The sequence below is a fragment of the Megalobrama amblycephala genome, linkage group LG12 (genome assembly GCF_018812025.1).
Source record: "Megalobrama amblycephala isolate DHTTF-2021 linkage group LG12, ASM1881202v1, whole genome shotgun sequence".
In the NCBI taxonomy this organism is placed as follows: Eukaryota; Metazoa; Chordata; class Actinopteri; order Cypriniformes; family Xenocyprididae; genus Megalobrama; species Megalobrama amblycephala.
The window spans coordinates 24,311,705-24,429,737 of record NC_063055.1 but is presented as its reverse complement, the minus strand read 5'-3'; the positions used below and the strand labels follow the sequence as shown (position 1 = coordinate 24,429,737).

The 118,033-nt window shown below is 37.1% G+C and overlaps 3 protein-coding genes across 7 annotated transcripts; 2 read left to right on the top strand and 1 right to left on the bottom strand.

Annotated features, from left to right (window-relative positions):
* Positions 1-25,690: 25,690 nt before the first annotated feature.
* slc6a17 (solute carrier family 6 member 17) lies at positions 25,691-71,980 on the bottom strand. 3 transcript variants are annotated; one of them, XM_048209855.1, is made up of 13 exons: positions 71,965-71,980; positions 71,671-71,742; positions 52,434-52,850; positions 45,319-45,476; positions 42,826-42,952; positions 40,952-41,133; positions 37,991-38,101; positions 37,356-37,597; positions 36,985-37,177; positions 36,134-36,326; positions 35,850-36,009; positions 32,666-32,828; positions 25,691-30,836 (listed from the first exon to the last, which is right to left on the bottom strand). In XM_048209855.1, exons 3-13 carry the CDS (start codon positions 52,726-52,728, stop codon positions 30,468-30,470), a joined length of 2,193 nt encoding a protein of 730 aa, XP_048065812.1. In that variant the 5' UTR covers positions 52,729-52,850; positions 71,671-71,742; positions 71,965-71,980; the 3' UTR covers positions 25,691-30,467. The 3 variants fall into 3 exon arrangements, with proteins under 3 accessions (XP_048065812.1, XP_048065811.1, XP_048065813.1); XM_048209854.1 differs by lacking the exons at positions 71,671-71,742; positions 71,965-71,980 and adding an exon at positions 60,335-60,779; XM_048209856.1 differs by lacking the exons at positions 25,691-30,836; positions 32,666-32,828; positions 35,850-36,009; ... (1 more) ...; positions 71,671-71,742; positions 71,965-71,980 and adding an exon at positions 60,335-60,783 and having other exon boundaries at positions 36,699-37,177.
* Positions 71,981-97,268: 25,288 nt separating this feature from the next.
* alx3 (ALX homeobox 3) lies at positions 97,269-105,772 on the top strand. 3 transcript variants are annotated; one of them, XM_048211332.1, is made up of 5 exons: positions 97,269-97,329; positions 98,849-99,132; positions 102,556-102,827; positions 103,417-103,542; positions 104,424-105,770. In XM_048211332.1, the coding sequence occupies exons 1-5, from the start codon at positions 97,304-97,306 to the stop codon at positions 104,787-104,789; spliced, it is 1,074 nt and encodes a 357-aa protein (XP_048067289.1). In that variant the 5' UTR covers positions 97,269-97,303; the 3' UTR covers positions 104,790-105,770. The 3 variants fall into 3 exon arrangements, with proteins under 3 accessions (XP_048067289.1, XP_048067290.1, XP_048067288.1); XM_048211333.1 differs by lacking the exon at positions 97,269-97,329 and having other exon boundaries at positions 98,167-99,132; positions 103,417-103,479; positions 104,424-105,772; XM_048211331.1 differs by lacking the exon at positions 97,269-97,329 and having other exon boundaries at positions 98,174-99,132; positions 104,424-105,769.
* Positions 105,773-109,141: 3,369 nt separating this feature from the next.
* rbm15 (RNA binding motif protein 15) lies at positions 109,142-113,845 on the top strand. Its single transcript, XM_048209849.1, has one exon. The coding sequence runs from the start codon at positions 109,288-109,290 to the stop codon at positions 111,847-111,849; it is 2,562 nt and encodes an 853-aa protein (XP_048065806.1). The 5' UTR covers positions 109,142-109,287; the 3' UTR covers positions 111,850-113,845.
* Positions 113,846-118,033: the final 4,188 nt, after the last annotated feature.

The following is a 118,033-nucleotide window of genomic DNA, read 5'->3' as shown; positions in this document are numbered from 1 at the left end:
TCCACAGGGTCTATGTTGCGTGAGGAACACCAATCAACAAAGACAGACCATTTCTGGTCATAGAGGCGTCTCGTGGACGGGGCTCTAGCCTGAGAAATGGTATTTAGGACGTCCCCGGGGAGGCTGATCGGCTCCCATCGAGGGACCAGAGGTGCAGAGCCCAAAGCTCCGGCTGTGGGTGCCAGATCGTTCTGTTTGCCTGAGAGAGGAGGTCCCGTCTCAGGGGAATCGGCCACGGGGCTCTCAGGGAGAGCTTGAACAGCTCCGAGGACCAAACTTGGTTCCTCCAGAGCGGGGCCACCAGAAGGACTCTGTGTTGGTCTTCTCTGATGCGCCTGATGAGGGATCAGTGCGATCGGAGGGAAGGCGTAAAGGAGCGTGCTGGGCCATGTATGGGCCAGAGCATCGACTTCCTTCGAGAAAAATGTTGGGCAATGAGAGTTGTCTTCTGAGGCGAAGAGGTCTATTTCTGCCCTCCCGAAGAACTCCCAAATCTTGAGGACCACTTGGGGGTGGAGCATCCACTCGTCGGAGGGGATGTTGCTCCGTGACAACATGTCTGCGCCCAGATTGTTCCTGCCAGGAACATGAGTCGCTCTGAGCAACTGAAGCCTCGGAAGAGCCCATTCCAGAAGACGTTTCGCCAGAGCGCATAAGCGGCTGGACGAGAGACCCCCCTGGTGGTTTAAATATGACACCACTGTCATACTGTCCGATCGGACTAGAACATGACGTCCTGTCAAGTGAGCCTGAAAAGACTGAAGGGCCTTCATCACTGCTAGCATCTCTAGACAGTTGATGTGTAGACGGCTTTCCTCGTGACTCCATGAGCCGAAGGCCGGTCTGCCCTCGCACACAGCGCCCCAACCCGAGTTGGAAGCGTCCGTTGAGAGCACCATCCTTCGTGAGACCGCCTGTAAGGGTACTCCGCGCTTGAACCACATAGGGTCCATCCAAGGCCGTGCCGCCAGGCGCTGGGAGGAACCCGGAACTTCAACCAGTACTGAAGAGGCCGCATCCGAAGAAGGCCGAGCTGCAGCACCGGGGAGGCGGAAGCCATCAGCCCTAGTAGCCTCTGGAAAAACTTCAGAGGGAGACAGGCTTTGTTCTTGATTGAGGCCGTGAGCTGCTGAATCGTTAGAGCACGCTCCGGCGAGACTACTGCCGTCATGCGGACTGAGTCGAAAACTGCCCCTAGAAACGAGATTCGCTGGGTGGGGCACAGCGAGCTCTTGGCTAAGTTGACCCTGAGACCCAGACATTGTAAATGGCTGAGGAGCACGGATCTGTGGTGTTCCAGCTCGGCTCGTGAACGGGCTAGAATGAGCCAGTCGTCGAGATAATTCAGGACCCGGATTCCCATTTGCCTCAGAGGGGAAAGCGCCGCGTCCATGCACTTGGTGAAAGTGCGAGGAGCCAGAGACAGCCCGAAGGGCAGGACCGTATATTGGTACGCCACTCCCTCGTATGCGAATCTCAAGAATCGTCTGTGACAGGGGGCTATCTGGATGTGAAAATACGCATCCTTCAGGTCCAGCGAGCAGAACCAGTCCTCGGGGCAAATGTGCGCGAGGATCTGTTTCAGCGTCAGCATTTTGAACTTCCGTCTCATGAGGGAGTGATTCAAAAGTCTGAGGTCTAGAATGGGTCTGAGAGCACCATCCTTCTTGGGGACCAGAAAGTAGCGGCTGTAAAAGCCTGACTCCCTCTCTGTCGGGGAAACTATTTCCACATCTCCATTTCTTAGCAACGTCATAACTTCGGCTCGGAGGACATGAGCGTCGTCCGGATTGACCGAGGTTTGAAGCACCCCGCCGAAGCGAGGGGGCCGTCGTGCAAACTGGAGCGAGTAGCCCTGGGTTACGATCCCCATAACCCATTCTGACACATCGGGGATGGCCTGCCAGGCCTCGGCCCGAGTGGCAAGGGGTTGAATGATATCGGGTGACAGACCGCCGTTGAGGGGGTCGTACACCGAGAGGGGTGGAAGAGGAAATTTGCTCTTTTTTAGATGAGGTGAAATATTGTTCGCCGTGAAAACGGCGTTTGGAGTGGGCGCAACAGGTGTGGGCCCAGCTATCACTTGGAGCATGTTTCCCACGCCCGGAATTAAACGAGGCGGAGGGGAAATTACTCGTGGGAGCTTTGGGGGCTGTCCGGTCGCAACGGGACGATCCCCCATCCTCTTCCTTCCTGACGAATCAGGACGACTTCGGAGGCACCGGGTCCAGCACAATCTTGGGCCGGGGTCCCTGGCGTCTCGGGAAGGGAGGGCGCGAGCGCTGGCGATGCTCCTTGGGTGGCACTGCCTGTGTTGCGGGTGGAGCTGGCTTGTTCTGCTGAGCCGGCGCAGTCCTGGGGCGGCTGGACGCAGAAGCAGAGCTGGAGCGCTTCGGCAAGAAATGCCTCATAGCCTGAGACGATTTCTGCGCAGCAGTAAAGCGCTCGGTGAAGCCGTCCACTGCAGGCCCGAAGAGACCAGAGGGAGAGACCGGGGCGTCTAAGAAGGCCGTCTTATCCAGGTCCTTGATCTCCGTTAGGTTGAGCCACAGGTGGCGCTCCAACACTACCAGGCTGGCCATGGAACGCCCGATGGCCTGGGCCGTAGCCTTCGTGGCTCGCAGGGCAAGGTCGGTGGCGCTGCGAAGGTCCTTGAAATCCTGCGCGTCAATTCCAGACTCGTCCAGCGAGCGGAGGAGTTTGGCCTGGAAGACCTGAAATATGGCCATTGTATGGAGCGCGGAGGCAGCCTGGCCCGCCGAGGTGTAAGCCCGTCCAGCCAAAGTAGAGGTGGTCCGACAGGGCTTGGAAGGAAGGGCCCTCTTAGTCTTCCATCCCACAGCTGCGGGAGGGCAGAGGTGAGCAGCCACCGCTTCGTCTAGGGGTGGCAGGTACTCGTATCCCTTCTCTTCTGCGCCGTCGACGGCGGTGAGGGCGGAGCGGTGCGTTGTGTGAAGGCGGGCGGAATACGGAGCGCGCCACGACTTCGTGAGCTCCTCGTGGACCTCAGGAAAAAAGGGCGCTGAGCGCTGGCGAGGTGCTTGGCGGCGGCCTGGCAGGAACCACTCGTCCAGGCGGCTGCGAGATGGCTCCTCTGGAGGGGCCCACTCGAGGTCCAGCTCTTCCACGGCTCTGGACAGGATGCGGAAAAGCTCGGCATCCATGCCCTGGCCGTGCTCAATGGGCTCCAAGGGAGGCGGGGGAGCGGGGTCATCCGGCTCGCCAGCCCATCCTTCCGCTTCGGAAGCCGCAAGTGACATGGAGTCATCCTGCTCGTCGTCTGTTCCTCCGAATGAGACGAGGTCACTTGCTTCGGCAGAGGGACGCTGCTCAGGGCGAGAGAACAGGACGGGAGAGAGTTCCCTCGGAGGAGAAGGCGAGGCACGCGGGGGCTGGGCCGGCGTGAGCTCGCCTAACTCCGGGCGCTGAGTCGCTCTACCCCGCTGTCTCTTCCTGGCCGGTTCGCGGGAGGAAGGAGACGGGAGGGCGCGAGCGGCGAGATCGCCCTCCGTGAAGAAGGTGACCCGCGAGCGCAGGGAACTGAGACTCATGCACTCGCAGTGCGGGCATGAGTCTCCAGCAAGCGCGCCGTCCGCATGGGGCTTGCCCAGGCAGGCGACACACTCGCTGTGACCGTCGCTATCGTGCAGGGGGGCCCTGCACGTAGCACATGAGTGACGGGGCATCGTGAGACGCCGGTGCCGTGAAAACGGCAGTTGGGTGGCTCTTTGTAGAGCGGCGAGGGCCGCGGAAGCTCTTAGAAGCGGTGAAAACCGCTGAAATCGCTCTTTTAGAGCGGCGTTAAGCCGCGGGTGAAGCTCTCAGGCGGCGCGCCGGATGGTGGCAGGGGACGCACAGGAAGCGGCCGGGAGCGGGAAACGGGAGGCGGCGGCTCGACGACGGCGCAGAAGCTGCAGTCAGTGAGGGCGCCGGCGCTGTCCTCAACCGGCGAGTCCGCTGCGGGAGCCTCTTCAGATGGCGGCGAGAGCTGTCAGGAAGGCGGCGAGCTTCTTCGGCTTCAGGCGGAGATCAGCGAAGAGAAGTAGAGGTCGTCGCTGAAGGAGAAAACACTGAAATCCTATGGCGAAACGCCTGCTTATATAGCCCCTAACCCCACCCATTTCGGCGGGAATATTCGCGCGCTTTGTCACCATAGGTCGCGCAGCTATGCCGCGCCGTCATTGGTTCAACAACTTGTCTATGAGTGAACCAATGACGATGCAGTTACACTGCGTTATTGAAAAAGGAAGCCTTTCCCCATACGCAGTACGAGTGAAGTATCGAAAGGGAACCCGGGTTTTATAGGTTTTTTGAAAGAGTTTTTGCTAAATCGCCTGAAATAAAGGTGTGGTTATGTTATGGGCTGTGCTGTATAGATGAGGCAAATATGGAAATCCACAATAAAGTAGGCTTTAATGACACCAAGGAGCAGATAAACTACAACACAAGCAACTATACAACAACAACAAGAATGGACAGGGAGTGCTAGGATTGAGTCCAACTTGCTGGGAGTGCTGACGAGGACAACAGGTGCTGGGAATCCGGGGAGATGGCGGGAAGACTGATGAGGGAAGTGCAGACAGGTGTGTAGAACAGGAGAATGCTGGGAACTGGAGTCCGGGAAGGCGTGAATGTAACAGGTTAACAAAGCCTCTAAATATTTTCACGTTTTGATCTATGACATAAAACACACCAGTTATAACCCGTTTGTGATTATTTAAACCTTTATTGTGTCTTAAAAACGGCGGTTGCTAACAAGTTGCTAAAAGGGACTACTTCCTTTGGTGGGACTTTAGACGTTATCATGACAAACAGGACATTTGGACTGCATTTCTCATGAAAAAGTATTCATACACAGCGCAGATCATAATCAGCGAGTATGTTTTTAAATAACGTTGTTTTTTAAATGAAGTTTGAGGAAGTTTGGTGGTGGTGAAGTTGATCCGTGACCATGGTGTGCTGTAGTCCGTTTATAGCATACTGTTAGCTTTTTATATCTGACGACTTTATTTAGGCTTCAAAATGTATAAATGTTGTGTTAACTTGAAAAGATTATATTGATAGACAAAACGTGTAAGTGTCACAACCCTTAGTTAAACACAGAGCTTATTTTTTGCGCTTTTCCAAAAGTCTATGAGGAAAATGCATAGGCTTTCGATCGAGGGAACCCGTGCGCCGCTAACTTCCGGGTTGGTCTACAAAAACACGTCATCTCTGAGGTACTCTATACTGCTACTGATGTCTTTATGAAATAGATTTTTTTAAACATTAATAGAGATTCAACATTACTAAAACTAATTACTAATTACATAACTAAAAAGATGTCAATTTCAACATTTATTAGGCTTTAAAAAATAACAACTTTTAATTTAAGTGAACTTAAAACAATCTTCACATGAACCAATTATAATATAGACATATTATAGACATATAGACATACATATGTCATATTTACTTGTGGCCTTGTCTAACAGAAAATATAAAGACATTGAATAAAGTTATCAAACACTTTAATAACACTTTAATATAAAATTAAATATAGATCAATCCTTATAAAAGATACAATTTTCTGTTACCTTTGTTCTTTGATTAAAGGTGCTAAATAGGATGTTTTGTTTTATACATTTTTGCAATATTACTTGAAACTGTCTTTACTAACTGATAAAAGACTATTTATTAGGTGCACTGAAAGTAATAATATTAATATACATCATCTGTGCACGAGGTAGGGCCTTAAAAACATCAGCCAATCGTTGGCCCTCTGGCTTGTCAATCACTGCCATGACGTTCCTTGTGAGAGACGAGCGCGGCTGCGCGCTCCAGTAACTTTCCACACTCCACAGGCGCCGCATGCAATGTTTTTGTCAGGAGACAGGAGTAACAACTGCAGATTATGAGTTACCTGCGGTGAGTCCGACATAATGAATCCACTAACACGACACGTGTCGTTGAGGCGTTCCCTCAAAATGAGTTGTGAAGGAGGGGGGGCTGTTCTTACGCATGCGCTCATTTCAAAAACTCAGTAACAGTCTTTGGATTCTCAGTCGATGAAAAGATCCTCTCTATCACCTTTAACATTAATGACAGACATCACAGCAACTGGTTTATTAGACTGCTGTGACTTTAAAAGCTGCCGCTGCCGAACATGACGTGGATCTGACGCACAACTCATTTTCTCACAGCTCTTTAAGTTCAAGACATTATATAACTCATTTAAGACTATGAGGATACTTGACAAAACGACATTTTGGCATAATTCTGTGTGTTATTGTTTGTTCAAGTGCAAAAGAGAAGTTGATACTTGCGCACGTCTTTCGTGTATGTGTATCAGACATGACATTCACAGACAGTGCGTTCTCGTTTGGCTTGTGACACTTGAATGGTTTGCGTGACTAAGAGCGTGATCATTTAGGCCTAATGTATTCAACACTATTCCATTACAAACCTGGGAAGAACCAGGATATTATTTAATACAACTCCGATTGTGTTCGGCTGAAAGAAGAAAGTCATACACCTAAGATGGCTTAAAGCTGCAGTCCGCAACTTTTTTGTGTTAAAAATGTACAACAATTATATAATGAGAATATACAACATGAATCCATTTTCCAAACCGTGTTTTTGTCTTATCCTGAATCATTATGGTACACTTATAATAAATGTTCATATTCGGACTATTTCAGACCAGAAACTTCGGACTCGCCGCAGAGTATCACAGTAACTGCGTCACTCGCCATAGACGTACACAGAGAAAAGTAGCTCCGGCTACAATGTTTCTTCGCAAGACGCGTGCAGTTCTGTTTATTAACCACTAGAGGACCAAAAATCGCGGACAGCAGCTTTAAGGGCGAGTAAATTATAATTTTCATTTTGGGGTAAACTATACCTTAAAGATAACAAATAAAGGCACTTTTAAACAATGTAAAATTGTAACTTAAAAATGTGCTTCATGGCATAACAAAAATATTGTATTATATTATATTTTATTATATTATATTTAAAAAAAAACATTGGTTTGCTTCAGAAGACATTTATTAACCCACTGGAGTCATATGGATTACTTTTATGATGGATGGGTGCACTTTTTGGAGCTTCAAAATCTCAAGCACTATTCAATGCCATTGGGAAGAACCAGGATATTATTTAATATAACTCCGATTGTGCTCAGCTGAAAGAAGAATGTCATATACGTACATTGATGGTGAGTAAATTATGGGATAATTTTAATTTTTGGGTGAACTATTCCTTTAAGAAATTAAACTGATGTAATTCTGTCACTGTATAATATTTTTTATTTGACTAAAACCAGGTTATTCAACGTTACCATATGAAACACATTTTTAGATCCTTTGACAATGGGGAAAATTAGATTACATCATTTTTTTTTACAGTGTACCTACAAACCAGTGATGAATTACAATTGTAATAACTTTTCTTAATGGCATTTTTGGAACAACATTTTGAATCAGTATACAGTATCTAAATCTAACTAACAGGCAAAAGACATAACACTTAATATTTATCAAAAGAAACACCTATCAAGATTTCTTTTACAATTGCTTCACAAGTGTTAAAAAATGAAAAGCTAATCATTTCTTATGTACATGTTGATTTAGACCTAAACATTTAATATGTTCCAGGAACTGTATTCCCACACAGCTGTCACATTCACATGTGGAGATCTACAATATTTCTCATTCTTTTGCAGAATACATCATCTGAAAGGAGTATCAGAATCACAGGAAGTGTGCCGTGGTGAATGATTTAATAGTCTAGCATGCACAAAATAACCTCACTGTGTCTGATGTTTAGAGAGAGTGACACACGTAAGCTTTCAGACAGGGAAAAAGGTGGCAGTGTTTCATGTGTTCTGTCATCCACTCCCTCTCCAATTAATTCCATTGTATTTCCTTCTCTTTTGTTGTCTTTTTTGCCCATAAAATGGGTTGTCATGGCAATGTCGAGTGCAGTTACCATGGAGAGCTGCTCATCCGCCACTTCAGCCGGGTCGCGTAAGTGGCCAGTTGAAAAAAAAAAAAAAAAAAAACAGAAAGGGAAAATGCATAAGTGGCCAGTTGGTTTCTGACTTTCTTTCTTTCTTTTTTTTTTTTTTTTTTGGCTGGGCCTGATTGGGTTCAAATTGAGAGCTGGTAACAAATTGAGAGTTATTTGTTTCATTATGTTTGTTACTGAGAGTAACAGCTGTGACACATTCTGTTCTGAGGACTTGTGACCCACAGAAATGTTCAATCTTATAAACACATTTATGACAGAATGTTTTTAGTGTAGACATTTAACATGATGCTGCAAAAGAGTTAAAATGAGACAGAGGAAAAAAAATAATGCAGTGAATTATATTCAGATGTGTAGAAATATGAGCTCTAATATGTATATAAATGGCACAATGTCTAAAATTATACATTAGGGAACAAGAAAATGACCAAATCACTTGTAAGCATGAACCAAACAGCAATACATATCAGTCATTAACATCTGGCTTGGAAAATGCTTTTGACACTGGACAGGCCAATGTGTTTCATCTCGAAGCCATTATATTCTTGATATCACCAATACACACTCGCAGACTGATATACGCTCGCTCACTTTGTTTTACCCCCAGCTCTAGTGATAAAAGAGGAGCCATGATGGAGTTGTCATGGTTACACTGCTCTCGGGTGTCTCTCCCCCCTTCCCCGTTCATCATCTTCTCAACACTGGAAATTGCGAGACAGGTTTTGGGTCATTATCCCTAAGATTCATGCTGTCTATGGACAGGTCATGCTATTTCTTCCAACAGTCCATTCATCTTCTCTGCCTTTCCTTTTTTGGTTCAGACTTACTTTTTTTCATTTCTCGAGACTGAGAGAGGTCACTCTGATTGTGTCTCTAAGCTTCAGTTACAGACTGAAGGATTTTTTTGTGTAGGGGAGACTGGGAAAAGTGTTTAATTATATGCTTTTAGTGTAATAGAATGTGCTTTTATGTTATAATTAATATAATAGAAACCATGATTTATGCCAAGTTACATAAATGTATTGTTCGAAATGTGAACATCTGGGAAGAATGACAAATCTTTCCTGGAAAACACACACACACACTGTTCTTGAATGTTTCCTGTTCACCTTTGTATCTTTCCTGTCTCTGCTGTTAGAGACTCAGTGAACCCATGATCAACCATACAATCCAAGTTTAGCACGATACTATCAGACATGTTCACACCTAATATGAGACACAAGACAAGCAAAAAAAGAAAAGAAGAAAAAAAAAAGTGTTTACAGTCAACAAAAACAATAATAAACCCCTGAAATACAGATTCAACCTGTGTCAGTACTATATGCATCAAGAGAGATCTACCTATATACACACACACATATACACACACACACACACACACACACACATATATATATATATATATATATAGTATCAGGTTGTTTTATTTTAAATTGTAGTCAAATCTGTAAAAGTATCTCTAAATTAACAACTCGGCTGTTATTTTAAGTATTATGACATTAATGACAAATTACAGTAATTCACATTTTTTATACAGAAAAATTACTGTATTTTTATTTAAAAAAAAAAAAAAAAAAAAAAAATATATATATATATATATATATATATATTTTTTTTTTTTTTTTTTTTTTTTTTCTGAATTATGATGATCAAACACCTTCATTGTAAAGAAGAATGGTCAAATGATTGCCAGTATAGGGTGCCAAACAAAAAACTTAAAATTAAAGTAAAATCTCATTTAAATAAACTGAAAACACTGTCACATGACTGGCAGAAACGTAACATTAAACACTAACAAATCTCTCTAGATCTCAGCATCATCACTTTCTTTGACTTTATTTCTTTCATACAAATGCCTTAACCAGAATGAACAGAGGTTTAGGTGTTGAAGTTTTATTGAAAATATACTAATAAAGTTTGAAGTGGAGGTAAACATTTGTTTTAGGTGGGCTCTTGACCCTTGACTTTATAACATCTTTTTTTTAAACTGGCTGTTTTGACTGTGTATTTCTAAAGCACATTTGTTGTAGCAAAAATTGCAAGAGCAATTCTGGTCAGATGAAGTTGGTTACTTGATGATGGTTCAGTCATCATATAGCAGCCTGAATCATGGATCTCATCGAGAGTCTGATCTGATCTATTAGCTGTTAGTTTTGCAGCTTTACAGCAGTCTTGTGATATTATGAAGTCAGCAGATTAAAAAAATATATATTTTAAATATCATTATATAGAAAGTCTTTTAGACTCACACAAACATAAAAATCAGCGCATGAACCTCAACAATGGTGACAAAAAAAGCTTTTTGTAACTTTAGCAGCTTGTTTTGTGATGTTCAGAGTTGATCTGTTTATCTAAAAATTTTGTCACCATTGTTGAGGTTCATATGCTGATTCTTTGTGTCTGTGTGTGTCTACATGATCCTGTCCAAATAACTTCTGCATAATGACTTAAAAATGTTCAAAATATTAAAGCAAGACAGGATTTTATGCGGTTGTATGTTAGGGCTAATGTGAAATTATCTCAATAATGTTCTCAGAGATCAGACTCTGGAAGAGGATAAGGGCCAAGCAATAATAAAAAAATAAAACCATCTTGAGATTAAAGTTGTTAAATTTTGAGAAAAAAGTCTAAATAAAATGTTGAGAATAAACTCGTTAAATTATGAGAAAAAAGTAGTTAAATTACGAGAACAAATTCGTTAAATTACAAATTTTTTCTCATAATTTAACGACTTTTTTCTCGTAATTTAATGACTTTATTCTCCACATTTTATCTCGACCTTTTTTCTCGAAATTTAACGACTTTTTTCTCATAATTTAACTAATTTGTTCTCGTAATTTAACGACTTTTTTCTCGTAATTTAATGACTATATTCTCAACATTTTATCTCGACATTTTTTCTCGAAATTTAACGACTTTTTTCTCATAATTTAACAAATTTGTTCTCATAATCTAACGACTTTTTTTCTCGTAATTTAATGACTTTATTCTCAATATTTTATCTAAAATTTTTTTCTTGAAATTTAACGACTTTTTTCTCAAAATTTAACGAATTTGTTCTCATAATTTAACGACTTTTTTCTCGTAATTTAATGACTTTATTCTCAACATTTTATCTCGACTTTTTTTCTCGAAATGTAATGACTTTTTTCTCATAATTTAACGAATTTGTTCTCATAATCTAATGACTTTTTTCTCGTAATTTAATGACTTTATTCTCAATATTTTATCTCAACTTTTTTTCTTGAAATGTTAACGACTTTTTTTTTCAAAATTTAACGAATTTGTTCTCATAATTTAACGACTTTTTTCTCTTAATTTAATGACTTTATTCTCAACATTGTATCTCGACTTTTTTTCTCGAAATTTAACGACTTTTTTCTCATAATTTATCGAATTTGTTCTCATAATCTAACGACTTTTTTCTCGTAATTTAATGACTTTATTCTCAACATTTTATCTAGACTTTTTTTCTCAAAATTTAACGACTTTTTTCTCATAATTTAACGAATTTGTTCTCATAATCTAACGACTTTTTTCTCGTAATTTAATGACTTTATTCTCAATATTTTATGTCAACTTTTTTTCTCGAAATTTAACGACTTTTTTCTCATAATTTAACGAATTTGTTCTCATAATCTAACGACTTTTTTCTCGTAATTTAATGACTTTATTCTCAACATTTTATCTAGACTTTTTTTCTCGAAATTAACGACTTTTTTCTCATAATTTAACGAATTTGTTCTCATAATCTAACGACTTTTTTCTCGTAATTTAATGACTTTATTCTCAACATTTTATCTAGACTTTTTTTCTCAAAATTTAACGACTTTTTTTCTCATAATTTAACGAATTTGTTCTCATAATCTAACGACTTTTTTCTCGTAATTTAATGACTTTATTCTCAATATTTTATGTCAACTTTTTTTCTCGAAATTGAACGACTTTTTTCTCATAATTTAACGAATTTGTTCTCATAATCTAACGACTTTTTTCTCGTAATTTAATGACTTTATTCTCAACATTTTATCTAGACTTTTTTTCTCAAAATTTAACGACTTTTTTCTCATAATTTAACGAATTTGTTCTCATAATCTAACGACTTTTTTCTCGTAATTTAATGACTTTATTCTCATAATTTAACGAATTTGTTCTCATAATCTAACGACTTTTTTCTAGTAATTTAATGACTTTATTCTCAACATTGTATCTCGACTTTTTTTCTCGAAATTTAACGACTTTTTTCTCATAATTTAACGAATTTGTTCTCATAATCTAACGACTTTTTTCTAGTAATTTAATGACTTTATTCTCAACATTGTATCTCGACTTTTTTTCTCGAAATTTAACGACTTTTTTCTTGAAATTTAACGACTTTTTTCTCATAATTTAACGAATTTGTTCTCATAATCTAACGACTTTTTTCTAGTAATTTAATGACTTTATTCTCAACATTGTATCTCGACTTTTTTTCTCGAAATTTAACGACTTTTTTCTCATAATTTAACGAATTTGTTCTCATAATTTAACGACTTTTTTCTCGTAATTTAATGACTTTATTCTCAACATTTTATCTCGACTTTTTTTCTCGAAATTTAACGACTTTTTTCTCATAATTTAACGAATTTGTTCTCATAATTTAACGACTTTTTTCTCGTAATTTAATGACTTTATTCTCAACATTTTATCTCGACTTTTTTTCTCGAAATTTAACGACTTTTTTCTCATAATTTAACGAATTTGTTCTCATAATTTACGACTTTTTTCTCGTAATTTAATGACTTTATTCTCAACATTTTATCTCGACTTTTTTTCTCGAAATTGAACGACTTTTTTCTCATAATTTAACGAATTTGTTCTCATAATCGAACGACTTTTTACTCGTAATTTAATGACTTTATTCTCAACATTTTATTTCGACTTTTTTTCTCGAAATTGAACAAATTTTTTCTCAAAATGTAACGAATTTGTTCTCATAATCTAACGACTTTTTTCTCGTAATTTAATGACTTTATTCTCAACATTTTATCTCGACTTTTTTTCTCGAAATTTAACGACTTTTTTCTCATAATTTAACGAATTTGTTCTCATAATTTAACGACTTTTTTCTCGTAATTTAATGACTTTATTCTCAACATTTTATCTCGACTTTTTTTCTCGAAATTTAACGACTTTTTCTCATAATTTAACAAATTTGTTCTCATAATCGAACGACTTTTTACTCGTATTTTAATGACTTTATTCTCAACATTTTATCTCGACTTTTTTCTCGAAATTTAACAAGTTTTTTCTCATAATGTAATGATTTTATTCTCAACAATTTATTTTGACTTTTTTCTCGAAATTTAACGAATTTTTTCTCGAAATTTAACAACTTTAATCTCGAGATGGTTTTATTTTTTTATTATTGCTTGGCCCTAATCCTCTTCCCTAGGGTGAGATCAGTAAATCAGATCCATGAATATTTAATCATCTGATCAGTTATTCTTCCTGCAACTTTTGTTATAACAACTGTGCTTTAGAAACAGTAGCTGGAGAAAAAATAAAGTTAAAAGGTCAAGGGTCAAGAGCCAAACTAAAGCAAATACTTACCTCCATAATGGTGACTTCAAACTTTATTATTTTCAATAAAACATCAACATCTTAATATCAGTTAATTCTTAATAAGAAGCTTTGAATGAAAGAAATAAAGTCAGACTGGTTTGTAATAAGTGAAGATGCTGAGATCTACAGAGATTTGTTAGTGTTTAAACTTTAATGATCTGTGTCTGTTGTCTGAGTGTTTTGAGGTTACCATTTTATTGAAAACAGAGCCTGTGCTTTAGTCATTGATGAGTCCAGAAACACTGATGTTATGCTGTATGTTGCTTTGTTTAAAGGCAGTAATGGTATAGATGCTGATGCAGTGATAGTAATATCAGCTTGTGTGTGTTGCTAATTATTAACTGCACGATATTTATAATTTACAGAGAATGTTTTACCATAATAATCCTGGAAATATCTGTAAAGTAACTGTTTTTTGTAAAACATAAAAAAAAAAAAAAAAAAAAAGATATGAATTTAATGATATTTGATGAAAGCTTTGATATTTTACCTGAATTTTACAGTTTTTTGTTTGGCAGACACTTCTGACAATCATTGACTATTTCTTTTTTAACAATCTTTAACCGTTATTTTCATTAATGGTAAAGGTTTGGCACCCTGTGCTGCTAATGCTATGCATTTTTCTTTTTTTTTTACGTTTATTTTTTTTTTACAGTCATACACTAAAACAAAAGTGAAACTAATTTACACAGTAAAATACTGTTTTCCATTGAAACGGCAATATACCGTTAAAACAATGCATTTTTGGTATGTCATTTTCAAGAAGGCATGGCAAATATTACCCAGAATGCATAGTTTTTATGGTATATTAGCATTTCAATGGAAAACGGTATTGTCTTCTCTATGGTATTGTTAAATTGTCTTCCCTCTATTGTTTGAAATATCAGAAATAACAAACGGATATTTCTGATATTGAAGCTTACATATCTTACATATTGAAATTACCTAAAAAATAACATTTTGATCACATGTGTCATGACAATGAGAAACTGTTTTTTAGGAAAGGACTATTGCTATTTAGTGTTTTCTTCTTCTTTCTTTTTTTCTTTTGGCAAAATCCTTTCTTCTATGTATATTTAACATAGAAGGTCAAAGGAAAAGGTCAGACTGAATCTTTGCTAACAGGCACTTTCAGCAGCTATTTTTTTTATTTTATTTTTTTTTATTTACATGTTGGACCCAGTATCCAAGGAAACCAAATACATGCAGGAATTTACTATCACGAATCACCAGTAAACAGTAGTACAATTCATAGTAAGTAGTAAAGTGTAGGGCGTTCTGATATTTTTTGTTTGACAGATATTGTGTATAAATATCAGAATACTAATGAAAATAGAACATTTTTAAATATTTATTTTTTATAGAAACTCAATAGAATCCGCACATAGGACCATCTGATAACCAGTCAACTTGTTTCTTTGAGGACGAAGATAAATGCCGTAAAGACGAATGGGCATTTATCGGTTCAAGAGTCAAAAGCTTTTGCATTTGGAAGGCTTTTATCACTATGAAGTGGACAGATATGAAGCCATTAGTATGAACACATCTGACATACACCATCACTTACACACACTGAATGTGGATGGACTTTTACTGGCAGTAAACCAATAGAAACAAAGAAGCCATTACTATGAATTTCAAATGTCCACTCTCACAAATGTATGGTCTCAAAGCATTAATATTAATCTTGTTTGCAGTAATGCGCACATTAACCCTCTATTTCTAACCCTATTTTGAGTGTATTGTAATGAGTAGAGTTGTACTGGTTGGGTGAGATAGATCACTTTTAAAAGTTTGATTCCAAGCATTCAGATTTTCCTGACATGACTTCTGTTAAAGAGGAGAGGAAAAAGCCACCGCGCTTTAAAATCAATGTGAAAGTGGTTACGACCATGTTACTGTAATTATCCAATCAGTGGGTGCTTCAATCCATAGCCCATTAGCACAGGCACACAAGAGTGCTGCTAAAACTGACACACACATATGTGGGCTCACACACTTTCATACGGACTCCTACACATGCACAAAAACACAAAGACTAAACCAAATCTTTGAGTTCATATTCAAATCTCTGTTGTTTGATTGCAGACTTTAGAATATACTGTACAAATGTGCAAATGCAAATATGAGCACAGTCTCAAACATTGATGAGATCTCTTTTCCATCTTCCATGGAGACAGATTTCAAGCCTGAGAAGCAGGATATATAAGCAAATTTGACATTTACTCACCGATTAACTTCACTGCAGTCTAACAGGTGATATTTCTTATTCTCATTATTCAGGTTATTTCAGGCTACTTGCCAAACATGATTGTAAGTTTATAAATAGACTAATCCTTAAGGCTTAGGTTTCAGCACAGTGCAAAAATAAAATGTATAACAATAAAATGTTTTTTGCTTCTGAAAATATGTTGAAAATTAATTTTCTTACCTAAATTGTTTTGGTGTAGTTTCATGAGCAAAGGTGCAGAAAAATAAAAAAGGGTCTGATAGCAAAGCAAAACCCTTCAGGGTTTATATTTAGAGAAACTGACATTTGTAGTGTATAGAGTGTGGTGAGGATGTTATCTACCGTAGTACAGATGTTCATGATAATGATAAATTATGAATATTTGCATCATCAATGAGCGCTATTATCATAATATAGTTTACAAGAAGTCAGTAGTTGTTACTTACTTGGATTTGTTCCAGACATGTAACAGACAAAAACAGTATGCACTTCTGGATATGTGGAAACAGTGTTATTTTCGGATTTAAAGGTGCCATCGAACGTTTTTTTACAAGATGTAATATAAGTCTAAGGTGTCCCCTGAATGTGTCTGTGAAGTTTCAGCTCAAAATACCCCATAGATTTTTTTTAATTAATTTTTTTAACTGCCTATTTTGGGGCATCATTATAAATGCGCCGATTCAGGGTGTGCGGCCCCTTTAAATCCCCTTCCTTGGAGCTCGCGCTTGCCTTAAACAACATAAAAAAAGTTTACACAGCTAATATAACCCTCAAAATGGATCTTTACAAAGTGTTCATCATGGAGCATGTCTAATCGCGTAAGTATGTTATTTATTTGGATGTTTACATTTGATTCTGAATGAGTTTGAGGCTATGCTCCGTGGCTAAAGCTAACATTACACACTGGTGGAGAGATTTATAAAGAATGAAGATGTGTTTATGAATTATACAGACTGCAAGTGTTTAAAAATAAAAATAATGACATGACTCTGACCTCCGTCAATACAGTAAGAAACGATGGTAACTTTAACCACATTTAACAGTACATTAGCAACATGCTAACGAAATATTTAGAAACACAATTTACAAATATCACTAAAAATATCATGTTTTCATGGATCATGTCAGTTATTATTGCCCCATCTGCCATTTTTCTCTATTGTTCTTGCTTGCTTACCTAGTCTGATGATTCAGCTGTGCACAGATCCAGACGTTAATACTGGCTGCCCTTGTGTAATGCCTCAATCATGGGCTGGCATATGCAAATATTGGGGTCGTACACCCCGACTGTTACGTAACAGTCGGTGTTATGTTGAGATTCACCTGTTCTTCGGAGGTCTTTTAAACAAATTAGATTTATATAAGAACCTCCTTCTTATTTAAAGGAGTTTGAGACTCACTGTATGTCATTTCCATGTACTGAACTCTTGTTATTCAACTATGCCGAGGTAAATTTAATTTTTGAATCTAGGGCACCTTTAATTTCTATGTTTCTAAAAAAGTAACTTCTGCTGAAACAAATGTTTAGTGCTGTACAAGTATTAAATAAAAGACACCTAACAAAAATATACTAATACTGCTATTTTAATTATTCCTTCCCATAAATGTGTGCATTAAAGAGTAAGTTCACCCAAAAATTAATTACTCACCGTCATGTTGTTCCAAACCTGCAGAACCTTCGTTCAGTCGTTATTTTTGTTTTTTTGTGCACAAAAATATTCTCGTCGCTTTATAACATTAAGGTTGAACCACTGCAGTCACATGGACTGTTGAAATTTGTTATGACGTTGCTGTGTAGGGAGATCAAAAAGCTCTCGGAATTGATCAAAAGCATCTTAATTTGTGTTCTGAAGATGAACGAAGGTCTTACAGGTTTGGAACGACATGAGGGTGAGTAATTAATGACAGAAATTTCATTTTTGTGTGAACTAACCCTTTAAAAAAATGGAGTGGAGTATCAGTTTTGATGCTAGTTGAGTATTGTTCTACTTGGATAGAAGTTGTGTCCTATTTTCATTTGTTATTTCAGCTACCACCAGATAGACTCTCTCTGTCTCTCGCTCTTTGTGAGAGTGTGAAAGGATATGGAGGAGTGTGAGGTGTAAGCGCGCAGGTGCTGGAACGTGTCGTTTGCACACATTCTTGGCTCTGGCCTCTTTTCCGACAGCGACACAACCCAAGATCATCACTCCCCAGGGCTGAGAAAAACAATGGCCCAGCGGTCTCCTCGCTCTTCTTCCAGCTCGCTTACGCTGAAAAAGTCACGCAGCATTCGCCGAAACAGACAAACAGAAAAAAGTTTCATCTTCCTGTTTCATCTGTTGCCTTTTTCAGTTACACTTGTTCTTTCTCTCTTTAAAACTACCAATGGGGAAATTGAAATTTATTCAAAATATATTCTCTTGAAATAAGTCTCAACTGTGCTTCTCAAGTAAATGTTTTAAGGATACTGGAAAACAAAGCAAAACATTACAAATACTGAATTATTCTTGCAGTATAATAGATCACTGGATAAATAAACAGCAAGGTCACTCAGTTAAATGCTTTTATTTATTTATTTATTTTCAAATGCTTTAAAAGGTTTTTACAACACGAAAGATGTACATTGGTTTTCATGTAATATGCAAAAATATTGTTGTTGTCGACATGTTTATGTGTAAACTCAACCTTAAGGATTGAATCGGAAAAAGAAAAAACACTTTTTTACAGTTGAGATTCATTGCTTTTGCATTTAAATTTCTTTTATTTGTATACTTGAGTTGATAAATCAGGTAGAATTTGATGGGAAAAAGGAAGCTGCATCTCAGCCAAGTAAACATCTGCTGACGGACCTCAATGTCCTGTTCTATAATTAAGGATGTCATTTCTAGATTCACTTCTCTGTTCGTATGAGTAGGTGTGAGAAAAAAATATAGAACAGAGAGTACAGTTTAGGACTGTGATGGAGGAAAACCCTGTTTACAGGATACAGATGAAACAAGTGTTTAAAGTGGAGAGTGTGAGAGGTCGGGTGTGACGCACTCTCTACCCCCAAAACAGAAACATGTATTCTGAATCCAGAGTGTCTTTACATGGGGTCTCCTTTGATACTGAAATAAATCTGTGATATTGGTCACCAGGTGCTAAAAACACTACAATCAAAATTAGACAACGAGAGATGCCGCCATCTTGCTTGTGACAAAGAAACTCTACACACCGTTCTAAAGGTTTCCTCAAAAGTCACTGCGAGTTTTCTCGTGTTCAGCTTTGGCATAACAGAACAGAAGCCACAATCAGAGGCTCAGATGGCGATAGTGTTAGTTTTACCCAACTCCATCACACTCCCACAGCCAAATTTATGTCAGATACATGCTAAAATCGAGTTTTATGCAATGGCTAAATTGGCCAACGTGACATCTCTTGGGCAAATTTATTTTAAGGGATAGTTCACTTAAAAATGAAAATTCCGTCATTATTTACTCACCCAAGTTGTTCCAAACCCGTATGAATTATTTTCTTCTGCTGAACATTTTAGATATTTTGAAGAATGTGGTTAACCAAATAGGTGATGGTAGCCATTGACTTTCATAGTATTTTTTTTTCCATACTCTGGAAACATCTGTTTGACGTTCTTTAAAATATCTTTTTCTGTGTTCAGGTTTGGAACAACTTGAGGGTGAGTATAATGATCCATTTTTGGGTGAACTATCACTTTAATTTGCTAGATGGCTCTAAAAACTAATTGTAAAGTGTCTAGAGAGTGAAATAAAAGGTAGAAGTGTTGAGACAGGAAGTAGTGACTCTCAGTTCTCTTCTCTCAGCAATGCTGTAGTTCAACTAAGGGGTATTAAATGGATGTACATTAGTTCTTATGGGTCCATCCAACTAAACCTGACATTTTTTCATTTTAACTCACATAATATCTCATTTAAGGAAATGAATTTTTTATGGTGTTAAAAAAGCATTATATTAATTATTTTATTCTACTGACAACCCTTAAGTCATCCTTTATGTTTTATAATCTTAATAATGCATGGAAATCTTTGTGCGTACTCCTGGTTGTGGATCTCTAAGAGAGATGTGAAAGCTTTCACCTAATTGTTTTGTAGGCATTAATTGTTTCCAGTCAGCTGTTAGAGCTAAAGGGAAGTTGGCTTCTCTCAACATATCCGATGACCTGTTAATTCCATTTTGACTTCCGCATGACTTTCTGTCAGAGGAAGGACTTCTGGCTTCACACGCTCAGCTGGACAGAGATTCACTAATGGGACAGGATGTGGTTGAACTGTACACTTAGGTCTCAGTCCTTGATGCTTTTGTGTTCCAGTCTCATACTAACATTTACACTGATTCTTGAGACATGGTAAAAGTGATTAGTTCACTTCAGAATGAAAATTTCCTGATAATTTACTCACCCCCATGTCATCCAAGATGTTTATGTCTCTCCATATAGTGGACTTCAGTGGGGTTCACCAGGTTGAAGGTCCAAATTGGAGTTTCAATGCAGCTTCAAAGCGCTCTACATGATCCCAGACGAGAAATAAGAGTCTTATCTAGCAAAATGATTAGTTATTTAAAAAAAAAAAAAGTATTTTCTTTTTAACCACAAATGCTCATTTTGCACTGCTCTGCGATCCGCTACGCATTACGTTAGAAAGTTCATGGTGGAAGTACTGTGGTAGGACGAAAAAATCTTTGCACGCTCGCTTTGTAGACGCCGGATCAGTATTACGTCATATGTGGCGGATTCCAGAGCTAGTGCTAGCTTTTGTGGATAAAAAGTATCTACTTTTTTTTTTTTTAAGAAAAGATAAGACCCTTATTCCTCAGCTGGGATCATGAAGAATCCTTTGAAGCTGCATTGAAACTGCATTTTGGACCTTCAACACATTGAAGTCCACTATATGAAGAAAAATCCTGGAATGTTTTCTTTAAAAAAAAATAGTAATTTCTTTTTCGACTAAAGAAAGAAAGACACAAACATCTTGAATGACATGGGGGTGAGTAAATTATCAGGAAATTTTAATTCAGAAGTAAACTGATCCTTTAATGACAATTTTCATAAAAATAAACAAAGTAAAATGATTGCTTAAAACATCTTTCCACATAAATAATGTATTTTATTGAAACATTATTATCAGTGTTGAAAATGGTATATTTTTGTGGAAACTGTTCCTTTTTTTTGGATTTGTGATTGAATATAAAGTTCACAAGTACAGCATTTATTTAAAGGTGCCCAAGAACATGTTTTCAAAAGATGTAATATAAGTCTTAGGTGTCCCCTGAATGTGTCTGTGAAGTTTCAGCTCAAAATACCCCATAGATTTAAAAAAAAAAAAAAAAATTTTAACTGCCTATTTTGGGGCATCATTATAAACGCGCCGTTTTTTGCTGCGGCCCCTTTAAATCCCGTGCTCTCCGCCCACAGAGCTCGCGCTTGCCTTAAACAGTGCCTTAACAAAGTTTACACAGCTAATATAACCCTCAAAATGGATCTTTACAAAGTGTTCGTCATGCAACGTCTAATTGCATAAGTAGAGTATTTAATTGGATGTTTACATTGATTCTGAATGAGTTTGAGGCTATGCTCCGTGGCTAAAGCTAACATTACACACTGTTGGAGAGATTTATAAAGAATGAAGTTGTGTTTATGCATTATACAGACTGCAAGTGTTTAATAATGAAAATAGCGACGGCTCTTGTCTCCGTGAATACAGTAAAAACGATGGTAACTTTAACCACATTTAACAGTACATGAACAACATGCTAACGAAACATTTAGAAAGACAATTTACAAATATCACTAAAAATATCATGTTATCATGGATCATGTCAGTTATTATCGCTCCATCTGCCATTTTTCGCTATTGTCCTTGCTTGCTTACCTAGTCTGATGATTCGGCTGTGCACGGATCCAGACGTTAATACTGGCTGTCCTTGTCTAATGCCTTTCATAATGTTGGGAACATGGGCTGGCATATGCAAATATTGGGGGCGTACACCCCGACTGTTACGTAACAGTCGGTGTTATGTTGAGATTTGCCTGTTCTTCGGAGGTCTTTTAAACAAATGAGATTTATATAAGAACCTCCTTCTTATATAAAGGAGTTTGATACTCACTGTATGTCATTTCCATGAACTCTATTCAATTATGCCGAGGTAAATTAAATTTTCGAATCTAGGGCACCTTTAAAATAAATTTTTTTCTAACATTATAAATATATTTTCTGTCACTTTTGATTCAATTTAATGCATCCTTGCTGAATAAAAGTATTAATTTCTTTCAAGAAATAAAAAAATCTTACTGCTCCCAAACTTTATTTTATTAATTTTATTTTTATTTATTATTATTATTTTTCCAAAAAATAGATCTGACCTGTTTCCAAGTTGAGCGCACACACAGATTGGCTAAAATGAAGATTTCGGCTTGTAAGATGTCAGGACAGTCTTTTCAGCTTTCAGGTACCTTTCATCCTATAAGTGTTTCAGGTTTCTCTCTTTGAAAGCTTCAGGTCTCTTTCTTTATTGGTTTTCACCAAGCTGTGGCAGAAACCTTTTCAGCATGTCAGTCAATGAATCTGGCCACGGCTCAACACAGATGACTCACACCGATGCTCAAAACACAGGGATGCTCAGCCCTGTCCTTCTCTTTTTAATATTGTGATTGAAAACAACTCAATTAATCTCATGTCAAAGAAATCACAGAGACACATTTCAGCGTGAGAACCAACTTTTTATTGTTCATTTTAGTGATGGTCCATATTTAATATTCACAACTCAGCATTTTTCCAAGTGAATCGGAAATACTGTACAATATCAATGACATTGACTAAGAGACATTAAAATAGTCCTTGTAAAGCTAACAGTATACTGTGGCTAGTGATCTGAATGTGCTATCACCCAACAGAATAGGGTTTGACAAAAGTTTTAAGAGCAGTGCTCTTCTTTAGCAGTGAAGCCCTCTGACGCCACTACTCTCAGAGTAACAGCGGTTCCTGTGGCCTCACAGACCGTCTGTCCAAAGTAAATGCCTGCAGAAATATTGCTTATAAATCTAAGACTATTACAGCACACAAGAGTAGACTAGAGGGAAATAGTACATGTTTCATCAGTGTCTGTCTTGCTAAATTACTCGCGGATGATCGTTACAGTACTTTGGGGCATTAAAAATACATTTACATTCACATCAAGTACATTTCTAATGATTAAAATAGCACTTCCAGAGTGCAAAAGTACTCTAGTTTGGCTTTCCTCCTTAGTGCTCGTATAAGTTCGAGGCACAAAGAGCGGAAATGTCCCAGCTAAATGTGTGTTACAGTAATCTAACACTACTAACCATGATTGCGTCGAATATAGTCGGACTAAAAACGTAAAAAGTGCGTGAACATTTTGACTTTTGACAAAACCTAGAAGCAGCAAACGATAATATTGCGGATACTAAGGCCAGAGGAGCGTACAGAAGGTGCTGTCTGTATGATAAGCTGACGTCTACATCGAATTAAAACCGACATTTACATTAAAAGCGTAAAAGAACACTTCAGTTTAGTGTGCTAACCAACAATCTTTGCGGCGTGAACACACAAATGAACGAGTCATGTTCACAGAGGAATCAAAACTCACACCTGGAGGTGAATCTTAGGAGGTTAGGGACTCACAACATCACAATAGCAAAAATAAAACAGCTTTTTTTATACACACACACACTTGAGACAACAGATTCTACTCCCATACACAACACTATTACACAATGTACAAAATATTTAAATATTCTACGCTTTAACTGTACAACAATATCATACACATCAGTGTAACAAGAATTCACCTGTTTGCCTTTCATAGATATCTTACCGTTCGTTTAACAAAATGTACACCAATATTTACAGATATAATATTCAGAATCACAATGTACATAAATATACAGTATAGCACTTTGCTCACAAACATTATGGCCTCCAGCACCTCTTGAAAAAAAGAGATGCTTGCTGTACATTTCATCAGTTGCAGTCGACTAAAATATGGCTCAATGTTTACGCTAGAATGAACTTTGTTTCAAGAGGTCTCAGAGCTGCAGTTTTCATTGTTTTCAGAGTAAATTAAAAGTGCAATTGTGTCTGTGCTTCAAAAAAAGATGAACAAGAGCCACATGATTCTAGATTGTCGACGAAACTTAGTGGATTAACCTCAGTAGTTGAGTCTAATCAATATCTATAGATATTGTAGTGAACAAATGCTATTTGAACAGAAGGTACTTGCAATTATGTATTAATGTGTTCCCACTCCATTTCATCACAGCAGGATGTACAATTGTGATCTATTACCACTACCTGTGACCATTATGTAAAGAGAGGAGTGTGCTTATCTCAGAGGAGTGTAATGTGACTAATATGATTATTGCTTCCCAGCCAAAAAAGTCATAGTAAGCATTTTAAAGCTTGTACGTGTGCTTGCTAATGCATGTTCGGATCATGCTACACTAAAAAAAAAAAAAAAAAAAAAAAAAAAAAGAACTTTTACTGTTGTTAGTTTCACTCAAATCATCCTTGTTCAAGTTACTTAAACTCATGTAACTACGGCCACGTACACACTGCAGCTAAATTCGTTTGTCAGTTTAACTTTTTAGTGCTTAATCTCGTTTTGTACACACATAGTTCAGTAAAATACGGGAGTGACAACCGCATTCTACAACCGTATTAACTCACGAAAAATACAGGTAGTGACAACCGCATTTACAGAAATTCAATGCAGTGTGTACGGAACCGAACTGAACAACTAGTTGTTAATGACGTTTACGTGCACCGGTGTAACGTGTGTGTCTCTTTTATGCGCGGCGAATCTTAGGGAAAGCACAAGCCTATCCAAATGCTTTATGCTAAAAATCGCGATTCTGCTCACTTTAATAACTAAATAATCCCGTTTGCTTTATGAGACGAGCTTAAACAACAAGCCCAAAAAGCTTATAATGAGTGACCATGGCAACACAGAATGAGTGCCGCGCGCTGTGTGAAACTGTATATACAAGCATAAACAAAACACGACGCCTCCGTCGACTGTGTTTAGTTAAATTGCTGAAAATAACGAGTGTTTTGTCACTTTAATATTACTTTACTTTTTTTTTATTTCCGTCACGATAACGGATACCAAACAGGAGAGACTCTACAACGTCGCTATGGTTTCCAAGCTGTCAATCATCGCATTTTCGAGAGTGAGTCGTGTTCCGTACACACATGTAATGATAATTTAGGGGATTCACTCCCGTATTTAAATGCGGTTGTCACTCCTAAAACTTACAGTGTGTACGTGGCCTACATGAACTTAATTTAACTGTGTTGGTTCTACTAAAAATGAGTATTGACAGCTTTACTTAATAAGTGTTTGTTCAGTCAACTTAACATTGCTGAGTGAAACACAAATTAATGTTGACATAACTTAACTGGGCAGTGGATCCGTAGGTCCCAGCATGCTTTGCAAGGGACTGCATTAGGAGAGTAAATTTAGGGATTAAAAGTGTTATTTTATGTTTTCCAGTAAAGGGAATGATGTTGTTAGTTTATGTTAGTGTTTAATGTTCAGTTTTGTTGGACATTTAGAGGAGTTTCCAACCCGATCTCACGGCAATTTGTACATATTTTATGAGGTGGCTAATTCGTATGAATTTGTACGACCTCACTTGTATGAATTTGTAAGTTTTTTTTGCTAAATTGTATGTATTTTACCAACTCCTAACCCCACCCCTAAACCTACCCATCACTGGGGTTTAGACAAATCTTATGAATTTGTACGAGCGAGGTCTGAATTAGCCACCTCGTGAAAACGTATGAATTGGTTGTGAGATAGCGTTGGAGTTTCTGTAATGTTTTTTTTTTTTTAATTTTGTGGTTACCATTATGCAGAAGAGTGGCACCTGTTTAGGCTGTGAGCACTGGAATTCCTGCTCTCAATTAAATTGAGTTTGTTCAAGTTATTTTTTTGAGTGCATTCTGTAGAGCAAATAGTTAATTTAATAAGGTAAATTAAGTCAATAAATGTGTTTAATATAACATTATTAAGTAAACTCCACATATTACGTAACAGTAACAAATTCAAATGATTTGTAGTTACTCACAAATTTATTTTGTTCATACAGCTGAATTGTTATTTGTACAAATTACTCAAAAAAGCAGAGTCAAGTGGTTCCACGCAACTATATTAAGTAAATTCAACAATTCCTTTTTTTTTGAGTGTATGTAAATCTGCTGCCGTATCTTGTGCTTGGCTTTGTGCTGATCGACTGCTTCTTTGTTCCCTGTTCATTTATATTGTCTTTCCAAATATTGTTGATGTGTTCAGTGGTATTGTCAAAATGATATATGCAAAATTTCTGATCTAAGTAAGGAAAGTTTCTGAGATGTAAAGAGGGAGGTCAGAAGGTTCACCCATCTTGGTTTTGGGGAGTGCAGATGGTTATGAATGAGGAACAAATATCAGCAAGAGTCAGTTCTATTTTTATTTTGTGGTTCTGATTCTTTATTAAATATAAAGAAGTGTAACCTTGGCTATTTAAATAATAATTTGTGTCTGTACTGAATTGTCATTTGAAATTATGCACAAAACCGTAATGTAAAGTGTCTAATGTGGGCAGGATTATGAATTATTTATCTTTAGATTCTTAGCTTTAAGCTTTGGTTGAAGTTAACTTAATATTGCATTTTTGTTTTGTTTTGTGAAATAATTGGCCTGCAGTATCGATGCGGACCTCCTAGTGGTCACTGACCCCCTGTTGACAGTCCTTGATGTAGTATTTAATATTCAGGCTCAAAATCTCAGAGGAAATTTTAATTGGAGAGCTGTACTCTCCTCTTTTCTTGTTAATAACTTGGTTCTGTTGAAAAGCTAGAATTTCAGTCTGAATATGAGCTGTTGTGGCTGAGAGAAATATTTTTATTCAGTGCAAGGAGTCACAAGTTCAAATTCTGCGTGACTGGCTTTTAATTATTTCCCCCCTAATAAACCAATTCAAGTTGCATCTGTTTGTCAGTGTAGATATTAAAACAATCCTAGTGTCATTTTGTGCTTGTGAGGTGCAGCTCTGGGGCCTCTTGTCGAGAGAAGGTAAAGTGCACAAACCCAAAACTGCCACAAGCGAACAACAACAAAACAAACAATATATGTTTCACATAAATCATTAGAGTGCAAGCGATAATGAGAGGCACCAGCTGTGCTCAGCGGTGGGGTGGGAGGATGTTCATCTCAGAGATGAGGCTGGGCACATAAGAGACACGCCTTCAACACATTAATCAACGGCAAACAGCGACACCTTGTGGACAATCTTGTGCTATTGCAGGTTATATACATTAACATTATTGTACTTTACCATACACTGGACAACTATAAACTACTACAAACAAATTGTGCATGTAAAATCATCTGTGCTGATTTATGTATCATCAATGTGCTCTTTTGACAATCTCATCTGACTGTGTGATTAGGGCAATGCACAACAGACTAGTTAGCAATTCTTCTCTAGGTGGATGGCTTCACATATTTCTAACCTCCTAATTCTCTTTTAATGAATGACAATGCAGTATATCTTAGTGTAGGTTAATTGTGGGTCATAAAGAGAAAGTTCTCATAAAAATTGAGAGTTGCTCCAAATCCACGTGACTTCACATTGAATGTAAAACGCAAAAAGAAGATGTTTTGAAGAATGTATGAAACAATCTGTGTGAACAATGAAAGTGAATGGGCACTGGAGCTTGACGGAACATCACATTTGAATGAAGCGCTACAATGGAGGCAAAGATCATCAGTGAATAATTACTTACATTTCTTTCACAAAGCAATTGTATGACTTGAGAAGACTACTTTTATAGTGCTTTTTGTCTTTTTTATGCTTAACAGTCGCAGTCCCCATTCACTTTCATTGGAAAGAAAAAAGCGACCAGTGTATTCATAAATCAATTCATATTTGGTGTCCATGGATGCAAGAAAGTTTGGAACAACATGAGGGTGAGTAAATGATAAAACAATGAAAGAATCATTTTTAGGCGAACTGTCCCCTTAAATAATTTTCCCCTTGTTGTTGTGAAATGCAATGGTTGCTAGGGATACCACAAGGCCCTCATAGGAACATCTTGAGCCCCCCCCCCCCTCAAGGAGGACTCATTAACATGCAGCAGTGCTGTTTCTGACACAGGTTCCCCTGGGTAACCAGCCACTCAGTGTCTATTTTTATCACAGCAGCTTTTGTGATAGACGCGAAAGGTACACGCAGCTGGATGATCAAAAGCTTCACCGTTGTACTCATCAGTGTTTCAATATGACCCACAACTCCTGTCCCACTCTTCTTCACACTTTCCTCAGCTCTCCAGCCCTCTTCTGCTCCCTCAATCTATTCTTACTGGAATAAATACTGAAAATGTACCCCTTTCATTAAGACCAGAGTATTTGTTAAAAGCACATAAACCAAACTAAAAAGGAGAGTATGTTTAGGCTTACAGATTATTAGGCAGTGAGCTTTTAAGGGCAGCAATTCTCAATTACATTAGGCAGTCTTCACAGTATTCACGCTACACTACACATAAAGGGACTACACATTACACAAACCAAGACTATACTTTGGTTCCTTAAGAAAACTGGTCCTCTTCTTCCAGCTCAACATATTTACCTTATAAATATACTCAACTGCTTTTCCATATCACGTTGATTTACATTAATCTTTTTTATAACATATTTTACTATTTATATCTTTCAGAACCTGCTTTCTTATAATGGCATTTTTTTAGAGAGAAAAAAAATACAACATATATTATGCAAATACTTATGTTATCGTCCAATAGTCTGGGGTCGTTAAGATTTTTTAAAGAAGTTTTTGAAAGAAGCATCCTATGAATCCTAATATTGTGAAATGCTAAATTTTAAAATGGTTTTACATTTTAATAATATATTTTTGTGTCTTTTTGTGTCACTTTTGATAAAATGAATGCATCCTTGTTGAATAAATGTATTTATTTCTTTAAAAAAAATCTTGCTGACTACAAAATTTTGAACGATAGCATATATATATCTCTGTGTGAAATTATGAGGCCATTATGTGTATGGCATTTTGAAAGAATTCTTACAATATCAGATTGAAATCCACACAGATGACCCTATTATGTATTTTACACATATTTCAGAGATCAGCCGTATTACAGAAAAATGAACCCCAACTTAACCACATCTTATCTGTTTCGTGGCCATGACGAGAATGTGTCTGTAATATGGCCTCAGAACAGCAAGTTTGAAAACAGGCAGTGCCAAACACTTCTCTGTGCAGTAAACTCACTACAGTATATGTAAATAATCTGAGATTGGTATTTGTAAATCATAAGCAAATACAATTTAACCATTTCCATGATTTGTGGTTTGAAGTTTAAAAACATACAGTAGATTTCAGTACCATTCCCTTTTTGGAACTTATTGTAATCTCCACCAAGCATGATAACTTTCAGTAAAAACAGAGACCATCTAATGCAGATTTCTCCACTGGTTAAGAACTGTGGTGCAGAGTAAATCTGCAATTATTGCCATTGCAGACCTGGAAATAAAATGAAATATTTGTTGATTTGTAATTTTAAAGTTATAGTTATTGTGCTTGGTGGAGTTACTTGGCTCAAACTGTGCCACTTATTGCATCCTGGAAATTTCATTCCTTGTGCTGTGTGAGAGTCACCTCTAATCAGGCAGTCATATTTGTTAAGATTATAAAAATTAAAAACATCTAGATACAACTTTCCAAAAAAGAAACTTAAAAAGAACATCAGATAAATCCAGTTGCAAAAACAGCCTGAACTTGACACTGATACTGTATATTTTGATACTGCACTGAGACTACAGTATGTGCTTTGTGTATGAATACATATGTCGCCCACCTGTGCTGAGATGTGGACATGACAGACTGTTGATGTGCCAAGTCTATAACCAAGAACACTTATAAAATGAACACGTACTTCAGTCTGTAACAGAAATCAAGCTATCAATTCACTCTATTGTCAGGTGGTCTGTATTTAACAGTGACACTTACATAATATCCATTAGAGGACTCATTATAATAAGTGAAAGCTTTATTTTCTCTGAGCCCCTCTAAGTCTTCTATCTTTATGATCTCTAAAGGTGGGTTTAAATTAAATTCCTTGCATGGCATGGTTTATCTTGTGCATTTTGTAAGATGTCTGGAGTTCAGCAGCATTGGTAACACCTTAACCTGAACGATAAGTATCACTACAGCACTCACAGAGAGGGATGTGCTACCCACCCCTATGGCCCCAAAACCAGTGACAGAGACCAAACCTGCAGCTTGAATGTGTTCATTACCTTCTTAGAGTTGACATTATTTATCTATATGCAAAAATAACTTACCAAATAAGCCACCTTACATACTGATCTGAAAGCTCCAGGCTCTCTTTCACCTTCAGACCAGCATCTGTAGTCCGTATGAATAATTGGGCCCAGGGGAAGCTGTCTAGTCAGGGAATACGGAAGGATCTCTGTGTCTTTCTGTTCGTTTTCTTGTGGTCCTGCTCCTCTGGATGGCTTGGGTTAAGGTGTGACCAACACTAGGACCTTCTCATCTGTTCAGCATCTTCTTTCTCTTTCCATCTCAGTCTGTGGGTGGTGGGTTGGAGGATCAGGACTCAGATTTGGGAGGGGCAGGGTTGGTCTGGTAACCGCTGCCATAGCCGCTGATGGAGGTAGAGTTGGTGATGAGCTCCACAGGAGAGGTGCTGCCGGGGCCCAGATAAGCCCGATGGCTGGGCATGGGAGAAGGGGCTTCGCTGGGATTCTTCCCGAGGATAAACCTTGTCTCATCTTCCAGGTTGGAAGCCTCCTTTGCCAGGCTCTTACGGTAGGAGACGGACAGCTTGTTGGAGCCGTCTGGGAGCCAGTTAAAGTGACGGGCGATAAAGACCAATGGAAGAGGAAGCATGGCCACGATGATCAGAGCAAAACACATGGCTAGTGCCCAAGGAGGATAACTTTGAAACCTCTCCATGGCCTGATTATAGGGAGAAGGAGAGAAAGAAATGGTGAAATAGAATAGAAGTCACTAAGTTAAAATCCTTTAATGATATTTTCCAATTTAAATGTCATCAAAATCTAGAATACATAGCTAACTTCCTCCTTGAAATATAGGTCTATTCAAAACGTTTGGGGTTGGAAAGATTAATATATATATATATATATATATATATATATATATATCTATATTATATATGATGACTTCAGATGCAAAAGTCTGTAAGTGCTAGGGGAGCAACGGTTCAAATTGCTCACGGTTCGGTTTGTATCATGGTTTTAGGGTCACGTTTTCAGTACGGTTCAGTATTTGCTATGTTTATGGAAAATAGGACTACTGTCAAATAAAAATAAATAAAATAAGAACAAACAATCAAACTACAAGCAACATCACAAATAAGTACAATAAAGCAAATATTCAAATAAAATAAACAGTGCTTTTCAGGTTTTTCAGGGATCTAACAGTAGTTTTCAGGTACAGAAAATGGATAAAGTAATCAAATATAAAATAACACTGCATATTATCTTTACTGTATAAAATAAATAAAGATTAATCATTATTGAAGTTACAAAAACTATTCAGTCAAGAGCAGTGAGTGATTTCTTTGTTATTTGTTGTTTGATTTAACATTAAAAACAGGCAGCAGGAATAGTTTTTTTCTCATGCACGATCCAGTACATACTGTTACACATGCGCTGTCTTTCTCGACTAATATACGTTCACTTAAGACATAAGACATAAGACACTTAAGACTATGTTTGCTAGAATACTCGCCAAGACGGGCATGCTGACATAATTTTTGTATGAATTTGTCCGCTGAAGCTCAAGACTTGAAAGAGAACTCAGTATTTGCGCGCTGACTGAAATAAGCTTGTGCGCGCTTCTGATGAGCGCACACAAATCTTCTCACAGCGCGTGCGAGTTCTCTTTCGCGTCTTGTTCTTGAAGGTTTAAATCAGCAAGGTTTAAATCAGCAAGCCTTAAATGAGTTAGTTTAAACACAGATAGCAACGTGTGCTGTTCAGTTCTCACCTGCGCTCGCGCGCTATCAACACCCGGGTGATGACGGCGTAAATGACTGGACATTAGAGCAAACGGCACTCGCAGTTAACACTTTACAAAGAGTGACTGTTTCGTCCACACTTTTTGATTATCGTTGTTGTAACGTTTTGCGCATCCATCGACTGAAACATACATTATCTGAACTCTGTCTGTTTTCCACGTTGCTATTTTAAACAAACCATATTAACCAATAGATGCGTCGTCATTCGAGATGGACCGCGGTGCAAAAGTGCGTACCGAACCGTAAGTGGAGAACCGTACGGTTCGATTTTTTTACCGAGAACCGTTGCACCCCTAGTAAGTGCCATCTGAAATTCTCTTCTAAAATTAGTTTTTATCAAGCTCGTATGTTTATGTTCAGTTATTTCACTTTATGACCTATTAATTGCCATTAAAGTGAAATTACTGAACCTAAACATACAAGCTTGATAAAAATGCTCATTTTAGAAGAAAATTTCAGAGGCTTTTGCATCTGAAGATTTCATATATATATATATATATATATATAAATATTACTACCATTCAAAAGTTTGGGGTTGGTAAGATTTATATATATACACATTAAATTGATCAAAAGTGACAGTAATGACATTTATGTTACAAAAGATTTCTATTTCAAATAAATGCTGTTCTTTTCAACTTTATATTCAACAAAGAATCGAGAAAATATTAAACAGCAAAACTGTTTTAAACATTGATAAAAATAAGAAATGTTTCTTGAGACATATACATAGCATATAACTAACCAGGTCTTGCACCCATGCATTGTATCCTGGAGGGCTGATGGCCATCTCTACAACACTGGCAGAAATCAGTATGATCAGACACACTGGAGACACATACTTCCACAGGTAGAAGTAAATAATGCACGGTCTGAAACCCAGCATGTCCTCCAGATCCTGCATGAACCTAATGAACACCATAAAGCATGCAGAATTACAGATCAATATCAGACACAAGGCAAAAACAAACTGAACTGCATAAAGACTATATTTGGTGTTAGCAAGAACAAACAATGAGGAGATCTGATTTCAGAGATTACAGGGGCTTTTGCACTGGGTAGTTACAGGAATTCAGTTATAGGAACACGCCACCAGGGCGGTCTCCCAAGACACTAAACGCTGCTGTTGGTTAAAGGTGCCCTAGAACTTTTTTTAAAAAGATGTAATATAAGTCTAAGGTGTCCCCTGAATGAGTCAGTGAAGTTTCAGCTCAAAATACCCCATAGATTTTTTTTAATTCATTTTTTTAACTGCCTATTTTGGGGCATCATTATAAATGAGCCGATTCAGGGCTACTGGCCCTTTAATTCTCGTGCTCCACGCCCACGGAGCTCGCGCTTGCCTTGAACAGTGCATAAACAAAGTTCACACAGCTAATATAACCCTCAAATGGATCTTTACAAAGTGTTCGTCATGCATGCGGCATGCATGCGTCGGATTATGTGAGTATTGTATACTGTTATATTGTTTACATTTGATTCTGAATGAATTTGAGGCTGTGCTCCGTGGCTAACGGGTAATGCTACACTGTTGGAGAGATTTATAAAGAATGAAGTTGTGTTTATGAATTATACAGACTGCAAGTGTTTAAAAATGAAAATAGCGACGGCTCTTGTCTCCGTGAATACAGTAAGAAACGATGGTAACTTTAACCACATTTAACAGTACATTAGCAACATGCTAACGAAACATTTAGAAAGACAATTTACAAATATCACAAAAAATATCATGATATCATAAATCATGTCAGTTATTATTGCTCCATCTGCCATTTTTCGCTATTGTTCTTGCTTGCTTACCTAGTCTGATGATTCAGCTGTGCACAGATCCAGACGTTACTGGCTGCCCTTGTCTAATGCCTTTCATAATGTTGGGAACATGGGCTGGCATATGCAAATATTGGGGCGTACACCCCGACTGTTACGTAACAGTCGGTGTTATGTTGAGATTCGCCTGTTCTTTGGAGGTCTTTTAAACAAATGAGATTTATATAAGGAGGAAACAATGGAGTTTGAGACTCACTGTATGTCATTTCCATGTACTGAACTCTTGTTATTTGACTATACCAAGATAAATTCAATTTTTCATTCGAGGGCACCTTTAATGAAAATTTGACTGATTGTTCGATTGGACTAAAAGTGATAAAAAAAGTGGTTAAAAAGTGGTTAAAAGTGATAAGACTTTTCAGTTTTATGGACGTCACCATCTCTGATTTTACTTTGGTCACTGACGCTACGTAAGCTTGACTCCCATTACATGTTCATACAGACAGAATCCGCTAGACCGCTACTATAAGTTGCTGTGTGAACGGACATGTTGAGACTTACACCTGTAAGTTAATGTGGTTGTCAATCCCAAAAATGGACAGTTTAAACATAGCCACAGACTGGCTGTGTCCGAAATCTCAAAAATGTTGGCTTCAGAGGATGCATTCCAAGGTAGGAAGGCATGAAGGCACATCAGAATCCAATTATAGCTTCACTTCCTGTCTCCTGAGATCCCTTCATCTGATCGATTTTTGAAGGCAGCATAGATGTATCCTTCACTGCCTTTGATATCGCACAATACTGTGCGTTCCATTCCGAGACAGTTCAGCTAAGAAAGATGGTGTCTGAAAGTTGCGGTTGGTTGTCAGTTTTTTGTGTAAATGTACATTTTTGAGCAACATTTATCACTTTTGATGTCATTTCTAGTTAGATATTACTATTGTAGTAATTAAATATTCGCTTAGTTATCACCAAAGCCTTCTCTATTTTGCTGTAGATCATTAAACCGTTACTCTGCCTCAGAAGTCTATCTGAAATCAATTTTGTGAGGTATCTTCGTGTCCAAATGCTGCCTGCAAAGTCATTGCCTGATAGAAAGCAGCCACTATGTAGGAACACTGAAGTGACTTAAGCCGGCAGACAGCGACGTAATTTAAGCGTGACATTCAACAACGTCAACAACTGGAGCATGGAGGACACCGTGATCGGGGCTGTTTTTGTTGTTGTGTTGTGGGGTTCGTGATAATTGAGATGGAATGTAGATTGAAATGTTATGCAATTGAAAGTGCAAAAAAGAGGGCTAAGAGACAAAATCTTCTACGACAACTTGCAGTGCTACATATCATCAAGGCTGAGAAAAGAACATAATGCCACAGACAAAAGTGAGAGGTAAATGCTATGTTCGTGGAATAAGGATATGTAAACTATCACTAATAATTCCCTACTATATCATATGCAAAAAAAAGTACACCAAAAGGGTAGTATGTCCAAATACATACAGTAGTATTCGAAAAACAGTAGGCGAGAAGTCTCCGGATTACCTACTACTTCTGCTGGGATTCTGAAGTGTGCACACTTTCCTCTCCCGTGAGCTACGGGAAGGGATTTATGAATGGAAGTGCTTCGACGCAACTGACACTCATAGGTCACGTGACAGTAACAAGATGACGAATGTAGTCCCTGTTGAAAAAACGAGCATATGCTGGTTAGGTATGTTTTGAACGGTGGCAGCTGGTTTGAGCTGATTTCTACTGGTCCTTAGTTGGTCATCATGAGCTGGTTTAAGCTGGTCCTGAGCTGGAGCTAGTTGCTTAGGACCAGCATCTGACCAGCTTAAACCAGCTCATGACCAGCTAAGGACTAACTAAGGTACACTTCACTGGTAGTTCCTATATTGTGCTGGATTAGACCCTTCTCTGAAGTAGGAGCTAATTTAGTCCCCCCAAAAGACATTTCTATAAATCCTGAATCCTCTAAATCCTGAAATTTTTCCCAATTCCTTCGGTACGAACACGCAAAAAAGAGGGTAGTTCCACTAATAATTATAGGAATTAGGAACTACAAAAAAGTTCCTCCAGTGCGAAAGCCCCTAAAGTCCTATTTTGAGTATCTCTCTGAACAAACCTCCAGAGAAATCCAACAGCACTAAACAATCTGCCCACCTCTTGGTGCCATAGACCCAGGCAACAGATACATTCTCCAGGATCACCACAATAGTGAGGGGCAAACCAGCAGAGTAGTCATCAAACATGGTGACAAAGTAGTTCCCTGAACGCTGGACAAACAGCAAGCCGCAAAAAAAGGCCACAATACAACAGCCCACTGGGGAAATACAAGATCATACAAGTTACTCGGTGCCTTATTAAATTGGCCCAGCATCATTTAGATTAAACTTAATTTACTGACTCAGAAATAAAAGAGCAGTGAACAAACTAGGAGTTCTCACCTGTGAGCACCTCTTTGCGAATTTTAAAGGTATCCAGAATGGGTGTGGTGATGCCAGTCATGGTGCCAATCATGCTGCCCAAGCCTAGGTTTATCAACATGAAGAAAAACATGACAGACCAGAATGGAGAAGCAGGAAAATGGGTCATAGCCTCTGTGAAGGCAATAAAAGCCAGACCAGTGCCTTGAACAGCCTGATCGGAGAGAGAGAGAGAGAGAGAAAGCGAGAGAGAACAGTGTTATTATCATATATAAAAAAACTAAAGCTAAAACTAAATGAAAACGTTTTTGTTACATGAAATAAAAACTTTTACATAATTGTAAAAATTCAAACTAAACTAAAATAAATAAATAAAATATGAAATTACATTTTATTTTTTATATAGAATTTATTGTGAAAGTTTTTACATTTTATAACCTCTTTTCATAAATGAAAATGCCACTAGATGCTGGTAATTAAATAATCATTTAACACACTAATTTTGGTAGCATAAATATACTAAAATAATAAAGCAAATGAAGTGAAAAGAGGAAACACTGAAAAACTAAGTAAAAATAAATAAAATAAAAAGGCTATATAACACAGAGAGATGAATAAATAAAACAGTTTAATTGCGCACAAATTAAATCAAATGAAAAATACAAAATGGCTCTAAAATTCATAAATAGCTTGAACAGACAATATATTCCGGAGCATTACGGTTCAGTGAAAGGCATTATTACAATAGACATTTTTGTCTACTGAGCTTGGCAAAAAACAAATGATAAAAGTCTAAATTTAAGTTTCATCCATCCTAAATGGCTTAGCTGAAAACCTGCTGAAAGCCTTCAGCTCATGGGCCGAACACCTGCCTTATTGAGCTCATCCTCCAGCAGACACGGCTCCAACCCAAGCTGCGCAAAACTGTCCTCTTTCACAATCTTTATTACGCCGTACATCTCGGCATAGTCCGACGTGCTGAGGTGGGAAAAGTTGACGTGAGGGGGGATGAGATCCTGACTCAGCACATTTGAGTTCAAGTAGCCTAGAATCTTTTCAGCATTCCTACAGGAGAACAACACAGACATGAGGCTGTTGCATGACCTCGAAATCCAGCGTCCAAATGTAGATTTAAAGATATTAGGCATAAATATTATATTACAATGGAGAGTGTAACCTAATCCAATCACAAAAAATGATCCTTTTATGAGAGAAATTAAATGCACCGGGAGGTCATACGTACTCAACAACACATTTCTCGTTCATGATGTTGGCTTTGAAGCCCAGCACAGCAAACACCACGAGTGTGGCCAGTATAGAGGTCAGGAAGTTGATGAAGGAGACCAGCACAGCATCAAAATGACAGTTGTTGTCTCTTTTATTGTAACTGGAAAAAGCAATGACACCTCCGAAACCCAGACCTAGAGCAAAGAAGACCTGTGTGGCAGCTTCACGCCATACCTGCGGCTCCAACATGATCTCCAGCTAAAATTGAATAAATTAAAACAATTTATTACATTTGAGTGATTAAAAATCTAATCTTTAAACAAATGAACAGTGCCAAATAAGTGTCAGCATAGCTGAAGGCCTTCTATTGTTTAGAATCATATGTGATTAACATAATAGAATCATATTTCATAATGTGAATTTGATTAAATATCCCAACTACACCACAAGAGGGAGTCCAACCATGTGACAGAGTGCTACATTTTAGCTGCACAAATTTTCTTTTTAATATTGCTGACTATATAAAGCGTTGCTTACACTGCATGAAATGTGTCTGCTAGATAATCAATCTTAAGTCATCTGGATAGCCTAAATATCACGTGTGCGTTTTATTAGAAAGAATTAGAAAGCGTGTACGTACACTCGCCTTACCTTGGGTGTGAACATGTGAGCAATGCCATCTACTGCTCCTTTAAGAAACATTCCTCTCACCAGGAAGCAGAAGAGCACCACGTATGGAAAGAGTGAGCTGAAGTACATCACCTGCACAAACATGGTGTGACAATACTGATTGTGTTTTTGTTCAAATGTTTTATAATGATTTGTGCATACATTTCACAGAAAACAATAACTGTGTATTAATGCTTTTGGTATTATTTATTACAATAAGTGTTCATAAATGTAAAGTTTTTGATAAGAATCCACTCTTGCCACATTATTTGGTTGATATCTTTGGTGGGAATAAATAAACAAAAAAAAAAACTAATACATTCTACTTTTATTGATTTATTTCATTAATTAAAATTAAATGTAAACATTATTTTAAATAAACATATATATATATATATATATATATATATATATATATATATATATATATATATATATATATATATATATATATATATATATATATAAGCTGTTTAAAAGGCACAATATGTAAGATTTTTGGATTAAAATAGCCAAAAACCACTAGAGCAATGACTGTAAAAATTAATTTGCATGGTTTATCCTTTTGATCTTTAATTCATAATATTAGCAAAAATCTAACCTTTCATTGAAGGATAAGAATTGAAAGTGGGGGGAAGTCACATTATGAAATAAATGTTTTTCTCCAAAACATGTTGGCCACAATTATTGACACCCTTTTATTCAATACTGTTTTCAACCTCTTTTTTGCCAAGATAACAGCTCTGAGTCTTCACCTATAATGCCTGATGAGTTTGAAGAACACCTGACAAAAGATCAGAGACCATTCCTTCATACAGAATCTCTCCAGATCCTTCAGATTCCCAGCTCCATGTCTGTGCTTCTTCTCTTCAGTTCACTCCACTCATTTTCTTTAGGATTCAGGTCAGGGAACTGGGACAGCCATGGCAGAAGCTTCATTTTGTGCTCAGTGACACATTTTTGTGTTGGTTTTGATGTTTGTTTTGGATTGTCCTGATGGAAGATCCAACCATGGCCCATTGTTGGATTTCTAGCAGAAGCGGTCAGGTTTTATCTTTTGGTATTTGATAGAATCCATGATACCATGAATCTGAACAAGATGTCCAGGACCTCCAGCAAAACAAATAGGCCCACAACATTAAAGATCCAGCAGTATACTTAACCGTGGGCACGGGGTACTTTTTATCCCTGTGTGCACCAAACCCATCTGGTGGGTTTGCTGCCAAAAAGCTCTTTTTTTAGTTTCATCTAACCATAGAAGCCGGTCCCGTTTGAAGTTCCAGTCATGTCTGACAACTGAATATGCTGGAGATTGTTTCTGGGTGAAAGTAGAGGATTTTTCTTGAAAACCTCCCGAACACCTTGTGGGGATGTAGATGCTGTTTGATAAAAATTTTTAGGCTTTCTGACCCTAAACTCAACTAATCTCTGCAATTCTCCAGCTGTGATCCATGGAGAGTCTTTGTCCAATCAAACTTTCCTCCTCACTTCACATTTGGACGATTTAGACACACGTCCTCTTCCAGGCAGATTTTTAACATCTTTAGTTAATTGGAACTTCTTAATTATTGCCCTGATAGTGGAAATGGGGATTTTCAATGTTTTAGCTTTTTTCTTACAGCCACTTTCTATTTTGTGAAGCTCAACAATCTTTTGCTGCACATCAGAACTATATTCTTTGGTTTTAGTCATTGTGATGAATGAATGATTAAGGGAATTTGGCCTTTGTGTTTCCTCATGTTTATACTCCTGTGGAACAGGAAGTCATGGCTGGACAATATCATGTTCATGATCACCCTGGAGTGCAAAAAAAAAAATGTAAATATGAATGTGAATACACTTCAGAGATATTTTACTTATAAAAAAAATCTATGGGTGCCAATAATTGTGACCAACGTGTTTTGGAGAAAAACATTTATTTCATAATGTGATTTTCCCCCACTTTTAATTCTTTTCCTTCAATGAAAGGTTAGATTTTTGCTAATTTTATGAATTAAAAGATCAAAAGGATAAACATGTTTTACCATGCCTAATATCGATCAAGCTTACTGCAATGTGCAACAAGTGTCTCATAGTAGCCGCTAAGCGAACACACAGAGTAGCACTATAACAACTTTCAACGCACAAATGTATCTAATATGATAAAATCTTTACCCCACATACACTTGACCGGAAGATGTGGCATAATAAAAGTTCCGCTGCTCTCGAACCATGTGTCGCGCTCGTCTCTTATTAGCAATCACTCCAACGGCCTCATTCAGCTCCCACAGCACTCGGCCCTGCTCTGCTTCATACTACAGTAATGTTAATAATCTCATACATGAACATGATTTCAGTCCTGTCCCGATTCTTTTCCACTATGTGTAAACGTGAAGACAACACCTCCCATGATTCCGCGAAATCAAGTCATCATCAAGCTATGCTTTTTTTTTTTTTAATTAGCGGCCTCTAGTGGTGAAAATTTACATAGTGTGCCTTTAAGCTAGCCTTACAGTTAGATTGGTCTAATTTGAATCTTGAAAATAAGAATGATTAGCCCTAGCTAATTGCTAGTTGGTCAGGCTAGTTCTTAGTGGCTATGTTTATGCAACTGGCCCTTAGAACAGGTGGTGAAGCTCTATTGGTCTGATGAGATTAACTGAAATTTTGATTCATAGAACTATTTGTGTCCCTGTTGTTCAGACACTATGATACAGCTGGTAAATAGGTATTTTCCTGTAAAATCTGTGTTTGCAAAAACTGCAGCACTATCACACATTGAATTAGCTTCAAGGAGAAAACAAACGTTCCGCTCTGAGAAAATAATCATAATTGTGCATTGTGATTGTGTAATTGTTCAGAAGTGCCTGATAACACAGCATCTGCAGATTGTCTCCTTTGAGCTATTTGAAAATTGATGTGTTTCTCATTTCATTATCTCATGCAGTAGCAAGTCTGCCTCACCTTCCCAGAAGACTGAATGCCCTTTATTACAGCCAGGCAGACAATTATCCAGGCAGCCAGCAGCGACAAAGTCATCCTCCAGTTCAGACCCCCGCTGTCTGCGATTGTGCTGGTGATGTTCAGGGTCTCGCGGTACCAGAAGTACGTGGTTGCTGAGCTCTTCTCACACTCAGGCTCCACAACTAGCCAGACAAAAGAAAACCAGAGGGACAAAATGAAGTCCATGACTATTAATATTTCTTTACAACACTGACTATTTGATGACCTTGTGGAAAAGATCAGCATGGTAAAAGAACCGACTTGAGAGACTCATTTGTACCGAGAATCAGACAACACTGGTCCTGCAGTATATTTTTGATTCACTACTACAAAGATTTGAAGGCCCCTCCACTCACGATTTCTGCCCAATAAAATATTTTAGAGCAAGGCATAATTAGAAAGATGTATATTGGTTATAAATACTAAGAAATATCTTGATTTTTAGTCTTTTTAGCTTATTTTAATGCTTGTTTAATCTTGTTTTAAATAAGAGATAATCCATGACTAGCTATGCATTAAAGGTGCCCTCGAATGAAAAATTGAATTTATCTTGGCATAGTCAAATAACAAGAGTTCAGTACATGGAAATGACATACAGTGAGTCTCAAACTCCATTGTTTCCTCCTTCTTATATAAATCTCATTTGTTTAAAAGACCTCAGAAGAACAGGCGAATCTCAACATAACACCAACTGTTACTTAACAGTTGGGGTGTACGCCCCCAATATTTGCATATGCCAGCCCATGTTCAAGGCATTTGACAAGGGCAGCCAGTATTAATGTCTGGATCTGCACAGCTGAATCAACAGACTAGGTAAGCAAGCAAGGACAATAGCGAAAAATGGCAGATGGAGCAATAATAACTGACATGATCCATGATATCATGATATTTTTAGTGATATTTGTAAATTGTCTTTCTAAATGTTTCGTTAACATGTTGCTAATGTACTGTTAAATGTGGTTAAAGTTACCATTGTTTCTTACTGTATTCACGGAGACAAGAGCCGTCGCTATTTTCATTATTAAACACTTGCAGTCTGTATAATGCATAAACACAACTTCATTCTTTATAAATCTCTCCAACAGTGTAGCATTAGCCGTTAGCCACGGAGCACAGCCTCAAATTCTTTCAGAATCAATGTAACAGTATACAATACTCACATAATCCGATGTATGCATGCCGCATGCATGACGAACACTTTGTAAAGATCCATTTGAGGGTTATATAAACTGTGTAAACTTTGTTTATGTTGTTCAAGGCAAGCGCGAGCTCCGTGGGCGTGGAGCAGGAGAATTAAAGGGCCAGTAGCCCTGAATCGGCTCATTTATAATGATGCCCCAAAATAGGCAGTTAAAAAAATTAATTAAAAAAAATCTATGGGGTATTTTGAGCTGAAACTTCATAGACACATTCAGAGGACACCTTAGACTTATATTACATCTTTTTAAAAAAAGTTCTAGGACACCTTTAAATGATCTCTGGAGCGACAGAAAGCTTTCAGACTTCATCAAAAATATCTTAATTTGAGTTCCAAAAATGAACAAAGGTCTTACAGTTGTGGAACGACACGAGGGTGAGTAATAAATGACAGAATTTTCATTTTTGGGTGAACTTACCCTTTAAGAAGGACTGCGGTGCTACAAGTCACTAATAGATAAAAATGGTGATGCATAATAGACTGCAATCATATTGAGTCTGTTGTTTAAGTCAAGAGCTTCTTGCTGTGACACATTTTATTTCATTAGGCAAAGTGTTGTACTAAATGAAATGTCTCACAAAAAATGACATGCCTCTAATCTTTATGGTTATTATGTGAGAAACTGCAGAGTACTCACAGGCTTGGCTGCCGTTCCTCCTGATGGGACATTCGCTCCAGGGTAGAGGATACTGAAACGACTGAAAAAAGTAGAAGATGCTCCAGCCGATAATCACATTATAGTACAAACCCACAAAACCACACACCTGCAGAATGGGGAAAAGAAAGAACAAAGGGTATTGGTTAACAAATATAAAATAATTAAGGGGGTAATACTGAAAAAAAAAAAAAAAAAAACAAACAAAAAAAAAACGCACCCTGGAAAGGTCTCATCTAGTCTAAGGCTCATTTTGCTTGACTATAGTCTGTTTGTTGAACATCTGAGCCACTGGGCACTAAAAATAACAAGAGGTGGCAAAATCCTGTCTAGCGGTCTGGCACCTTTTGGGAATCTTCATCATCTTCTAGGAATATTTTCTGCTTTACCTATGCCTTGGAAATAATTGCTACTTATACTGGACGAACAGAAACCACAAAATCATCTACACATAAATCCCCAAATTTCAAAAGTGCAGCCTGAATGAGCTTACATGCCAGTTTAGGATTGTGGTAAGGTCATTTTACAGTACATTTCAGTCAGAGTATCTCTTCCAGGCAGTTGTATAAGCGCTGATGTGGCCCAGACTGTGCTGAGAGTCAAAAGTCTGGCTCCTGGAGTCTCATCTGATATACGATCGGATGTCTTAATGGATAAAATCTGAAGTCTTTTAACTCTTAAAACTCAATAGCATTACTTCATTTATACTGTGCATAAATAGAAACAGAACACAAATGAATGTGTATTGTATGCTGAAATCCCTTGTATGTTCAGGGTTTAGGAACTTTTTCCTGTTAACAGCAAATATATCCCTTGATTTTTCCCTGAAGTCTGTAACAGGGCCGTAATGGTTCTTTGCAACGTCACAGCACATTGAGTTAGTGAATAATTGAAGCACATTCTTTCTGCTGTAGCTTCGTGGGTATTAATAGCTGAGGCTGCAGCAGAACAGCCACATATAGACCCTGAGTGTTTCTTTACAGTCATTTTAACTGTGGGCTGTTTTATTTAGAAGCCTGTGGCTTTCCTTACATTGTCTTTGAGTAGAAGTTTAATGCAAACAAGGTTGATTCCCAATCTGAAATCAATGAATCCAGCAGTCTCATTCAGACTACCAAATACTAAATACAATACAAAAGATATTCAAGACATGTTCATTTTTAATTATTACAATTAATATTTTTAATTAACATAATATATATTTTTATATATGTGTATATATTTTTATTCAGCGCATTCTGTTACTACTGAGAAACCCATTCCTAAGAAACTGCTGATGAATAGCATTCGCACAATACCAGATTTCCGCGCTGGTGCATCGGCTTACGGTATATAACCATCACCTCCCAAAAGGCCTTACATGCTGACTTGCTATATCTCCAAAGTGCAGTTGCTTATACAAGGAAAGAAAATCAGAAAGCGCAGGTGCAGCTGAGACTGAAAATAAATTTATTAAATGTTCAGACAGAGCGATATTTTAAGATCGAAACCCATCTGATATGTTGCGTGACTGTGCTCATATTAAACTGATTTGAGAACAGCGCTGAGTAATGGATGACGCAGCACAGAATTGCTGGTGAATTAGCACTTTTAGGCCTGTGACTCATCAAAAATAAATGCTTCTATTAAGGCCTTCAGAACAAAATAAAGGGGGGGAAATGACATTGGTTATTGGCCTGAAACTCGCAGGCTCCTTATTGTATTGTGACCCTTTTTCAACAATGCATTAGCATCTGAACTAGAATCTTAGTTAAACTGCATCAGTTACCCAGTCTGAGCTGACGTGCACCAGACACTCACAATTTGAAGTCTGGAGTTTGTAACATAAACATTGTAATATAAACATTGATCAGCGAACATGAACAGAAGCTCAACCGAACATGATTGATGCCCAAGAACAAACCTCTCTCAAACGTGCTGCGTAACACACGAGAACGAACCTCATTGGTTCTTGTGCACGTCAAGCAAACAAGCTTGAGCTTCCGTTTACCACAACTAATGTGTGAGTTGATCAATGCTTATGTGAATAAAAGCCTAAATGAATTTTCATCAGTTCATCATATAAAGCAACCGTGTCTCTTCAGAAACTTTGGACAAAACCGTTCAATACATATGGATTAGTTTTACAATCTCTTTATGAATTTTTTGAAGCATCAAAGTTTCAATTGTGTACGCTATCTATGGAGGGACAGAAAGCTCCTAGATTTCATCAAAAAGATCTTCATTTGTTTTCCAAAGATGAACAAAAGTCTTACGGGTTTGGAGCGACATGAGGGTGAGTAATTAATGACAGAATTTTCATTTTTGGGTGAAGTAACCCTTTAAAATCAACAATTTAAACTCAACCATTATGCCCTCCATTTACGCATAAACACTCTTAAACCAAGTTAAGCAACATTATCTCAATCGAGAGTGACTACTCATTTGTGTCATGCGTTTCAGTCCACTACCTTTAAAAGAACATCATTCACTCACCATCAGGCTGGACACTCCAATGCCACCAAGTCTTGGACAAACATAATTCCACACTCCGATGCTCCCTCGACGAATCCTCTGGCCAACCGCCAGCTCCAAGAAAAAGAGTGGGATGCCAATAAGGATAAGAAGGATGAAGTATGGAACAAGGTAGGCACCTGTAAAGAGAGACAGCGACACAGAGAGTAATGTCCTTACAACAGTGTCTTTAATGACCAACCAATAGCCCAAGATCATCAAGCTACAGCACACTGAACTCACCACAAAAATCCTTTCAGACTTTATTTCCTTTAAGCTTTATTCCCCATACATATGTAAAAAGTAGAAATTGTCTTAAAATAAGTTTGTTGCTAAAATCAAAACACTTTCTATGACTGCCTGGGACATGTTTTCCCCTTATATTTTCATATTTTATATTTACATTAATTTTTTAAGTAAAATATATTATAAAGGGGTCACCTTTTGTATACTGTTATATTTTTTATTTCATTTAGGCCATAGACTCACCTAACTACATGAAACAAAGTGCACACACTCACCAGCCACTTTATTAGGTACACCTGTTTAACTGCTCGTTAACACAAATATCCAGTCAGCCAATCATGGCAGCATCTCAATGCATTTAGGTATGTAGTTCAAACTGAGCATCAGGGGTGCGTTTCCCCAAAGCATCGTTGGTGAGCCATGGTCGTAAGTCCCATTGAACTCTATTGGTAACGACCGAACTTGCGACCATAGTTCGCTTCGGGAAACGCGCCCCAGAATAGAGAACAAACTTGATCTAAGTGACTTTTCATGTGGCATGGCTGTTGATGCCAGACTGGTCTGTGTATTTCAGAAACTGCTGATCTACTGGGATTTTCAAACACAACCATCTCTAAGGTTTACAGAGAATGCTCAGGAAAAGAGAAAATATCAAGTGGGCGGCAGTACTGTTAGGAAAAATGCTTTGTTGATACCAGAGGTCAGAGGAGAATGGCCAGACTGGTTTGAGCTGATAGAAAGGCAACAGTAACTTATAACCACACGTTACAACCGAGATGTGCAGAAGACCATCTCTGAATGCACAACACATCATAAAGCAGATGGGCTACAGCAGCAGGATACCACACCAGGTGCCACTCCTGTCAGCTAAGAACTGAAAAATGAGGCCACAATTCGCACGGGCTCACCAAAATTGGACAATAGAAGATTGGAAAAATGTTGCCTGGTCTGATGAGTCTCGATTTCTTCTGTGACATTTAGATGGTAGTGTCAGAATTTGGCGTAAACCACATGAAAGCATGGATTCACCCTGCCTTGTATCAAAGGTTCAGGCTGCTGGTGGTGTGGGGGATATTTTCTTGGCACACTTTGGGCCCCTTAGTACCAACTGAGCATTGTTTAAATGCCTCAGCCTACCTGAGTATTGCTGCTGACCATGTCCATCCCTTTATGACCACTGTGTACCCATCTTCTGATGGCTACTTCCAGCAGGATAACACGTCATGTTACAAAATTCAAACTTGTTTCTTGAACGTGACAATGAGTTCACTATACTCAAATGGCCTTCACAGTAGCCAGATCTCAATCCAACAGAGCACCTTTGGGATGTGGTAGAATGGGAGGTTTGCATCATGAATGTGTAGTCGACAAATCTGCAAAAACTGTGTGATGATATCATGTCAATATGGACCAAAATCTCTGAGGAATGTTTCTGGCACACTGATTAATCTATGACATGAAGAATTATGTCAGTTCTGAAGGCAAATAGCAATATAAGACATTTACCTTTAGAGAAATGCATTTTAACACACTACATGACCTGTCACACCATATTTTGAAATATATTAAACTAATATATAACACAATTTGGGTTATCTTGCTACTTTTCCAAATGGAACAAGAGCAAGAGCAAAATTGTATTGCCTTAGTTGTTATGCTTTGTTTTCCATAAATTTTCTTGCTAAATTTCAATCACCCATATGCAGCAGATGGTATCTTCTATAGGCTAATGACAACCTGAGCCTCAGAAGGCATGAATGAATAGACAGACAACAGAATAAAACAGCAAGTCATGCTGCTGAGCCCTGACGTCAAACTAGCTCCATGGTGATGAAGATATTGGTCTGAGCAGAGCAGCCTCTGTTTGAAGTCACAGAACAATCTGAAAATAACTGCTTCTATAGACATGGAGCGCACAGCGCTGGAGGATGACCACAAACCCATCCTCTTGGGAGGTTATAAGTGTAATTAGAGCCAGGGATGATCACAGTAAAGTACTCTCTTGGTCTGAGATTATGATGAAGGACTCCTTGTTATTAGGTTGATTACAGCATTTCTTTTGTGTTCGATGTTGCTTTGTGGGGGCTATTTGTCTGGGCTTTATTTATGTATGCGACTAATGAAAAGGAAACAAGTCTTGCATAGAAAAGAGAGGAAAGAGAAAGGGATAGATGGACAGATGGAAGAAAGAAGATGGAGAGAGCAATGGTGCGTAACGTAAACAAGGCCTTCTGGGAAACATTCATAATTGCTAGACAAGCAAGGACAAGATATGACGATCTAATTAAGGCATCAGGTTTCACTTTCAGATAACATTGTGTCCAACTATCTTTTTAGAACCTTTTTAAAAGAGTTTATTACTATACTATTTTAATTATAAATCAATATAATTTGCAATAAATTATGGACTAGAAAAAAATAATTTTCCTTATATTTTTTGTCTTGTTTCCAGTAAATATATTTAAAGATACCTAAAACAACATATACACACGTCTTAATATCTTATCAATTTTGCTTCACTTGTTTTCAGAGAATACATCTTAATTTTTCTTAGCTATCGCCATTGTTTTTTTTTTGTTTTTTTTAAACAAAACATTGTAAGTTTTATGCTTAATTTAATGGGATTACATTAATTCATTATATTTTGTGAATATATTTAACTTTGAAGAGACTAAGCTGATTCAGAATGAAATCGTTCTACACCACATTTCTGACCAGAGACTGTGAAACAGCACGAAATAGTATATTTCAGATTAAAGGAGGATATGTACAATGAAGAACAGTCCAAGCAACCAAAGAGCAATGACAGCAGGTAAATTACTGTATTATACCGTGTAAATTCGCAAATCAAAACCACACTGGCCTTGACTATCCTGTTTTTAAACAGCCCATATAACATTGCTGCCCTAAATAACACCATCGTCAGCTTAATAAATTTAGAGAGACCACAGCGCACAAGGCACACAGCTGACCCAAAAAAGACTGTCTCAATGGAAATTTTTCAGAGCTAAAAAGAATAATAAAGAAGAATGAAAACATTATACGAATAGTTCACACAAAAATGTAAATTCACCATCATCATTTACTCACACTCACACTATATAATAAAAGGGAATGAGGACTGGGGCTGTCAAGCTCCAAAAAGACTCCATAAGACTTATTAAATAGTCTTCTGAAATCATACAACAGCTTTGTATAAGAAGCTGAAAATTAAGTTGTCATTCACTACAAATGTTAACATCTCTCCTAGCTCTTGTTAAGGTGTTCATAAGAGTTAATGAGAGAAAAGTCTAATGTGTGAATGAATCATTTTGTGTCAGATCTATTAAATTAATCGTTTATCCAGTTCAGAAAACTGGCCTGATTGATCAGTTCACTAATCATTCTGATCCAGTTGTTGAGCACTGACTCAATGATCCAGTCACAATAGTTAACAGCTCACTGGAGGTGAAGATTATCAAAGAGTAACTGACATTCTGGTAGTCACACAGCTATCTATAGAATTATTATACAGGTGCTGGTCATATAATTAGAATATCATGAAAAAGTTCATTTTTTTATTGTAAATTATTTTTAAAAATGTATTCTAGATTCCCTACATGTAAAGTAAAACATTTCAAAAGTTTTTTTTTTTTTTTTTTTTTTTAAATTTTGATGATTAGAGCGTACAGCTCATGAAAGTCCAAAATCCAGTATCTCAAAATATTAGAATATTTCCTAAGATCAATCAAAAAATGGATTTTCAAAACAGAAAAGTTCAAGTTCTTTAAAGTATGTTCATCTGTACACTCAATACTTGATTGGCAGCACATATTACAGCAAATGACTTGCTCCTAGCACAAATTACAGCATCTGTGAAGTGTGGCATGGAAGTGATCAGCCTGTGGCACTGCTGAGGCACTATTGAGCCTTCAGATCATCTGTATATTGTTGGATCAACTGTTTCTCATCTTTCTCTTGAAAATATCCCATAGATTCAGGGGTCAGGCATGTTGGCTGGCCAATAAAGCACAGTAATATCATGGTCAGCAAACCACTTAGAAGTGGTTTTTGCACTGTGGGCAGGTGCTAAAGTCCTGCTGGAAAAGGAAATCAGCATCTCCATAAAGCTTGTCAGCAGATGGAAGCATAAAGTGCTCCAAAATCTCCTGGAAGATGGCTGCATTGACTTTGCACTTGATAAAACGCAATGGACCAACACCAGCAGATGTTACGGCCCCCCAAATCATTACTGACTTCAGAAACTTCACACTAGACTTCAAGCAGCTTGGATTCTGTGCCTCTCCAGTCTTCCTTCAGACTCTGGGACCATGATTTCAACATTTCATTCTGTTTCAGAAGTGGCTTGGTAGTCCTTTTCCTGAAGATGTCTGAGTGTGGTGACTCTTGATGCGCTGACTCCGGCTTCATTTGACTCATTGTGAAGCTCTCCCAAGTGTTTGAATCGGCTTTACTTGACAGTATTCTCAAGCTTGTGGTCATCCCTGTTGCTTGTGCACCTTTGCCTACCCAATTTCTTCCTTCTAGTCAACTTTGCATTTAATATGCTTTGATACATCACTCTGTAAACAGCCACCACATTCAGTAATGACCATCTGTGACTTACTCTCTTTGTGGAGGGTGTCAATGATTGTCTCCTGGACGACTGTCAAGACAACAGTCTTTCCCATTAGTGTGGTTTCAAAGAACAAGAGATACCCGGAATTTATACTGTAGGGATGGTCATTTAATGAAACTCAAATGTAAATATTCTAATATTTTGAGATACTGAATTTTGGACTTTCATTAGCTGTACACTCTAATCAACAAATAAAAAAATTAAAAAACTTTTGAAATGTTTTACTTTACATGTAGGGAATCTAGTATAAATGAAAGTTTAATTTTTAAAAATAATTTACAATAAAAAAATTAACTTTTTCACGATATTCTAATTATATGACCAGCACCTGTATGTTAAAGATAATACATATTTCTATAGCTTAATAATCATTTCTGGTCCCACTTTATATTAAGTGGCCTTAACTACTATGTACTTACATTTAAATTAATCATTTGATACAATGCACTTATTGTGTACATACATGTTTTTACATTGTACTTATATTTTAAAAACACCTGCATGTAATTACATCTGTAATTCATTTCTGTAATTACATTTATAATTACACTGTTGACCCATCCCTTACACCTTAACCTACCCTTAAACCTACCCATACCACCAAAGCTTTCCCTAACCTTACCCGTATCCCACCTCAATAGCAGCAAAAGTGTTTTGCAATTCAATACGAACCCAATAAGTACACTGTACTTATTTTTTGATGTAAGTACATAGTAGTTAAGGCCACTTAATATAAAGTGGGACCTCATTTCTGTCTTTTCCGGACTTTTATTACCTCTCAATTAGACTACTGTAACTTAATGTAAATCACCTTCAGATGGTTCTGAATGCTGCTGCAAGGCTGTTGACATCGGCCAAAAATATGACTATATGACCTCAATCTTAGTCTCTCTTTATTGGCTCTAGGTTTATTTTAGGATCCAGTTTAAGATGTTTGTTTTTAAAGCTTAAATGACCAAGTCTCATCTTACATTAAAGATCTTATCCTCCCTTTTTCATCTAGCAGATGTAATGTAATATCATTGCGCCTGCTGCACCCATGGTACAGCAGCAAAATTCCTTTATTATTATGCCAGAATGAGAGTATAGTTCCTAGCCATATCGGCCTAGAAAATCTGAACTTTTCATTTTCCATCGGTCTTAGTACACGATGTAACTACAGAAGAGTCAAGTTTTAAATAGGAAAAATATCGAAACTCTTTGGTCATTTTTGAGCGAGATGCTAACGGTCTAATCAGATTCAATGAACCATGCTAAGCTATGCTAAAAGTGATACCGCCAGACAAGGAGAAAGGCTGAATGGATTAGAAAACGGTAAAACTCAACTCTTTAACTCTTGGGGAGTTGGAAAATTAGCCTATTTTCAAAAAAAGTGATCTTGGCGTTTATTTAAGTATTATTTTATGACATTTTATATTATGTATGCTGTGTAATTTACTTTGTTCAGCTAAGCTATGTTTAAATGTGCTATACAAATACACTTTAATTACTAGAAAACATTTATGATTCTTTTATGGTGCTTTTGATATGTAAGTAAAATGTGGAGACAGTTATTTATTGCAGATTTGGAGGTTTGCGATCGTTGTGCATTTTAATGCAGTTTGAGGAATACACAATGTGTGTGGGCACTGCTGCTGAAATCAACCTTTTTATATGCACATGATTCTGCTACATGTGTTATCCAAATGAACTTCTGAACCCAACACAGTATTTTGTTATCTTGCCTTACAAAGGAACTAAATGCATTAACATGTTAACTACAAAAAAGACATAGAAGACATTGAATTCTGCATCTTCTGACAGCCCTAATTTCACTCCCTCTGTCTCTCAAGGCTGTTTATTTGCTGCCTAAGATATCGATTTAGTTCTTATACTAAGAGGCTGGTGTCATACTAAAGCCAAAATATACTGCTAGGTTTAGAAGCGCAGCATTGCACATTGGAACACACTGGAAGAAATGTTGATGAATTACTGGATGAAATCCAGTGCAAAACCCCTAGGGAAATCATTTATAAATCTTAATTGGTGCTTTTCTTCCCTTTTGAGATTTAAATCTACTGTCCCCACCCACTGTTGCATGGAAAACAGCAACCAGTACATTAAGATTTCTCATTTTGTTTTCTATAGAAGAAATGGGGCTTGAATAAATTATAATAGAAATGTTCATTTTTTGGGTCGAACTATCCCTTTAACCTCAAAAATTACAAATGCACATCACTAAAAAGTAACTCACCTCCTCCATTCTTCTGGCAAAGATAAGGGAAACGCCACACGTTACCCAGGCCCACTGAGAAGCCCACCTGAGCCAGGATGTACTGCAGCTTACTGTTCCAGGCAGGTCGACCGTCTTCCAGGTCGGGGGAGATGTCTGGTTTGCCTATGGGCGGAGGGCCCCCTCCTGGCATGTTCATGCTCATCTGGCTGCTCTTGTAGTCCATAGGAGCCTCCAGCGCCAAAAGGTCGGCAACAGACTCTGTGACATGCTCATTACTGTGCTCGCGCTGAGTCACTTTACTGCTTTTGGGCATGGCTGTGCCGTGTTGTGGTGATCCCAACAATTAAAGGTGTGAAAGAAGAGCAGGGCAGAATGGAGGTCACAATAACTGCCCCTTTGGCTTGATACAGGTGTGGAGAATGAAGGTTTGTGCTCCTGTGAAAAGAGCATGAAAATATTAGAAATCAGCCCACAAGAGACCAAATTATGGCTATGGGATTCATAATACAGACCAAATCATCTTCCAAACTCATGTCCATTTGTGTTACATTCAACAAAATAATATTTTTCTGGTGTTTTGTTGGCTGTTGAATTTTATAACTCAAGCTTAAATATTATTCTGATCTATTAAATCTATCATAGGATTGCTTTTGGCTCTGGACTATAGAATAAATTTCATAAAAAGCTAAGCAATCTGTTGTAATGGAAGCCAAGGCAAGCACTGGTAGGACAGATGGGAAGATTTGCACCCTCTGCACCCTCTGACCCTCTGCATTACAGTTTTGAACAGTACAGGCCTACTGGTATTATCCATGGTAAAATGTCATAATTTTGCTAAATTACATTCATTAATGTAAAATACAGTAAAACAGTAATATTGTGAAATATTATTATAATTTAAAACAGTTCCTTATTTTGAGTATGTGATTTTTTTGTGTAGTCCACTGGTAGTAGGACTAGTATAGTATAGTATAGTATAGTATAGTATAGGAATTTACTAGAAAAAAACATCTGTCATGACAACTATCTGCATGCTGCTGTTCAATATAGCACACATTAATTACCCATAGCAGATCTATACAGGTGGAGCTGGGGAAGGTGAAGTGTTTTAGAAAGCGCGCTGCAATGGCAACAGAAAATACTGACTAAGTATTTGAAGATTGTGCACACAAGCTTATTGGCTATTTCAACAGGAACCAGCTGTGCCCTATAGAGAAGGATGTGATTGCAAGCAGACTGAGTTAAGGACCTATCAACCTGTGCCATCCAGAGTTTAATGACAGAACATGTTTTTGCAGTTATATGGTAGGGGGTGTTATTATGCATCTTCTGAAAGTGTACAGAATCTCTGTTTCAAAACACAGGCGAAGAAGAAGCAGAAACAAGCGATAAAAGCATTGCTTGTGCACATGTAAAACGATGTGATCATCAAACATTAAACAGCATATTTATCAAAATTGCCTAACGTTTACCGGATGAAACATTGACCCAGGAAGACGTATAGGACTGTGCAAGCTTTAGGGGTGTTTATGGACATGATAAACTCCATCTTTGTTTTGATCATTGTTCTAAATCCGATACAAATGTAGTCTTGGACAAAAACACGTTTTTCTAAGCTTTTTGATCATAATGTTGCTTTTTAAAATGAAACTTACTCACATTCAAGAACTGATAAAAAAGAATGCATGAAGCTAGAATAAAATTGTTGTTGTTGTTTTTGTTTAAAAGCAGAGGCTCTGTTCTCTGCTTTCATATATTGCATGTTCAGATATTCATATAACAAAATATCATGGGGGCCTTGAAAGCTTTGTGAAAATTATCAAAAATGCAGGTGCTAGCTGACACCTTTTTAAAAAAAATACTGGTGGGGAAAGAGTTAAAGTACAGTTATAGGTATATTTCAAATATAACAATTAATACCTAAATAGGAACAAAGTAAAAGTTCGAAAATAATGCATAAATAGTAAACTATAAGTATGATGTTAAATTCACTTAAAGAAAACTTAAAAGTATAGTTGCAGTATAAAACTACTAAACTACTCATTTACTGAGAGTATACTTCAAAGTGTACTTTCATAAACTAAAAAATGTGCTACAAGTATTTAAAGGATTAACGTTAGTTCACTTTCCTCGTCTGGTATCGTTTAAAGCCCTTTGAAGTAGCGCTGAAACTGTATTTTTGACCTTCAACCGTTTGGGGCCAATTGAAGTCCACTATACGGAGAATAAAACCTACTTCATTTCTTTTCGACTGAAGAAAGAAGGACATGGACATCTTGGATGTCATGGGGGTGAGGAAATTATGAGGAAATTTTTACTTGAAAGTGGACTAATCCTTTAACTAGTAAACTCTCCGTATAGCTATAAGTTCACTTTCAGTATCCTAGTTGCAGTACAATCAAAATACGTAGTTGTAAACTTGTTGTGTACTCAACGTTTACTACTGTTACACTTAAAGTACACTTAAAAGTATACTTTTATACACTAAAAAGTGGGCCAGTTTAGTCCAAAGTAGTTTTGAAATAGTATACTTACAAGTATACTACTAGTCCATTGATATTAGTGTCCTACATAAAGTGTACTTAAAATATACTTAAACTTTACTTAATGCTGCCTTCACATGCTTGGAATTATTACGAGTTTCCTAGGTAAATATTGCACATGAATGCCCTCCCATTTCCCGATGAGCATTCAATCACAAATTCAGAATTGGGAATTATCACATTTCCGATAGCATGTCAAGTCAAGTCAAGTCACCTTTATTTATATAGCGCTTTTTACAATGCAGATTGTGTCAAAGCAGCTTTACATTGATAACTGGTATATAATTTGGCTGCACAGCAGCTCTTAAAGAATAGTGTCAATGCAGGCAGATCAAAGCACTGTTGAATAAATGTCAAGAATACTGTTGAATATCAAATGTCAAGTCAAATGTCAAGTGTCCCCAATTAAGCAAGTCAAAGGTGGCAGCGGCAAGGAACCCAAACTCCAACAGGTGAAGTCAGGTGGCAAACAGGTGGCAAATAGGTGTTAAAATGGAGAAAAAAAACCTTGGGAGAAACCAGGCTTAGTCGGGGGGCCAGTTCTCCTCTGGCGAATGTGAAGGCAGCATAAGTATACTTAATAAAATTAATGTGAAGTATGCTTATTTTTTAAGGGCTGATGAATAGAATGTTCAAAAGAACAGCATTTATTTGAAGTGGAAATCTTTTGTAACATAAATGTCTTTACTGTCAAATTAATACATCTTTGCTGAATAAAAGTATTAGTTTCTTCAAAAAAAATCTTAACCAAAACTTTTATATGGTAGTGTATATAAATACATAATTAATTCTATAATTGATCTATAAATCAAATTTATATGGGATGATCAATAAAAGCCATTTGCACTTTGTATGGCAGAATTAACATCAAAATTCAAGCTCAACATTAACAAGTATAAAATATCTGAATAAAAAAATATTAATGAGAAGACAACAGTGACAAAAATCATTTTTGTTACATTTGCAAGTACAATGTGGAGAAAGCAATTTATTGCAGATTTGGTGTGAGCTAAGGGTTTGCATTCATTTTAATGCAGTTTGAGGAATACGCACATGTGTGTGGGCACTGTTGCTGAAATCAACCTATCTTTTTATATGCACATGGTTCTTCTACATGTGTCAACCAAGTGATCTTCTGAACCCAACACAGTATTTTGTTATCTTCCCTTACAAAAGGAACTAAATGCATTAACATTTTAACAAAAAAAAAAAAAAAAAGACATAGAAGACATTGAATTTTTGCATCTTTTTACAAACATAATTTCACTCCCTCTGTCTCTCAGGGCTGTTTATTTGCTGCCTAAGGTATAGAGGCTGGTGTCATACTAAAGCCAAAATTTACTGCTAGGTTTAACAGTGCAACATTGCACTGAAGTGTAAATTAGTGCTTTAAAATTAGTCTTAAAGGGTAGAGTCTTATCAGCAGCCTACTGGAAAGAATTTTGGTTTAGTCTTCAACTAATGGATGAGTACAAATCACAGCCTGAGATTAAAAAAGAGGCAGTCACTGACAAGCTTTTCCTCTAGACCACAGGGATGCTTTTTTATGATAAATAAGGGAGAGGTGATGCATGAGCTGAGATTTTTATCTACTGAATGACTAGGGAATGTGGCAACAAAGCCGCCATCTTTGCTCTTCCCACCTCTGTTTATCTTTGGTAATGAGAAGCAGCCTGAGGCACTGAAAAGAATCTATACAGCTTATCTCACATACAAGAGGACACAAAACGCTGCTGTGTTGCTAGGCGATGCCCACCCACCGCCCGTGACAACCTACAACCCGCATTCCAAAAAGGCTCAAATCTGCTTGGAGGACCATATGAGGAAGAATCCAACTACTGTTAAGAACAAACATACACATCATATGAAATTATTAGCAAGTGCATTGTTTTGTGACATGGTCAATTATGATAAAACCATCAAAGGACTATCACACACTGAGTTTAAACTTTTGCACCCACTGTGAAATTTTGCACAGTGTTCAAGTCCAAAACAGCCTGTCCGGGCAGCAGGCCAGTCAGTCCTCTACGTCATCATTATTATGGAAGGGATTATATTTCAGTAGGGAGCAAACCAGACCTGAAGAATGCTGCTCACCCTGTGCTTAGTCAGTCTCATTTTGCTGTGCATTAACACATGGGTGCTGATCACTCATAATGCAGTGAACGTGCTTGGTCAGTTGATTCTGAGGAATTCAACTAAGACACCCAAATCTAAGCCTCCCTGCTGGGGATTACATTTTTCAACAATTTCCCCAAGAATATAAAACGCGTTGCTGATCAGAGCCTACCACTGTGTATGGCTTCCCTTAGCAATAATGGTCTATATAACTAAATATCCTGTTGATTCAACTGCACATTATAATGTGCAAACATACATATTTTATCTGTCTGGGTTGCTAGGCAATGAAGCTTGATGAAATTCTCACATCTTTGCTTCCCGTGAACCTGCGTGCTCTCTATATCAGAACAGTGAGTGACAGCTCATCTATCCAGGGCTTGAGAGCATCCATGAACCAAATTTAGTCAAATCCTTGAAATACAGAAGGTGGGTTGTGACCCAATCAAATTCCATAATAAGCAATCAAATTTCATATGTAGCAAGTAATCTATATATATATCATGTTCAGGAAAGATCACACTGATGTAATACAGGGATGATGGTAACTGCATGTTTTGATTGCAGCAAATGGATCATGGGAATTCTGAGGACTTCTCTCTATATGTCTCCAATGTCCATCTTCTAAGAGTAGTACAGTATATTTATTTGTAGGATTGCTATATTTGCTGACTGTCTCCCTTGTGTCCACTTTTTATCAAATCTCTTACAATAGTTGTACTACAATATTGCAAATATTGTACTATACACTAAATGCTTAAAGGATTAGTTCACTTTCAAGTAAAATTTTCCTAATAATTTACTCACCCCCATGTCATCCAAGATGTTCATGTCTCTCTTTCTTCAGTGGAAAAGAAATTAAGGTTTTTGATGAAAACATTCCAGGATTTTTCTCCTTATAGTGGACTTCAATGACCTCCAAACGGTTAAAGGTCAAAAATACAGTTTCAGCGCAGCTTCAAAGGGCTTTAAACGATACCAGACGAGGAATAAGGGTCTTATCTAGCGAAACAATAGGTCATTGTATATGCTTTATAAACACAAATGATCGCCTTCCAAGTGCTTCCACCAAAACTGCACTTTTGTATTTTTCAAAAAGCTTATGCTGTATGTCCTACGCCTTCCCTATTCTACTTACAGAAAAAAATGATACTGGTGTTACATTCGTTCCATAAGTAGAATAGGGAAGGCGTAGGACATACAGCGTAAGCTTTTTGAAGAATACGAAAGTGCAGTTTTGGCGGAAGCACGTGCAAGGTGATCATTTGTTTATATAAAGCATATACATTTACTTTTTTTTTTTTCGAAAATGACTGATCGTTTTGCTAGATAAGACCCTTATTCCTCGTCTGCACTAAAACTGTAATTTTGATCTTCAACCGTTTGGAGGCCACTGAAGTCTACTATAAGGAGAATAATCCTGGAATTTTTTCATCAAAAACGTTAATTTCTTTTCGACTGAAGAAAGAAAGACATGAACATCTTGGATGACATGGGGGTGAGTAAATTATCAGGAACATTTTATTTGAAAGTGAACTAATCCAGTAGCCTCTTTAGGTAGTGGACAAAGACATTTGGAAAATTAACATGTCTTTTGGTGCAGCGAAAACTATTTAAATCTATTAACAATAAGTTGTTAATTCTTTTAATTACTATACCCTCCCAATTGAAAAAGGTGTTAATGTATTAATTATAAATATATATACATGCCTATATTTCAACAACGTTGAATGTTTCTGTAATGACAAAAGTTGCATTACCATAGCATGAAAATGAAAAGATGAGAAACTGAGCCACAAGAGATGAGTTTTTCCTGATGAGTGTTCTGTTGGCTGTTGAATTGTATAACTCAAGCCTAAATATTATTCTGATTTATTAAAACTTAATCTTAAGACTACAGCATTACTATCATGAGAAGCTACGTTGTAATAGCAAGCTGGTAGGACAGATACTTAATAGTATAGGGCTATGGTACAATAATTGCATGAATTAATTTAGTAGACGTTCTTATCCAATGCGACGAATGAACACTGAAAACAATTTATTACAAGAAACAACAACATGATATATGATATTGTTGAAAATGCTGTTGAAATGTTTTCTTGAAGAATAAAAGTATTTCTTTAAATTTCTTCAAAATAAATCTTGCTGACCCCAAACATAGCCTATTTCATACGTTTCTGGAATGACAAATGTTGCATCAAAAAAGTAACACACATAAAAATTACTGTACATTTTACAAGAAAATTTCAGACTTTCAAAAATGTAACGTTTAAATCAATGTTACTTCCTGTTTCTTTGTAATTGTTTATCAAATTTACTAACAATTTCTGAAAACTGTTTCTATAGGCCTACCCTTTTTTTTTTCTTCTTCTTCAATGTATAGGCCTAGCCAAATGCTCGTGAAAAGAAGTTCGAGTCAGAAGATAACCATAAGCCTATATAACAACAGTTATGAAGTTATTCGAGTATCGGACGTACAACAAAACATAACTCCTGTCCTTATTTATAACTCAATTATTTATTATAGTTTACTCATATCACAAGAAGAAAAACAACATTTGTGATTTGTTTAACACATCTTGACTTGAAGATGATGTTAGACATTTTGGTCGACCCCCCCTGAAGCTGGGAGTAATTAGCACAACAAATTGCGTCAACTAACAACTCGTTAACTTCCATACCGTAACAGTTTTTAAAATTTCACCTTCATATTCACTTTTTAAACATAATTGTTTGGCTTAATACACAACTGAAAACGAGTAATGTAATTAAATAAATCACGTGCATCTTCGTCAGGCTTTCAGAGTAACTCGACAGCTCAAGCATCACCTGAGGATGCGCCTGACTGCAGTCACGGTCAATGATACAATTCACCTAAACCCTCCCTCATTCACTGATCTTTCAACACAAACACGAGCAATACGCTTACAATAGTTTAAAAACACTAACACGTGGAAGTGATGTAGGCTATGTGAAGAGTACCACGCGTCTTGCAGCATCCTCAAGGTCAAATATTTGTGTTACGTTGACCTAAAACTGACGCGCCTCTGATGACATGAGAAACCAAGTAAATAACAAAGAAATGACCTGCAATTGCTGCTGTGAATTATCGACATGAACTGCGTGCAGCGTGATAAAACGCTCTATACATGACTGGAATACAAAATAAGTTTCCACGAGGCAATCATCGATGAAAAATGGCTTGCATCTTTTATCACGTCGCGTACTAAACGAAGAGAAAACATGGTCACTTACTGGATGTCGAAGAGTGAGAATTAGATGCGAGTGTGCTCAAATAGGTCTCAATGATTGACAATAAGCTGAAGAATCAATTTGACGGATCCCATAGAATGAATCCTCGTTGATGTGCCGTTTCCACGCTCACGACTGAACCTGTCCAGAAATGCGCAGAGTGAGTGAGCGCGCCGCCTGACGCAAAGCCCACCGCGCACTATTGTGTATTCTCTATCAGCCCAAAATAGTAACTTTGGGGTCACGCTGACACATCCGTGGGCGTTGTCCGCGTCAACACTTCTAACCAACCCACTCTTTGATTTGTCCTCCAGCGGTTAAAATTCAAAGCACAACTTATTTCTCCTTACACGATTGGCAGTGAGCAAATTACTATAGCTATACGCATGAGTCACGAACTCGTTCATACGTCAGCAGACGCGTAATCTGCGCATCCCCATCCCGTCCCGTCCAAATTCTGATGAAATACCTTTTGGCGATTGCAAAGTACTTACCTCCCACCTTTAAAATCCACAATGGTGTCCAAATCTGTCCAAAGGGCTGCAAGTCATGTCTTATTTAGTTCAAGACAAGGTTGTTTCCCCCACATTTGAAATCAATAAACTCCACTATGAACCCATCAAAGCAGTGAGAGATGACACTGGCTAAAATCTGGAGCTTTTTCTTCTCTCAGAAAAGACAGCGTCTGCTATCAGAAAGGCTATTTCTTCGCACCTGCAGATGGGTCTGATTGTGTCTAACTCATTCTTCTTCCTGACATTGGAGGATTTATACCGTCCTTGGATCAGGCTGGTCTGGCTCAATTGAGTTTCTTTTCAATTTTACTGTGTGAATTGAGATGGATATCGCAGATCACTGATTAATGTCTTCAGCAGATGTTTTTTAAAGCCATCCCATTAATCACATGTCTGCAGTCCTAAAGATAAAGAGTGATTTAGAATGCATCCTGTAAAGTGAATAGATGGTTAATGTAAAATACGTTTGTCTGTGATCATTTTCAGATTTCCATCCTTATGAATTACAATAGCCTAATGCACTGACTTAGACTTTGTCTGAGATCATTTTCAGATTTCCATCATTATGAATTACAGTAGCCTAATGCACTGACGTAACTGATCAGAAATCAATGCAATACTCAGCTTTTACCTTATGGGGAGTCCATTGAAGGACGTTCTCCATGTTTTACAGAGACCAAACTCTGAATGTTTAGTCCCCATGACACAGAGCTGTCTGCACCTACTGTTTGGAGCCTGGAGAACAACAAACAGGTAACTCATAAGCCAGATATGTGTTTGTTTATGTGTGCCCATGTGTTCGACTCACATTAGCAGATGTGGCCCAGAGAAGCAGATGTCTAAAGAGTACCAAAGAGAGACTTTTTAGGGGCTGGATACACTTGCAGAAACACCACCTGTGTTTTCATAGTGCTAAATGTCCAGACCCTGACAGAATTGACTTTTTCCGCATATTCTGCAATGATGATAATTTTCCGCACTGCTTTTATGGGAAAATCTGTGGAATTGATAACTGGAAAGGGCTGCACTCTTACTGATCACAGAAAGCATGATTACATTAACCAAAATATTTAATGCATTTACTGTAAATAATTACATTGTACCTGAATGAACAAGCAAAATTACTAAATATATATATATATTACTAAAAAGATATAAATGAAAATTTCTGTTGTAGAAAATGTTTCTGTTATTTAAATTTCTGAATTGAATTTACTGACATTTTTTTGATTAATTTATTGAAAATGTTATAATTTCAGACTTTGTTCTTGAATAAAAATGAATTAAAATCACTGAAAATGGATATTATGTTAACCACAATATACCAATATATGAAAGTACACATATTATTATTTCCAGTGTTGCGGGTAACACATTACAAGTAACTTGAGTTAAGTAATCAGATTACTTTTTCAAGTAACTAATAAAGTAACGCATTACTTTTAAATTTACAACAACATTTCTGAGTTACTTTTTCAAATAATGAATGCAAGTTACTTTGTTTTCCCATGTACTGACTGAAAGCTCCACATGTTGAGAGAAATTGTGAGTAAGTGCAGAGGCGTTGTGTGTAAACATGACAGTTATTGTAGTCCTAGACTAAATATGAGCATTTATTCATCTCACTGGCACAAAAACAGAGTCAGTATTCCTCAAAATTAATAAAAACAGTTAAATGCAACCTGAGAATATTGCAAAAACCTGCAATAATTATATTAAATTAAACAAATATACTCTGCCCAGGTGTGAAAAAGTAAAGCAATTTAAACCATTACTTTCCATAAAAAGTAACAAAGGAATGCAATTAGTTCCTTTTTTAGGGAGTAACACAATACTGTAACTGCATTACTTTTAAAATTAACTTTCCCCAACACTGATTATTTCTATACAGAATTTTTGAATACATTTTATTTTGTGTGGACCCTGATAATTAGGAATGTATCCAAGACCTATAACAATAAAAAGTTAAAGATATGTTTATTGTTGGAAAATGTTCATGAAGTAGTTCTGCAAATATAAAGCAAGATTTACCATGGACAAACATCTCAAGCAGTAATATTATATCTTCTAGATAAAAACATTCATTTTGAAAAAGAAAAATGCTCAAGGTCATTTTTGTAGATGTCTATTAATAAGAATTTAATCATTTTAAGTACAATTATTTTTTCATTGGCTCTTTAGGGATGAATTTAATAAACACAGGATTCCTGTTCTATGGAAATCTACAGATGGGCGTAGATTCCGTGTGGGCTTTGTCATAGCCCATGTGACTACCTTCAGACATACGTATGTACTAGGTAAACTCTAGTAAGGCACAATGAGGATTTGAGCACCTCCCTTTCCACAGATGTCCAAGACACCGGGATGCTGCATGCAGACGTGCACAAACACAGCTAAAAATAGGACTGAAGTATCCAGCAATTCCCTCCCTGTGTTGAAGCCTGTAGCTCTGGGCACGCTGGAGCATCCTCAGCCCTGCAGCGAGCGTGTGTGTGTGTGTGTGTGTGTGTGAATCACGAGGCTCTAGCTCTCTCTCATGGAGCACAGAGAGCTCCTCACCCTTCTCATGTGACTCACCTCGCCAGGGCCCACTGCTGGGATCTGTTGCTATGGCAACAGCAGATCATATGATTCTGACTCATACGGTGCGTGTAAGTGTACTTGGGATTATGTTCTGGTGGCATGAATGAGCTATGGTGGCACACGCATGTCAGATCATGGTAAAGCGGTGCCTGTCTACTTGCAATCTGAAATCACACAGTGCACGCGTCACCTAACCTAAGACTTCTACTTCACACAAACACAGTACACATCATTAGCCATAGCATCAGTGTTTTATACAACCATAACTGTCAAATCCCTGCTGGCACAAGATAAATAACTATACAGCATAACAAGCTACAATCCCTAATTGCTGCAAACACAGCATCTGAACGCAGAACTTATGTAAACGTACAAGCAATATTACTATGGTGGAATATAGAAATGTGAAGTTATATCAGATGTAGATTGTAAATGCCTTACTTCAGTATAAACACAATTTCCTCTGCCGTTCTTAACACACTGTGAGGCTGCAACAGTGGTCCCAGAGAGAGCCTTTAATTATTGAGAACTTGCTGGCGTCACTCTGACCTTGAGAGAAGTGCATTTGTGTGGATGTTTTACACTGGCACACACACGCTAGCCTGATGCATTACACCAGATTTAGACAGTGCGGAAAGCGGTATTCATCTCTAGAAAAAAGAAAGGATGAAAAGGAAGTATTTTTAAACACTATTAATGAGTCTTCTAAAACTTAGGCTAAGGTCTGTCACTCAAACGTCCATGAACTCCACATCCTGCCTCTGAGTTGATAAGACTTCACACTGTTCACAGGCTCATTTGCACGCACTGGCTTCAGGAAACTGGCGGAAGGGATATTTATCACCAGCCTAATGGGGCATGCAGCAAGGCTTGAATTTACAACATGGCCGCACGGGGCATTTTATCTGGGGAAATTATGACACAGCAGGGATTGGAGAGGAAGAGAGAAAGCAAGAGGGAAAGTGGAGTTATTAAACAAAACTAGTAGAGTGTGCGCTATCAAATTGGGCCTTAAATAACTATTCACCCATGAATGAATACATTTTTACTCACCCAAATATTATTTTCTTTCATCCATGAGATACAAAAATGGTCACAATTTATTTTTATAGTCCACTTTAGACATTCTACTAACTGTAAGTAACTACATGTTAACTGCCAGTCATTAGAATGTTAGTAGAGTGTCTGCTTAATATCTGCTAACACTTTATTTTGATGGTCCTCCAAACAGACATTCTACTGACTAAGGCCCGGTTTCACAGACAAGGCTTAGCCTAAGCCAGAATTAGGCCTTAGTTCAATTAGGATATTTACATGCTTTTTATAAACGTACACTTGGAAAAAACATTACTGGTGTGCATTTTGAGACAAACTGGCATTGACATATTATTTTAAGATATGTCAATACAAGCTGCTTTCAGTTAAAACAGCTCGAACATGCATTTTAGTCTAGGACTATCTTAAAGGATTAGTTTACTTTCAAATAAAATTTTCCTGATAATTTACTCACCCCCATGTCATCCAAGATGTTCATGTATTTCTCTCTTCAGTCGAAAAGGAATTAAGGTTTTTGATGAAAATATTCCAGGATTATTCTCCTTATTGTGGACTTACTGTATGTCCGACGCCTTCCCTATTCTACTTACAGAAAAAATGGAAGTGGCGCTGCATTCGTTATGCAAGTTGAATAGGGAAGGCATAGAATACGAAAGTGCGGTTTTGGCGGAACCATTTGGAAGGTGATCATTTGTTTATATAAAGCATATACATTTACATTTTTTCTAAAGTGACCGATCGTTTCTCTAGATAAGACCCTTATTCCTCGTCTGGTATCGTTTAAAGCTCTTTGAAGCTGCACTGAAACTGTAATTTTGACCTTCAACTGTTTGGAGGCCATTGAAGTCCACTATAAGGAGAAAAATCCTGGAATGTTTTCATCAGAAACCTTAATTTCTTTTCGACTGAAGAAAGAAGGACATGGACATCTTGGATGACATGGTGAGTAAATTATCAGGAAAATTTTATTTGAAAGTGAGCCTTGTCTGTAAAAACGGGGGTATATGTAATTTTGCAAGTAGTACATGTCAGCTTATTCTGCTAACCATAACCCTAACCTAACAGTCTACTAATACTCTAATGAGAGTTAGTTGACATGCAGTTGCAAAGTTAGTTGAATGTCTAAAGTGGATCGAAATAAAGTGTAATCACAAAAGTAGATTCATACTATGTAGCGCTGTCAAAAGTACTGACCAAGTCGGTAATGAAATTTTAAAAATGTGACACTTTGCGCGTTGTTGAGCGGATTCGTAAACAAATCTGATTGGCTTTTAAGTTCACAAGCTCATCAGATATGTCTGTGATTGGCTACAATGATCAATGCAGGAGCATTTGAAAGCACGCGAATTTGAAAGCAGGAGCAGCCCTTACTGAACAAAAATATATGGGAATATACTGCAAAATATAATGCGATATATTACATAATACATTTTCATATATGGGAAACTTGTGCTTATATTTTTCAATATACTGCAATATATGCATTGACCATGTATGGCTATATATTGATACATATAAAATATTTATAAATAAAGACAAAAATAGCATTACATTCATAAAGTTTTATCCTTTATGGTGTACATATATTGCATATGTTCCCATATAAATGTGAATGTATTGTACACACATATATACACATTCACAGAATGAGTTACAATCAGTGGTTACAACAGACATCTAGTTCCCAGCATGCTTTGCTTCTGACTGTTAAAGGAGAGTAAATGTTAAAATTAAGTGCTATTTCATGTGTTTTGCTCAATACTGATATAGGGGGAGATCTGTAAGTGTTTAAAGTTGTATTATTTTGGAATTTAAAAGGTTTTCTGGTATGTGTGAGTTTTCGGGGTTACCATTGTGCTGAAGAGTAGAGCCTGTGGTGAGGTTGATGATCGGTTGAGCATCATTAAAACTATAATAACTTTATTTAAAAGGTAACAGCTGTGCACACTATAGCACAGTGATAGTCTCTTTGGTAGGAACTTTAGTACATGCAGGTGTTAACCAACTTAAAAATATGAAACATTTAATAATATATGTGTTTATACTGCATGAGTAAATATATCTGCAATATATTATGCATGCAGTACCATATCTGATCACATATAAATCTATATATTATGAAGTATATTACTGAATATAAAATTACATACACTCTAAAAAATAAAACATTGGTTCAACAACAACAACAAAAAAAAGTTAACGTTTTCCACTAGAATTTTTAACTTAAGCCAATTGGGAGAATTACATTAATTCAAAGAAATATTTTGAGTTGATCCAACATAATGTTTTAAGTAAGGTGAAGACGTTTTTTTTGCCACAATAAAAACACATTTCTAAGTAACATGAACTTAATAATTGTCAACATGAATGCAACTATTTAAGCTGAGCCAACATAATGTTTTAAGTGAGGTGAAGATGCTTTTTGGACACAATAAAACGCATTTCTAAGTAACATGAACTTACCAAGCACCGCTTGTCATCATGATGGTAAATCTCCAAAAACCCACATTAACAGAAACTCTTCTAAATTAGCATAACAATAATATATTTACGCAATATATTTTTCTGAATATTTTCAAATAAACTGTTAAATCGTGTAATATATTGATAATTCATATATAGGGAAATATATTTTCTTTCCATAAGGGAGGAGTGTTTGAAAGCAGGCCGGTCCGCTGATAGACGCCTATAGACGTGTATCTGCTAAGCGCTTAGTGAAGAGCATCATTGATGTCTTTTACATGTTTTGTTTTTTACATGTCACAGACAGCACGTGAACACAAAGGCCAATCAGAGGTGTTTACGAATCCGCTCAACAGCGCTCAAAGCGTCACATTTTAAAAATTTCAGTACAAAACTTTGCGGTCGGTACTTTTGGCAACACTAATACTATGAAAGCATTAGGATTTGGTAGTAAATGCGATTGTTTTTTTGTGTGTCACAGGAGACTGCAACACAGCAAGTTTGAATCACAAATAATTTTTAGTGATTCATTTTTAGTGATTTTAACATTTTGAAAGTCAGTGGGACACAATCACTTTGCACGATGAACAGACTGAAATTTAAGGCTTTATTCACTCTCAAATAAAAACAAACATTGATCAATTTATGCATACTACAGTACATCAGATATGGCCTAGTGATATATTCAATCATTAAAATAGGGCAAATAATTTCTAAAGAAAAGCCTCTAAACAAACTCCCACAATGGCAAATGAAAGCTTCCAAATCTCTATCCAAATGCTCAGCGGTAAGAGAGAAATTTTGCAGTGCTGCCAGTCTGCCATTTGTCAGCATCAGTGTGATCCAAAAAAGTGCTGTTCCTTTTTTATGGCCTTGTCTGTGTTCACATTCTTCACTTGTAAACATTACAAAATTAGGATGAATAAAGCTTGAAAGAGTGGGAGAACAAGAAACAAAGCTTATTATAGGCAAAGTATGGTGCATACTATATTTATCTAAAACACTCCATGTAATGGCATTCAGGATTTAACTTCTTACCCTGGACGCAGATTTAATGGCCCATGGTGTCTTATCTCACTTTCTGTGCCTTTTAACTGGCTTTGACAAACCGTATTTCCCCTAGCCTTGTACCTGACAGAAGCGACCTGTACCTCTTGCACAGTCTGTCAGAGACTCAGAGGCTTGGAAAGTAATTGCCCGATTGTGTATGCACACCACATCTTTCTCTCCTGCAGTGAAGTCATACATTTACATGGATCGAACCATTAATGATGTATGCTCAGTCCCTTCAGGAGCAGACAACAGACCGATCACTGTGTAACCGACATCTAATGACCTTAATCACAGAGAAGATGACAAGGGACATGGGTGAGATACAGCTGTAATTCAGGTGTCATGAATCAGGGTGTGTGTTATACTGACAAGATATGAAGCACAGGACATATTTCAGGCTGAAGCTGATCTGAGCACTATAAGCCTGCTGTTAAGGGCCGGCTGACGTCATAATCTCCTGCTGCAACATTACGTATCATAAACAGGATGGCGATACAGATTTTGTCAGTGCCAAAGGTGGAGCTACAGGGATGCTTTAGGTTTGGGCTTGATTCCAGTTAGATATGTGCAGTGACAGCATGTATGTTTACAGAATTTCAGGACGACTGACACAAATACAAAAAAATATGACAAAAAATGATTGTATCAAATGATTAAAAGGGGCACTGATATCAGAATTTGTCCTAAAATTAATAAACATTCTTATCTATGTGTTTTGGTATCGATAGAACTGTCATTTCATTGGAAAGAAATAGAAAATGGTAGAGATAGGAGGTTGGAACAGAAGGCACAACACCATCTGTATCTCAACCTGCCAATGAGATGGTCAGTCCCCACTCGCCACACAGATAAAGGGAACACTGATAATATGCAATATATGATAATATATAAAAAAGAGAACATATATATATATATAAAATCTGTGATTATTTCCCCACAATCTAATGCATCGATGCATTGTGCTTTTGTATTAAATAACTAAATATATAGGGTTGAAGATATTACTCATCAAGTGCCAGAACTGAGGATGATAGACTAATGATGGATTTTCCTGATGACTTCATATTCAATTCAGTCATTTTCAGTGAAAACCCACACACTGCATTATAAAGCTACACTGTGCATTTTGAATCACAGATATAACATGAAATGATTAGACATTTGTCAAGCAAGATATGAGAGCCAGTGCAAGATAAAACACTAAATATATCTTTCCATTTGTACTCTAAAGGCTGCAGGAAATAGTCATTTCCTCCGCACTGTTAACAGAGAAACTGCAAGCTTTCTGTTGCCAAGAATTTTAATGCATCTTTCAGCACTGCTTAATCCATAAAGACAGAATCCAGAACAACATGACATTCTGATTTTTTACTAAATGGCTTTGTTATTCTTCATGGGTTAAGACTTTCTGGTTCTGTATGGATTATAGTACTGGTTACATGGCTTTCTTTTTCTGGTGATTACGTTAATATAATTCTGAAGAAATATCTTAGCAGCATTTAGTGTATAAATAAGTGAATTTGATAATATTAAAAGTGAAGTTTACGGTTTCGGCACTAAAGAACTGACACTTTGTTAAGCTCCGCCTCCCTTGGTTACTAACTTGGTTGCTAACTCAGACAAGCTTTATAGGACTGAACTTGAGATTTATATGTGCTCATATATGGTAAAACAACTGGGAACTAATTGAAATGAATGAATGAAATGACATTAAATTACATTAATTAAGTAACTTACATTACTTAAAGGGTTAGTTCACTCAAATATGAAAATTCTGTCATTTATTACTCACCCTCATGCCGTTCCACACCCGTAAGACCTTCGTTAATCTTCAAGACACAAATTAAGATATTTTTGTTGAAATCCGATGGCTCAGTGAGGCCTGCATAGGGACAAAAAAAATAAAAAAAATAACGACTTATATAGTGATGTATAGTGATTGTTTTGAAATCGGCCATCACTAAATAAGTCGTTATTTTGTTTTTATGGCGCACCAAAAATATTCTCGTCGCTTTATAATATTAATATTGAACCATTGTACTCACATGAACTGATTTAAATATGTTTTTAGTACATTAATGGATCTTGAGAGAGGAAGTGTCATTGCTCCCTATGGAGGCCTCACTGAGCCACCGGATTTCAACTAAAATATCCTAATTTGTGTTCCGAAAATTAACAAAGGTCTTACGGGTGTGGAACGGCATGAAGGTAAGTAATAAATGACAGAATTTTCATTTTTGGGTGAACTAACCCTTTAATTACATTAAGTAACATTAATTGACCTTGAAAAAAATTACATTTTTCTTTCTGATGTTCTACATGATCCATTGATTGGACGAGATTATTAAAATGGGATAGAAGGAAGAATATTAACATCAGGAAAAAATACAGCATCTTCCTGTTTACCTGTGCATAATTCCTCTTTTATAATTATGGAAATATCCCGGACTCTTGATGATAATAATATAAGACTGTCACAATAACTGATTTGATTAATGGCTACATGTGCACCATCAAATCCAGTTCTACAGTGCCCTAGAGCTAAGTGTCCAGAATAAGCACACATAATAATCCTAACGCGCATTAATGGTCAGCCAGCCATCTCTGCTTTAGTCATTTTTTAATATGTCTCTCTGTTATATAAGGCATTATATGGGCAGTGATGGGAGAGGGTTAAGCCACTGCTAAGCTCTCATTACAGAGATAGAAGGAGGTGTGAGGACCCAACAGATGGCCCTCTAGAGTCTAGGAGATGCACTCGGTGTAGTGATACAGTACAAGTGTGCTTCACTTATGTAAGTCTCCAATCTAATGCATTACCAATCTTCTAATTTTATATATATATATATATATATATAGATAGATAGAGAGAGAGAGAGAGAGAGAGAGAGAGAGAGAGAGAGAGAGAGAGAGAAGAAAGAGAGCACTATTTTTATCACAATGCTTTAAGTGCATTGTGGAGCAGAACATCTCGTTGAGTCAGAAGCTGGATTTTCATATTGTGTTTGCTGACCCATTGTGTGATTAATCAGATGCACATTCTACATCTCCTCTGTCATGGATCCATTCATAAAGCCAAGTCCAAGTGCTATTTTTTTGCATACATCTACATAAATGATCTGGATGCCGCCAAAACTAGAACAAGACGCAGAACAAGAGCGCGTCTACTATTCTGCTTGTCTAACTGCACATCACGACTGCAATTTCCATTAGAGGGAATACACTTCAGCACATGCAGTTCACTCATAATCTGCAATCTAAAGCCCCACGTGGTCGTCCATCAGCTTAATGACTAGGAGGTCTTTACACACGGAGAGGCCTTTTGATAAAGGAACAAAGAATTTGTCAGGAAACAGCCACCTCCTGGGTGCTATACCTGTGTTTTTTTGCTCAGGTAGAGACCATGTCAGATGTGTGCATTTTTCTTCACAAGAATCTATTTCTGGAAAAGCTAAAAAAGAAAAGTTAGAGCCAGGAAAGAGAGAGATATAAATGTGAAGAGACAATAAAGTGTTTTGACTTCTTTTTGACATTCTGCAAAAATATCTTACATGGTTTTCAAATTAAACGTTACTTCTTTTTCTTTGGCAGCCATAAGGGTTAGCTCAGAAAAGGCATTCTTAAATCTTATGTCTTGGTTTTTGGATAAAGCAGCCAAACGTGTCTTACCCATCATGCATCAGTAGAAGCAAGTCAGCACAGCAGTGAAATGGAGCTCATTCCGTCAGCACCCTCTTGTGGCTAAAAATCAAAATCAGTTTGTCATTTTATCTTTGCTGGGCAAAGCTTAGCTGATTGAAAGCATTCTGTAGTTTGAGACAAAGTATTTACAGACAAGGTTACAGATAATAAATACAGCCTAAAGCAGTGGTTCTCACATTTTTGACTCCAAGACAATATTCGAAGGCCCTCATTAAAGGGTTAGTTCACCCCAAAATGAAAATTCTGTCATTAATCACTCACCCTCATGTCGTTCCACACCTGTAAGACCTTTTTTCATCTTCAGAAAGCAAATTAAGAAATTTCTGATAAAATCTGAGAGGTATATGACAACAATTTAACCACTCATTATTGGCCAGCTCCGGCATCGGCACCGCACGCATGCGTTCTGCTGCACACGTGAACAGTGTCGGCCAATAATGAGTCAGCGTTCTGACGTAGAACCTGAAAGCGCTGAATGTAAACAACGTAAGGGAATGACACAGAAGAGAGGATATTGTTGAATAAAGTCGTTATTTGTGTTTTTGCGCACAAAAAGTATTCTCGTCGCTTCATAACATTAAGGTTGAACCACTGCAGTCATGTGGACTATTTTAACAATGTTTTTACTATCTTTCTTAGATAGTAGGAGGGTGAGTAATTAATGACAGAATGTTCATTTTTGGGTGAACTAACTAATATATATATCGAGCACAGCGTTAGTTCAGTCAGGCCACGTAGGCATAGTGCTGCGACCAGCTGACGCGACCAGCTGTCAAATCGTTCCACCATTTTCCTATTAGACATGGGACATATATACGTGGCATTACTGCTCGGTAAGTATGCTCAAACTGCTCGCAACCCTCCCTCCCCATTATAAGCACATTTTACTAAGTGTAAATATATATATATATATATACAGTACAGTCCAAAAGTTTGGAACCACTAAGATTTTTAATGTTTTTAAAAGAAGTTTCGTCTGCTCACCAAGGCTACATTTATTTCATTAAAAATACAGTAAAAAACAGTAATATTGTGAAATATTATTACAATTTAAAATAACTGTTTTCTATTTGAATATATTTCACAAAGTAATTTATTCCTGTGATGGCAAAGCTGAATTTTCAGCATCATTACTCCAGTCTTCAGTGTCACATGATCCTTCAGAAATCATTCTAATATGCTGATCTGCTGCTCAAGAAACATTTAAAGGCAGGGTAGGTAAGAAATTTTGTTCCAAATTTGTTTAAACTTTCTATATATATACATGCATAATTAAAATGTAAGAACTCTGATAAAAAGAGTATAAAAATCGAGTGACTCTAGACCGTTTAATCTGTATTAAACACAGCTCATTATTTCCATCCGGGACGAAACATAGGATTGGCTTAGGCGGCTGTCACTCTCTCGCAACCATGGCAACCACCCTTTTGCCACACATGACCTGCCCACTTGCGCGCGCAGTTTGATTTGGGGAATCCAAGAGGCACGGATCCTAGGAATACCAAAACAATGGCAGAGAAACAGCAAGCTAAATTCACAGTATCGGCCTATGCAGTTAGTGAAGGCAAACCAGGCAAAAAAAGGAAGACAGTAACAGTACAAGAAAAGGCAATGAACAAAAAGTCTTTGGATAAACAAAGAAATAAAACGCGAGTTAATATCGGCGTGGCTTTCCAGCGATGGCGAGAACTGAGGGAACTCAAGGGGCTGAAAAGTGACTCCTTGATGGCTTTATTTCTGCTGGACAGGTAAATCTTTCTTTTTGTATTTTGATCATACATATTTTTTTGTTTATTTTTTCATGAAGCATGTGTCATTAGCACACGTAGCTGCGTAATATAGCTAACATAACATTACTTAGCGAGCCGTAGTAGAGACGATAAATAATGATAGCTATAGTGTTGAATTGTGCATAATTTTACCCTCTGTCTAAGTCTTTTACCATGTTCACCTGCAAGTTTACCTGCACGTTTTTTTCGCCTTTGTTTTGTTTTTATATTCTCTACCTATGTTTACTGATGTCTTTATCTTGTATCTGTGTGTGTCGTACACACTTTGTTGTATGTGTGTGTTATTATTTTGTGTCTGCAATGCAGTTGTGAGTTGATATTTGAGTGTATGTTACTCTGTTGATCTGTAGAACAACGTATATGTTATGAATCTTACACGAAATTCATCTTCATCACAGTGTAAATGATGGTAATGGAAAAACGTGTATCATGCAACCTGTTTTTAGCTTTGCCTTATAGATAACTAGCTCGTTAGCGAATCAAAAAATATATATTTTAAACTTTACCAATATCAATATGCTAGCTTGATAGTGAGTACTAAAATACATCTTGTTTGTTTATCTTCATAATTTTAAAGTTATTTTTATTACATGTGATTCTGACATGATGTCACTACATGCACTGTGCTCCTTCCTCTCCGCTCGTCTCAGGTAAATAATGCGTCTTCCAGCTCAGTGGTCGGAGTCACACGTTCATGCGTTTTGGGGGCGTGGCTTTGGAAGGAGCCCAGAAGGGAGGGGGTGGAGTGAATGGAAATAATGAGCTGTCTTTAAAACAGTCGTGAAGGTCTACAGACACTCGATTTTTATACTTTCTTTTTCAGAGTACTTACATTTTAATTATGTATTGATATATAAATAAAGTTTAAACAAATTTTGAAAAAAAGTTTTCATTTTTTTGCCTACCCTGCCTTTAATGTGTACAATTGTACAAAATATTTGTGTACAATATTTTTTTTCAGGATTATTTGATGAATAGAAAGTTCAAAAGAACAGTGTTTATCTGAAATCTAATCTTTTGTAACATTATAAATGTCTTTACTGCCACTTTTGATTGATTTAATGCATCCTTGCTGAATAAAAGTATTCATTTCTTTAATTTCTTTTCAAAAAAATAAAAATAAAAATTCTTACTGACCCCAAACTTTTGAACGGTAGTGTATAATGCTACAGAAGCTTTGTATTTCAGATAAATGCTGTTCTTTTGAACTTTCTATTCATCAAGGAATCCTGAAAAAAAAAGTACACAACTGTTTTCAACATTGAAAATAATCATAAATGTTTATTGAGCAGCAAATCAGCATATTAGAATGATTTCTGAAGGATCATGTGACACTGAAGACTGGAGTAACGATGCTGAAAATTCAGCTTTGCATCACAGGAATAAATTACTTTGTCAAATATATTTAAATAGTACACAGTTATTTTAAATTGTAATAATATTTCACAATATTACTGTTTTTTACTGTATTTTTAATTAAATAAATGTAGCCTTGGTGAGCAGACGAAACTTCTTTTAAAAACATTAAAAATCTTAGTGGTTCCAAACTTTTGGACTGTACTGTATATATATACATAAGCATTTTACTAAGTGTCTTAATTGTCTATGTATTCCAAAGCTGATGGTTCCAGGGGGTTAATGTTAAAGCTCTTGTATGTTCAATTAATTTTGGAGCAAGAACCCCCATAAGGACCCATACCGCCAAATATAAATTGTGTTCAATAAACTCAAGTAACTTGCCAAAGTGGTCCTGTCTGAAATATATAATAAAAATAATAATTTTAAGACTTATAATTGCCACCCTGGAAGTTTGTGAGGGCCTCTATGTGAGTCCCGGCCCCCTGGTTGAGAATCACTGGTCTAGAAAATAAATATATGCATAGTCTATGTACAAACATTAGATAAAAGTAGGCATAAACCCATTTTGAACAAGGGGCTTCAGAGCGCACACTGGCTGTGTGCTTTTTTTTTAACATTAAGGATGAGGATGAAGTAATAAATCCATTAGAATGATTCAAAAAGTAATATTTTATTACCCCAGACATTACACATACAATGTGTGTGCTGGTGAGACCTGTGTGAATGTGCATGAGCAGATTTACTCAGGCACTTTCAGCACCGTAAAGGTCACCTTTGAAAGAAGAACACACATTGCAGACGAAAGAACCCACCGCCTGACTCCCACCCTCCTCTGGGTCCAGAGTAAAAAGCTCTTTAGATGATCACAGGTTTCAGGATGATGGCTTATCCACCTTCCACAACAGACAGAAACCAGATTTACGGAAAGTGAATGAACTATGGCTGAGTTGTTGTTTTTTTAAATGAAGGTAATTATAATAATTTTAAAACTTGCCATTTTTTGTCTAACCCACTGTACTAAAATATGACTATCTTGCCTGTAAAAATGTAAAACACAAGGTAGATAATGTAGGTTAGGGTTAGTCCATTTTTTTTTACATCAAATATTTTGTCACTTATTTTTTGCACTTTCTCTCTCGCATTCTGTCTCTCTTTCCACACACACAAATACAGTGGTGACAAATGAGTGTGCCACAGCCGCTCTGGTGTGGGCAGCATTATGTCTTTTCTCTCTTCCCACCTGTCTTCATGCTCCATTGCTTTATTGATTCTGTGCTCCTCTCCATCAGATAAAGACATGAACAAGCCCGCCACACACACGCAAAGGCCTCTTTTCTAGTATGAAAGGAAAAGAAAATAACCTAAGTTTTAATGCTACGTAATGAACCGTGTTAATATAAGGGCTGTTACTTTATAGCCCAGTTAGGTCTCTACATGGCTCAAGGAACAGTGCTCAGTACATTTAATTGCAAATGAAGCTGGGAAAAGTAGAATTTAATGAAGTGGAGTTGTTTTGGAGAGGATGGTTTTGCAGCAGTCGTACGGATGTAGAATGGGAGACTGTGGTCATCTTTTTTACATTAGATCTTGCCAGCTGCCGTATTTATGAAAACAGACAATAATAGCACCATTATAGCCATAAACAACCTTGGTTTCAGCGCCGAATGTGCTGGAAGGGGCTGTAACTCTGCAGTCTGTGCAGTTGATATACAGTTGTGGGTTTTTTTAAACTCTCGGTCAGGTCTCAAACTTCAAGCAGCATGGTCGTTACAGTCTACAAGGAATGATTATGGCTGTATTTCTCAGGTCCAGCGTTCTTTTCTTGCTGTTTGAAGTTGCATATTAAGGTCAGTTGTGTGCTTTGGACCAGTGGGTGCAAAAAAAAATTGCATTATTACCGCAATGAAGTCCAGGGTAATGGGCCATATATCATAAACAGGCCAGGCGGTGTATTTTGTGTGATTTTCCTGGCTCTTAAGACTTCATACTGAACTACAAGCTATACATCAGGTTTGTCAAAAGTAAATAATGGTGAAGGTTACTTCAGAGACCTGCTAGGGAACATTTTAGGTTGTTTCAATATGCTTTGAATGAGCTATTTAGTGAAAAAAACTTGTATCCTCTCAGACTGACATGCTCAGAAATGTTTATTTTGCTTCAAATATGCTGCATTAATTCAATTATAAATACAGTAAAAACTATTGTGGAATATTATTACAATTTAAAATAACTGTTTTCTATTTTAATTAGTGCTGTCAAACGATTAATCGTGTTTAATCGCATCCAAAATTAAAGTTTGTGTTTACATAATATGTGTGTGTGTACTGTGAATATTTATTATTGTATTGTATTGTAAAACTTTATTGTAATTTGTTCTGCAGCATGATAGCACCACATACAAGACAGACAAATACGCAACATTAATAGCACATAAAAAAAGTATATATAAATACACACACATACATGTATTTATTAATAAAATATATATTCACATGTATACAATTAGTATAATTATATATAATTATACATGTATACTAATTGTATACATGTAAATATATTTTTTTTAATAATTATAATACTTTATAATAATAATTTATATTAATTATAATATAATTATTTTATATATAAATACATTATTTTTGGTTAAATATATACATGCATGTGTGTATTTATACACAGTACACACACGTAAACACAAACTTTTATTTTGGATGATAGCACTAATTTTAATATATTTTAAAAAACAATTTATTTCAGATGGTAAAGCTTAATTTTCTGCTTTTTTGCTGCTCAAACATTTCTTATTATCCAAATGGTTGGGCTGTGTAATATATTTGTGTGGAAACACATTAACAGTGTAAACACTTTTGATTAATTTAATGCATCCTTGCTGGATAAAAATATTATTTTCTTTAAAAAAGAAAAATCTTACACACAGACACACACACACACACACACACACACACACACACACACACACACACACACACACACACACACATACATAAATTATTAGAAAAGATCAGGAGCAATAAGGTGAAGGTGTTGTAATGCAATAACAATTTCTGCAGTTGTCTGTGACTCAGTGCTCCAGTACCATCTGCCAGACGGTCGAAACAGCTTGTGTGTGGGGTGTGTATATAGTCCTTGATGATTCTGTGTGCTTCCTTTGGACAATGACACATGTATGATTCATACTAGGATATGAAGACTTGGGAGGGTTTTTAAATTCCTATAATAACCCAGTAAAGAAACTCAAGCCAGCCTTAAAGACTTTCCACCCTATTCTTCAAATAAATAAATCAGGCTCACTGAAAGAAAACAGGTAACAATAAAATGTAATGTTGCCTAATAAATGAATTTATGCAACTCAAACATTTCAGAGAAGATACTGATGGTTTTGCTGCATTTGCGAAAAATTGGACAGGGTCAACAATACAGGAAATTACATCACTCATAATTAGATAGCAGTATTTTATCCACTAGATGGTGCTAAAAACGTCATGTTTGATTTCTGCTGAAAGGTTCATTACCAAAGTCCTGACTTGTGTTCTACAAACTGTACTGTCTATTTGCTATTTTAATCAAAGTTGATGGAGCTGATCTCACAGATACAGTTGCAACATTGCAAGTATCCATAATGCATGTTGTAATTAAAGTTATTTATGGTAACTTACTGTGTCTGATCATCTTAAATACGAATAGATACAGTACTTACAGAGTCAATACAATCAAATATGGAGCAATTCACCAATAATGAATCTAAAGGAGCAACTCAGGCAACATATTTGAGATAAGGCTGTTATCTGGAAGCGCTGTGTGTGCTGCTGACCCGTGAATGAATTCTCTGAACGGCTCTGGTTACAGCTTAAATCTCCATGTGTTTATCTTTTGGCGAAGGGAGGGGGGGTCGAATGCTAGAATGCTCTTGTCATAACCTGGCAACATTGGAGGGTCAGATCATGTGGAGGAAGACTCATTTGAACAAGAACCGGGGCCAAGTGGAGAGTTTGTGAGCTCTCAAGCTGAACGTTTTGATTGCGAGATTTTACTAGAGATGGTAAACAAAGCAACCACATGTTGAGTCCTGTATATGTAATTATGACTGCATGTGGACCTTTTGCTCAGGCCTTTGCATACACAGGTCTACTACTTTAAGTCAGGATATCAGGAAAAGTCCTGACCCCACAAGCTCAACATGCCCCTTTTAATAAAACAATAAACATGGGACAAGTCTCACAATCCACCCCCATTGCAGCCGGCCACATAACCAGGGTCACCCCCGAGAGAGGCCTTCCTTTTATCCCCATACCAGCCGATGGCTACAAATACTCCGAACACAAACACAAGCTCACTACAAATGCCGGTCACTATTTTAAGCCATCTAAGTCAAATAAAGTTACACAGGAAAAGAAGGTAAATATTTCCACTCATACCTTGATTTTTTTTAAAAAGAGCTTTATTTATGCTTGGCTCCCCCTATGTGATGTCCTAGAGTGTTTGAAATTGAAGCCCTGCCACAGAAGAGGGGGGCTCAGGGGGGTCCCAGACACCCAATACCCCACGCGCTGCAGGCTCAGTTTGAAGAAAAAGAGCACAATTGGATTAGATACCAAAATATGAGCAGTGTTTGTTTTAATCAGTCTGGTGACACAGGGAGCTTTTGAAAGCACTAGGGAAAGAGAGTTGAGGCAAAGGAAGAGGAGAAGGGGAGAAGGACAGCTGTCCTGCAGACCTGATACTGCGTTTGGAGACAGGGGCCTGCGGTCTGGGGGGTGCTTGGCCATGAAGGGGTCACAGCCAGGACTCTATAGACCATAGTCAGGGTAGATACATTAGGCATGTGACGGTATCAAATTTTCATGTTGCGATTAATTGATGAAGCTTTTATCACGGTGTGCGGTATTATCACGATACTAAAAAAACAATTTTTGTCATAGTTTAACAGGTTTAAGAACTTTTTGTAATAAAACAAAAACAACTGACTGAAATTTTATTATAAAGAACAACAGATAACACTTTACTCTATTTAATGCATTAACTAAGATTGAGCAATAGCTACATTTGTTACAGAAAGTGTTATTTTTTGTTAACGTTAGTTTAGAAATACAACTGATCATTGTTAGTTTTATCTCAGGTCCATTAAATAAGTTATTTTGATTTTAGTAATGTTATTAAACAGTAACTAAGAAATTAACATTAATTAATAATAATTAATACTTTATAAGTATTTTTATTGTCAGTTTAGTGATAATGAATTAACATGTTAACTAATGAAGCTGTATGTTTTCAAAGTTTTACTGAACAATAACAAATAATCAGAACATTTCTAATCATTAGGGCATGTTGTAGTCCAGACTAAAATATAAAAATGTTTAGGTTTGAAAATAAATATCCTTTTAAGTCTTTTTTAAGTATTCCGTATTTGGTGCTGTGATGAACAACACTGAGATTACAAAAAAATGAATGGCTGTTTGAAGCATTTTAAAAACTTCACTAGCGCAGTTACTTTGTTTGCAAGGTTTCCGTGGTAACCGCTGCACGCTGCTGTTCCATCAGCGCCCTCTGCTGTCAGAGAGTGAACGCGCACTTTCATTCAGCTCGTCTCCTTCACTCGTTCCGCCATGTGCCACATGCACGTTGGGATTGTTTACATCTGAGCGCGTATTTTGACGCAGAATACAGCGGTGTTGTGCATTTTATACGATTGATGGGTAAAGTATTCTTAATTGCCTTATAAAAAAATAATAATTGGTAAAAAATTATTATTTACGGTATTCTGAAGTGCCCACGATTACAATATCGTGCATAGCCTATTCATTATCGCGATTTATCGCATTACCGAATATCGGCACAAGTCTAAGATACATATTTATTTTTTTGACATGAAATAGGCCTACAGCGCATTCAAGGAATGGTACTGTTGTTTAACAACATGCCAACTGTTGAACTGATAAAACTTCTTTCCAAAAAAGAAAAAAAGAAAAAAAAAAAGAAAAAAAAAAAAGACTTTTGAAAGATGTGAATTCTATCCCTCACTCGTTTTCAATCACATAAAATTCAATATACACCTTTGCATTCATATGTGTCTGAGCATGGGTGTAACTTCTCAAAAGATTTTTCTCTTTACATTTTCATTACTGTGGGAATGCACAGTAACATCTTTATAGCTCAGTAAATGTTTTAAAGGGCACCTATAGACCCTTTTCACAGACTGTGATGACGCATTTTAATGGTCATCAATATCGTAAATCCTGCGCAGTTTTTTTATATTTTCTTTTTTTTTTTTTTTAAACATATGTACATTTATAACACTACACTTAGTATTATTACCTTTGCATCAAATTACAAAAAACTAGTTAATGCTGCTGTGAGGGTGTTTCTAATACAGCAGCTATGGGAGTGACAGTAAAAATGACATCTTTTTGTCTTCTGACTGCCGTTATCAATCGCTTTCTATATTTTTTCCTCTTTTTGAAAGTTGTGAAAACACTATTGTGGAGTTTTTCTTTTGCTATTTGAGCAAATGGAAACACAAAAAATATATTTAAAGGTGCCATGGAACATTTTTTTACAAGATGTAATATAAGTCTAAGGTGTCCCCTGAATGTGTCTGTGAAGTTTCAGCTCAAAATACCCCATACATTTTTTTAAATTAATTTCTTTAACTGCCTATTTGAGGCATAATTAGAAATGCGCCGATTCAGGCTGTGGCCCCTTTAATTGCTCACGCTCTCCGCCCCCTCCCGAGCTCTCAACTCTATCACTGCATAAACAAAGTCCACACAGCTAATATAACCCTCAAAATGGATCTTTACAAAGTATTCGTCATGCAGCATGTCTAATCGCGTAAGTATAGTGTTTATTTGGATGTTTACATTTGATTCTGAATGAGTTTGATTGTGCTCCGTGGCTAAAGCTAACGTTACACACTGTTGGAGAGATTTATAAAGAATGAAGTTGTGTTTATGCATTATACAGACTGCAAGTGTTTAAAATTAAAATAGCGACGGCTCTTGTCTCCGTGAATACAGTAAGAAACGATGGTAACTTTAACCACATTTAACAGTACATTAGCAACATGCTAACAAAACATTTAGAAAGACAATTTACAAATATCACTAAAAATATCATGTTATCATGGATCTTGTCAGTTATTATCGCTCCATCTGCCATTTTTCGCTATTGTCCTTGCTTGCTTACCTAGCCTGATGATTCAGCTGTGCACATCCAGATGTTAATACTGGCTGCCCTTGTGTAATGCCTCGATCATGGGCTGGCATATGCAAATATTGGGGCGTACACCCAGACTGTTGCGTAACAGTGTGTGTTATGTTGAGATTTGCCTGTTCTTCAGAGGTCTTTTAAACAAATGAGATTTATATAAGAAGGAGGAAACAATGGAGTTTGAGACTCACTGTATGTCCATGTACTGAACTCTTGTTATTCATCTATGCCTAGGTAAATTAAATTTTCAATTCCATGGCACCTTTAATGCATTCTCTCATTCACTGCCATAGAATTTTACCCAACTATGACGACTTCTGCTTCTGGGAATGTGAAAAGGGTCTATTATGCAAAATCCACTTTTACAAGGTGTTTGGATATAAATGTGTGTTGGCAGTGTGTGAACACAACCACCCTACAATGATAAAAATCTACCCACTACTTTTTAGACGAGCCATTTTGATTCTCTGGGCAATGTGACGTCACATTGCTCAGGTCCCACCCACAACCGCTGACTGACATGGATTAGTTTTATTTTTGAAGGGAATGTGCCACAGATCTAATATACACATATGATTTCAGTAACATTGCCTGCTATTTACGTTCACAGACATAAGTGACTGTGTTTATGTGAACTGTGTGTGTATTTGACAGAACCTTGTGTGTATTTGACAGTTTAAAGCTGCAGTCCGCAACTTTTTTGTGTTAAAAATTTACAAAAATTATATAATGAGAATATACAACATGAATCCATTTTCCAAACCGTGTTTTTGTCTTATCCTGAATCATTATGGTACACTTATAATAAGTATTTATATTCGGACTATTTCAGACCAGAAACTTCAGACTCGCCGCAGAGTATCACAGTAACTGCGTGACTTGCCATAGACATACACGGAGAAAAGTAGTTCCGGCTACAATTTTCTTCCGCAAGACGCGTGCAGTTCTGTTTATTAACCGCTAGAGGGCCAAAAATCGCGGACAGCAGCTTTAAACAAAACAAAAAATGTGAAAGTGAAGTTACTCACGAGACTTGATGTCTGACAGCCAAATGTCTGTGTGCATGTGCTTCAGATACGTGCGCTCAGAAAACGATCTATTAAGAAGTTTAAACTGATCGCTTTAAAACATGTGGAAATAATAAACTTTAATGAGGAAAGAAGAACTATGCTATCCGTGACAGTGATCGCTACATAGATGATAATCAAAACCAAGCAGATGTCTTGTTAATATTTGGCAGAGGCAGGAACTGTGATCGTAGAGAGGGGGCGGGGCACAGCAGCTCATTTGCATTTAAAGGCACATGCACAAAAACAGCCTGTTCTTGACTGAAATGGGTATTTACAACATGGATTTATAAATGATCTATGAGGTATTTTAAGCTGAAACTTCACAGACACATTCTGGAGACACCTGAGACTTAAATTACATCTTGTAAAAATGGGCATAATAGGTGCCCTTTAAAAAATATATAATCACTCAAATATTCACCTTATCAGAATTCAGATCGGCACCACAATATTCCTCCGGAAGCGTAGTTGTGTTGATTTTTCCTGCAGTCAGGGAAGAGTCAGTATTGAACTGGATGACACTTGCCGATTACATGAATAAAAATGGTCAGAAATGCGAAAATAAAATGTGCAACAATCAAAGTTGCAACTGACAGAATTTGGAGTGTATCAATGTGATCTTGCTAGAGTGTGCGCCAGTGCTGGGCGTGATTATTTAATTGCGAACTGTTGAGAATCGAGTCAAGAGAGTTGATTGCAAAGGCTCCCGGGAATCGAGTCTTCAAAAGAACAACTTCAACAGCTCTTTACCACAGAAAAGCTAATCCAGACAAAAGCAGTTTAAAGGGTTAGTTCACCCAAAAATAAAAATAATGTCATTAATTACTCACCCTCATGTCGTTCTACACCCGTAAGACCTTCGTTCATCTTCGGAACACAAATTAAGATATTTTTTGATGAAATCCGATGGCTGAGTGAGGCCTGCATAGACAGCAATGGTACTTCCTCTCTCAAGATCCATATAAGTACTAAAAACATATTTAAATCAGTTCATGTGAGTACAGTGGTTCTACCTTAATATTATAAAGCGACGAGAATATTTTTTGTGCGCCAGTGGAAGGCCCATGCCCAGTCAGTCCACTATGTAACCAGAATATTTGCTTTGTTTGTATAATATAATTTAAAAGTCTGAAAAGCAGACAGCCCAACATTTTTATTGTCAGTTTAACATTTAGTAGGCTATTTCACAGTCTCTTTAATTACATATGATTATATATCTATGTCACACTCATACACATAACTTGCAAGACATTAGTTTGGGATCCATTCTGCAATCAGACTCGGAGTCGATTTCTCGAGTCAGTCTCAAACTCACTTCTGAGCACTTTCAATCCAGTCAGTGAATCGTTCAGAGCTGTTACTGAGTGCACAATTGACTCCCATGAAGTCATTTTTTTTAGTTATTATGTCCATGTTCATATGACAACATGCAATTAGAGACAGTATACATATATGAAGGTTTATTGTAATAAATTAACAATGGTATCCTAAAACACAAAAAATTAATTGTGATGCCTAGTGAGTGAGCTGGTGCTCTGTAGACTTCGCCCAAAGGCTAAACCTCCCTCACTCTCCCTCAGTCCAAAACTCCCAGATCCCAGTTTAAGTTCCGCTGGATGTAACGGAATCCCTCTCTCGGAAGTGCAAATCCAGCTGCTGCTGCGCTTCAATAAATTAGATTTTCTGCACTGCTTCAGGGATGTAAGTCTCCAGGGCACAGTTGGGCAGCAGTGCCATTATCAATTTATAGATTTTGTTGTGTGTGTGTGTGTGTGTGTGTGTGTGTGTGTGTGTGTGTGTGTGTGTGTGTGTGTGTGTGTATGTGTGTGTATCTCCATATAAGATTTTGTTTGTCAACAGTCTTTGTTGTTACATTTGACTCTGTCATTTTAAGCTGACAATGCTAATTTTAAATCTATATTTTTTTAACCTACATAAACCATCATTTTGGTTGGTGTTTTGAGCAGACTGATTTAGAAACACAGGAATATGCCTAACCTGGGGATAATGACACATTTGTTTTGTATATATAGTCTTGATTTTCATCTTACTAAAGAAGTAAGAGACGTTTTTTCTCCATTCTGGATCTTCGAGATGAGTTTTGTTTAATCTATTCCAGTTTGATTCTATGGATTTTCATTTGCATGTAGATTAATTTTGTTCCTCCTTAATAACTGTATCTTTATATTATTTAAGTTTTTGCTTAATGTAATGACAAATGCACGTGTCTTTGTTTTGAATGGTTAAAAATCTCTCTTTCTCTCTCCCTTCCGTTGTCCTTGTGTGAAGGACTTTCAGCAAATGGAGCATTAATCTGATGTTGATTTTGATCATCATCTGCTTCCCATTGCTTTAGGTGCAGAGTATTTCCAAACAGTTTAGGTTTTGATTCCACAAGTTTCTGATTCAAGGTCGGTCGCTGTCTTTTAGAGAGAGGATTGAATTCACATGAAATGGTAGTAATGTTCCTGTTAGGTTGTGTGATGTGGTTTCTCATTTACTCTTTTGGAAGCGAGAATAGTTCCATTTGAGTGCTGAAATGTCTGAAATCTGTATTGCTGTCAGAAGAGCTTTGATAATAAAAATGTTTCTCCCTCCCCTTTTACTTGAATCCCAGTGTAGCCGTGAATAGCAGTAGGCGAGGGTCTGTGTATGTGCTGGGTCTGTTTTTGTGTGTGAACCTATGTATGTACACATGTCCCTATGTTATTGCGAGTGTCTGTGTGTCCTTTGTGAAAGAATCAACTTCAGTCCTGTGGATGTAAGAATTCGATACTCAAACAGAAGACAGACAGCAATGCATATGAAAGGTTGCATTATGCCCAGCATCTGGGTGGTTCTGTGAGGGGTCAGAGCACATGTCCAGTGCCTCGGGCCATCAGGATGAGCTCCGGGGCACGTGAAGATGACCTGAGTTGTTCCTGTGCGGTTACGCTTGCGCAGCTGCCGCAGTCTGGCATTCAGACTGGTCCCACAACCAAAGGCCATGGGCCAAATTTAGGTCATTATCCTGCCTCTTGCACTGTAGATTTAGAGTAAATATGAGGTTAAAAATTGGACATTAATGCCCCCCCCCCAACAACAGGTACATAACCTTGTCTTGTTGTTGAAGTAGTGGTGCATATTTACATATAGGCTATGAATAATCATTTGAAGTGTATTGTATGTTTTAGCGAAAATAGACTGTATTTGACCGAAATTCCAGAATTGTCGGCAAGCTGACTAGATTGGTGAATGTGGTGAATTACGAGCTCGTAATCAGAACTTCAAAAGTGGGAAAGAAATTTCCGATAGCGCGCAAATCAGCATTAAAGGGATAGTTCAGCAAAAAATGAAAATTCTGTCAACATTTACTCACCCTCAAGTACTTTCAAACCTTTATTAATTTCTTTGTTCTGCTGAACACAAAGGAAGATAGTAGGAAACAGATCTCGCCCCCCATTTACTATAGTATTTATTTTTCCTACTATGGAAGTAGCCTAAATGTGGGGCGAGATCTGTTTGGTTACTGACATTCTTCCAAATATCTTCCTTTTTGTACAGCAGAAGAAAGAAATACATACAGGTGTGGAACTACTTGAGGGGGAGTAAATGATGACAAATTTTCATTTTTGTGTGAACTATCCCTTTAATACATTTACATTTACATTTATTCATTTGGCAGACGCTTTTATCCAAAGCGACTTACAAGTGAGGAATACAACAATCGTCATGACGAGGCAAATAGACAAGAAGTGCTCACAATAAAAGTTAATGGCAGTGCTCAGAGTATCATAAGCTACAATAGAGAGGAAGTGAAAGGATAGGTATAAGAATTTTTTTTTTTTTTTTTTTTTTTTAAGATGAGGTTAAGATACAAAAAAAGGTCTGTCATGTGCCCTGCACAGACATATATTATATATTTCTAAAACTGATTTTGTTTTTTGTTTTTATTCTGGTATGGTGTAAAAGCAAGCAGAAAGATCAATTTAATTTGTTTGTATACGTGCTACTTAGCGTTTGAAGAAACTCAGCAATGAGCGCCCCCTGGAGTAAGATGTCCCTCTACTTTTTTCATCTTGACCATGGCACTATCTAATCCCAACACATTTATTAAATGGCTATCATTTACTGAACAGCTACCTACATTTCACCTGAACCCCAGAGACCGTATAAGGAGGGGAAAGGCCACGGAAATATGAATGAGAGAAATCGTATGGCTGTACATTTTTCCCCCCAACAACATATGATAAATCGTTACGGGGGAGATGCAATTCTTACAAAGAATTAACAAAAGTGTCTTTTTCCTCTTAAGCAAGACGACTATTAGACTACATTTCTTGTTTATGAAGTAGCCTATAACATACATTATTTCACTTTAAAATAAATAGTTTTTTCCCCCTAAAACATAACATTAACAAAAAAAAAAAAAAAAAGAAAAGAAAAGAAAAGAAAAAAGTATTCATGACAGCCTAATAGATTTGATGTCAATCATCTGAATGTCAACATTTGTGAGATTTATTCCATCGGAACAGTTTTGAGGTTATATAGCCTAATTGACTATCATTGAATAATGATGTGTGTATTTATATTGTTTACTTTTTAATTTTAATATGTTTATTTGTTGATGAGAGATTTGTGAGCACGGAAGGGTAATTCATTTAGATTTGCAGGAGGAAAAAATATTGTTCTTATTTTGAGGTGAAAAAGAACGGGTGGACCTTTATGTTTAGGCTACACTTTAGAGGACATTTTAGTAAAAGCATATTGGTCATCGTTCCCTAATTATTTTATTTATTTAAATAATTTATAAGTTTTCCTTATAAATTAAATTATGTATTAAATCGTTTTATCATTTTTAACTAAACAACCAGTGCACACAATAAAATAACAAATAATATAGGCCTAATGTAGGCTAATCATTCAAAGTTTAATTCTATTTGATTTGAAACAAACTAAAACCATAACAATAATGTTTAACTAAGTCGCCTTCATTCTCCGTGAACGATGGCTTGAGACAGACAGCTGTTAAGCTCCTCCATCCACCAATCAGTCCATATTATCGGCGAGTCCAGCGTTTCTCAACGGGGGAGTTCAGAGAACATCGGGGGGCGCTGGAAGCAATATTTTTTGAAAGATGGGCGTTTGTTTAAGTCGAATTTACACCAAAAGATTCACTACGAGACGAACTGAAACATGCAACAAAACTAAACTAAAATATAAATGGCAAAGTAATGAAATTCCAAATGTCCAGTCAATTCAAACTGTTATTTGTGATTCACTGACATGGTTTTATAATAATAATAGCTAATAATAATAAACAGAATAATATTAATATTCCAGGCAGCCTCCATTTTATTTGATGGCGACACGGAACCTGAGTGCGCTAACTCCAGAAACGTTTTGCTACAAAATGACTAATTTCGCTTACTTTTCTGGAAAAAAAAAATGGTATATATATATATATATATATATATATATATATATATATATATATATATATATATATATATATATATACCATTTTTTTTTTTCTCATAATTTCTCTTAAATTTCACGAAAAGCAAGGCTAAAGCGGCCATATTAGCCTATCTATTTATGATCTCTCTGTATAACGAATAAAAAAACTTGAAACAGACTTTGTTGGCATGAACTAAATGACATTAGGCTACATGTAGCTAACACTCAGAAGCATTTCTCAGAACCTTATAAAAAAGAGCGAATATTTCAAATCATATGACAAATGAACGCTATAGGCCTAAATGAATGCATCTATATTATATATAGCCTAATATTTTTTACTTATAGAATAAAAATATATATTTCTTTGGAGTACCCCTAAATATTACATCCATTCCTTTTTTTTAGATAGACTAAGCAAACTATGTGTGTGTATATAGCCTATAGTCTATATAGGCCTCGATATTTCTCATATGCCTTCAAAATATTCTGGATTTGGCTCGGCTGCTAGAAATGACAGTGAAGCTGATTGTTAATTCACGAACAGTAGACTTGAATCTATTATTGGCCGCTTTATGACTCGCTGGTGACTTCCACGGAGCAGACAGAAAGTTGGCATGGATTTAACTACAAGCTTTGAAGCGACATGACCACTCATTCGTTTTTCGGTGACTGTTTAAAAGGGCTCTTTCTATCCCGCGTACGCATGACTCATGAACAGCCACAATGCTTGTGTCGAAAATAAGGGTCTATTTTATTTAGCAAAACAAAATTCAGGAAATGAATGATGCCACAGCCACAACATGCAGAAGACTGTAAATTATTCTTGTTTTTTAGCTCGCAGAAATTTCACGGTGTTATTTTTGGCATAATCAAAAGAATAAATCTGTTCTTTGTACTTGATTAGCAGAGCAACAGCGACTTTCTCAGCGCAAAATGGGCATGACGCAAACTTGGGAAATTGGTGATATGTGGAGAATAAAATGTAGGTTAATGTATCACATGAAATGGAAAAAAAAACCTGTAGGACTTCCTTCTCGTTAAGCCAAAGAAAAGGGATATCAGGAGGGACAACCATGTAGCCTACATGCTATCTTAAACTCTCCCAATTACTAAAAAATGAAAATAGACATTAGAAGAAATCTAGAATAACATGTTTGACAGGACTTTATGGATTTAGGGCAGGAGTGCAATACAAATTGCATACCAGAACAATTATATTTGAGGGACATGGTGCTCAAGGAATGTTTTGACTTCTTATAACCAAGGTCCTGCATGGAACAGAGGAGAGGTAAAATAGGATGCTAAGCCAACTCTCCGGATTTATCCATATCTAAGAAGAGAGTCCCTGCCTCAGGCTGCAGCTAATGAAAATCCCATGGCTGAGCATCTGAGCTTCAGAAACTTCTTCATGGTCATTGTGTGAGCACCTTTAATTGAATCAGAGCCACAGGTCACAGAGACTCTCCGCCACCAGCTCCCCCCCGTCAGTATAAACACATTTAGAGATTATTTATTTTTTAGCTGTGGCGTGCGTCCACGGCAGCCAGGTCAACTGATACCCAGATGGTTTCGCTGAGGAGCCTGTTTACGGATTCCTGCAGTCAGAGAGGAGGAAGCCGAGGATCTGTTGGCATGTCGCTGATTACAGTCACTCAGCTTTACATACAGGAATGATAAGAGCATGATGCGCATTCAGGCCTGCTAAGTGAGCTCAAGCTGTTTTTTTTTTGTTTGTTTGACTGATAGATATATGGGTAATAGACAGGGATGTGCTCCATTCAGAATTGAATTTAGAATGCTTTTTTGAATGCTGAACTGCATGTTAAGATTTGATTCTAAGGAAGTATAATTAAAATGAATTGAAATTCATTCATTTTTAAATAGAAAAGCAAAATTTGTTACAACTTTTTGTAGATATGTTTAAAATGTAATTTATAGAATTTTGTGTTTAGTTCATATATTTCATCATATTTATTAGACTATTTATATTTATTCTCTCATTTTTCAAAATACATTGCCTGTGTTGAATTTCTATAAATTTTGCTATTCAGTAAATTCCTCTTCCGTTCATCACAATTCAAATTCCAGTTCACCTTCTTGTGGAGCATGGCTAATTAAATTCAAAATCCAATACATGAATTTGAACGGGAGTTAAAGAATTAGTTCACTTTCAAATGAAAATTAGCCCAAGCTTTACTCACCCTCAAACCGTCCTAGGTGTATATGACTTTCTTCTTTCTGATGAACACAATCTGAGATATATTAATAAATATCCTGACGTATCTGAGCTTTATAATGGCAATGAACAGGGGTCACGAGTATGAGCTGAAGAAAGTGCTTCCATCCACATCCATCCATCATAAACATACTCCACACAGCTCCGGGGGGTTAATAAAGGCCTTCTGAAGCGAAGCGATGTATTTGTGTAAAAAAAAAAAAAAAAAAAATCCATATTTAACAAGTTTTGAAGTAAAATATATAGCTTCCGCCAGACCGCCTTCCATATTCACGGTACGAAGAAAATGTAAATCTCTTGCAGTTCAAAAAGCTTACGTTACATCCTACGCCTTCCCTATTAAACTTACGCAAAAACGTGTAACTGACGCGATGCCCCTTTCTTCCTAACGGAAGGTGGTCTGGCGGAAGCTAGATATTTTACTTCATAACTTATTAAATATGGATTTTTTTTTTTTTTTACACAAATGCATCGCTTTGCTTCAGAAGGCCTTTATTAACCCCCCGGAGCCGTGTGGAGCACACGATTATGACGGATGGATGTGGATGGAAGCACTTTCTTCAGCTCATACTCGTTTGTCCCATTCACTGCCATTATAAAGCTCGAATGCTTCAGGATATTTATTAATATTTCTGTGATTATGTTCATCAGAAAAAAAAAAAAGTCATATACACCTAGGATGGCTTGAGGGTGAGTAAAGCTTGGGTTATTTTTCATTTGAAAGTGAACTAATCCTTTAATTCTTCACTTCTGAATTTTGCACAGAATTCAAAGGGCACCTCTGAGGAAAATAGAATAAATGTGTTCAGATTTGACTTTGAACATCATCGTTGCATTCACATCACCTCTGTTTGGTAATATAGGCATCTCTCAGCACTCTCATGCAGTCTAGAGAGAGGCAGGGTTGTTGAGAGGACAGTCAGTCTGTTCTTACCCACTATCCCCCACACACAAATACAGACTGGCCCTTCTTGAGTGCTTTTCTGAAACAAACTCCCGCTTCCCAGACTCCCTCTGTCATGTGTTATGACCTGGGGGTCGGCAGTTGTCAATCAGAGCTTCGGCTTCAGCTGGCCATCAAACTGCTGGACGGAGGGAGAGGAAGAGAGAGAAAGAGCCCTCAGAGGAAAATCCATCCTCTTTATATGGGATCATCTCTCTGCATGCAGGGCACATAATTGAATTACTGCCCCTTCCCCTCCACATATTCCAATGCAAACCTGTAGGCTGGAATGATAAAGACATCCACACATGATAAGAGTGTGTGAATCAGATTGTTAACAGCACAGAGGTTTCCCTGTTTAAACACAACTAATGCTGCATGGTTTTGTTGAAATGAAATCCTAATCTCTGTAAACCAACCGCCCAAACTGCAGAATGCACCATATTCAAGTCACTCAGTGTAGTCTGATGTTGATTTAGAATTCAAAAATTGCCTCTCTTTCAATTCATAAGTGTGACTTTAAATGGAAATAACCATATCCCACAGGAAGTTGAACTGGAATGAATCTACACTCTAAAAAAATGGTGGGTTAAAAATAACCCAAATTGGGTTAAATATGGACAAACCCAGTGATTGGGTTAAATGTTTGACCCAACCGCCTGGGTAGTTTTATTTAACTCAACAATTGTTTAAAAATGACTATACGTGCACTTAAAATGAACCCAAAATAGGATGGAAATGAACATTTATTAATATGTTTAATAAGAAATAATAACTAAATAATAAACATTTAATAAAATGCTTATTAATAAATGTTCACCTTTTGATTATTACTGTTGCCTCTAGTATGTGTCTGATTTTTAATTTCCAACCTGTTTTGGATTCATTTTAAGCCAGCCATTTAGTAATTTTTAATCAATAGTTGAGTTAAAGCTTCAGGCCGTAACTTTTGTTTGGTTAAAAATTGTCCAAAATCAATTTTTGAGCAAGTACATAACCAGCCAGTGTTCAAAACTATCTCATTATCTTAGCTCGATTCACAACGGTAAGCTTGTAATAATGTTTTATAATAAGAGCGACATGGTGGATTTCCGCGGGAAATTTGAGCATGCAGCAGTTCCTCTGTGCGTCATTACGTCACGCCCGTAAACAAAAAGGAAGGAGTCCAGGCTAATCGGTTTTATCACGTGAGGACGAAGCTGGTAGGGGATCATTTATAGCCTTTTCTCACAGCATCTGAAATAATTAAGCTTATCATTTTGATGGCGGATTGTAATCCAGAAAGATCCAAATGACAATCATCAGTGACAACTGGAGATTAGGTAACGCTAATATACACATAGTCATAGCAATGCTGATGTTGTTAACATTAACGATTTGAGAACAAAGTATAACAGTAATAATAATTTGCACAGTTTGGCATGATTCGAGCTAAGCGATCATTAGATTTAATCACCATTGGCAGTGTGATTTATTGTAGGCCTAATGCCTTTTTCCTCAGTTGGTCAGAACAAAAGTGGCATAAATGTTACTTACTTGTTCAGATGATATTTTCCAGTGAAATTTCTTATATTGGTCATACTTTCAAGACGTAGAATCTGTCATTCTGAAGTTCAGTATCCACACCGGTGTAGTGACTGACAGCAAACATTAGATTCATCCGCGCTGACGAGCCGTGCCGAGGCACAACGCACGTACAGATAACTGTAATTGCAGGTTTCAAACATGAGATGGCGACAAAGAGGAAAAAATCGCGGACTGCCACTTTAAATAAAACTACCCAGCAGATTGTTCCAACATTTAACCCAACCGCTGGATCAAAACAACCCAATCGCTGTGTGTCCATACACTGTAAGAAAAAAAGGTATGCCGCTTGTCACTGGGTGTCTACTGCTCCAGTGACAGTGGCATACCTTTTTTTCTGACAGTGTTTTTAACCCAACTTGGGTTGTTTTTAACCCAGTATTTTGTCTGTCTCTCTACTTTCAGTGATGTTACACTCTAAAAAATGCTGGGTTAAAAACAACCCAAGCAATCCAGTGATTGGGTTGTTTTGACCAAGTGGTTGGATTAAATGTTTGCCCAACATGCTGGGCAGTTTTATTTAACCCAACTGTTGTTTAAAAGTTACTATATGGCTGGCTTAAAATGAACCCAAAATAGGTTGGAAATTAAAAATCAGACTCATAATTACTAGAGGCAATAATCAAAAAGTGAACATTAATAATAAGAAATGTAATAAATGTTTATTGTTTAATTATTATTAATTAAACTTATTAATAAATGTTAATTTATTAAACATGTTAATAAATGTTCATTTCCAACATACTTTGGGTTAATTTTATGCCAAAAATACAGTAATTTTTAAACAAGTAGTTGTTTTAAATAAAACTACCCAGCAGGTTGGGCAAACGTTTAACCCAATTGCTGGGTTTGTCCATTTTCAACCCAACTTTGGTTGTTTTTAACCCAGCTTTTTTTTAGAGTGTTGCATGTTGTTAAGCTAACAACATTATACTCTAATAATATTAAAATTACAGAGCATACACAAATGTTGGGTAAAATAATCACATTTTTTATATTGATACTTTTCAGTGTTTCAGTGCATCTATCTGTCTGTCAATTCTGAATATCAGATGGTTCATGGAGTGCAGTAACACTGAAAAACTGTTATTTTATTTTTTCTCATAACCGATAAGAGAAACGAATAGGCCTAGTACTGTAGGTCCAGCATTGTGTGCAGCTTTGTGTGAATTGAAGGTCTCAGAATGGTCACATCCAACTCTCTGTTCTGAACTGGATGAAAAAAGAGAGAGGGAGAAAGGGGAAAAGAGAGACCGTGGGCCACAGACTGGACTGATTTCCTGCATGGGGTCATGCCAGGGACAGGTTCAGCTGCCCCAGGTTCAGGAAACAAGAGTGGCCACAAAGCCACAGCAAGCAGAGGAGTGAGGGTCAGTCGTTTGATGACTTACCAGAAATCCAAAGAACCGGGCAGAAACCTGCAAACTACCTGGAGTTTAGGAGTCATGGTCTTTTAATAAAGGACGAATGCTGTGAACCTAATTTTTCCAGGATTCAGTCCGTTCACTTTATTGGACACTAGGAGACTCCTTTGTATGCAAGAACTACATGTCTTATATTCTAAACATATTTTTCTGTGCTCTAAAATGGCCGCTGATCTGTTTGATCGAGAAAGGGGGGCATACATTTTTTTTTCTCTTTGTCATATTTTAATGATAACAGCAAGCCATTGAAGTAGAGGAGAGCACCAGCTATTCTGCAGATGCAAATGATATGGCTGTGGTTGTGCACACGCCAACTCTGTCAACACTAAAGTTAAGAGCACTGGTTCCTGAGGCCATCCAGCCAACTTAGAGCTGATATTTCTCCAAACATGTCTTCTGGAGTACATTTTCTCTACTGGGTTTTTGATTTCAAGAACACGCCATCACCTCAGGCTAGAGTGAAATGTTCTCTATGGGATTTCAGCCATTTAACCTTGTGCCAGAATCACAAAACTTGGCTGCATAAGGCTACTGGATCAAACTCAAGAGAAGTGTTCAGGGTGCAATGCATTCGCGTTAACAAAGACATATTGAAGTATATGGGAGAGTTGGGCTAGTTATCACACTTTTTTACTCCAGTTTAATATTTCTTAGGTTAGGTTTATTTTTGAATGTCACAATTCTAGGCACAAGCCTTAAAGTCTGAGCTTCAAAAAGATATTGAACATTTACACTATTATTGCTTGGGGGAAAAAAACAGTTAAATGAACAAAAGACCTTTTTTTGACAACATGCCACAACCACGGGGCATATTGTCACACCCATTGAGGACCTTTACTATATATTATATATTATATGAAAATGTGACAAATGTGATATATAATATGATATATATTTTTTTATTTTTTTTTGTCCTGACCCAGTCTGTCAGGTCATTTGTGTTTACTTGTTTTTTTTTATAAAAATGACACTATTGTAATAAGTCTGGAGAGTAAAATTCACAAAATTATTCTAATTTTAAAATATTTTAACTGTTTGAAACTAACAAACAAAACCACTGAAAAAAAAAAAAACTTTTGCAATTGGAGTTTGAGTCCAAATAAGATGTAGCTGTTGTGACAACCTGCTCCAGTCTCCTCAATAGGCTATAGTCATTTATTTTTTAACTAATTACACACACATTCTCTTGGTGAATGCATTGTTTTTAGAATGCATCTGTTAGCACTTCAACTGTCTGCTGTGTATATCACTTGTGTATATAGCCTATTAATGCTCACTGGACATGTTTCTGTATTATTTCATAGACAGCATGCGATGATCCTACTCAAAGGGTCTCCAGTTTTCGCCCATTTTTCCAGAGCTCCCACAACATAATCTAAGTCATGTTCTTCATTAATTGGGTTAAAAACATGCCACAGCAACCACGAGCGGCACGCCGGTCATGTCCTTTTGATTAACTTCTGCTCGGTAATTAACGGGGCTCCTTCTGATGCCTTTTAGGATCACTGTAATGGAAGACGGCGTTTTTACTCTCTCTTTTTCATCTTAATCTCGTCTGTGCTCGGCTAAATGTTGGCTGTTTGCTCAAGGCTTTCCGCAGATTCATTTCCCCCCCTGTTCTCCTCATTTGTAACAAACATAATTTAGCCTAGGCCTATGCCCATTACAAATTAGCATATAGGCTAAGTCCCTTTTTATACACAAACCGCAATAACGAACTTTAAATTGGAAGACTTTTAGACAGAAGTTTATACAACAAATAACAGAATATGAGATGTGGACATGTTTACTTTTGAATAAGACCTCAGTGACTTCAGTGTCATAAAAGTGAGTCCTTATTTTAAGTTTTCAAAAGACTGTGCAGTTTGCTGTGCAACAAAACAACTTGTCAGAGGAAGTGATATGATCTCTTCCGTATTCCCAAAGACTGCGAGGTTGGTGAATTCATCATCGAATGAAACGGTTCTTATGTGGGCTGACTGAAGCAAATGGACTGGATGTTTACACACTTGTCCGTCAGATTGGCTCCATGCGGCCTTATATCCAAAAAACTGTTGGACATCCTGGAGAGCAGTACAAGCCCTTTAAGTGCTCTGTGTTTAGAGATCTATTGCAGAGATTTGAGCTGCCACGTTGATATCAATCGTTTTGAATTTCTTCGATCTCTGGATATCCAAACTGAAATGTTTTTTTTATTATTAGCTTGGATTAATTTGGTGGACAGTCTGCAGTTTGCAGTATTAGTCCTCAAGCTTTTGAGTTTAACAAAAAGTCACTTAAAACCTAAAAGGACAAAATTGTTATTAAAACACTTTAACTTTTTTTATTTTATAAAAAAAATAATGGATGCAGCATGACTTGTTAGACTTAATCGTTGGCGATTCGTTTTAATAATCCTATACCTTAGCAAACCTTACCTCTACAAAAAAGCAAGAACTAAGTGACATTCTCCTAATAGATTAATTTACTTTAGGCCTATTCTTTCTGTATCTATAGGAATAAAATTGAAGTTCTGTGCTTTTGCGATGATAGAAGTGGAAAGAAGTAACAGGTGAGTTGATCACATTGATGAATTTTATTCGCAATGAAGATTGTACATTTTCTGTAATGCTTAATAAAGATGCAACTGTATCAGCGTTTTGATCATTTTATTCATGTGTATTAATGATGCACTAACCATAAATCTTCTTATTTCTATTATCTTGCTAGTTTAAAATGTTTAATCTGGCGGTGTCAACATCTCCCGCTGTTAACTATAAATTAATGTGCTGCTTTCTATTAAAAAAAAAAAAAGTTTGGGGGTTTTGTATGGTAAGTAGGCTATGCTAGAAAACTTAATTGTAACGTAAAATATCATAATGTAAAATGTTGCCACAATGTAGCTACCTAATATATATATATATATATATATATATATATATATTAGGTAGCTACATTGTGGCAACATTTTACATTATGATATTTTACGTTACAATTAAGTTTAATCTGTCCATTATATATATATATATATTTAATCTATCCATTATATATATATATATATATATATATATATATATATATATATATATATATATATATATATATATATATATATATATATGTATGTATGTATGTATGTATGTATGTATACATATAATTGTTATATAGGCTATGATCTCGATTTACAGTATTAATTTCGAGTAGCCATAGCATATGGGAGTAAATATCAATAGTAGCCAAAGCATCTTTTTCCTGTCTGAAATTCTACATAATATCTAAATCAGCGGCAGTCTATTTTTACTGTTGTTTTAGGCCGTGCAATTGTTTCACAAGGTTGTTTCATTCTGTAAATCCAATCACAATGATTTCTTCTAACCTCGTTCATGTCTCGATAATAAAATACGTTGCTTCTTCAACGCAGATTAGGCCTAATTTCTGAATTATAGGCCTATTTTGTCCATAGCCTGTAGCTAATATGGCATTTCAGCAGCTTAGGCCTATATGATTTGTGTGGTCATAGATCCGTAAAATGCAAAATATCTTAATTTTGTCATCGATCCTTTATGTAGATGGGATAAATCATAATCACATTTATTCAGGGCATTTTATAGCCAGTTGGGTTGATCTCTGGTGGGATTGAGCTCTGACAGCGACCGGCAGCGTCACGCGTAAAATGTTCCTGGATCAAAACCCATCAATTCAGGCTACTTGGGTGATTTAATGTTATTTTATTGTGACTGACTCGATTTAATCACATTGCCCTATCTCTCATAACAATTTTGTTTTATTAAGAGAAAATTTTTAAGAGGTAGTAAATGGTTAAATGACAGGAGCCGCACGTGATTGATTTCTGGGCGTATTGAATCAGACCGTCGTCTCACTCTTTCCCTCCCAGTTCACGGGTCTTTGTTTCTGATCCTCTAAATCCCACCCACTTGAAATGGAGAGGTGGAAAAAAATCCCCATCTCGCTCGCTCATACACTAACTTGCCCCCTGTTAATAGCATCCTAGTCCACTATTTGCGCTCTTGTGCTCGGGACGAGGTGATGGAGACTGAGAGTTGTTTGTCTTTCTCCTCGCCTCCAAACAGGATCACGCCGGAGAATTCACCGGGTTTGGAGCATAATTCCGGCTCTTTCTTTCCGTGTGACGACCTTCAAAAGTCTCCGCATCTTCCTCTAGCGCATCGACATGAGTTTTTTATGGGACGCTACGCTGACGGCGGCTCCGCGGACTTTACGCACGGCGTCAGCACAACAAATCCCCGCGCCTCGCCTGGAAAGCATACCAAGTATTTGGAGAATATGAATCAGGATCAAAAGCCTTCTTCGATCAATGAGAAGAACTCTTCATTTTATGAGACTAAATCCGATGGTAAGTGATTGTAGTTTTGATTTGCACAATTGTCAGCAGGAAAAAACCCTCCAAACGCTATAATAATAATGGTATATTAAAGTTTAGAAAACTTTTCAAAAACTCCATCTCAAAACGACTAAGAGGACTAGAAATGTGACAAACCATTAGCCTAATGTTTTCTTTAATTGACACATAATTTCTTAAAAGTGTATGGCAATTGGAAATGTAAATAAACTATAACATTCCCTTAAAATTATATCAGATCAATTAAGATGGTTTTTGTCTGTGATTAGAGATAGATTAGGCCTATTTTAATAATTAATTTCATTATTCTTTTCGGTCGGTCTGTAGGCCTATTTCGTTCGATCTGGAATCCAACTTGTTAAGCATTTTGGAAATGATCGGCTAAATGTCATTATTAATGTCATTATTTTTATTAGTTCTAAATATACAATAATCTAACTTTACTAATAAAAATATAGGCTACAGATCTCAATAACAGAACAGTAAATACGACACATAATAAGGTAGGCCTATCAAGAAAAATACCAACATCTTAAAAATAAGCATGTATAGGACAATACACTTTAATAAAAAATAAAATTTCTTCAACACTTTAGGTTCAGCAAAGAAGCATTAAAAACCCTTTTGGCCGTATGAAAAAAAGTTGATGTTCGTTGATGGTTTATATATGGTTTTCTAAATAATTACAAACAAGGTATACATTTATATTTTATTTAGGCTATACTTTTGTTACTTAAAAATGTTCTGTTAGGCTTTAAAAATATTTTAACTACCACCATTTTCAGGTTGTAGAGATGATCTCAAATTGCCGAACCGAACTATTCGACTATATTTAATATTTTTATATTTTGATCTTGAAAAAAAAAAAGAAAAAGAAAAAAAGATTGACCCTAAATAAGATTTTGTTCTTGTTGTTTTTAGCGATGTATTTTACTATTTTTTTATTTTTATTTCAGGCCTTCTCCCAATAGGCTATACATAGAGCGTTTCGTCCTCAGACTTTTCCATATTAGGCCTATGAAAAAAATCAAGCAATTATATAGTTCTAGGATCATTGATAATTATTTAAACAGGAGGTTGAATAACCTTCGAAGCGATATAACATTTTTTTCCCCCTTATACCGGACTGGAACGATTTATTTCAACCGCAAGTCCCAATTTTAGCAGACCTAAAATATTGCGATGTGAAGGCCTAATGCTCAGAAACAATATTTCTTCAGATTACAGCATTCAGAACACCATTTGCTTTTAAATGCTTTACTTTTGTCACATATTCTAAAGACGAACATTGATTTTTCTTTATGGAATAGCAGAACTGCTTGAGGATTCTAAATTCGTTTAATTTATAAACGATATTGTTGATTTTTACCATTTTACATATACGTCAACAAGCAAGTTTCTATTTCTGAAATAACTTATTTGATTTAAGATCACAAGACTTGTTCAGCCAGTATATGGTCTTTTTTTAGCCTTTTAATTGGGAACCTTATACCTTATGGGGGTGTGTCTAACAAATATAGCCTGGATTTGATTGGTCAGAAGGGAACACTGTTATAATGAGAGGTCAATACTTCATTTCAAAGACAGACTCTCCTTACTGTTGGCTTACAGTATAAGGAACAGAAAAAATGCACGACTGTTTCTGCTATATGGACGGGGTTTTGGGTCTATTTTGATGCACGATTGCACTTTTGTAAATAATTTTGTAAATAATTCATTTATTAGGCTTTTTGAAGGCGACTATAGAGACATCTTGGGATTTATCGCATAAAAATGAAAATGGATAAAAAGCTCTAAATTCTTTCTCTAAATGACACTAAGATAAATCTCAGTACTGTTCTTAAAACTGAGTTTTCCCCCCTGAACTATTTCAAGACATCAAATATAATGCTTTTTAAATTTATGCAGCTCTATAAATGGCTTCTTCTGTTTTGGTGGAAATTAAATTAGGAAGAACCATAATTCATTTCTGCTACTTGTAATCATTGAGCAAAGAGACACATTGAGCTGTAAAGCAAACTGCCTGAAGACATTTTATGACCCAAGCAGATGTTTTTAATATCTAGAGAAACATCTATTTGATAATTTCACTCTAATTCAGATGGAAACCAAACAGCATCAATTCATTGATCATTATCAAACAATAGGCTATTATGAGATTAGCTATATGAATGTCCATTAAATGCTTTTAATATAATAATTATTTTTATTATGCCTCACAAACAAGATTTTTACTCCTGTATGTATTTTATACATTAATCTACATTTCTAAGAGACATAATTCTGTTGTTTTATTGATCTATGATCATGCTTTAAACATTACCTCTTCGTTCAGGCAACTTTGAGAAACTGCACAAAGATATCTGAAAACATGAATCCAGCTACAAATAGAAATGGCATTCAATAAAAATGAGGAATACAAATATTGCATTACAATTTTTCTCTATATTTTGGATAGAAGTAGTCATGAAGGAAAACTATGGTTCATTCCTTTTAAACAGCACTTCCCATCCTTAATATTCTCTTGAGAAAAGCAAACACATCCTGTTTGAATGATGTTTATTATTTTAGTGATTTTAACGGATCTTTTTTTTTGTTGTTGTTGTCAAAATTCTTCGACTTCTTACAACCTTTTAACCTGTCGCATCATAATAGCTATGGATTTAGTAATGACATGCTTTTTTATTGTGTTATTCAAGCAAGCTTCTAAGCTAGCAAACATTGCAACATTCATTCTAAACTCAAACCATTCAATATCAAGTTTCAAGCTTAATCAAAACAGTAAGCTCTGACAGTGTGTTTTATTATCCCTTTTAAAGTATGTGGAATACTCAAAAACAGACAGAATATTTGAAGGAGAAAATGTTTCACTATACAAGGTTGGTTTAATGATCTACTATTTAAAATAAGAAGCAGATATATTTTTGATTTTATGTGCCTGTTGCACACCATTATTTCAATCCAGTCAGGAAGTACATTACATAAGCACAGTTGATGTACAACATAGCAATTTACAGTAATATATACAGCGATTGCTATTAATATATCACAGATCAACATGTGTATGTGTTTTAGCTAAATGTATATAGGGAATATAATCATATGAAAATTTAAGATAAATACTGCATTATAAATCTGTTTGCTGTTTAATTAAAACCCACATATTTGACATGCTTTTTTGGTTAGTTTTCTAGCTCAGATGAGGAAATATTCAGGCTATACATAAAAAAGTAAATAGTAAAATAAATAGTCATTAACAGCAGTTGAGTTGACAGAAAAATCACTGTACTTACTCAGAAAATGTTTAATTAGCCAATGCACAGTATTTACATTTATTTATTAGAGACTAAATGGTCACTGATCTGTATTTAGCGGCAAATCTCGTTGGTCTGTTACTCATTCTGTCTTGGTCTTCAGGAGAGAAGACCCTACCCAAACCCCTTGGCTACCCTGCACTAAACTCAGAGTGCTGTGGAAAACTGAAAGAGCCGTCCAGTGAGCTGGCTGGAGACTCCATCGCTGACTCCATCGATCTTTCTGGAAAGAACAAGAAGCGGCGAAACCGGACAACTTTCAGCACCTTTCAACTGGAGGAGCTGGAGAAGGTCTTTCAGAAGACACATTACCCAGATGTGTATGCAAGGGAACAGCTGGCACTGAGGACGGAGCTCACAGAGGCAAGAGTGCAGGTGTGTTCGACTCCACCTCCTGCGACACTATCTATTGGTCAAAAATTTGGGGTCTGAGATTTTTTTTAACGTGTTTGCTCAGCAAGGCTGCATTTACTTAATCAAAAATACATTATAAACAGTAATGCTTTCACAGATTATTACAATTTAAAACATCAATCAATATAATATAACATTTTATTTTATTCCTGTGGTGTCAAAGCTGAATTTTCAGCAACATTACTCAGTGTCACATGATCCTTCAGAAATCATTCTCATATGCTGATTTGGTGCTTCTTATTATTAACATTGAAAACATTTGTTTGTTGAACAGTTCTTTGATGAAAAGAAAGTTCGAAAGAACAGCATTTACTTGAAATAGAAATCTTTTGTAACATTGTACTGTCACGTTTGATTAATGTAGCCTTGCTGAACAAAAAGTATTAATTTCTAAGTAAACTTTTTTTTTGAGTATTAATTTTTAAATCAGCTTTTGAACTGTATAATTGATCATATGATTTAATAAAATAATCTGTTGGTGTTTAATTCTGACAGGGCCTACATTTATATCAATCGATACTTCAGCTTAATAAATGTGTTCTTTCCGCAGGTGTGGTTCCAAAACAGACGGGCCAAATGGAGAAAAAGAGAGCGCTACGGGAAGATGCAAGAGGTGCGAAACCACTTTGCTGCTACATACGATATCTCCCTTCTCCCTCGCTCCGACACATACCAGGTACACACACGAATATGCAAACACAGAAGACACAGAAAGCGTAAGACAAGAATACATTTTTTCTAGTATTTCAACACACACTGGGGAGTTGCTTTGCATGGTTTGGCTGGGGATAGAGAACATTGTAACAAATTACATTTGTTGTCAAACACACAGAGATTGAATTTAGTTTTAGGGGCCATTTACACGACACCATTTCCAACAAAAAACTGAAAACTTTTAATGCCTTTTTAGCCATTCATTTACATGACAGTGGCTTTTGGGGGCCTGAAAACACTAACTTTTTTCAAAATGATACAGTTATTGTCTCCGTGTAAACTACAAAAATGTTGTAATGAATTTTTGAAAACGGTAATGTCGTATTATCGTATTCAGTCTAAAGGTACAGAGTGTTTCTTTATAAAGTGACATTGCCAACTACTGGCCTGGCATGCATAATACAAAAAAAAAAAAAAAAATACATATATATATATATATATATATATATATATATATATATATATATATATATAAAAATTTGTTGTTTTCGTGGATCAGAGTGAACGGGGATTGTTTTGACAATGTTGTCGTCTGTACACGAAAAACACAAATTGTCGTGTAAACGTACCCTTATATTATCTGATGCAATGACATCAATCTGGTCACAAGGTATATAGCATATATAGCATATAGCAACATGAATTATATATCAGTTACTGTAATGCAAAAATAATGTAAAAGGAAAAAAGATAAAGATTCTCAAATACTTTATTTATGCATTTTTATTATTTTTCTTTTTTAGACAATATTCTATAATTATCTTTAATTCTAAGACATATTAGAAAAATTCACTAATTTCTTTTTTGTGTTTATTTTTGTTTTAATGTCTACTATCTACATAGATGCAAAATAACCTATGGCCAAGCAGTGCGGGAACGGGAGGCGCGGGCGGAGCGGCCAGTGGTTGTGTTCTGGGCACAGAAAACATGGCGTCATCCTGTATGACCCCTTATCCCCATCCTCACGGCAACCTACCGGGGCTTATGGGTATGTCTGCATCTGCAGGCCATCCTCATCATCATCATCATCACCACCACCCACCCCACCACCCTAGCATCAACGGGATATACTCACTCCATGGCTTCCCAGGAAGCCTGGGGGCCCATTCCTTTGAGCCCGGACCAGAGTCTGAATACAAGCCCTCGGGCCTGGTGGCCCTGCGCATGAAAACCAAAGACCCCGGGAGCCTGTTATCCTGGCCGACATGACCGTGCGGCTGCAATTGCGATTACAATGACATCACTGAGCCAACAAACATTTAGCATGCCTGCACATACCGGCATGTTGGTGTTACTCAGAAACACACAACTGAAAGACACTATTTTTAAATGCTAAATGTACACATTTCTTTTTTGCAGGCTTCCAGGTGTTTTCACTGCAAAGAACCGGACTCTTTATATTGATCTCTTTCGCTATGGAAGCATCTCATTTGTTTGTGTGATTTTTTTTGAAACCTAATGAGCCATAATGGGCTTTGCACACAACTACCTTAATATAAAAAAATTTCTGGGATACTAAAAAAAATTGTAAAAATGCTGTTATGTTAATTACCAAAGAGGATGTGCAACATGTTTATTTAAGTATGTTAATGTTAATCTCATAGTTTCAGTGTATGCAGTGTTTTAGCCCCATTAGCCCCAGTGAATAAATGATTTTACATTTCCCAACTTTGTGCATTCAAATACGTCACACACTAAAAACACCAAATAAATATGTGCTTCTTTTCAAACCATGGCAGGAATTAAGCATCTCTGCATATAGGTTGCATTTTGTGTTGCTGATTGCCTATTCTAATTAGGGATGTGTGATATGTATCTTATTGGTTATCGATGATACTAGAGATTTTATTTTTTAATTTTGGTTAATATCTTGCTCGCTCACTTCTCCAATTTTTACATTTAGCCATCATCTAACGCTCACTTAATCTTTAAAAACACTCATAATTTAATCCATAATTTATTGTTATCAAACATGAGAATTTCATATTGAGCATTAAAGAGTTACCCAAATTCACTTGCTGCATTAAAAATAATTTGTGTAGTGTTATTTTTAATTTATTTAGAAAAAATCTACAGAATTTTATTATCTACCCAAATTGTAATATTCATGCATCCTTAATTCTAATCCTAAAATATATCTGGAACACTCTACCTTTTACAAAAGTGAAAAGGTATCTTTGTACCTTACTTACCTCCCCTAAATGGTACATATTAGTACCTTAAAGGTACACATTAGTACTTTAAAAGTGCATATTAGTACATTAAAGATACATATTAGTACTTTAAAAGTATATTAGTACCTTTTCACTTTTGTACCTTATGGGTACTGCTCCAGTGACGAGCACCGTACCTTTTTCTGACAGTGAATGTGCGGTTTTAGTAACATAGCAGATTGAACAGGCCCGATCTCATAAAATTCTAATGCAAGTTTGTGTGCCAATTCCTTAAGGCTATAGTATATAGAAAACCACTTTCATGTAAGGTGAAACGTTTTGTATTTGAGAGAGGACATGGCCATCTAGTGAAATTTTAAATGTGTGTTTTGCTGGCTGGCTGTAAAGGCTGTCAAATGTCACTCGATACATCAGCAGCATGTGACAGCCCTGCTAATACAAAACCAACTAAATAACCACAAGCCCTTCACTCCTGGACTGATGATGGATTCCAAGGTTTTTCTCTGTCATACCCATCAATAGTTGGTCTGGGGTCTGACAGCAGAGCACAACCACAAAGCCTAATGAATTATGAGTCAACTTACATGTTATGCTACTGTTTAATTCAAAGGTTTTGGACAACAATCAAAATATAACTTTGCAGTGCAGACTCCAAGTTCCTGAAGCTGGATCTGTGGTGGATGTATTGGATAAAAAAAATATATTTGAACATGAAATAAAATGCACATGGGCCTCAGTATATAATCAAACTATAGTCAAATTCAAATTCTGCCTGGTGAAAACATTTTTGCACATTAAATTTCTCTGACATTGACTTTTAACTAAAACTATGTCCCTCATAGAGTATACAGTTGATCATGTTTGATGTGCTTTTGTAATCCCGATCCAGTGAGAAATAGATTAAGTTAAAGTGTTCTGTTGATACAAGTGCCAAACAGCCTTGAGGAGGGCAGTTCTGTGACCAAGCAATGGGACTGGTGTGGGTTATTCATCTCCATCTGGGTTTAATGACCGCACGCCAATCCTGCCAGCCACTCTTTCAGGGTGATTCACTTAATTTAGATGACACATAAGAAGAAATTGTTCGAGATGAAAAAAGCTGCAGTGACAGGATTTTCAAAGCTTCTCTCGTTTTCCTAATTCTCAAAATGGGAACAGATCAACAGTCGCTTTGGGGCAAGCATTTCCTGCTGCTTCTTGCTTTGTGCATAGAGGATGACAGAAACGCTGGATCACATTAAGTGCCAGTTTAGCGGACCGTGCCGTGTTTTGGAGAGAGCTGACATGTGGTTCCAATAGAGGACAGAAAGGGAGGCTGACAGAAACTCTCTCCACACCCACAGCTTCGAATTCCAGCCTGATCTTTCAAGAAAGTGGAGACAGCTCCAGCTACACATGCAAACTGATTAAAGATTAAAGGATGTGATAAAGAAATCAGGAAAACAAGAGAAGCGTTACTAAATGAACTACAATGAAACACAATGGCAGGATGAAAAATATACACAGAGAGAGTGTAGTGAGCTAACTGTTGTAGGCTGTGACAGGACAGACACACAAGATAAAAGTACACTTATTCTACATATTTATGATTAATATGGTAAACCATGAAATCTCCAAAACTTTTGAGAGAACCTGTTAATGACTAGGCCTGCAGCAGTTTGAATGACAGCTTGGCAGCTGACTTACCTACTAAATCCACTATACTTAAATAAAAATAATGTGTTAACTTGTGCATTTTTGTGTATCTTATACTTATTTGTAGAGGTGTAAAGTACTTGAGTAAATGTAATTAGTTACTGTACTTAAGTATCTTTTTGGCTACTTTGTAGTTGTACTGAGTATCAAAGATATTGGCAATAGTAAAAGTAAATGTACTTTTTACTCCATTACATTTGTGATTAATAATGCAATTACAAATTACATTTTTCATGTCAGCTAACTTTTTCTGCAGCAGTTTGATTCTGATATAAAGAAGCGATATCGCCATCTAAGTGCATTGAAGGTACTATATCTTGTGCATTTTGCCTTTACTCCCCCAAAACTTGTCAGCAAGGCTACTTTACTTAAATGTGAGTGCATTAGCAGGTAGTTTCTGATCGCAGGTGTTTGATTTATTAGAGGAAATGACTGCAGCTGGTGATGAAGCTCAAACCAGCACATGTAGACTTTGACTATTTAATCTAACTTAACATTATTTTATTTATCCACTATATTGACAAGACCGGTTTGATGGATATTGGTTAACTTATGGCCTTTTTGTGTGCCTGAGCTTAATTGAGACTTGAGAATTTGTAGACGTTTAAAAGGTTGTTGTGTCGACCTTGATTTATTGGAATATTGAGGTGTTCAATTTTATTTTGATTTTAGAAAATAAACTTGCATTTCTCATCTTACAAATCAATTGTTTCTTATTTTCACCGGCATGTCTCTCAGGTGTTGAGGACTATGCATCTCTGAGCCTACATTCAACATGAGTAAAATACTTGTTAAAATCAGATACTTTAAGACTTTTACTGAAATCATATTGGAATTGGTTCCTTTTTGTAATGGAGTCATTTTCGATGTAAGGTATCAGTGCTTTTACTCAAGTATAGTTTTTACACCTCTTATTTGTAATTGACAAATAATTTGTAGCCAGAAAGAAGTTATTTTCCTTTAGCAGATATCTTTCTGAATTGCATGCTTGACTGTGCCCTTTTCCATAACATTTTATATTAGCATTAGCCTTTGGTTATTTGGGAGAAAATATTCCACCCCTTCTAAAATTATTTATTACTTAAATATTATTCATTTTTATAACGGCGAACCGCGCTGACTATGCTAAATCTAATACCGAACCGACATGGTTAAAAAGCTGTTCTTCACGTTTACACTAACGTGACCCTACCGTTCACCACAGTGGAACAGGCAAACATCACCATCTGTTGGACATAAAGTGAACTACAATATTTTGTAAAGTTTTATTTATTTGACCGCTCACAATTTATAAAGGTTACATTTGTGATTTAAGTGAAATGTAAAACGAAATTCCCGGTCTTTAGCATCAACTAAACGTTAAACACTTTTTTAAATTCAAAGAATTTCATTTTTTTCCCCTACCAGATTGATTGATTTCATCGTGTTTATTAAAATATTATGGAATTCGGTGCAATAGCAGATATACTATTTTAAGTGCATGACCTCAAGACCTCAGGGAAGATTAGTTAAATGTAACCTCTCTTGTTTATAAAGTGGCTATGGTAAATATTTGACGTTTGAAGCTAAAATGGTGTACACCGAGACTGGGCGCTGTACGGGCGGTCTAGATTGACAGGCAAAACAACCAATGGCGTTGACGTTTCTCAGAGATTCAAACCAATCAAAGTCGGCGGGCGGGACATGCTTTAGTCTTGACAAGATGGCGTATGCGGTTGTTTTGCCGCAGGGACACTGAACAAATTATACAATTTCTCGTGTAAATTCGTCGACATCGCAGTAGCATAACTGTTAAAAAAAGTGTTTTGTTAGACGCGCAAAGCCAGTGGATATCTACCATGAAAGGGAAAGAGCGGTCGCCGGTGAAAAAGCGTTCAAGGGCCTTGGATGATATACGAGACAGGGGAGGAAGCCACCCGACCAGTAAGAAAATGGGGGTTATCTCGATTTCTGGCGGTGGGAGCAACAACGGCAATAGTTCTTCTAAAAGCGAAGGAGGTTCTGCACGACGGGGGCTGATCGGAGACAAAAGAGATGGAAGGGATTTTGACGGACATGTCTCCAGTCGGACTGGAAATAACCACGGTTACACCAGCCCTGTTGCAAGCTCGAGCGGTAAAAATCATGCGTCGAGCTTGTCCTTAGAGGCGGCCGCGCGCACCAACTCGCGTGGAGAATCGCGCGCCCCGCTTCCCACCAACGAAAGTGAGTACAAAACTTTAAAAATCAGCGAGCTCGGCTCCCAGCTGAGCGACGAGGAAATCGAGGACGGCCTTTTCCACGAATTCAAAAAATTTGGTGATGTGAGTGTTAAAATTAGCCGAGTCAACGACGAGAGAATCGCATTCGTCAACTTTAGGAGACCGGATGATGCCAGGGCGGCAAAGCACGCGCGAGGCCGGCTGGTGCTGTATGACCGTCCTTTGAAAATTGAGGCTGTCTACTTGAATAGGCGGAGAAGCCGCTCTCCGGTAGATAAGGACCATTTCTCTGTCGTAGCAGGCCATAGACATTTGCATACCCAGAGGCCGCTCTCTCCAACCGGTCTGGGTTACAGAGACTACCGGTTACAGCAGCTAGCGCTGGGTCGGCTTCCTCCTCCCCCACCCCCTCCCTTACCCAGAGAGCTTGAAAGAGAAAGAGAATTTGCCTTTTATGAAGCGAGGGCGCGGCCCGCGTACATCGCAGAGCGAGCCGCTCCTTTCCGCGAGGAGGACTTCATCTCTCCAGAGGACGACCAGAGAGCCAACCGCACACTATTTCTGGGTAATTTGGATATTACTGTGACTGAAAATGATTTGAGGAGGGCTTTTGAACGATTTGGGACCATCACTGAGGTGGACATAAAAAGACCCTCTCGGGGCCAGAGCAGCACCTATGGCTTTCTTAAATTTGAGAACTTGGACATGGCCCATAGAGCAAAAATTAGCATGTCTGGGAAAGTAGTGGGCCGAAACCCCATAAAAATTGGCTATGGCAAAGCCACCCCCACCACACGCCTCTGGGTGGGCGGTCTTGGACCTTGGGTGCCTCTGACTGCTTTAGCCAGGGAATTTGACCGCTTTGGCACTATTAGGACTATAGACTACAGAAAAGGGGACACCTGGGCTTATATTCAGTATGAAAGCCTGGATGCCGCTCAGGCAGCCTGCACACACATGCGTGGATTTCCTCTCGGTGGTCCCGACAGGAGGCTCAGGGTGGACTTCGCTGACACAGAGCACCGCTACCAGCAGCAGTTCTTGCAGCCCCTCCCTTTGCAACACTATGAAATTGTGGCTGAGTCTTTTGTCCATCGCGCCACCCCCGAGGCCATCAGGGTCCGAGAACGGACTCCCCCACCACTGCACTTCAGAGAACGAGAACTGTATGCCGGGGCTGAATGGCCTGCCCCTGCTATTCGTGAACGTGTACGAACTCCTGCATTTGAGCCCCTTGAACATTTGGAGCGTGAACGACGGCGAGAGGCGTGGTCATTGGAGCGGGAGCTACCGGCCAGGGACGCTGCACGCAAACGACGGCTCATGGAGGATGGGAGACATCTGGAGTGTTCGCCTGACAGCAGCAGCGAGTGGGCGGCCCGACGTCGCAGACCGCCGTCCCTTGAAGGCAGCCCGGGTGGGAGCAGCCGAGACGGACGATTCAGCGACTCAGAGCGGCCAGCGAGAGCGGACCGGGTGTCCCCTGCACGAGAGAGCCGCAGCAGCCTGGACCGAGCCCCTGGTGAGAAACGCATGAAAGGCAGCAGCCTCTCAGAATCCGGTGTCGGCGCAAGTCCAGCGGAAAGAAAACGCAAGGCAGGTGATTCAGCCAAAGGCGCCTCCAAGAGGGACAGATCCGAGAACAGCTCCAAAAGCAGCCAGGCTTCAAAGCAGGATGCAGGGGGCAAGCTGAGCATGGCCTGGAATGGCATGCTGCTCCTAAAGAACAGTAACTTCCCAGCCAGCATGCATCTCCTGGAGGGGGACCTGAACGTCGCCACCAGTCTCCTTATCGACGGCAGCACGGGCGGCAAAGTCACTCAGCTGCGCATCACGCAACGCCTTCGCCTCGACCAGCCCAAGATCGACGAAGTGTCTCGCCGCATCAAAGTCGCAGGCCCGGGTGGGTATGCGGTTCTACTGGCAGTTCCAGGCAGCACAGAGGAGACTTCGTCTTCGGACCCAGCAGCATCGACGCAGAGGCCCCTGCGCAACTTGGTTTCGTACCTGAAGCAAAAGCAGGCCGCCGGGGTCATCAGTTTACCCGTCGGGGGCAGTAGAGATAAGGACAACACTGGGGTCCTGCACGCATTTCCACCTTGTGATTTCTCTCAGCAGTTCTTAGATTCCTCTGCGAAAGCTCTTGCCAAAACGGAAGAGGACTTCCTGGTCATGATCATTGTGCGAGGAGCATCCTAACAATCATATTATACACTAAAGTATTGTTAAATGCAAGCTTCTCTTAATGTCTCTTAATTGCATGCTCTCTAAAGCAGAAGTGGTACTAGAGTAAAGGGCAAATGTTATTACCTGCTCTGCCAAACATGTACAAAAAAAAAAAAAAAGAGAGAGAAAAAGGCCCATTCGTATAGCAAAGTTTAGCTCTATAGCAATATATTTGTTTTCCATTGCAATTTATTCAGATGTCTAGTTTGTGATAAGTTGTACCCTGCGTAAAAGAATGAATGATATTGGGCATATTAGAATAGAAATTTAATTTGCTATTGGTCATTAAACACTGTCTAGTTACAATACTTCCCATCAACATGTATTTCAGTCAGATTCCAGACAGTTATCCCTGTACAAAATCATTTCTGTGTTCATTCATGTTCATGGTTATCAATTGATCCGATTTAATGGGAACCTGGTTTGTGTGTCTTGATGCTTTGAACAATCATTCAGTAAAGGGGAGTGTAAAATAGGGTATATAGTGTTGTAGGCAACTAAAACCGGCAGAATATTTTGCTCAGTGAACTGCATGTTAATGCTAGAGTTCTACTGTAAGCTGTTGCAGAGGTTTAATATACAAAGATGTAGCCAAAAATGTCATCAGTGTTATATTGATTGAAGCAGCCTGCGTTTTAACACCCCTTATCACATTAAAAATAATTTGTGAACATATTTTGATTATAAAAGTAGGTAATTCTAAGCCCTCCTTAGACCAAAGCATAACGTCAAGCATCAAATTTTGTGTTTAAAGAAGAAAAAGGTATTTCACACATACTGTTTTTTTTTTTTTTTATGTTTTTGGCTTACATTTGAAAGGTTTTGAATGAAGCATGATTCCGGTTTCAAAGTGAGATTGTGTTAAATTATGATGGGTGTCCGATAATTAATTTGATTGCATAATGTGATTTTAATTTTATTTTCCCCATAGGACTGTCATAATTTTCCAGATAAATCCTCTTTACAGTGAAATTGTTAATACTGGTATTCTTATAAAGGTCTCTTTATAAAGATACAAAAGCAGACATTTCAAATCATCAATGTTATAAGTGCATGTGGCCTATAATGTAAAATTTTGTCATTGTCACCTATAATTTGCTAAATATGCCATGTGGATAGCACTGAGAATTTAAAGAAATGAAGCCCACATATTTGTACAAAAACAGAGACTTGATGCCCTAATAATTTGGTCCTATGTTTTATTTCATTGACATACCTTCAGTTGACAATATAGACGTACATTTAAGTATGTTTATTGTTTAACAGCCATTTATGTTTGAAATATTACACACTGTTGTGGTTCTTAGGTGTTTGCATTGTTCAAATGGTTTTAAAATGACAGTCTATACTTTTCTCTGAAATCCTGAAGAAGTAGAAATTTGTGTTCTTAGTCTGTTTAGCTAATTGCAGTGTACTGATCTGATGCATAACTAACATCTTTTCATGTATGACTTTTCTATTCTTCACACTAAATTGTGTTTTAAAAGTTGATCGATTGGTGATTTCATGATATAACAGCTCTTTGTGTACACGATTAAATGGACATACTTGTACGTTCAGTCCCGGCCACACAGGACAGGACAGCAAATGGACCATTCCACAAGTGGACTTCACATGGCTGGAAGCAGAAATAATTGTTTGAAATGATTCAGGAGCCCTTTGGATGCACAGGGGCAAGAGCTTTCCATTTAGTGTTAGTGTACTCTCACTGAGAGCATCTACCTGCTTGTGTAATTGTTTTTTTTTCTTTTTCTTTTTTTTTCTCGTGCTTACAATTCCCATATTTAAACGGAAATAATGACACTCTTGATTTGTGCTGTGTTTACCTAATTTCTTGATTGGGGAGAAAGAGGAAGCGTCACTCACTCCTTGCACAGCTCTTGACGTGGCTGTTTGTACACACACAAAAAGTGCACTGGCCCCTCATTTGATTATAACACGCTATCAATAAATTGTTTCATTTGAGGGAGAAATGTTTATTCCTTGGAAATCAATTGAAGAACGCCTGCGCTGCTTTTTTCGGTTGTGTTTCGGGAGGAATTGTTGCTCAAATGCTTGTTTCTGCTCAGGAAAGAGAAATTCTCCTCCTTTGTGTTCGGCCCGGGATCAGTCATGGCAGTGAGAGCGAAGGGCGAGAGAGCTCTTTTGAGGCTCGATGTTGTTGTTGATCTGTGTTTTCCACCCTTGTGTCCCTGGAGTTGCCCCACATGCTAAGTAACCTGAGGGTGCTGCCGCCCCCCAACCCTCAAACAGATCAGGGAGAAAGGGGCCGTTCTGCTGAGCGTTGAGAATGAGTGGAGAGATGATGTTTTTGCGCAGACCTTCATCTAAACTGAAATATCTGTTTCAGCACCTTTCGATTCTCACAGGCGTGGCGGCTGCTCCCCGTATGTGGCCCTCAGCTGGAAGTATCCAGGCTTGCTGTAACCTGGCCGGCCACACTATGCTTTGCCAGCACGACTGCCTGCACGATAGAGGCCCCCCGAATGAACCTCATGTCAGTGATTTCCAATTCAGAGGAGCAGGCATTTGTTTATCCCATCCTTTGATTTCGTCTGATATGATTTTGTGAAAATCAGTGAAGGAAGAGGATTTAGAAAAGCCAAAAGCGATTTTAGCCTTCGAAATTGTGTGCGACTCGAATCGAGTTTTGATAGCTTTGTTTCCTTAAACGTTTATTTTCCGAAAGAGATTTTAAAATGCATCCAGATGATCGGTACGTGGTTAATTGACCCTCCGTTGTGAAGAACCCCTGAAAGAAAACAAGCTGCCCTTGTGAACTCCACCCAAAGTTAACATGGAGTTTGTTTGCGAGGAGCCTCATCAGGAGGAAGAGAATGAACAGCACCTCCTTCCCTTTTCTTAGTAAGACATCTGTTCAGCTGCATCACTTCACCAGCAGCTCATTCGGGCCTCTGACGTGAGGATCCAGTCCTCTGGTGTGGGTGGTGAGTAGGGGGCATTTGCTTCATACCAGGTCTTTAGACTCAGAGTCTACCTGGTACAGGTAAGTGTCAGTTAAAAAATAAATTAGAACGTTACAATTGACTGTAACTGACATCTTTGTATTATACAAAACCTTCATTTCTTTCTTCTCAAAAAAACCAAAGAAAAATACAGAAATATATATGTTATGTTTTTGCTAGGAGGTCAAAGGCTTGTGAATTTACGCGAATAAACTGGCAATAAGGATGTTTATGTTAAAGCACTAGTTCACCTGAAAATGTACTCACTTTCATGTTCTTCCAAACCTGTATGACTTTCTTTCTTTGGAACAAACAAGATATTTTGAAAAATGTATATATTTTTTTAAAATAATTTTTCAAACTGTTGTTTTGGACCCTATTGAATTTATGGGCAAAAAATGGTTAAAACATTCTTTAAAATATCTTTTGTGTTCCACAGAAGAAAGAAAGTCATACAGGTTTGGAATAATGTGAGGGTGAGTAAATGATAGAATTTTCATTTTTTTGGGTGGACTATTACTTTAAATTGATAGTTCACCCAAAATTTACTCATTCTCAAGTTGTTCCAAACCTGTATGACTTACTTTCTTCTGTTGAACATAAAAGAAGATATTTTGAACAATGTTGGTATCCATACAGTTGATGGCACCCACTGACTTCCATAGTAGGGGAAAAAATATACTATATACCGACATTGTTCAGAATATCTTCTTTTGTGTTCAAAAGAAGAAACAAACTCATACAGGTTTGAAACGACATGATGGTGAGTAAATGATGACAATTTTTTCATTTCTGGGTGAACTATCACTTTAATTTGAGAATAATAAATGTTGTATTTTTAAAATGTAGATAAATAACCTACATATTATTCACATATGCAAAAATAGTTGTTGGTGGTATCCCTAGAATGCCCATAACCCAAATTATTTAACACTAATAATTTTAAATCAATTTAGAAAAAAAAAAAAAAAAAACAAACCTTTAAAACAAGTTCATCGGTGCTCTTTCAATTTCATTTGGATTATGAAAAATTGGAGACAGCTTTTATTAGATCTAAAACAACCACATTTACAATTTAAATATAAAAATTAACATAATGCCACATGTCGTTTTAACCTTTTATAGAGCTTTTCATTCCAGTTAAAGCTTCAATACATTTACTATTAGCCTGTTAAGCCATTTAATTTGCCTTTATAATTCTAACAGTTAATTACCTTATAAGTTCTAATGTTAATTTCCATTGTAACATAACATGCTGTGTTGAAAGTACTGTAATTGATGCATTCTTAGAGCTCTAGGTAAATAATTTAGCTTCAATGATGTCAATATTTGGCTCTCATGGTTTCCTCCTGATTGTAACTTTGTCTTAATGATAGAAAATAATGTAGAAGATAGAGATTACATTAGTTATGCAGTAAACCTAACTGACTTGAAAATAACCAGGGGCTTATTGTGGAAGATTAGGTTAAATATCTTTAAATATATCTTTAAATTACGATGGGTATCAGAAAAATGATTTGATTGCATATGGTTTTACATATTTTTTCCCCCATAGGCCTGTCATAATTTTCCCCTTTACATTGACATTGTTAATACTGGTATTCCTATGAAGGTCACTTTATAAACATAAAGACAAACAGGAATTTTCTGTATAAACATATTTCTGCCTATGATTAATTACCCTATAAGTTCTAATGTTAATTTCCATTGTAACATAACATATTTTTGGAATTTACAAGCTGAAATATTACATTATATATATATATATATATATATATATATATATATATCGGTTATTAAATATATCGGTTATACTCGGTTATTAAAATTGTCAATCTTCAAATTTTACAGTACATTTAAAGAAATACTGGTGTTTTATTTCAAATTTCACCTCTATTGCTGTCTCATTTTGTAGGCTGCGCCCTCCGGAGGTCACATATGTTGGCCGCATATGTCATTGAGGCTGCCTCATTTCAGAAATGTAACTATTACAGTACAAAGAAAAAAAGAAATGACAATAATTTACACCTCACAAGGAATACCAGTCAATTTTATGATTGCTTTTCTGAAATGAAACATCCTCAATGACATATGTGACCCACAAAGGTGACCTCCGGAGGGCGCAGCCTTTGAAATGAGACACAGCTTTTATTATGGGTCTAGATATGGAGCGCTCTGTGCAGAACACATCTGTTGACCAAAATCTGCTCTTTGCAAAAAGATTTGGGCACTGGCTAACATTAAATCCACTTGCATTAACAAATATACCTAAAATTATTCATATAATTCATCTCTATAACATTTTTACTAGTCCAGTTTTTAGTTACACGTTGAGAGAATACCATGGCAGTGATGAAATGATGAGTTCTCTCAGTCCATGGCGCTCAACTGTGGTCTCTTACGTTTTCTCTTGTGTCTTCACCACAGTTCTGACTGACTTGCCTGCCTTCTGATGCTATGGAATGGGCCTGGTAACTTGGTAACTGTAGGTCTCCATGGTAACACTCAAGACCCTCCTCTGGCCTCATTTGCATAATCTCTTTGTGTAGTCCAGGCACTGTTCACTTCCCACTTTCCCAAGTAATGAAAAGACCATATTAAGTCTGACAGTCCAAAACATTAGCTCATTGTTCTTGGTTGTAGCTTAGTTCTCTGCTTAAGCCACCACATGATGACTATAAGCTATTTCAGTCCTCACAAGAGGCTTTCTACCCTCTGATCTTACTAAGAATGATCTTACTACTCTTTAGTTTTTGTTGGAAACTCAAGTTAAATGTGCAAACTGAAGAATTTACTCTTTAAACAGTTAATTCTGAACTATTATACCTGTACTAATCATTACTCCTCTATAATGATTAGTACAGGTATAATAGTTCAGAATTAACTTTTTAAAGAGCAAATTCTGACTGTATTCAGTTTGCACATTTAACTTGTGATGGTTGATGATCTTCAAAGCCAGATATCTGTTTTGCAACAGTACAATGTTGATGTCAAAGGTGACCCTCTGCTGTTATAACTTCATTTCAACACCAGCTTTCACTCTATAAGAATATATGCTGTTTTTTTTTTTTTTTACCGATGTCCTGATCTGAATCAGTTCTAGGTGAACAGATCCGAATATCTGCTGAGTGATGAACCCACAGCCGGACGACTTCCGATGAAACAGTTAGATGGTTTGTTATTGATTATAA

Bases quoted from the DNA above. Each gene is read 5' to 3' on its own strand.
- slc6a17 (XM_048209855.1), bottom strand. From the start codon at position 52,728: ATGCCCAAAAGCAGTAAAGTGACTCAGCGCGAGCACAGTAATGAGCAT. The intron at 37,598-37,990 runs GTAAGGCGAGTG...ATTCAATTTTAG, and splicing joins CTCACATGTTCACACCCAAG to CTGGAGATCATGTTGGAGCC. The intron at 37,178-37,355 runs GTACGTATGACC...GTTCTCCTGTAG, and splicing joins AACGAGAAATGTGTTGTTGA to GAATGCTGAAAAGATTCTAG.
- alx3 (XM_048211331.1), top strand. From the start codon at position 98,805: ATGGAGACTGAGAGTTGTTTGTCTTTCTCCTCGCCTCCAAACAGGATC. The intron at 99,133-102,555 runs GTAAGTGATTGT...CTTGGTCTTCAG, and splicing joins TTATGAGACTAAATCCGATG to GAGAGAAGACCCTACCCAAA. The intron at 102,828-103,416 runs GTGTGTTCGACT...TTCTTTCCGCAG, and splicing joins TCACAGAGGCAAGAGTGCAG to GTGTGGTTCCAAAACAGACG.
- rbm15 (XM_048209849.1), top strand. From the start codon at position 109,288: ATGAAAGGGAAAGAGCGGTCGCCGGTGAAAAAGCGTTCAAGGGCCTTG.